Source organism: Pteropus medius, unplaced genomic scaffold (genome assembly GCF_902729225.1).
Source record: "Pteropus medius unplaced genomic scaffold, Ma_sr-lr_union100, whole genome shotgun sequence".
Taxonomy (NCBI): domain Eukaryota; kingdom Metazoa; phylum Chordata; class Mammalia; order Chiroptera; family Pteropodidae; genus Pteropus; species Pteropus medius.
Genome location: NW_024354503.1, coordinates 3,843,223 through 3,985,905, shown reverse-complemented (window position 1 = coordinate 3,985,905; position 142,683 = coordinate 3,843,223). Strand labels below are relative to the sequence as shown.

General features: G+C 51.7%; 1 protein-coding gene across 1 annotated transcript; it reads left to right on the top strand.

Moving 5' to 3' along the window:
* The first annotated feature begins 56,833 nt into the window (after positions 1 to 56,833).
* On the top strand, positions 56,834 to 117,922 carry RUNX3 (RUNX family transcription factor 3). Its single transcript, XM_039854262.1, has 6 exons — positions 56,834 to 57,330; positions 89,478 to 89,749; positions 91,633 to 91,789; positions 99,422 to 99,526; positions 109,135 to 109,293; positions 113,999 to 117,922. The coding sequence occupies exons 1-6, from the start codon at positions 57,273 to 57,275 to the stop codon at positions 114,541 to 114,543; spliced, it is 1,296 nt and encodes a 431-aa protein (XP_039710196.1). The 5' UTR covers positions 56,834 to 57,272; the 3' UTR covers positions 114,544 to 117,922.
* The last annotated feature ends 24,761 nt before the right edge of the window (positions 117,923 to 142,683 follow it).

Here is a 142,683-nt window from a genome sequence, read left to right as displayed (position 1 = left end):
CCCTCTGTGTTCACAGATCCTGTGTATTTTTATCTCAGTTTTATCTCAATGTTTCATTCATGTAATTAATTATTTGTTTCCATGTCTCTCTCTTCCAGCAGACCGGGAGCCCGTAGGGAGCAGACACCAAACCTGATTCATCTCACATCCCTGAGCCCAGCCCAGTGCCTGGCACCAAGTAGGCACTTCGCAAACGTTTGTTGGACAAATGAGCAAAGTGAACAAATGTGAATAATGGGGCCCCTTGGATTTCTCGCGGTCTCCATGCTAGACTTTCCGGCTGGGGCCCTTGGAGGGCAGACACCCACGAGCGCCAGCACATACGAGGGCTGGGCAGGAGAAGCTCCCTCAAGCCCCTGGGACAGAGGCCTGACTTGGTGCCCAGCCCCCTCATGCTCCTTTTTTAACTCCTCCATCCCTCCATCCCTCCAGCCTTCTCTTCCTAGGGAGCCCGAGAGGTATAGGTGGGGCGGGGTGGACTCTGGGAACACCAGCACTGGCGCGAAGCCCTCCTCTCCAGGGATGGATGGGGTGTGGTCTGGGGCTTTGTCTCCTCTGAGTCACCTCCGTGGTGTGGTGGGCTGACTCAGAAGGAGAGAGAGAACTCCCTCTAGTTTTCCACGGGTCCTGAGCTGGGCTGGGGCAGGGCTGGGAGGGGTCGGAGGAGGGGAGAGGCCATCGCAAGGAAGGAGTTAGGACCGCACGTAGGGGGCATTGACGCAGGTCTCCGATCTTCTGGAGCACTAAGCCCCACCCTCTCTGCACAGGGACATTGAGGTTGGAAGAGGCTGCTGGGTGTGGTGGAGGGAGGGGTCCCATCCTGTCTTTACCTCTTCCCTGCCCTGAAGCTCACTCTTCACCTGAGATCGTAGGCAAGGGGGTTAGATCCGATCCCCCTCCAGCCAACGCCCAGACGGAGTGCCAGCACTTTGCCCAAAGGCCACTGGGGCCTGGAATGAAACACTAATGACCAAGAGCTACCATTGCTTGGGTACCTACTACGCATCAGGGACTGGCTGACGGTCTATACATAATGGTCTAATTTAGTCCTCATAACAGCCATCCGGAGTCCCTTTTTGCAGATGAGGAAACTGAAACTTAGGGAGGCAATGACTTGCCCCAGGTGATACTCCAAGTTAAGGACAGAGCTGGGCCCTCATGGGTGTGCCTCATCCTTGACCACCATCTCACAAAGCTCCTATGTCTCCCCTACCTACCTATGCACCACGATGTTCAAAGTGTATCTTCTGACCCTGAATGAGAACTTGGGAGGCCGTCCAGGGCCTCTGGTCCTTGTCTCCTCTCGGGTCTGGATCTCCTGCTAAACACAGGCATCCCAGACAAAGCCACCCCAAAACCCCCTGAGCTCCAAGTCGGTTGGACAGCTCTGGGGTAGGTATCTGTTGATTCTTTCGTTGTTTTTCTTTTCTTCCGACTTCTCGTAGCAAATTTAAAGAATATAGCTCTGCACAGAAAAGCAAAAGAAAATTTATTCCTTATCTTCATCACTAGAATTTTAACCTTCGGGTACATTTCATTCTAGTATCTATTTTATGCACGCATACCCACAGTTTTGTTTTTACGAAAATGGGATTGTTTGTCGGCAGACATTTCCTGAGCCTCCCCTGGGGGAAGGGACCACACTTGATCCTTCTGGCCCATGGCCTCCTCTTCTCGGCTCACCTCCAGGTCCTGCCGGGCCCGTGTAGTGCTCTTGAGGCTTTGCAGGTGTGGGAGAAGGCAGCGCTTCATGGCCTACCAGTTCAGAGTTTGAATTTTGGAGGGGACAGATTTGGGTTCTGGCTATGTGGCCTTAGTTGTGTCACTTGACCTCTCCGAGCCTCGGTTTCCTCGTCTGAAAAGTGAGAGTCACGGCACCTGTCATGGGACAAGTCTGAGAACTATATGGGTAAACTCATGAAAACGAATGCTCTGTCACACTCTCCATAGGTGGCGGGGTCTCTGTGCCAAGGGCGTTTCTCTTCCTGGTGTTTTCAGGTTGCAAAGCTGGATCCAGGTCATGAGAGGCACCTAATGACAGTTCAGTGATTAGAATCGTGCCTGTTCCACTTGAGGTCAGGGCCTGGAAAACCTTTCACCGCCCTGTGGTGTTTCCAGAAAACGCAGAATCTGGCCCCAGTCACCTTCCTTCCCACAGGGTTGCGAATGTGGGTGTGAGTCTCAACCGATGAACCAAAGCCGACTTCACAGCTAAAGACCACCAGCCAGTCTTGGCGACCGCCGCGACCCCTCTGAGCTCCACCCCGGCTCCCCTACCCCCGGGGACTGCTGAGGGCATATTAGGAGAGTGGGGAGGGCAGGGGACAAGCAGAGGACAGAGATGAAGCATATTCAGATGGGTGACATGTCAGGATTCACGTGGGTTCATGGCATTTGGTAGGTGCTTCATAAATGCTTGCCGTGTGAACAAATGAATGGGAGCAGAATCTGGGGAAAAGAAACCTTCATATTTTCTGTCCAAATTTCAAACCCCAGTGTTTAGCACAAAGCTGAGGGGTGCCTGATGCACCCAGCAGATAGGTGAGGTGCAAACCCACCTGGCTGATGGCCGCCTCGGTAAGGAGCAGCCAGTCCTGGTCACCCACCCCGCTCCCTTTGGCTGCCTGCCATTCCTCCTATGATAGAGCCACTGACTAAGAGAGCCCTGGGAATGGATGGGGGAGGCTAAGTGTCTGGTTTCACGGACAAGGGTGCCGAGGCCTGAAAGGGGCCTGCTCAGGGCCAGCCCTCTCTCCTCATGTCCTGTTGCTCTTTGTTACTACCCACTCCCCATATGCCCTTCCTCCCCGCCTCCTCTTCCAGGAACCGCCCAGTGATGGAGTGGATCTCACCTAAGTGAAGAAGGGTTCATGACCACTGGGCAGCTGACCACTGGGTCTTCAGGGCCCGGCTCCCCAGCTTTCAAGTTCCCAGACCTCTCTGAGCCCCCATGTTCTCATCTGTGTACTGGAGAGAGAAACAGACCCTGCCCCAGGCAGGGTGAGGACTGGAAGCAGGAGAGGGCATGAGAAACACTTTGGGACTGGAAAGGATGACACCAATGTCCCCGATGGCCCTCATTCTCCCCACTCCCCCCGAACCTGTCCAGGGGCCCAGTCCTCTCTCCGGCTATCCTTCAGCTTCTTGCCCGCAATTTCCCATCATGTCAATGCTCCTTGTGGCGCCACGGGCCAGTGCTGCCTCTCTCAAGGCCTTCGAGGCCATCAGGAGAACCCCCTGAAGGTGGCAGCAGTGATGGCTGGCAGTGGTCATCCTCAGGGATACTTAGAGCATTTAATGTCAAAAGGGAACACTTGCTTCTGTGGTCAGCTGCGCTATTCTTGCTGGCGTGGTCAGTCTGGTCCTTTGCACGATTTCTACCTTGTAGGTTACTGGTGTGGCCTCTTCTGTGGTCATCTTTCCTTCCCTCCTCTGCTCCCTGCTGGCATGGCTATATCCACTGACCACTGCATTGCCCCTATTGGTGTGGCTGCTGCAGCTACTGTGGCCTCTTCCAGTGGCCACTCTGCTGGCATAGCTGTTCCTGTGGTCAGATAAGCTGCCCCCACCCCACTGGCATGCCTGCTGGAGCCAAGTCTGAGGCTGCAACTTTCTGCATTCACGGAAGTACTTGAGGAAGCCGCCAGCCATCAGCAGACAGTAACTGCTGCTCCTTCGATCAGTCAGCCCAGCCTCCCTCTGAAGTCCATCACTCTGGGGGCCCTGGCTCCCCGGACCTTGGACACCCAAGACTGTATACTCACCTCTTCCCTAGAATGTCTATGATCCCGACCCCACCCTGTGACAAACACCATTCACCCCAACCCTGGTGATCTCTGGACTTTCCAGGACAGACCTAAGAGCTCCTTCCTCCTGAGGCCTCAGTCACTGCCAGGGTGGCAAGGACACAGTCTCTCCCTCTTACTCCACGATGCTCCAGGGCCATAAGCAGGTAGCCCAGGATCCCCACATCCATAGAGGGACAGCTACCTGCTGTCCTGGGAAAGTCATGGCCCCTCTGGGGCCCGCCTATCACCTCCAAACCCTTATTGAGCAGCAAGTCCAAGGGCCTGCTTTTCCCAGAGGTCACCAAAGAGGCTTCTGTATTAGGAGAGAGAAGAGAAGTTCCCAGAAAACTTTCCCGGTGACTGCTGTGCCACCCTTCTCCCAGTCTCCGGCCATGTTGGTGGCACTGATTCAGTCCAAAACCTTGAGGACCTACTGTGCCAGGTACTGTGCTTGGCCTGGGGATGCAGCTATAGGCGCCAGACCCATCCCTACCCTGGGGACACCGGGTAGGAAACAAGGCAGAGAACTGCACAAATCGTGATTGAACTGCACTTATGATGAGCATGCACAGAGGTGCCATGTGCCATGAAGCACCTAACAGAGCCAGTCCTGGAAGTTTCCAGAAGAAAGTGACTCTCAAGCTGAGGTCTCAGCTTGAGGAGGATATGGAGGAGGAGTTGGTGCTTCTGGCTTAGGGAACGGCATGTACAAAAGCTCTGAGCAGACGGGACATGCTCTTCATAGCTTTCAAAGTCCAAACGTTATCACCCACCACTTGCCAAGCTCCTGGGACAGGCTGGCTTGGGCTCCGATGCCACATCATCTGGTTTTAAATCTCGCTTTGCATTTACGAGCTATGAGATCGTGTGTAAGTTATGACGCCCTCTGCCTCAGTTTCCTCATCTGTAAAAGGGGAGTAATCCTAGTAAGTACTTCATAGAGTTGTTGGGAGGATTAAATGGGATCGTTCATGTAGAGGGAGGAGCACAAAATAAATACTTGAAAAACATTAGTCACTCTCATTAGTCATAAACCCCATCGACTGGGCACCTACTGTGTGTCAGACACCATGCTACGCATCCTGCGTGGGTCTTCACGCAGATCTGCAAGCTCGGACTCGCCGTCCCATTTCACAGATGAGAAGACGAGGGTGGAGCGGTCGCTAAGGTGGAGACTGGTTGAGGTTTTGGAGGAATCAGGGGCAACTTCTTGGACGAGGTGATGGCAGAGAAGAGTTTTTAAGGAGGAGCAAGCACCCTCCCAGCCTGGCAGCCTCTGACATCAACAGAATGTTTCAGCCCTTGGGCTCCCTGGGTCTGGTGATGGGACAAAGAGGCCACTCTGGGCACTTTCCAGGCCTTCCAGGAGTCCCAGTGAGGGAAGGCCCCGTGGGGCCAGGTTCTCAGACCACAGAGCCCCTAGCGAGCGTCAAATAACAAAAGGCTTTTCTCACTCTGGATGAGTCACCAGACACCCGGTCCCTGTTACTGAAGAAGATGAAACCACACATCTGAAGAAGTTTCCCACGCCACTACTTGCTTTAAATAGCTGCAAAGAAGTGGAGGAGGGAGGGAGAGAAGGAGGGGCGGAGAGGCTGGGCTCTCCCCACCAGGCCCCGGCTGGGGTCTCCACCCCAGCCCTGCTGGACCCAGACCTGAAGCCCCCTTGAGGCTGACTGTTGAGAGGAACTCAGGCCTCACAAGCACCAGGGGAACTCAGCAGAGGTCCAGAGCCCATGGTGGGCCAGGAGACAGGGGACAGACAGACAGACAGCTGGAGAGACATCTAGCTGGACAGACAGATGTTGGGGCGCAAATCCAGGAAGGGGGAAGTTGACCTCACTCTGCACCCCAGTGCAGCCACCAGGCCCCCGGCCTAGCTTCCTCGCAGGTCACCTGACTCCCCCTCGCTGCTCTGGCTGCCCCCCCTGCCGCCTGGGTTCGTGACTGAGCCCTGGGCGGCATTTCCGGAGGCAGGCCAGGAGCCGGGGCTGCTGACGCACTTGCCGCCCCCCCAGTAGGGTCGGGTGAGAAGAGCAAGCCCCCCATCCCCCTTTCCCGTAAATGAGCTCACCCACCCAGGCCTCGCAAGGATTCTAAGAAGTGGAAGCCTGAGCACCTGCTCCTCGCCCACCATCTCAGCTTCTCCACCAGGAGGGGGGATGGAGGTGAGGCTGGGGAGGGGCTGGGGGTCCTCACTTCTCTTCAGCTTAGCCCTCAGGCCCAGACTGGGGTACAGGGGCTGGCAAAGTTTCCTCCCCTCAGATGTGGAAGAATACCCCTCTGTGTCTGGGCTGTGACAAGTTTAGTTTCAGGGTGCCTTGCTGGCCGGGGCCCATTTTTCAGAGGGTAAACTGGGGGAATCCCAGAGATTCCTGCGAGATCTGTCTGAGAGTAAGATCACATCCCAGGTGTTCAAGCAGCCCTTTTGGGCCAGCAGTGGCTGAGTGTCAACCCTTAGAGACCACCTGAGGCAAGGCCCAGAGAGAGCAGTGACTTGCCCAGCCCAAGGTCAATGAAGATTCAAGTGTATCTCTCTATGGGCCCACAACCCTGGCTGGCCCACCGAGATCACCATCAAACACTTATTAAGCACCTACTGGATATTTTGAGCGGACCTAGGGTTAAATAAGACGGTATCTCACTAGAGTCAGAAATATAACTAGAAGTCACCAGAACCTTAGGCCAGGGATTCTAAGTGCTGGCTTCTCATCCAGATCCCCTAGGCTTTGAAAAACACAATTCAGCAGATTGGGAAAGGGCCCAGGAATCTGCATTTTATATGGTTCCTCAAGTCTCAGATGACTGAGCAGCTCTGGGACAGGCTGTGAGGGCTGGAGGCCAGGTGCTGCCGCCACACGAGGGTGTTTTCCATGGGCTTCTAATGGGAGGCTCACCCCACGGCCTTCCCCTCCTGCGTCAACCTCCCTGCACACAGGGCCAGGCCCAAAGAGACCCAGAAACGAAGCTTCTCTGAGGCGGGGGGCTGAATGAATGATGCCCCACACCTCTTTGCTGCAAGAAAGGCGGGGGCCAGTGCCCGCAGCCCCTAATGTTTGCTCATTGTCCTGGCACTGAAGGAACTTGGTTCTCTCTCAGGTAGCACTTGGTGGTGTCTCTGGGTAAGGTGGGAAGCAACATGGAAGCCACAGGCTGGGCTGCAGGGTGGTTAGGGCTGAGCCTGGAGTGAATGGAGCTGGCTGACACCAGGAGTAGGCTGAGGTCTATCCCTCATCCCGCCCCTGTGCCCAGCCCTGTGTCCAGCCAGGACCAGGGTCAGGGAAGACTTCATGACTGATTGGGTGGACTGGGGCGGCTGGAACCCTGGAGTGAGCAGGAAGTGCTCCCCTCTCTGTCTCTGATCTTGTGGCCAAAAGGGCCTTGGTCCTGCCCACAGCGCCCAGCTCTGCCGCCTCATAAGTGTACCTGTCCTCCCAGAGACTCTGTGTCCTCATCTGTACAATGGGCAGAATAATTTCTTCCAGTAGGTGCAGACAGAGTGGGAAAAGAGTGTCTGGTCCAGCATTGCAGCTGGGCTAACAGCTGCCGCTGGGCCCCTCTGCGGGCCCAGTCCTCGCTTCTAGGTGGGACACATCCCCAGAGCCTTTCTGGCCTGTGCGGAAGTTACTTCGAGAAAGTCGAGCCCTGTCCCAACCACACCAAGTGAGGCTGTGCTCGCCAGCGGTGGGGCCTCGGGCAGGTCCCACTCCCTCTCTGGGCCCCCATTTTCTCATCTGTGGGGCAGATACCCCCAACTGCAGAAGGCCCTTGTGAAGATCAAGTGAACAAAATCACAAGACGATGCAAAGAACAATCACTATTTCAACAAGCATTACTGATTTTTTTCTCACTAGAATGTGAATTCCAGGAGTGGGGACCACACCTGTCTTGTGTCCAGGGCCTAACACAGCACCTGCTCAGCTTGTGTTTGTGAAGGGAACATAAGGGGAGAAAGAGCGAGCTGTCTTCTTGGAGCCCGCGCTGTCGAAGGCCTGCTCAGCCCTTGTTTGGCATGACTGTGGTCACGTATGTGCACATGTGTGCGTTTCCATGCACGCACACTCTTATTGTGAGTCCGATCCAGTGTGGAAATGTGTTTTTATGCCTGAGCCTGTCTGGGTCTATGTTTTGCATATGGGTCTAGTGTGTGTATATTTGCATATGTGTCTCAGTCCGTGTGCCTGGACATCTGTGTGTATGAACGTGCTCACCCCACAGGTGGCCGGGCCTTATGTACATATACACCTGGGGGGGAGGTGATTAATTCTTTGCGTATGGGGTTATCTGAGTAGCCCCCTGCTCTCCTGACCCCAAGGCCCAGCTGGAAGAGCCAGACGATGCAAAACAGAGGCCAGGCTTGGGGAAGACCCTGGACAGTTGTTCCTGGGACTGGCCAGGCCTCCCCCCAGGTGTCCAACCCCAATGACCCCACTACCCCACGATAGAGCAACCTGCCCCCATGAGCCTCCACTGCAGGGTCCTCACGTGGCCAGGAGCCATGAACCCAGACTTTTCTGCCTCCACGGCCCTACGCCTCCTGCTCTGCCCCCTCTCTCGATCCCGGGCCTACTGTCTCCCCGCTTCTCTCTGAGACTCCCCTTCACTTCCACACCTTCCTGAGCTATTTTTGCGAGCTGCACCGTGTAGCGGGTGCTTGATGTTTCACCTACTTCTTGCTGGCCATCCACCTGAATCATTCTCACCACAGCCCCAAGAGAGAGGTCTGGCAAAAGCCTCATTTTATCAAAGAGGAAACCGAAGCTCAGAGAGGTTAAGGAACTTGCCCAGAGCCACACAGCAAGTGAATGAGAGTCAGACACAAACCAGACTCCAAACCCAGATGTCTTACCCACTAGGCCACATTGCTATCATACTTCAAGTCACCTAAATGGCCAAGCCTTGCCAGACTGACCGTATGAACCTACCCACCGCTTGATGAGCCTCAGGGGCCTGGAACCAGCCCGTATGTCCATAGCTTATGAGACCACAGACTCAGGAAAGGGCTCTTGCCCTCCCCATGGTGGACCTGGGCCCATCCCCTGCTCCCGGTCTGGGCCGCGCTTGGACCTAGAAACTTCTGAGCCCGCCCTGGTCAGGCCAGCTTGAAGCCCCCAAGCCTTCCCATTGCCTGGCAGTCCCCACAGAGAGATCAGGATCCCCTTCAACAGGGTCCCTATTCTTTCCCCCGAACACGCTTCCATTTGGCAAGGGTGTGTGTGCGTTGGGGGAACCATGTGGCTTTGATTTAAACTTCACCCTGGAAAAACAATGGTTTGGATTAGAAGAAGCAGCAGTTGGTGAAAAGTCATGAAAAGAAAGGAGGGGCGAAGGGGGGGTTCTTGTAGCAAAAACGGGCCCCAAACTTTCAAACCCACATTCCAGAGGTTTCTCAAGGCCTGCCATCAGCCGTGACCTCCAACCCCGGCACGCTCCCGTCCTCTTCAGTAGCTGCGCGGAAGAGGCTGTGGGAGCCAGACAGGCACGTTCCACTGGTCCCACCCCCTCCGCTCATAGAGGAGGAAACTGAGGCTCAGAGGGGGGTGGCAATGATGGAAGAGGGGTGGGGGGGTGCAGCGCAGGGTTTTGCTGCTTCCATTCTGTTGGGAAAAAGCTTGACCTCTCTAGGCCTCAGTTTCCCCACTGCGAAAGGGAAGAAAAGGGTGTCACAGCCTCTGCAATCACCATTGGAGCTGAGTGCAACTCAGGAGCCCCGTGCCAGTGTGCTAAGTTTGGCTCCAAGTTACCTACCCTTTACTCCTGCCAGGCTCTGCGCCAGAATCTCCCCACACATCACCTGCACGAGTCTTTCCAACCCTTGAAATCCCCATTTCACAGATGAGTAGGCTGAGGTTCTGCGAGCTAAGAATCTGGCTGAGGTCCCCCAGCTGGATGTGGTGACTGGGTCTTGAGGCCAGGTCTGTGCGGCCCCAAGGGCTGTTTCTAACCACTGGGCTGTGAGACCGAGGCCAGGAGAGAAGGGGGTGGGGATTCAGGCTGGGGAAGTGAGAGCCCGGAAGAGTCTGGAGATTCACCCACAGGAGTACTTTGTGTCTCCCGAGTCACCTCCTGTCAGTCAGGAAGGCCTTCAAAAATCATTCATTCATTCCCCCATAGGGCAGAAGGGAAACTGAGGCCAAGGAGGGTGGGACGTGTCCAGGGTTACACAGGATGTGGTGCGAGGCCCGGCTGCAGTTACATCCCCCGGGGGCCAGCCGCGGGCTTCGCGGTGTGTATCCAGGCTTTCCTGGGGCCGCGTGAATGGCCTTCGCGTTTGGGGACGATGCCCCTGGCCTAGCAGGCCCGCTCCAGGAGCGAGCTGCCTGGGCCCTTCCAGGACCCACATCTGACATGGCTGCTTGGGGTCAGGTCGCTGTGGCTGTGGTTATTGGTCCATCTGAGACCAGGGTCAGAGCTCAGTGTGTGGCTGGGGCTGTGTGTCAGGAATCAGGGCTTGGTCTGTGGCTGGGGTCAAGGCTGAGGAGTCTAAGGCAGTGAACTGACTGCAGAAGAACAAAAGGACTTCAAACCCCAGAGACCGAGGTCGCTAGTGGCGGATGCAGGGGCTGTGACGGGCTGACACGGAGGTGGGAAGCTGGGGCTCTGGGCTCTCTGGAGGTAGGAGATGGAGGCTCTGTACCTCATGCAGTTCCCCTTCACACCGCCACTCCCTGGCTCCAAGTGTGTGTGGATGCGGTAACACCTGGCTATCCTCCCCCCGCACCTGAGGACAACTCCACTTCTTTCCTCTTGGGAGAAGCTGCTGGTAGTTAGGTGCCCGCGCCCTGACTTGCCTCCTATAGGACCAGAAAAGCCATCTGCCCCCCAGTTCTGGAGTCCACCCGTACTCAGAGCCCAGTCTCACCCCACATGAGGGGGATAGGAATCATCCTGGGGCCAAGAGAAGGGTGGTTCTGCTGGGCTGGTTGTGGGGATGCTGAGCGATTGACCATCATGAGTGTCGTTCCGATCCAGGACCCTCGTCTGGTCCCTGAGCCCACCCTGCCCCTGCACTATTCCTTTTATTGAGCATTTACCACCAAGCCAGGCCACAAGAGGTTGAGACAAACACCCCGTTTTATGGGAGTGAAGGTGGAGGCTCGGATAGGTGTCTTCACTTGCCCAAGGTCACCGGCTGGCAGGGACAGGGCTGGGTTCGCCCTGTGCCCACCGGCTCTAAGACTGGGGCCATGTCCACTCTACACACAGCCTTCTCCAGCTGCTCTGCCAGTCCTGGGCCCGAGGGGAATGCTGACCCGGACGGGGCGAGGTGAGGACACCCAGCCATGGACACGTCAGACAGGCCTTCTCAGAATCGCAGGAGAAACGGTAGGGAGCAAACCCTGGCTGCCATGTTCTGATCCGCTGATCAGCTGGCCCAGTGTATGTGCTGGGGTGGGGGAGGGGAGGTCCCACCCTAATTTAATGATAATACTAATGGCAAGCATTTCTGGAGTGCTCAGTACACAGCAGGTACTACTGTTCACAGTAATTTCCATGCGTTCGCTCATTTTATCCTTCAACTACCCTGTGAGGTAGGAGCTATTATGAATTTCATTAAAAAAATAAGCTCTAGTTTTTAGAACAGTTTTAGATGTACAGAAAAATTGAGATGATAGTACAAAGAGTTCCCATATACCCCCTATTCCCGCCCCCACATACCCATTTTCCATTATTAACATCTGACGTAAGTGTAGTATATTTTACATGCAATGAATTTATATTAACTAACATCTATGCTTTATTCAGATTTTCTTACTTTTTACCTGATGTCCTTTTTCTGTTCCAAGATCCCACCCAGGACACCACATTATATTTAATTGTCATGTCCCCTGAGGCTCCTCTTGGCTCTGACAGATTCTCAGACTTTCTTTTTTTTTTTTAATGACCTTGACAGTTTTGAGAGGTGCTGGTCAGGTGTTTTATAGACTGTCTCACTGTTAGAATTTCTCTGATGTTTTTCTCATGATTAGACTGGAGTTATGAGATTTGAGGATCACGGAGGATAAGTGCCATTTTCATCACATCATACTATCCACGTGACCTTTTACTGTAGGCATTAACATTGACCACTAGCTGGGGTAGTGACTGTTGGATTTCTCCACTACAAAATTACTCTCCCAGCCCTCACACCCTTCTCTTTCCATACTGTTCTCTTTAGAAGGAACTCATTAATCCATTTTACAGGTGCATAAACTGAGGCACAGAGAGGTTAAGTAATTTGCTCCAGGTCACACAGCAAAGGTCAGAATCAGGATTTAAACCCTGGTAGTTGGAGCTCCTGAGCCTATGCTCTTAACCAACTGCTGTAAACTCCCAGGAACATGATATACTCATTTATAAAAGGCAACATTAGCACTATTTTAGCAAAGTAGGGCAGTGTGGGGCAAAGTGCAGGGACTGAGGGCCACACGGGCCTGAGTGTCAAGCTTGATCCTGCCACTGAGACCCTGAGCAAGTCACATCACATCACAGGGTCTGATACATAGTAGATGGTCAACAGATGGGAGATTTTGAAGCCCAAACAAATGGTAGACCTGCCGCACCGGGGTCCAGGTCATAGAGATACCACACAGCTGGGAGAGAAGAAGCCAGCCTGGGCCTCCAACTTGTGTCTCAAGGGAAGGTGCCCCCTCCAGCCTGTCCTGCCTGGAGGACGGTCAGCACTGCCTGCCTTGACTGGGTCAGAAAGATCACAGTCAGATTCCAGGTGTTCTCAACCTCGTCTGCTCTAAACTCGTGACCACCACACCCCCTGAAAATAGTGAAAAAACAACCCTGAATCACTGAGCAGAGGGGAAATCACCCTCCCTCCACTTTACAGAGGAGAAATCACCCTCCCTCCACTTTACAGAGGAGAAAATGGAGGCTTTGGGATAGAAAGGGGTTCGGCCGGGGTTGTACAATGAGGTGCAAGCACATGCCTGGCCCCGAGAGAGGAGCCTCATGATAACAACAGGTGCTCACCCGAGGCCGTGGGAAGCGCCCTGTGTTCGTGTCATCCAACTCTGCCATGGCCATGAGACCACCGGCCCCATCTCGTTAGTGGGTGTCCACCAAGTGGTGAGTTTAAGACTGTAGCCACTCAACCGGCAAATGGAAGAGATGATAATAGAGCCTGGATGCTAGGCACCAAGCTGTGTGTCCATGCTGTGCACCAGCCTCACTCACAGCAGCCAAGACCAGGGTAGCCCCAGGTGTGGCCGCCTTGTGTCCAGCCCCTCTAACCCCAGCATCTTTGCGGAAGTGTGGCCCCTCCTTGTTCCACGAGGAACACTGGTCTCTTTACTCTGCAGCCCATCTCATGAGAGGTAAGAGGAAGATAAACCCACAGACACAAACAAAGCAATCCCACACCTGCCACCATTTCCCCTGGTGGATTTTCCCTCTGTCTCTGAGTGCAGAGGATCCTGCCAATCTGAAGAAGAAATCAGGCTGGGGGCTGGGCAGCTGTGGCCCTGGGCGACTAGTGGCCAGGGATGGGAGTGGGCACATTGGACCAACTAAATGCAATTAGTTCATTTGCATCATTCTTGAAAAGTGTCAGAGTCTTGATGGGTTGAGGGACCCCAAGACCCAATTCTAGTGCTACTGACTTGCTATGTGACATTGAACAATTGGCTTGGCTTTTGACATCCCACCTGTAGAATGAGAGTTTGGGTCCATCAGTGGCTGCACCGGGGATCTTTTAGACTTAAGACATACCCTTAATTATGTTTCTGGGGTTGGCACCATCGAAACCCACCCTGGGTGATTCAGCTGAGCAGCCCGGGTTGGGGACTGCAGTGTGGGGACTGATGTCCAACTTTGTCACTTAGTGCTGTGTGTGCCTGAGCAAGCCACTTCACTACTCTGTGCCTTGGCTTGTCCGTTGGTAGCTAATTACAAGGTTAGCCTTCCCTGCACGAGGTTGTTGAGAAGATTAAGCAACCTGATTGTGCAAAGTTCTGGCACGTGCGGAGGAAGGACTAGATAAGCCGGTGTGGTGAAGTGGGGATGATCGTTCTGGGACTTGGGCCTCAGCTGGTCGCGTGTCCCTGGGCACAAGAGGAGAATGCAGTGGGCTTCCTGGAACTGATGGCTTTCTACCAGCCTGCCTGAGCCCCAGAGCCATGTACTTTTGTGGTCCCGTGAGCCAGTGACATCCCCTAGTGCAGTGGGGGCCTGTGGAAGCAGTAAGTTCCCTACCAGTGGGCATGTAAGCAGAGGCTGGAGGACCACTTGGCTGACAGGGACAAGCCAGTTCAGGCATATTCAAAGAGGGTTAGACAGAGATGGGGGGGCCATCCATCTCAGGGATGTCCACTTCTCCACTTCCAAGATCTGGGGAGTTTCCTCACCTGTACATGGTGGCTGGTGAGTCCTAACTCGTGAAGCTGTGATGGGGAGAAAGTGAGATCGCACCCCCTGACATCGCCTGGATCAGAAGGTGGGTGCAGGGCCAACCAGTGTGCATCATCTCAGCTCATCCCCCTGATGCCACGAGGCCAGTGAGCACCAGTGCGCACACCATCCCTGTGCGGAGAAGAGAGAGGGAGGCCTGTTTCGCTTGCTGCCTGCCTTCTCTACACTTACGCCTGAGGCTCAGAGCGGTAAAGCCACTTGTCCAAGGTGTGGCAACAGCAAGTGCCAGAGCCCGGATTGGAGCTCAGGACCATCAGACTCCCAAATCGAATTGCTACAGCCCAATTCGACCGAAACAGTCAGATGGGCCCTAGCAGGGCTCCTGGCTTGTGGTGTGTGCAGCACAGGTGGCAGCTCTTGTAGCGTTTCAAAGTAACATCTGCCAGAATTCAGAAAGCCTGGGCTCGGGCCCTGGGCTGTCAGTGAAGAGAAGGAGGTGGGGTGTCACTGCCTGCCCTGGACCGAGGCTTGTTGCAGGTGAGCAGAAAGTGTGTGTCCTCACACCCTGATAACTTCTCAGGCCTGTGTTAGTGACAGTGATGACGGTGACATGGCCTGAGCACCTCATGTGTGACAAGCTCTGCTCCAAGCACTTTTCATTCACTGACTCACAACTATCCAAAAAGTAGAACTATCATGGTCCCCATCTTGTAGACTGAGAAGCTGAGGCACAGAGGGGCATAGTGAGTTGCCCCAAGGTCACAGAGCTAGAAAGGAGCAGAGTCAGGGTTCAAATCCAGACTCTACACTCGAACAGCTGTGCCTTAAGACCTCAGTGTAGACAGACACCTGTATGAAACCTCTCTGGATCAAGCATCCAGACTCTCCAGCCTGCTGCCTAGAATCACATCCCAGCTCTGCCACTTACTGTCTGTGTGACCTCAGGCAACTTACTCAACCTCTCTGTGTGTTTCCGTTTCCCGTCAATGAAATGGGAATGAAAATCAAGCACCCACCTTATGGGGCTATTGTGATACTTAATATATTCAGTAGCCCATTGCAGAGTAAACTCCATGTAAATGTTAGCTGTGATTGTCATGTTTATTTTACTGGCTTGGAGCTGTTGCCAGTGGTGATTTCTGGGAGTGGGGCTGGGGGGGAAGGAGCAGAAGGACTTCCACTTCGTACTCTCCACTTGCAGCAGCAACATTTTACTTTTTTTTTTTTTTTTTTATGAACATTTACCTCTATTGCGATACACATATTTTTTGAATAAGGAAAACCTTCTGGTGAGCTGAGGTGTGAGGAGGCGTCAAGAAGTCTCTTGTGGCTCGTAAGTTGCTCTCTTTAGAAAAGAAAAAAGCAGGGGGGTGGTGAGCATTTGATTGTACTTCATATAACCTGAGTCACTGCTTGTGGGCGTGCTAGAGGCCAAGGCATTTCCATCCAGTTTAACGAGAAACAATTTCACCCCCAATGCACACTTGGAGCTGCAGGAGGAGCACGGAGCCGTGAGCCCAGACTTAGGCATTAGCTCCCATCCTGCCACCACCTGTGATGAGACCTAAACTGAGCTGCCCAGCAAATTCTCTGTGATACCTCCTCAGTGTGTCAGGTCCTGGACCCCCTGGGCTTTGAGTGTTCACTGCTCACTAGGCGCAGCATGAGTCTTGGGGGATAAAGCATAGGACAAGGCAGAGGTGGCCCATGTCCCTCTGGGACCCGCATTCCAGCAGGGGAGGTCAGCACTATCAAATCATTCCACAGACAAAAGCCAAATTGCCACCTAACGAGTGCTGGAGGAAGGGTGGGTAAAGGGGCTCCGAGAGCCTCCATGGGGGCGGGGAATGGTGGAAGCCAGGAGGAGGCAACAGATGCACCGCAAAGAGAAAGGACAGCATCAGCAAAGGCCAGCTGGTTCAAGGGATCTCGGGGACCCCAAGAGAGTGACAGTGTGCTTGGAAATGGGTGCAAGGGGTGCTTGGTGCGGAAACAGGAGGGAAGTGGGGGCAGGGCCAGGCCATACGAGGGTTGTGGGGATTTGGCCTTCGTCCCAAAAGCCACGAGGCCATGAAAGGAACCAGCGGGGGCGGGGGGTGGGTGGGGGGGAGTGTATAGATTTTACCTAGTGGGATCCCTCCAGAGCCTGAGGGGAAGAGATTAGGTAGCAGGTCAGAGTGGACCCCAGCCAATCTGTAATTCCTCTAACTGCTAAGCCTGGACACACAAAAGCATCAATAAATGGCTCCTCTCCCACATCCATTCCCCATCAACTCACAGAAGCAAAATTTAGATCACAATTTTTTTTTTTAATTTAAAAAACTTCTTTTTTCTGACTACAAAGTATGTGCTATAGTGCAGAGCAATGAGAAATAACCAAATTTAAAGGGCCGTCATGGGAATGAGGGGTTCAGCTCACTTCTGGAGGTTCTTCTCAAATGGAGAACCAGGGCTAGAGGATGTAGTTACAAGGAAAAGGAAGAGCTCGAAAGCCCGTTCTAGGAGCTATCCTAAGATTCCTAGGCTTCTTGATAGGTGGTGAGTTTCCCATTCCTAGAGGTATGTAAGCTGTCCGAGTATATATATATATTTTGAAGTTTAACTCTCACTCAAATATAGATTGAACATACGTCAAAAACTTGTTTAACTCGTGAATGAGAGATCCAGTAAGACAGTAACACTGGTTCAAATGAGAACTATAGAAACAGATTTACAGACTCCTGGTGACAGAGTGTTGAAATAAAATGCCTCGATTAGATCCCAAACTGGTTAAGGTCTTAAAGATTCAAAAATCTATAACTTTTGGGGGTTTCTACTAGACAGACATCTCTAAGTTAGCATATAACTTCTAAAGTCAGGCCTTTTAATAACACATACTAAGTCAAAAGCACATTCCTCTTGGTAATTAAATGCCCCTGAGCCTGTTAAACAGTCCAACCTGACACTGAAAAGACATGACACCCTCTCTTTGCCTATTTCCAAGAGTTGGAGAATCCTTCTTAACAAAGCTGGGCCAATGGCTGTAGTGAGTGGATGTGGTAGTTCTGGTGGCGAAGAGGTTGGCTGGTAGTCTATCCTTTGCTGTGTAAAAGAGCACCCCAAAACTTAGCAGCTTAAAGCAATACATTTCTGTGAATCAGCAATTGGGGAGCACTGAGCTGTGCGTTTCTGGCTCAGGGTCTCTCCTGAGGTTGTGCTCGCACGTCAGCTTGGGCTGCACTGGCCTGAAGGCTTGACCGGGGCTGGAGGATCTGCTCCCAAGATGGCTCTGCACGCTGCTGGCTGCGGGCAGGCCCTGCCGTGGCGGCCTCTGCCTGGGTTGCTTGAGTGCCCTTACAACATGGCGGCCAGTTTCTCTCAGTGATCCCAGGGAGTAAGGCAGAAGTAGCAATGTCTTCTGTGACCTAGCTCAGAAGTCTCACTCCATTGTTTCCACAACAGACTATTGGTTACACGAGTCGGTCCTGCCCGATGTGGGTGGGGACTTCACGAGGAGGTAAACGCCAGAAGGACAGGGTCACCGGGATCATCTTGGAGACTGGCTCCACAGCTGGACATCTCTAGGGTCCTTTTAGCTGGAAGCCGTGGGTATGCAGGTGGCAAGCAGAAGTTGCCTTAAGCTGCCCCACTACTCAGGATCCTACCTATTCAGAAGCTACATAGCAAAGGGCATGGGGCAGGTGACTCTGCGTCGAAGTCTCTCATTGTAGCACTCGGTTGTGGCTTCAGAGCAAAACCTCCTCTTCTCATTCTAGAATCTCAGCCCAGAAGCAAGCCTGCCTCTGGAGGCCAGGCTGGTCGGTCAGTCATACCTTGGCATGAATCAATTCATTAGCCTTCACCTTCTGGCAGTAGAAAAAGAATGGAATTTGGAATGAGAGCTGGTGAGGAGTACGGTCGAAGTCGTGGAGAGGGTAGGCCAAGCGAGGCACTTGGTGGGGGAGTCCCCAGCAGGGAACAGCTAGAGAGGACCTTTCTGGGGAGGACCAGGGGGGACTGTCTTGGAGGGAACATTAAGACGAGTACACCTCAGGCAGCATGTTGGTGGGGACCCTGAAGGGGGACAGTGAGGGGAGAACTTGGGAGGCTTCCTGCTGCTCAGGACCGTCTGGGGATCACTAAGTGCCCCGCTGAGGATCAGGAGAGGGCAGAAGGCGTGAGGGGAAAGGGCACGGCAAAGAGAAGCTTCTGGCCCTGGTGGTTTGACTCTGACTGGCATTTAGGCTGTGGTTGGCTGTCTGCCTGCCAGTGTGTCTGACTGAGGAGTGGTCCACAGGCCCACCGGTGACCAGCAGAGCCAGACACTGTAGTGGGGCCACCCCGGGCCCCTCGGAAAACTCCCTTGGGGAAGTGAAGAAGGAAGGAGGATTCTCACTTCGCCCAACGATCCGGGGTAGAGGGTGACCAACCAAGAGGCCACATTCCCAGGAGGCCTCCAGCCCAACTTATAGAGGCCATCCAAAGCTTCCAGGAGAGACAACTGTGATGAAGAGTCTGTCCTCTGTCCTCTGCTGCATCGCTGAGACCTCAGATAGACTCTTTCCCCTCTCATCTGTGGGAACAGTCAGGACACCGATGGCAGAGCCAGCTCAGGGAGCTTCCACCAGGGACTTGGCCTCTGCATTGGCCTGGCCTGGGGGACAGCCAGGCCCTCCTCCCTCCTCTCCTCCCAGACCAGTCTCCACTGAAAGAGGAGGTGGGCAACCAGGAGGGAGGACGATGACCCCTGGGGACCCCAAGACCAGCTGATGACAAGGAAGAACTGGAGTGGGCAACTTCAGGGGAAGGCAACGGGCAGATCCAGCTGGGATTTGAGGTCTGTGAAATTGTCCTACAGGCATTTATTCAAGGAGGAAAGCAGGGGAGTCCGCCAGTTTGGGGGGTAATTATTTTGCAAAACTTTACGAAGTTTCGGAAAATCTTGTTTCCCCCTTCATTGAAACCATTGTTTTTCAAGGGAAATTGAATTAGAAGGTGGTGGCGGCTGGAGGGGGCCCGAGAGGGAAGAGTAAGCCACATGTTTTTCTAACTAACTGGGCATCTGTCCTGTGCCAATAATTCTAGGAGCTCCTTGCATTCTGTGTCTAGGACCACCAGGGCTGCAGCCAGGGCTGGGAGAGAGCCCCCAGCAGCTCTGGGGACAGAGGCAAGGCTGGAGGTGCCCCCTAAATCGTCCCTCCTCCATCCGGTCTGGGAGGACAATGGGATTTAGCTGAGAAGTGGGGTTGTGCCCTTGATGCTGGGATGTAAGCCTGGGAGAGGCTTTTGCAGAAAGCTGAGTGACTTTGTGTAAGCTTCTCCTCTCTGCAGCCAGTAATGGTGCCCTGAGTGGTGAGTTGATCAGAAGGCACGATGGGACAAAAGCTCTTCTGTAAGGTAAAAAGCGATGCTGACTTCATCGTAATTAGCATCACTATCACTTTGTTGAGAGCTGGCCAATCAGCACCATCCTTCAGGCCTGTTCCATGTGATGGTTGAGACTGGCTGTGGTGCTGTGGAGCTGAACCAGCTCCATGGAGAAAGTGCAGGGATCGACTAGAGATGCCTGTTATGGATGCAGCTGTGGAAGTGACATGTGTGCCAGGCAGGTATCTGTTATCTCCGATCTAGTCCAATTCCCTCCATCTACTGATAAAGAAGCTGAACCCAGAAGAAGTAAAAGGGCATTAAATTTTCAAAAGATGACTCTTCCATTATTCTACAAATGATATGTCTTCACTCAAAAACCTTCTGTGGTTCCTACTGCCTAAAGAATAACGTCAAAAATCTTTAGCTGGTCCTTCGGGATCCACTCTGACCTGTTTCCAAGCCCACTTTCCAAATGACCTTTACCTACCTAGGACGATGTTCCAGGTGAGACGATGTTCCCACCTCCAGGCCTTTGTCCATGTGTGCCTACACCTGGGATGCCTTTCCTACTTCTCACCTGATCAGCTTTCTTTCCTACCATTCCCACCCCAACCCTCCACTGCCCTCCCTCTCCACCTTCCCTCCTGGTCCTGCTGAAACTTTCTGTTTTAACAATGTTCGCATGTATTCTCGCCCCTGATGAGCAATGAGCTCCTGGAACTGGCCAGGTCAGCTCCATTTTCTCCCTCTCCCCTTTCCTAGCACAGGGCCAGGCATACAGATCCTCAGCCTATTTACCGAGGAAATGAAATGAATGTCTAAGCTCACAGAGGGAGGCAGTGGCCTCCTCACACTAGACCCCGGATCTCCGACTCCCTGTCCAGTGCTCCTCCCAGAGCCCCAGATGTCCCCCTGGAAGTCTGACTCTTCCTGTCAGCTCTCTCATGGCTTTCTCAAGGCCAGATAAGCCTCCTCTTCTCCCTTCTTCCCTTCCTCCCATCCCCGTCAGAGGCATCAGGAGGACCTGATTTCAAGGCTAGCCTGATCTGGACCACTGCCTTGTTGTGTGATCCCAAAATGGAGAAAGCTTAGAAGCCCATGCATGAACCTCATCATTATCTCCCCAATCCTTTGGTTCAGGACATTTATCTCCCCTCACATGTAATCCTTCCAATGGATGGAGTAGATGGGCATGGGGACATTCTAGAGCTCTCATGATCTTTAACCCCTCAGCATGAATGAGCCTAGCGCCAAGGAAAGAGCCCTGGATTGGAGGTATAAGTCACATGCTCTGCCTCGTTGACCTTGGACCAGTCCTTCACCCTCCCTAGGCCTATCCTGCACAGAAAATCAAAGAATGCCTCCAGATCTAATAGACAAGGATCATTCATGCCTCCCAGGGGAGGTGGAAGCCTGGGACTGTCTCCTGGGGGTGGAGAAGGGGCCCCTCCATGCCAGTCCCTGCTTTGAGGGCCTGACTTCCTGGCCCAGCACTCGAGCCCCCTCTTCCTGGACAGTGTGTCTCAGGCTGTTAGGAAACCTGTTTCTCATAAACCCAACTGTCATAAAGGCTTTCCTGGGCCAAAGCAATCCATGAGCTGGAGACCAGAAAACAACTCCAGCTTCTCTATACATTTGGCAAAATGAAATACCTGTGCTGGGTGTGTGTGTGTGTGTGTGTGTGTGTGTGTGTGTGCGCGCGCACACTCCAGTTTTGATTAAAAACATTTACTTTGTTTAAAATATATCTATATCTCTATATATCTAATATATTATATTATATATATATCTAATATATCTAATATATTAGATATATATATAATATATATATCTAATATATCTAATATATTAGATATATAGAGATATAGATATATAGATATATAGGAGGAGGGACAGATGCATTTAAATTGTAAAAAAAAAAAGAAAATTTATTCCTGCAAAGAGAGAGAGGCTCCAGGAGACAGAGACAGAGACGAGACAGAGGGGTAAAGACGGAGGCGTAAACAGAGAGACAGAGAAGGGAGGGAGGGAGAACTAGACTCGGGTGATTCGGGCATTTCCAAAACATCACAAGCACATTCAGAAGTCCCAACCGGGCATTCAAGCTCTGCTCTACCTTCCACTCCTCCCCACCTTCCCATGCTCCAGGAAGCAGATGCCAGCCTCCAAGCCAGTCTCCTACCATCCGGAGTGTCCCCTCTGCTGTTCCCTGAGGGTTTGGGTTCTGGGCTCAGGAAGGCCTGGGTTCCAGCCCTTCCTTGGCCAGCTTCCTGGAAGTTACTTCACCTCTGAGCCTCAATTCCCTATCTGAAAATAGAGATAATAGGAGATTTAAATGCTCTAAAATACTTAGAATTGTGTCTGGTATATATTAAGCACCTAATTTTAAGACATTAGCCACTAAATAATGATAAGGTCCATACATGACCCACTGACAGCATGCCATTGCTGACCACTCAGCCCACGAGTCTCCCACTCCCTTCTGGCCTCACTCAGCAGGACTGACCCTGCCACACAACACGGGGATGCACATGCCAGTGCAGGGACAGGTTTCCCATTCATTAGACACACAGTGCCCTGTACAGTGCCGCACAGTGTTTGTGAATGAATGAATGAAGACTCAACGTGGCTACCTCATGAGCCAGTTCATTCCAAGAAATATTGATGAAGCACCTGTAGTGCACCCCGCCCCACACACTGGCATTTATTGGCTTCATCTATGTCCTCTCTCTCAAATTAGGCTGCAATCCCCCTTGACCTACCACCCTGATGCCTCCGTCAGGATGCTTCGATTGCCCACAAGGCATGGCCTACGGTAGGTGCTCAGCAAATGTTTGTCACTGATGAGACTGTGGGTGGAGAGGAGGGTGGAGAGGCTGCAGCGGCTCATCAGAGCCCCAGCCTCTGGGCAGGCCGCAGCCACAGCTGATCCCAGACAATCTTGGACTTTTTGATTTTCGAACCACATGAATGTATCACTAATTGTTCCAGTTGCTATTGCTGAATAACAAATTACCCTGAAACTTAACAGCTTAAAACAACCTTTTTTTTTTTTCCGCTTTTGCTCCTGCTGCCGTGGTCGGGAATTCAGGAAGGGCTTGACAGGGCACTTCTCACTTAAGATCTCTTATGCAGTTGCAATCAGATGTCGGCTGGGGCTACGTTTACCTGAAGCCTTGACTAAGCTGGACATCTGAGGTGGCTCACTCACACAGCTGGCAGCTCAGCTGGGCTGGGTACTGGAGCACCAGTGGCCTCTGCAGCTTGGTGTCCTCAGGGTTGTCAGTTGGTTTTCGTGAAAGCTGGCTTCTCAAACAATATTGTCTTAAGAGAACTAGGCAGAAGCTGTATGGCCTTTGATGACCTAAAATGAAAGTCCTATTGCACCACTTTTGTCATATTATATTGGTGGACACAGACACAGGCCCACGAAGATTTAAGGAGAGGAGGCATAAAGCCCACCTCTTGATGATATGAGTATCAAAGAATTTGGGCCATTTTGAAACCTGCCACATTATTTTAAAATGGATTGATTTTTTTTAAATGTAAAGAAAATATTTCTCCACACTAAATAGAAAAGCAATGTCAAATAACTGCAAAATTAAATATAAGGAAATAAAAACATATATTGCTTTCTTACTGCTGTGTAACAAATGTATCAGCTTAAAGAACACAGATTTATTATCTCACAGTTTCCATAGGTCAGGAGTCCAGGCATGGATTAGCTGGACCCTCTGCTCAGAGTCTTACCAGACTGAAACCAAGGTGCTGGCAGAATTGAAATCTCCCTGGGGTTCAGGTGTCATTTCCAAACTCTGGTGGTGGCAGAATTCGGTTTGTTGTAGCTGTGTGATGGTGTCTCTGTTTTCTTCCCAGCTGTCGGCCAGGGACCACCCTCGGCTCCCAGAGGCCACCCACAGTTCTTTGCCATGCGGCTGTTTGCTGTCCTCCAAGCCAACAGGACAGTGTACCTCTTGACACTTCACCTTCTTTTTAAAGGTTCCTCTGATTAGGTCAGGCTCACCCAGGAAAAACTCCCTTTGACTAACTCCAAGTCACATTCACAGGTTCTGCCCACCCTCAAGGGGACTGGGAATCTTGGGGGCCATCTTAGAATGCTGCCTATCACAAATATTATGAAACTCGGCTAGATACTATCGTCTGCTGAAGCCTCTGACCCTGAGGCTCTCTGTCTAGGTAGGAGGCTAGCAAGTGTAAGAAAGGGGTTAAGGACCCTCCGGCACCTAATTGAGACTTCTTCCCTGATGGCAATTGAAGCATGAGTGGATGCCCCATCAATGGCCACCAAAATCAACCCACAAAAGCAGCCTTTGCGAGGCACAGGCCAGACTGAGCGTCGGGCCTTTCCAACAATAACATTCTGTGACTTTGACCATCAAGCTCAACTCTGTCCTTTTTGATCATGTGGCCTTAGGCTGGTCATGGTAACCCTACGATTTGAGAATGGGCTCTGCAAACTGTAAAGTGCTGTGCTAATATATGGGGATGTAATTATTAGTCCTGTCTCCTGAGCTAAGCCAAGCTAGACCTTCTAACTCTCCTTGATACTCATAGCATTTAGGCAGAACAGAGTTTGGCTCTCAATCAGCTCTCCTGATATTAAGCAGCTTTCAGTGTTCCTGTAGCTGGGAGTGGCTCAGAAGAGCCAGGCTGTGTCATCTCAGGGGTCTGACAAGAGATGGGCTCTGGATCCTCCCCAGGGATCACCCTCCTAATTGCTCTCCAAGGACTGTTATATAGATGGTTCACCGCTCAGCACTTGTATTTTCACAGTTATTTAAAACGTTTTAGGAGGAAAAGTCTCTAGTGAATCAAACCTATGATTCCACACATAACATTTCTTGGGACGATGCTAAATTTACTAAGTAAAACGAATAAATACATTTTAAAGGTATATTAAGTAAAATATACATAAGGGATATTATGTGTGATATGAATTTAGAGTAAGAAAAGTCATAAAGTTGTTACCGGAATGACTAAAATTTGGAAGAAAAAAGCATCTTTGGAAGGACAGTTCACCACAGAGCAGTCCTGCTGCCCAAGACTGTGGGGTGTGGCTCTGTTTCTTCCTGAGTCATCAAGCCAAAAGTCAGGGAGTTTAAGACGGGTCCCTGCCCCCAGCCAAGTTCAAGATGCTCTTCTCCAACAATGGGCAGAGGCAGAGAAGCAGAAAGCATTTCTTTGTAGATCCAGTTGCCTGGCTGGACCTGGCAGGACAGCAGCTCTGCTATGTTCCGTAAAGCTGACCAGTGTGTAGTCTGCGGCCATCCCAACCGGGACCAAAGGGTGGCCTGGCCTGAGCCAGCTGCCCGTGGGTGCCAACTTCCTGCTAAGGAAGACCTGAGGGGCCCTGGAGGCTCCTGAGTTTGATTTCCGGTGGCCAGGGAGGGGACATGGAGGGAGAGCCTGTGGCAAGGGTGGAGGGGGTCCAGGGTGGGGCGCTGGAAGACGTGTGAACCCAGCACTGGGCCGGAAACATGGGCAACCAGCAGGCCCTCACCTCAGGGACAGAAAAACCAGCATCAGCAAAGAGCAAATAAGTCCACCCTTCCCTGCCCGAGCCTGTGCTGAGAGGCTCACCTTGTCTCCGGTGGGCACGCGGGGTATGCGGGAAGGGCACCTTGGGAGAACCAGGGCAAATGCTGTGGACATCCTGGTGGGCCTCTTCAAGGTGCCCGAGCACATGCCCACAGCTCCCTGTCCTGCTCCAGCGACCACAAGTGCTCAGAGCTGGGTCTCTGTAGGGAGCCTCTCTCTGTTGTTGGGAAGGGCCCAGGATGAGGGAGCTGGAGGTTGAGATGAAAAACAAAAATGAGAGGAATTCATGGCCCCTGAGCATCTTCTGAGAGTTGTAATAATCAGAGCGGCTGACACCCATGAGCACTGACCGTGTGCCAGGCCCCTCCCAGTGCTGCCCCACCGGATGTCCCCATCTCCCCTGGGTGGGAGGCACTACTGTAACCCCCCAGTTTACAGATATGGAAATTGAAGGCCAGAGAAGCTAAAACAGTTGCCCAAATTTTCACAGTAGGGAACCGGCCAGGCCCTGCCAACATCTAGCTGTCACCTCCACCCTTAAAAGTCAGGTTCATTTTTATATAAAGAAAACACGTTCTTCATAGGAATGTGATTTACCAAGATGCTCTCACACCCACATACCATTTTGTAATTTGCTTTTTCATTCGGTGTGCTGTGAACCTCTCTATATGTTATTGACCTCAATCTTGATGCCTCTCAAGGCTGCCAGAACCCAGGTACAGTTGGGTCTCTACTGTGTGCCCAGCCCCATGCCAGGCATGATGGGAGAAGGGGGGATGACAGAGAGGACAGTATCCCCAGAGAGTGGAACTTGGCAGCTGGTGAAATGTGTCTTGTTTTGTCCACATCAGGCCCTGGGCTGGGGATAAAACACAGATACCCACTTGACATGGGCCCTGCACTTGGGAGCTCTCAGTCTGCTAGCTGGGGCATGAGCAAGGAGTCAGATAATTCTAGGACATTGTGTTAAACTACCTGGGAAGAAGAAAGACCCTTAAACCGCAGAAACCCTTCCAGCTAACAGGACAGCTGATGGGCCAGTGCTCTGCTGGGTGGGACAGACAGTGGGGTGGCGGGAAGCCCCAAGAAGGAGAGGTCTATACAGATGGACCATTCAGAGACAGCCTCCTGGAGGAACTTGGTCTGGAAGTCTTGGGAGGATGGGCCAGGCTTAGAGGAGGGAAAAGCAGTGTCCACCAGAGAAAGCCAGAGCAGAGACCCCCAGGAGGGAGGAAGCTGGTCAGCAATGCGCCTTGATAGTGACACCCACTCGGTTTTCTGGGTGCTGACCTGGGACTGGCATTGTGCTAGGCCCTCGACATACGATCCTCACATGAGCTTCATGACAGTGCTGACGGTCCCATTGTCCAGAGGAGGAAGCTAGCGCCTCAGGTTGCCCTGGACTGTCCCAGTCTTAGCACAGAAACTCCAATGTCCCAGGAAACCCCTTGGTCCTTGGATAGCTCATCACCATAGAGCCGAGTCCCTTGACCTCAGTACTACTAACATTTGGAACCAACTCATTCTTGATTGAGGGACTGTCCTGTGCACTGAAGGATGTTTATAAACATTTCAGCCTCTACCCAGTAGATACCAGTTGCATGCCCCAGTCGTGACAACTGAAAATGTCTCCAGACATTTCCAAATGTTCCCAAGGGGCAAAATTGCACAGAGTTGAGAACCATCGCCTTAGAGGAAACTGAAGCCGAGAGAGGAAGACAGTTGTCCAAGGCCACAGAGGGGTAAGCAGCAAGCCTAGAGCTGTTTGGATCGCAAACACGTGGACTTTCCACTGAGCCATGTGGCTCTCCTGGCCTGGGGAATCTGTACATTTGGACTGGAGCCCTCGCTCCACCTCCAATGTGCTATGTGTCCCAAGCAAGGCACCCCCCAGCTCTGGGCCCAATTTCCTCACTCTAAAGTGTGGGTTTATATTTGACAACCTGTGAGGCCCTTTGGGTTTAGATGCCCTGTCTTCACAAGGACCAGGTGAGGGTCAGCTAGGCTGGCTTGGGTGGGAAGGTGAGGTGTGGCACAAGGCCAGGCGCAGGGAAGCAGGAGGTGCGAGGGTGAGCAGGGGAGGGGAGCACTGCGCAGTGAGTGTCAGGCCCTGCTGTCTGGGTTTGGCCACCATCACACCTCTGCCCACAGAGCATATCTTGTCTGGGCACAGGAAGGCTCTGAGCTACTCACAGTGGGTGCCTTCAAAGAAGAACTGAGGGGGCTGAGCAGAGAAAGAAAAAAAAAACAGGGCTGGCAGGGTCACACAGCCCTTGAGGAAGCCTAAGCTTGTCTTTGCGGCCACCCTATCACTCCTTCCTCCGACTCCTGCCTGCCAGGTCTTTGCACTTAGTGAGTGCTCAAGAAACAGTGTTTTGAATGAATGAATGAATGAATGAATGAATGAACAAATGTCCAGTCCATCTCCCAACACAACCGTGCAGAAACCAAAGTCCCAAGGACCCCTGAGCGCTCCCAGACCTGTAGATTTACCATCATCCGCCTCCACTCCTGCCTCCTTATGGTCCTTCCCGGTCTCACCCTCCCCTGCCAGGCCTGGCACACACCCTGTGCGGGGCAGCAGAGAGGGGACACTCCCCACCCCTTGGGGTCAATCTCTCTCCCCCAACTGAGAATACCTAAGGCATCTAAGCTGGGGGATGCCTGGCAAGGAGGGGCTTGGAGCCCCCATGCTCCCCACCTCTCCCGCCCCCCACATTGTGGTTTGTTCGCAGAGGAAACGGCAGCTGGGCCCGAACATGAAGCCTAGAGACGTGCTTGCTGGGGCCGTGTGGAAAGTTACAGCCGCCACCACTGAGGCCTTTGAACACCAAACTGTTTGTGTTCCCCACAGCTATTTGTGGCCAAGGCGCCCACCACCCCCCACACGCCCCGGCTGAGCGCTGGAGACCGAGCAGAACTCAGAGCCCTGCGGCTATCCCCCTGCCAGCCCGGAACCCAGCCAGGCCAGGCCAGCCCATAACCCAGCCACCAAACCAGCCTATCCTAAGCCAGACAAGCCGACCAACCAAACTTATCTAAGCTATTCCAGTTCTAGAAACCCAAGTGACCTGTCCCATCCCACTAGCTCTACCAATCTAACCCTGCCCGCGCAAACCCAAACCAATCACCCAACCAACCAACACAACTCAAGTAATGAGCTCAACCCATCTAACCAAGTCTGATTCAACCAACCAGACTAACTCAAGTGGCCCTGCTCCACCGACCTGATCCAGCCTACTCGACTAGTTAGCCCAACTCAACTGACTCATCTCAAGTCAGCCAACCCAACCTACTATGGACTGAATGTTTGTGTCCCTCCGATAAATTCATATGTGGAAGCCTAAATCCCCAATGTGGTGGCACTTAGAGGAGGGGCCTTTGGGAGATAATTGGGTCATGAAGGGGGAGCCCTCACAGTGGGATCAGTGCCCTTATAAGGGAACAAAGAGAGCAGAGCTGTCTCTTTTCCTTGAGATGATACAATGAGATGGCCCCGTCTGTAACCAGGAAGAGGACCTTCTTCTCACCACGCTGACATCCTGATCTTGGTCTTCCAGCTTCCAGAACTGTGAGAAATAGATATGTGTCGCTTAAACCACCCAGTCTATGGTATTTTGTTTTTAGCAGCCCAAACCGACCAAGCTTCAACTCAGCAGCCTGACACAACAAACCTAGCTGAGTCCAAATAACCAGCCAAGTCCAACCAAACCAGCCCAAACCAACCCAACTCACCCAACCCAATTGAACTAATTGAAACAAAGCCAATCCAATAACCCAGCTTGATTAGCCCAAATCAACCCAATTTACCCAGCCCCAGACCACTGAGCTCTCCCAGTCCAAGTAATTCAATACAATGCAACTAAACAAGCTATTTCCCCAACAGGCCAATCCAACTAGGCCAACTCCATTCTACTAACTAGCCTAATCAAATGAACGCAGTTTGACTAATCTGACTGGGCTCAGATAACCTAGCCTAACCTTACCTAGGCGGCTAGCCCAATTAACTCAACTTAAATCCAACTGGTTTAAGATAAATCCTTCCAACCTGGCCCATTCCTATTTAACTCAGCCCAGCTCCAAACAGACTACTCATGCTCTGCATTCAAAGGGCACCCCAACTCGGTGCCACTCAACATATTATCATCAAGCAGCTACCTTTCTTCAATATTAAATAAGCCCCTGAAGAGAGTGATGAAGAGGACCTAGGTCCTGTCCTCAGGGCCCTCACCATCTCAGAGCTTGGGAGGAAACAGAAGCCCCATGCTGTGGAGGGTTCTCCCTATTGTTGGGGCCACCTCAAGTCTGACCCAAGCCTGCAGAGTGGGAGAGGCGGCAGCCAGGGCTGCGGGAGCTCTGAAGGGGAACAGCTGACACAGCCCATGCGTGGGTCTTGAAGATGTGGCAGGGATTTTTGACAGAAGAAAAAGGGAGGGAAGGCATTATAGGCAGATGGAAGAGCAAGAGCAGAGGCCTAGAGATGGGGAAGCCCTGGGCCCTACTCGACAAGATGAAGCAGTGTGTTATGTCTGGAGAGGCACGGTGGGGAGGGATGGGAATGAGAATGAAAGAGTGGGCTGGGCAAGAGCACAGAGGGCCTTGAGTGCCACTTAGAGGATTAGATCTCTATGTCTTGGGGACTAGGGAGCCAGGGAGTTTGCTGAGCAGGGTAAGATCTGATCAGACACATGCTTTCAAAGGTCGTCTTAAAGTATGGAATAAAATAGGGAAGATAAGGACTAGTGTGGGTCAGGAGGCCATGAGGATGCAGCAGGTAGGATGTAAGAAGAGATGTCAAGAGGGGAGCAGCAGCAGAGAGGGGAGAAAGGAGGAGAGTCAAGACAATGTGGAAAAAAAAAAAAAACAGAGAGAAAGAGAGAACACATGTGAGAACGTCATCCTGGAAAGGCCTTTAATGCTGTCCCAGCTCAGCGAGACCCTTTTGCAAGTATGGACCCTGAGAGCCCAAGACCAGGATGTGTCCAAGGCTTAAGACCCAGCCCAGACCATCAGCTCAGTGCTCCTCAATTCAGCAAATACCTCGGAGCTCAGCTCTGAGAGCATCATAAGGACCCTGTCTGCAAACTCAGCTCCTGAGGTCCCCTTCCTGGGGCCAGCCCCACCTCCACAGAGATAGCCCAAGACCCAGGGCTCAATCTCTGGCTCTGTGGGGACCTGCAGCCTCCCCGGGAGATAGGGGATAGGAGCATGAAAAGGGGACAGTAATTGACACTCTGGGATGGCAAGGGCCAGAGTGTGAAAGGGGGCAGTTATGACCCCTACAAAGGCCATGTCCACCCCATGAACCCTCCCTGGGGAGTGCAGCATGCCCAGACAAGAGGGAATATTGTCACCACTAAGATTGAGGGCAGAGCTGGACTATTCTGACTGCTCATTGATCTGACCTCCTCCTTTGACCTCTGGAGAAACTGAGGTCCAGAAAGGAACAGAGACTGCTGAAGACCATGCAGCAGGTCAGTGTCAGAGCAGGGCTAGAACCAGATTGATTATCCCAGCCTGGAGCTGTCAGACCTGTACCACCAGGCTACTAAACAGATTTGGAGTCCCGGGCTGGAGAGGGATAGTAATGAGTTGAAGCACTAAATTGTCAAAGCATCTGGGATGGCCCCCTGGCCCAGGCCTCTGGGGCTTCCCAGCATGCTCTGCAGTCCTGCCATGCCAGCTGACCCTCCAAGCAAAGTATTTCCTAAACTCAAGAGGAACTATTTCCAAACCCTCTACCCTCATCTGCTAAGCTGAGTTCCATCGATTTCAGATTTGGTAGAAAACAACTGCTTTCCCCATGCTCACAGCAGTACCAATCAATAGAAACAGCCCTGCCTCTCAGCAGGCCAGACAGGCTTACGTGGCTGGTGGGCGATGGATCTATATCAACCCTGGACCTTTAGATGCTGCCTGTCCCTGCTGTCTGCCTCCCCCCATTAAGGGAGAGAGGCCAAGAGATATATGGCCCACTGGTTCTAAGAGTGAGTCTTCAGAACAGGGCTCAGGCTTTGGGGAAGGGAGGAATGGACAGCATGGGACAGGTGTGGGAGATGGGGCGGCGCTAAGGACCCAGCCACTCCCAGGAGGTAGAAAGAGCGTATATCCTCTTCTCTGAGAACTCATCTCAGAAAGAGGAAAATTGAGGTTCAGAGAGGACCTAAGACCTGTCCAGGCGACACAGGAGTGAGGCCAGAGCTGGGATTCCAAGATTAGGGACACAGCTCATTCTGCCTCCTTAAAGCCAGAATCAACCGGGAAAACGGAGAGAGGGACCAAGGGCCACCACCCTTGCTCCATGAGGTCAGGCATGCTGTCCCCTGCCCCGGCTTAACAGATGTGATACAGTTATTAGTTTAAAGGCATGGATGATGAATCAGACACCTGGGTTCAAATTGCAGCTCTACCACAATCAACCGTGTGCATGCTTCGTTCCTCAGTTATCCTTCCTGTAAAACGGGAATAATAGCATTTTTCTCAGATGTAGTGTTTACAGAGACAATGGGCATATAGTGACGGATCAATAAATGTTAGCAGTTATTATTTCCCAGCACTTGACACTGAAGTAACCGTTGAGTATATAAATGAGAGCACCTCCCCAAGATCACAGAGGGAGTCAGTGGCACAAATTAGGCTTGGCTCCTATTTCCGTCTGTAAAATGGGAAGAACAATGCTAAGCAGAGCGAATGAGGTCATGCACAAATTTGCTTGCAACAGTGAGGAACACACAGCAGGTTACCAGCCATCATCCTCGCTGAGCTTCTTTCGCCTGGACAGAGGGTTGGGCTCTAATTGGGCCAGGTTGGGTCACATGCCCAGTCACAAACCAATCAGGGAAGCCCTGGGTGACCCGGTCTGTATCATGTGCAGCCCTGGGGATGGGGGCGTGGCCAGGTCATTCTGAGCCCCAGGAGCTGAACCACCCCAGTTAGGATGTGGCACAGAGAGGCACCACCCTGAACGTTCAAAGCAAGTGGAATCTGAGCCACCAGGAAGAGAAAAAAGAATAATCACCGCCATCGCCATCGTTTCCAAGCCCTGCCCACCGGGTGCTCAGACACACCCTATCGGGTGGGGACTGTTACTACCGCAAGTAGCAGATTGAGGACACCGGGACACCACAGGGAGGTTAAGAGCCTCTTGATGATGTCTGGGGGGCGGGGGGATTTATGGAGATTGTCCCATCAGAGGCCTCCTTAAATATAACCGAAAAATATCACAATATTCTATGACACTGAATGGCTGTTGGGATGTGTAAATTAATAATAATAGCAGCTGGCATTGATTAAGTTCTTATTATGTACCATTGTTTTAAGCACTTTTTTGTGTGTTAACTCATTTTAATCCATGCAATAATACTCCTGTGTGGTAGGTCAGATTATAAACTCCATGTTAAAGGTCAGGACACTGAGGCACCAATAGGTTAAGGAACTTGCCTAAGGCCATACAGCCAATTATTGGAAATTTCCGTCAAAAGAATTTTAAAGAATCACTGTTGTGCCATAGAACAGGGTAGACTTCAGTTAGCCTTTATCTAGAACACCTCCCTTCCGCTTCCTCCCCACTGGACAGATTACCCATACCTCAGCACCATCTGCTTGCCAAGCATTCTGCTGGGGGTGTTACCTACATTTAGTCTCACTAGCAAGACCTCAAGGTCAATCTCATCATCCCCATTTTACAGATGAGGAAACTGAGGCTCGAAGAGGCAGAGTGACTCGCCCTGGGTCACACTCACAGCGGGAAAGGTAGAACAGGGCCTGGTCTGGTGGGGGCTCCCTATTGCTCTGTGGTGAGAGACTGAATAAATGGGGCGGAACTGTGGTGCGTGGTGGAATGTTCCGTGCCTGTCCTAGCTCTCTCCCAGCACATGTCTGGGAAACCTGTCCCCAGAGAGGGCGAGAATGGCCTGGGCACCCCGCGGACTGCACTGTCTGAGTCTTGACTCCAGGTGACTTTGGCATTGGGCTCCTCCAGGACCACAGCCTGACCCTTGTTTTGCTCAGAAACCCCACACATCATTTCACACAGGAAATTCAACCTGGCCTTCTCACGTCCTGTTCTCAAGAAGAGGGGAAAAAAAACCTGTAAAGTCAGTCAGTGTGTTGTTTTTTAAACAGACTTTGAAATGTTTCCTGAGAGGGAGGGAAAGTTCAAGAAAAGGAGAGGTAGAGAAACCTGCAGATAGAAATGGGAGGGAAAACGTATCAGAAGGACAGAGAATCGGAGAGACCTAGCAGAGAGCCTTCCAAGAGGGAGACCCAGGAAGGAAAGCATCAGGAGCAGCAAGCAGGGTGGGTTAAGAGGAGCCAGCAAGCACAAGAGAGGCACGGGAAAATCTGAGGCTTGTGGATGTCCCTATCCCCACCTCCAGGGCCTCCCTCACCCCCATCTCAGCTCCACCAGCTTGTCCCCCCACCTCCACTTCACCTGGGGAGATTGGAGGAGGCCTGACTTGGGGATCAGACAGACCTTCGGTGGTGTGTTGGAGCCAGCTTATGCTGGCTGCTGCTAGCTGGCGGCAATTGAGAAATATCTGAGGGTTTTGCAGGTCTGTTAGGGGTAGCTTGAAACTGGCCTTGATGGGAGTATTTACACCATAGAAATGGGAGTATTTACACCATAGATCTGTATTTACACTACAGATCAGGGCTTTGTGGTACCTGATCCTTGAGTACCTGAGACAACGCAATTTTACATCATCTAGTAGGACGGTCCCCAAGGACTGACAGAATAAAGAGAGGAAGAGGGAAGAGGAGGGTCACTGGAGACTGTGCTCCCTCACCTCAGACAGCCACTTGTCCTTTACACCAAGCCCTCCTCTGCAGAGCTGGGCAGTTGCTACCCCTCTGCAATGGACACCTGTGATTTGGGCACCGTCGGCATCCATCCTCCCTTCTTTTGAAAACAATCTCTGGATTTTCTTGTGAAGAACCACCCCTCTTTTAGGTTTCTTCCATGTGGTGCTACATCAACTGATCATGAGTCAGATCAGGTCAATCCTTTGCTCAAAATCCTACATTGGCTCCCACCGCCTTGGAAAGAGAAGACAAAATCCTCACAATCGGCTTCAGACCCTACAGGGTCTCAGACTCCTCCTCTTCGCCCTCCCCCTCACTCACCCACTCCAGTCGCACTGGTCTCTTCACTGTTCCTGGAACACGCCAAGCTTGCGCCCACCTCTGGGCCTTTGCATGTGCTATTCTTCTGGCTGGAAAGCTCTCCCGGCAGATAATGGCGCGGCTCACTCACTCGTTCCATTCAGGTCTCTGCTCAAATGTCCCCTCATCAGAGAGGCGCTTCCTGATTCCGCGTTACCCGCAGTTCTCTTATCCTGCGTATTGTTTCCCTTTTAATGTTCTTCGCCATCGGACACATTCCATTTTTGTTGAGCTTTGTGCTTTGTTATCTCTCTCTGACTCTTCCTCTAGAGTGTGGTCTGTGAGGGCAGGGATCTTGTCCATGGGGATTTGGCTGTATCTCCAGTGCTTAGAACAGTGCCTGATGTTGTCATTGGATCAGCGTCACCTGGGGGTGGGAGAGAGGAGAGACACGGCTGGGGAGGCAGCACTGGGTGGCTGTGAAGAACCTGGAATCAAACAATCCTGGATTCAAATCCCAGCTCAGCAACTTACCAGCATGTGACCCTGGGCATGTCTCTCAACTTCTCTGAGCCTCAGTTTCCTCATCTGTTAAATGAGATAGAACAGCACCCACCCTGGGGAGTTGCTGTAAAGAATAAATGAAATAAGGTGATACAGGTAAAACCTTAGTATGATGCTTGGCACGGTGGATGCTCAATGTGTGTTTGCTGTGAATATCACTGGATAATCACAGTGATAATCACAGGATTAATTCAGGATAGGGCTTCAGTCTTGTCCCTTTGTGTGGGTTCAAATCTTAGCTCTGCACGCTCTGGCTATGTGACACTGGGTAAGCTGCATGACCCCTCTGAGCCCCTGTGCTCTTCATCTGCCAAAGAAGAAGGTAACACCTGCCTCACAGGTCCTTCAAGGGATGGAGGACTGAGTGAGATGGTGGACATGAAATGTGTGGCCTATGCTCAGCATTTGGTAATTGCTGGTATTCAACTGTGATGTGCAACCTGACAGGAAGGGACCAAGCTTACAGATGCCTGAAATGGCCATATTGTCCCACCTGCCTGGAGCCATGGGCTGGTCTCATTCATTCATTCAACAAACATCCATCGAGTATCTATATGGGCTGGGCACTGTTCTAGGTGCTGAGGACGCAAGAGAGAACAAGACAGGAAATGACCCCAGCCGGTGTGGAACTTTCATTGCAAAGTGCTGGACATGGCTTCCAAGTACAGCCGGAGCAGCCTGGCCTGAGCTGCAGTGTGTGGGTCAGGGAGCTGGCACTTGGAGATGCACTGACTGGGTGACATGGCTGCTAAAATTGACACTGGGATTCTCGGTTATATGACTGAAGGTCGGGCCCCAGAGGAAGGAGGTGAAAGCCACCTTCTCCCCTGCAAGGCTCACACACACCCCCAGTCGCCAGAAATAAGGAAGATGTGATTCATAAGTAGACCCCTGTGTCTGTGCCTGCTGCCTTATATTCTCCTTTCTTCTAAAAACAGCACCTTTATTCTTTGGGGAACTCCCCTCACTCCCTGTCCCCTGCCCTCCCCAACACACACGAATTTTCAGTTCATACGATTTAGGTGGAAATAACACACCATTCCCTAGCTCCGGAGATGAGCATGTGACCCAGGCCTGGCCCATAAGAGCACTGGCTCCTGCATCCAGCCATTGGTTTAAGGGAGAGCACACGACCCAAGCCAAGTCGATGAGAATCAGTCCTGGGACATTGCCTAGAACTATGAAAAGCAGAAGCTCTCTCTGCTGGGATTGCTAAATGGATAAAATGTAAAACTTTGGTTTCTGAAGATGACTAACGGAAAGGCCTGCCTGAAAATGAGGCCTGGAGAGAAGATAGCATTATGGAGAAGGAGAATAAGTCTGAGTACTGATAATGTTGTTTGAGCTTCTGGATTCAGCCATACCTGAAGCCATTCCCCTGGAATTTCAGTTAGAGAAGCCAATAATGAAGCCAATTTGAGACTTATTTCCATAACATGGAGCTACAAGAGTCCTGACCAACACAATTCAGTCCTGGGTACCCTCCTTTGAGAACCTTTGGTATACTGGACCATGACCAGAAGAAAACTTCCCGGAAAGCAGAGCGTTCTCGAAACCAAGTCATTTGAGGAACAGTTGAAGGCAGCAGAACCTGGTGGCAAAGAACACGAGCTTTGGAGTCAAAGCAGACTTCTTACTCAGTCCCATATTAGTCAGGTGACCCCGAGCAAGCTCTTCCACATCCCTGAGGCTCAGTTTCCTCCTCCATAAAATGGGCTCAATAACAGTGCCCACCTCCAAGAGGAGGATATGAGATAATGTGTCATGTGCTTGGCTTACCATCTGGAGGACAGCCTGCAGAATTGCTGAGTTCGAGACCTGGAGGGCCATAGATGAGAGATTAGCATAGCAGGCAGGGAGGGAGGAGGGGGCAGCAGAGGGAGCAGAGGGAGGGCAGAATTGGAACTGATGAGTGGAGGTGCAGAGGCAGGAACTAAAAGGGCTACGGAGCTCCACGTGGGGTGGGGAGGAGTCATGAGCCAGTTCCCTGGAGATTTCAGTTTCAGCCAAACTGATCCCCAAGGCAATGTTTCACGTTTGGCTCCACCTCCAACTCCATTCAAACGAATCTTTGGGCTACATCACACTAGCTGCTTTTGCTTCAGATCTGAAGTTCTCATTTCAGGCTCATTCAGTTCCCTGGATCTGCCTCAAGGCAGGAAGCAAGCAAATATGTAGGGATCACTGTCGGACCACTGAAAAGAGGGGGCTACCTGGCCTCCTGTCCAGTCAGAGTCTCAGCAGTTGACTCAGGAATAGTCAGATGATGAGAGCCAGGCCCCATGGGTGTCAACCCTCAAACTTTTGCTGAAATTATAAAAAAGAAGTCCTTCCTTTTCACGGTTTGCTAAGCTTAGGCAATAAATAGAACTGCTGGCAGCTTTCTTTGCACCTCTTGAGGAGAGCCTGCTCAAGAACGAAGCCCACACAGGACAGCAGAACTGGCGGCCGTGGGGAAGGGGCGGGGAAGGAGGGAGAGATTGACGCTAAGGAATTGGCTGACTCTCTTGTGAGGGCGCGGACGGGTCAGCAGGCTGGAAACCCAGGTGAGAGCTGATGCTGCAGCTCAAGTCCAACGGCAATCTGCAGGCAGAATTCTCTCTTCCTCGGGGGCTGTCAGTCTTTTTCTTCTTAATGCCTTAATCTGATGAAATGAGGCCCATCCACATTATGGAGAGCAATCTGCTTAATTCAAAGGCTACTGATTTAAATGTTGATCTCATCTAAAAACTACCTTCTCAGCCACATCTAGACTAGTGTTTGACCCAATATCTAGGTACTATCATCTAGCCAAGTTGACCTGTGATATTAACCATCACAGCTGGGTTTCTGTCACCTGAAATAATGAAGAGTCTTGACTGGAGGCAGGGGAATGGACCAGGTGACCTTTATGTCCTTCTCTGGCTCAAGAACTCCACCTAGAACAGAGACAGTGGAGTGTCTTGGAAAGAGCACTGGATTTAAGAGTCAGACCTGAATACAAATTTCTTTCATTATCAGAAAAACAATTATTAAAAGGAAAGAATAGTTGGAAATCAAAGTCGATATGGAAACAGACCACTACTCTCTACTTTCTCTAAGGTTCCATTTGACCACGGAGCCAGAGGGTGTTCTAGCTGGACGACAAAGACGGGTGTAGAAACACCCAGATTCTGAACTCAGGAATGTCTCAGAGTAATTCCCAACTCTGATACTTGTTGGCTGTGTGACTATGGGGTGTTCCTTAGCTTCTCTGAGCCTCAGTTTCCTGACATGGAGAATAGAAACAGTGATACAGACATCATCATGCAGATTTAAAGAGGCCAAGTATGTGCAATTTAAGACCTGCAAGTAGTAAGTGCTTAATATATATAAACTAAATCTGAACAAGGTAGAAAATTCAATGAAAGCATTTACTGATGCCCTTGCCACACACCACCTCATGCCAAGCACCAAGCGGGCAGATGGAAACAGAAGCTGACATCTCAACTACAAAAAGAACAGAAGACTGAAGTTGGCAGCCAGGGACTTCCAGGAGGAGGGGCATTGAAGCGGGGTCATGAAGGATGGGCAAGATTTGGACAATGGTGGAAGGAGGGAGGGACTTCCAAGAGGAGAAATCCCCATGAACGGTGACCTAGAGTTATAAAAATGCAGAACATATTCCATCCTGGCCAGTATGAGATGTGTGATGGATTACCTGGAGGGCCTCAGACTCCAGGCTGCGGAGTGTGAGGGTGATGCTGTGGGTCCCAGGGAGCCACAGGAGATTATAAACCAGGAGAGAACCTGGCATTTCGCAATCCCCTGGGGCTGCAGTGGGGCCTAGGATTCCACCCCAGCCCACACTCCATGCGTGAGCGGCCTCTGCCCGCATCTCCCCGGGCTTCCCTGAGGCCCAGCTGCACAGTGAGAACCACGGAGGGAAGCAGACAGCAGCCGGCCCGTCTGACACCTCAACCACATACAAGTCAAGAGGCTTATCTGATGTGCCTTAATGTGCAGAGTTGACAGAGCAGACAAGGGAAGTGTCTTGATTTTCTCTTGTTTCTGGCTGCTCCGCCTTGGAAACACTACTGTAGCCTCAGTGGGGGCTGGGGAGGGGGCTACACTGGGCTGTCATTATTGGGCCACCGGGAGTAGTAGGCCCCAGAATTATATCAGGGCCAGGCCCCTAAAGCCATTGTAGTAGCTGGCTTTGTGATGCTGGAAAGACCTTTCTCTTTCCTCTGCACCTCACTGCCTGGAATCCCACCACGTCAGCTGCCTCCCCCTCGGCCTAATGCTTGCTTTGTTCACTCACCGGAATTGATTGACACTGGTAGGGTGGCGGGGTGCTGGGACGGTGGCTCTGTGGTCCATCAGGCCTCAGAGGGAAGGCATTTCTATTGTTTTCTGGGAACGGATTCTGATGGAGAGAGGATGGAAGAGCACAGGGATTCTGGAGGATACGGGGCATGAAGAACCGGGCAGGATAAGTGACAGACCGAGGCCCTGGGACTTCTGAAGGCAATCTCTGCCTTCTTTGGCCCAGGGCTCCCCTGCAGGTCATGGGAGCTCCCTGTGCCTCCACCCCTTCCCCTACCACACCAAACCTTGCCACTGAGCAAGGTTCACCAGCTGTCTGAAGATTCGAGATCTGCAAGGAGTTTTTTTTTTCACCTCTCATCTGCCCTCTGCGGAGGACACTGCCTCGCTGCAGCCTCCAGAAGAGGCTGCCCCTCCGTCCACCTACCACGTGTCAAGGCTGCTTCCAGATGCTGCCCCAGGCAGCTCTCCCTCATCTCCCATTGAACCCTCTGCTCCTCTGAGCCATCCCTCACCCCATGCCCCATTCCCAGTGTCCTGGTCACACCCCTTGGCTCTTGGAGGGCAATTTTCTTCTCTGTCTTAAGTCTGAAAGAATGAATGAATTCATGAATGGGTGAATGAATAAATGAATGTGGTCTGACTTCTGCTGCCCTTTCCTGCGCTCCCCTCCTCCCCCACCTGAAATTGCACCTGATTAATCACCAGCAACATCCTGGTCACCAAATCTGATGGTCGCATCTCTCTGCAGCATTTATGCTCATTGATGACACCTTCCTTCCTCTGGGAACCTCCCCCACACTACATTCCCAGACATCTTTCTGAGCACACCTTCCCCTCCCCATCCTTCAGGCTGGTGCATCCCAGTTTCCTGCCTTGGTCCGGATTTCTTCACACCCAACATGTACACGGCCATGTGTGGGCAGGTGATGCCCAAATTCCTGTCTTCTTTCGGCTCCAGAGCTGTACATCTACCTGCCTGCTGGATGCCATCTCCAGGAGATCTCCTCAGACGTGGCTGGGCCAACTTGGACTCCTCACAGACTCCGCCCAATGTTCCTAAAGGCTCCACCCCATGTCCCCCACCTTACAGGCTCCACCCCTGTGTTCCTCACTACCATCCACCCAGTCTCCAGGCCACGAACTCAGAGTCATTCTTGGGTCATTCAACCCAGCTTCAAAAATGCCTCTCGACTCCATCTCATCCCCTTCCACGCAGCCATTGTCCTTTTTCAGGCCTTGGCACCCACTCCTGAAAATCACCGAAGCCTAGACATCTCCCTGCCGAAATGCAAATTGGAGCCCATCCCTCCCCTGCTCAGAACCCTACATGGCTCTCCATTGCCTGCCCAGGGCTAAGTGCTAATGCTGTTGTAGGGAATATCAGCTATCCCTTTAGAATCAACCTCTGCTGCTTTGAGGCCCACCTGTCCACGGTCCAGGCCCAGGTAGGATTGGCCAATAAAATACAAGATGGCCGGTTAAATGAGAATTTCAGATAAACAATGAATCATTTTTTTAGTATATCCCATGCAATATTTTGCACTCCGTATTTTTATTTGCCAAATCTGACAACCCTGGGTCAAGAGTCAGCTCAAACTGTGCCCCTGACCACCTATGGCCTCAACTGGAGCTGATCTTCTGAGAAGGTCAAGACAGGAAGATGGCAGTCTTCTTATGTTCCTCTGCCCAGCCTCGCTCTTGCTGCCCTCAGCCTGGAGTGCACTTTCCCATACTCAAAGGCGTGTGGCTCAGCCCCTGCTTTTCTTTGGGTCTCGGCTCACATGTCCCCTGCTGAGAGATCTCCCTGACCACCTACCTAAACTAGCCCCTCTCTCCCTCTCTGTCCCTTTGCCCACTTTATTTCCTCCACAGTGTAGACTTCACGGGGCACAACACACAATGACCTGTTTGCTGCTCTTTATCCTCTGTCTCCCTGATGAGGACACAGCTGCATAGAGACCTCATTTTGTTCACTGTGAATCTTAGAACTGAGATTCGTGCCTGGCACGAAGTAAATGCTAAATAAACATCTGCGAGTGGGAGAAAGCAAACCAGCCCAGGTCACTGCCCCAGGAGCCACACAGAAGTTGGTGGACAGGCCTCCCGGGCTCTGCAAAGCCAAGGGGCACCTCGAGAGCAGAGGGCACTTTCCAAACATCTCAAAGTGCAGGATGGTGCAGCTGGAGGGCTCTTTGGAGAGTTTGTCACGTGAGGGTGGGTGGAAGCCGGGCTCCAGTATATTTTGTATTTTCACAAACCCCAAGTGCAAGTGGCCAACAGACCTCTCCCCAGAAACCACCTGTGTAAATGAGCTCCTCGCTGCAGTGACACGTCCAACAGTGCAGAGACCACGTCAGCCTCCAGGGCCAGCCCAAATGGTTAGCCTTTCCCAGTCACAGCCCCGGTCTGTGACCTGAGCTGATGGGCAGAGGAGAAGTTCTCAACCTCTCCTTGGGCCTCAGGCGCCTTTGGGAATTTCGTGAAAGCTAGCGACCCTCTCCAAGGAAACGACACATTTTACACAATTTTATGTGTCGTTTTCAGGGGTCCCCAGGGCCCCTGGATCTTGTGTACTCAGGGTAAGAATGCCCATTGTAGTACAGTATCTATTCATGTGGGAGAAAATTCATGAAAATCTAGGTATGGCGATGACATTTTGGGAAAGAAAGGAGAGAGAACAAGACAGACATTGACATAAGAGAAAGCTGCACACCAGAAAATTGACAGTGTTTAATTCTGGGTAGTAATAAAGCTGGAATAATGCTAAATTTTCTCTTTAGTCTTTTCAACTGTTCGGCATTGAACATATCTTACTTTTGTGACTAGGGAGGGAGAGGGACCTAACTACAGGGAATGGGGAAGAACAGGTGGAGGAAGGGTTTCGTCCTGGGCCTGGGCAGGGAGCCCAGACCTGGAGGGAGGACCCGAAGGTCAGACCTGGCCCTGCTGTGCTCAGCCCTGTGAAGCAGCCCCCCGGCCCTCGGGGTCATTGGCCTGAGCCTTTGTTTTCCTATCCATTAGATGGGGACAGATGGTGGCGCCTTGGTCAGAGGGTGAGGGTGAGGGTGAGGTATACGGTATGTAAAAAGTGAAGTGTAGACACATAGAGAACAGAGTTCAACCCCCACCTACCAGCTCTCTCCTCTGCCCGGATGGCAGCTTCAGGCTCTTTGATCTGTTTCCTCGAAAGAAGGAAATTAAAGATCTGTACGTGAGGGCAGGAAGGGGTAGGAGCTGGGAATGGGGTGTGGGCAACTCCCGCTAACCCCTTCAGGAAACCTGGAGGATGCCTTATACCCCAGAGACAGAACCATTTTCTGAGAGTCTTTGAAGCCCAGGCCCTGGGAGGGGTCACAGACCATGGGACCTCAGCTCTTGGTCACCCTTCAACTTGTTCTCCAGAGAAAACTCAAAAAATGCAAATCTGTTGGTATCACACCTCACCCCGCCTTGACACTCTCTATACTTCTGGTCACCTTTATCATTACCCCAGAGCTGGCCACCGCTTCCCTGTTCAGCCTCTCTTCTCCCTGAGGCCCACAGTCTTCCGTTAGCTCCTAAACCAGGCCAGCCTCTTGCCCTCCTCCAGTTCTTGGCCCATGTTGTTCCCTCCACCAGGCCCACTCGGCCCTACACTTGAGTCACCATCATTCCTGACTCTGTGTAAATGTTACTTCACCATGAATCCTTCATGAGTAAAATTAAATAAGTATTCGTGAAGTTCCCCCATCAGACTCTAAGTCCCACGAGGGGAGAGATCTCACCTGTTGTGTTAACTACTGTGTCCTTAGCACCAGCATGGGATGTGACACATAGTGAGTGCACAACACATAGCTGTGGAGTAAATGACATGCATGTCAAGCCCAGCTACCCATGCTTCCTCTTCTTCAATGTTTAAGAAAAGCAGGGGCATTCATGTGGTCCTTTACCTGGTCATTCAATCAAGTATTCAATTCAGCATTCATGGATGCCCGTTCTGGGAGCTGGGGACACACTTTCTGTTGTCAAGAATTCACAGCCCAGTGGAACAAAAGCAGCTAGAACCATGAAGAAGGCAAGGAGCCTGAAGGAGGAAGAGAGGTTTCGTGGAGGAGTGACTTCTCTGTGGACAGGAAACAAGAGCAGGAAGGAGGCAGGCCTCCCGGGGTGCAGAGGGAAGGGTGAAAGCAGGGTCAAAGTCACAGAGATGTAAAGTAGACTGGAGTGCTAGAGATACCACATGTATCTCCATGTCTCTCCTGCTGGAAGGCTGGAGCTGGGAGGAATAGGTTGAGGGAAAGACCAAGGCTTTCCTGTAGGCAACAGGAAGTTGTTGAAAGCTGAGATAGGGTACTGACTCCTTCTCCAGCGACTTAGCTGATAGGTGGAGGATGAGTTGCTTGAACCTCCATACAAGAGGCAGTATGAGGATTATTTTGAATGTAAATTCAACAGTAAATGTGGAATGAAGAAGGATCCAGGACCCAGCTTGGTGACAGGGTGGATGGCAGTGCCATTCATGAAAGAAGGAGAAGGTTTGGGGAGGGGGAGGGGAGGTCTAATGAAATCACCTTGGGAGCTATGGCATTTGCACTGTCTGTGAGACCGCTATGTGGAGTAGCTATAGGTAGCTGGCTATTTCCATATGTATCAGTTATTCTCCATTCCCCCCTCGGATATGATGCCACCTTTCTCTACTCTGCTCTGGACACCTGGAGGTTGATGTCCTTGGCCTGCCTTACCTGGTTTCCATGCCCTCTGGCTAAGCCGGTGGAAGGCACTGCAGGAGGTAGGCCTTCTCCACCTGGCCATCCACGGTTTGAGCAGTGTCTGCATTTCTTCTTTGAGTCACCTTCTCTCCTAGAGCTGTTAAGTTCCTGTACCATCTCCCTTCCCCAGCCTCTTCAGGCTGGGGTTATGACTTCCCACTGCAGCCAGAATCTAGGTGCATCAGCATCCCTTGCTGGCTCCCTTGGAGATGTGGCTCCTGCCCACACCTCCATAAGAGCCGCTTCACTAAATGCTCCTCAGTTAAGCCTTCAAGGATACCATCTGTTTCCTGTAGGATGCTGAGCGATGCCTCCTTTTAGAGGCATCAGTTTCTGAGTTCTTTATTCTGTTTCATTGGCCTAATTATACATCTCATGCTAATACTTCTTTGACTTCATGACAATAATATGTCCTAGATCCCCATATTTAGTGGAATAACCTCACCCCCCCCCACCCCTTTTTGCCTCGCTTTGATAGAATGGTCTTGACTTTTCTTGGCTATTTATATATATTTTTAAAATATTTTAAATTTTATTAATAAAAATAAACAGAACTAACAAGTTTAGTAGCTGCCTTGCATTCACAAGAGAATCAAAGATATTTTGAACAAACATCTTGATAGTTACAGTCTTGTTCAAAATCGAGATAGCTTTTATTTGCAAACTGATACCAAAATGTCTAGCAGTTTGCTAGTAAACAGACTCTCCAGAAAGAAAAACAAAAACAAAAACAAAAACAAAAAACCTTTAATTTTAGCATTTGCCAATTTCTGTGGTGTAAAACTGACAACGCTAATATGTTTTTGTGGAAGTTATTTTGCCAAAGGAACATTTATATGTGAATCTCTAAATCCATACACATAAACACACCATTCTATACACATATACACACTTCCATTCTTCCTTTTACTACTTAAGAGTCCTGAGAGGAACAGTTTGTGTCATGGGGCGTGATACAGACAGGGCAGCCTCTTTAAAAGAAAAACACGGCTGAGAAGGGAGAACCCTTTATGAGATAACTCTGATCCTCTTCTTCAGGATAGACTGAAGTCGAAGCATCCCCCACTTTGACCGAAGCGGAGAATCCAATGGCTTGAGTTTTTCCTAGAAGGCCATGGTGAAGTCCATAGAGCAAAAACAGAAATACAAAGCTCTTCCAAAACATTACCTGTGGCAACCATCATCATCCCTACAACACGGTGGCGTCCACGTTGAGTGGCCCACAGAACAATACTCCAAGGTGGAGACAGAGTCCAGTCCTTAACTTTTCCACTTCTCCATCTGAGGCCACTAGGATTATGACGCTTTCCTTAGCATTAATTCAAGGAGCAGAGGGATGAGAAGACTCTCCATTCCCCCCTCGGATTTTTTCATTTCGCAGGCATAATGTAATGCAGTGCAGCCATTACGGTCTATAGCATTAACTTCGATGCCAGCATTAAGTAGCATTTGAACAAGAGTCTCATTCTGCTTTGTCTTTGGTATCATAAGGAAATACCCAATAAGCGGGACAGGCATGAACAGGATAATGAGTAGATAATCAAAGAAGGTAAATTTTTTCTTCACAGCATAATGCAAACAGGTTCTCTCTTTCTGGTTTTTGAGGTTCACATTAGCATTTCTTCTTAAAAGGAAGGAAATGATTCTCAGGTGCCCTCGCCTGCAAGCACAGATCGGGGGAGCGTCTCCATTAAAGCCATCGTGAATGTTGATACGGTTGTCGTCTTCCCTCATCTACTACCACACTTGACCTAAGTCATTCTGGCTAAGTCATTCTGGCAGATAGGCATGGACTTGGACTTGGGGTCAACCTTGCAGGAGTTTAAGAATTTGCTAGTTCTGTTCACCATTTGTATTTCTACGTAAACTGTAGACACAGTTTGGCAAGTTTTATTTTTAAAAAATCTTGGGGTTTTGATTGAAATTGCTAATATAATTTATAAATTAATTTGGAGGAGCATTCACATCTTTCAAACACTGAGTCTTTCCAAACACAAACAAAATATACTCTAGAACCCTTATTGCAAACAAAATCCTCCCTACAATCTAGAAAACAAAAAGGGGCAGATTGAAAGCATGTATTTACCTGTGCTTCCTGTATATAAAGTATTGTTGCTGGTTGATTGGTTGTCGATGGTGTGTTTTTTGGTTTCGCATTTTCTTTTAGGCATAAACCTACAAGGTCAAAGAGAACAGGAGGAAAGATGACAGGAATGGAGTGTAGGAAACTGGAAAGCATCTGTGTACGAAGCCACTGACTTGGCCGACTGAGAGACATGAATCCCCACAGATACAGCAGTGGAGAAAGCCAGAAAGTAACTCAGCTTCTTACTCAGCAAAACCACCAGCGACTCAGAGATTGGCAGCATGAGAGATATATCCAGAAATGGGGGTGAAGAAGTGACCGAGAACAGAAAGAATATTTGAAAGTCTATAAGAAACAGTTGGACCTTCGATTCCTCTCCCTCACTCGGGTAGAATATTTGAAGCATCTTTTTTGGAGAAAAATAGAGAATGTCTGGACAGGAGCGTGCTGGCCATGTAAAAAGCAGAGGCAGCCACGCCGAAAATGAAGGACCGAGTGAATGTTACACACGTGCATTTTCAACCCTCTCGCCCCAGAACATTGGTGACCAGTCTAACACCTTCCAAGCAGATTAGAAGAGTCTACCCCAGGGAATGTGAGCAGACTTAAAGGAAAGATTCTGACTTAAAAATGACCTAGCTAGACCCTCTCTTTGAAGCCCAGAGTTGGGCAGTCTCACACAATTACACGGAGCTTCCAATCAGAGTTCAGTACCCTGCTATTAAATAGGGCAGACAGCCAAGGATCATCAGCCATACGAATCTACCAGGAAAGACAAGGCAAAATAAAAGAAAGAAAATTAACTTAAAGGAAACACACTAGGCAGGGAGATTAAATCTTTTTTTAAAAAAATTCTATCATTAATATCCTCAGAGAGATAAAAGAAAGTACTGCATCTGTGCAGTAAGAATAGGCAGTTATGAAATATAATAATTAGAAAACCAAAAAGTGCAAATTCAAATTATTATAACAGAAATTAGATACTCAATAGAGACGCTGAAAGGAAAAGATAAAGCTATCTCCTCCCAAAAGACTATAAAAGCATAGTACGAAGAAATAGACAATAAAAAGGATAAAAATTATAGAATTTTTTAGAGCTTAAATTATTTAGAATTTTAGAAGTCTCAGCAGAAAGAGAGAACAGTGAAAAAGGAAAGGAGAAAATGATCAAAGAAATAATTCATGAAAACTACCCAGGATTGATTACCATGAATGAATGTCCAGATTATAGGACTAATTCAATGTCCAGAACAGTGGATGAAAACAGAACCACACAAAGGCATCTCATCGTGGAATTATAGAACACTTGAGACAAAGAAAATATCTTCAAAGCTTTCAGAGAGAGAAAAAAATAGGCTCTTTTCAGAGATTAAGAACAGAATGTCTCAGACTTATCAACAGCAGCACAAACAGCAAGAAGACAATGGAAACACACCCTTGAGGAGGGAAAATTATTCCAATTATGATTTCTATACCAGCTAAACTACCCATGAAGTATGACTAAAGACATCATCGAACGTAACAAGCTCGCAAATAAACCTATCTCCCATGCCTCCTTTCTCAGGAAGCTTCTGGAAGATGTGCTCCATCAAAACAAGGCAGTAAACTAAGAAAAAGAAAGAATCCAGAAAAGAATGGCTCTGATGTAAGAGCAGGCAAAGGGAATCTTAGGATGACAGCGAAGAGAGACCCTAGGTTGACAGCTGAGCAGTAAGCTAGAGAGCAACTAGTCCAAACTAAAGCAGGTAAGGGAATTCAAGGAGAGATGACACCAAAAAAGATGAAATGAATAGAATATGGGATGTTATCAAAGTTCCTAACAGGAGATTTGGGTAACTAGTGGGTAATTTGGGGACGAATTAGTGGCAAGTACACAGAAAATTATGCAAAAGAAAAGTTTAAAAAATTGCGACTCCAGGGAAAATAAAAAGCTATATAATCAAGAAAATGTAATCAGAGCAAACTATATGACTCAGCTGTGAAAAGCATTTACCCAGTAGTAAAAAGGTGAATACTAACTGTTAATCTAACCAAAATAACTACATTCCTGGGAGGATAGAAAGGGCGCATGGTAAGGAGAGGGCCAGGTAAAAGGAACTGAATCCTCTTCCATGATGAGTAGTCAACTGATAATGCCTAAAACTGAAAAATCACAATGAACTTGGTAAGCATGCTATTTAGAAAAACAGAGTAAACTAAAAGAAATAGTGAAAAGGGTCGGAAGTGCTTTTCTCTAAGGAGTAGTAAGGAAAGCCTTATAAAAATATTTGACTACACCATGAGCATATATAACTTTGAGGGGAAAAAAATAAAAGCTAAAACAAAAGTAAAAAGACAGACAAAGCAGGGTTTTCTCATGAAAGTGGAGAGACAGAGTCCCCTTCCCTCCATTCAGCCTACTAACTCTTGGCACCTGCCTCCTCGGGGGGCACCCTAAGGCGCTGCCTCCCAGGGATTCCAACACCACTTCAAAAACCAATGGCCAACATACTGAAGCATGGATAGGGGTGACCCTGGGACAAGGGATGAGGGAGTGATTTTGTACCCCACCCACTGTGCCAACACATGGCTTTCCTGGCGGCATGGCAGTTAAGAATGGTTGAGAGAAGATAATGATGAAGATACACATGAAATGAGGGACCCTTACCTATCAGAGCCTAGGTACCTTAGACATCAAACAGCCCATGTGCATAGACAGTTCACTGGCCTTGAGCGAGCTTTGCCCAAGGGGAGCAGCAATAACTGTGGGGGAGTCATCATTCCCAGAACAACCCCACACCAATGAGAGAGAGGAGTTGATGGATACATACTCGGGCTCTCTTGTCCGCTGGGGAGCAGTTCTGAGTGGCGTTCCACCCAGTTCCTCCGGGGGTCCCTAGTAGGGTGGAGCTCCAGGTGCCCAGAGAAATAAGCTGCTCGCTCCTGCACCTTGTATGGGCTACCTTCCCTCCATTGTGTCACTTCCTCCCCTCCCTCGCCCCTGCTTCCTGGGATCACCTCCCAAATAAATTGCTTACACCTTATTCCTTAGCCTCAGGGTCTGTCTTTAAGGGAACCCAAACTAAGATAATGATCTCACATCTTCCATTCACAGATGAGAAAAAAATAACCCAGAGAAGGAAAAGAACTTGTCTGATTTCACACCGCAAGTTACTTGCAGAGCCAGGCACCACGGGAAGAGCATAAGGCCACAAGTCATGTCATGCAGATCTTGGCCTTAGCTGTGTGGCCTAGGACAAGTTCCTGCCCCTCTCTGAGCCTGTTTCTCTCAAGTGTCAGCCTCGGCCTGAAGCCTCACTGGCCAGGGCTCTCTCCTTACCCCAGGCCCCCCCTCTTCCTGCAATGCTGCCTCTTGTGTGCAGATCTCAAAGCGTCCTACTTTAAGTCAAGAAAATGCACACACGCACAGCAACGAGGAAGCCACAGCCCTGCATGGTAGCTAATTCTCCAATTTTCTTGAGGGCTGCTGAAATTCCTGGGATTCTAGATCGGTGGCATACAAAACGCCCCACCATTTCCCAACCACATAATGACAGCCCCCCTTCCTTTTTGCCTGGGTCAGCAAATTTGCTGGGCGGCACACCCCTGCAAATAGGGTCATTATGACTGAAAGAGAGAGAGAAAGAAAGGGAAGGAGATAGAGAGGGAAAAAAACATTAAGACCAAATCATTTTTTAAAAATTACAGCTCAATCTGTTCTTCTCCTGGGGCTCAGCCCCCTCAAGGAAAGCAGCAAGGGCTGGGGGCGGGGGGGAGGTGGGTCTTGAGATAACAGCTTCTAGCAAAGGCTTCAGGAATTATAGGAGATGAGGTTCAAATCCTGACTCCGCCACTTCCGGCTCTACAACCTCAGGCAAGTCCCTTTTCCTCTCAGAGCTTTAGTTTCTTCTTCAGTAAAATGGGAGGTAGGAGAATTATAGTGCGCACTCACGCACACACACACGCACGCACGCACGCACCCCATTTGCTGGGAGAATTTGTTGAGGTCATAGGTGCCATGCCCTGGGAACCCAGAGATCCAGGTAAGTGTTCGGGCCAGAGGCCCTGGGTCAGACAGCCCTGTCAGGAAACCTGACCTCATCATTTGTGATCTAGTTTATTTTGAGCAAGTGCATCTGTTTCTCTGAGCCTCTGTTTCCTTGGCTGTAAAATGAGACTAAATTATGATAAAATGGACTGTCTAGGTGCAAATCTTGCCGCATCCTGTCTGAGCTGACCTTGAGCGAGTCACTTAACCTCTGAGTCTCAGTCCCCTTATCTGTTGAAAAGATCAGATTATTGTGAGGATAAAGTGAGTTAATTTATGTGAGGTTCTTGGAAGTGTGCCTGGCACGTGGTACATGCTGTGTCAGGGCTAGTTTATGATTCTTGCGATGGTTATTATTGTTAGGTTTGTGGGGAGAATGCGCCAAGAGGAAATGGGGTGTTGGGGCACCAGACTGGTCCCAGACAGGTGCTCCCGGAATGAAAAGGAAGAAGCCCGGCTGGGAGTCAGGAGCACCTGGCCCTGGAGGCCCTCCCCGCCCTGCCCGCCCTGCGGGTGGCAGGGGCACCCTTCCTGGCCACCCTCTGTCCCACCCGATGAGGAGCGCCCGCCTCTACCCGGTTTGTGGTCACACAGAGCTGGTCCTTCAGCAGGGCTAAGCCCCTAGCAGAGCTCTTTGATGCTAAAAATAGATTATTCCACCTTAAGACCAAGAGAAAGATCGTTTTATAAACCAAAAGGAGCTGAAGCTTGGGGTTTTATTTCTTCCTCTGAGGGCCTGGGACTCTGAGGGAGAGAATATCTTAATGGGCAAGACATTCCAGGTCTCAAAGGAACACAAGAGAGGCTTCTGGGCTGACCAGCATCTCAGGGAGGACAAACTGTGGCCAGGGTGACCTCTCCAGTGCCCCCATCCTACAGTCTGGGCCCCAGGTTCAGGTAGCCCTTGACTGGGGCTGGCCTCCAGAAGCCAGGAGGGTCAGGGCCTCATGAAGCAGGGACTAGGTGGGTGGGCAGCAGCCTGCTGGGTGGGGCTCCAAGGATCCTTAGGGAAGTCATGAGTTAGCCACATGCCCCCAAGGGAAAAGATTACTCTTCTGTCCCCACTGTTTATTAACTAAGTCATTGACACTTTCTCTCCTCCACTGGCCAAGACCCTGTTTTGAATCTCTTTTCAGAGCTGAGTGGCACAAGCACACATACGATTTCTGCTTATGTCGATGGAGTGGCTGTGGGAGAATTAAAATGCTAATCAGAGGTGCGTTCCCACTGCCCAGCTCTGTCCTCCTCCCCTCCCCCCCAACACACACACCATACACTGCCCAGGGCTCTCAGTGTGTTAACTGAATAGCACCAGAAGAGCTTAACCCAGCCAAGTGCCTGCTTGCGCCCTGCCTGCGGTTCACCCGACCCACACGCCCTGGGAGGAAAGAGGAGTTTTTGATCGTCTCACCTCATAGGTGAGGGCAGTGAGGTTCTGACAAGCCCGGTTGACATCACATGGCTAGGAAGTGCCAAAACTGGGATCTGAACCCAGCTCTACCCGAATCCAAGGCTCCAGCATCTCAACCTCGCGTGGGAGGACCTGAGGATGGAAGGGAAGTCTGGGGATGTCCTGGAGAGGCTGCGAGTGGCGGCAGCAGACCTGTGGTTGACTCCCCTTACTCGCCATGTGACTATGTGAGACCTTTCCATCTGCAAGCCTCAGTTTCCCTGGTTAGAACCTGGCTAGAACCACCTCTGCTCTGTCTGCCTGGTCTGCTTCGTGTGTTGGGTTGTGGCGCTGGGGGAGACTGTGGGTCATGATTTGAAGCAGTGGGGAAAGTCTGGCCAGAGAGGAGGCAACATACCCATTTGGAGGGAACTGGTGGAACCCAGCCCGGGTTAGCCTCCCAAGCTGGCTGACCCTGCTCAGAGGCTCCATTGCTCCTCTGCCTTTTTAACAGAAGACTGATGGCTAAACCCATATTTGGGTTTATGTATCCAAACCCAAAGGTAGGATTTCAGGCAGGAGGAAAGCCCATGAGTAGAGCTATTGGGGTCCCTAATGAGGCAGACGCCATGGGTAAAACCGTCGTCAGATCGTCCTCGATGCCGCTAAGATACCTGATGCTGAAGCTACACTGGGATGGCAGTGAGGCCCGCAAAGGGAGGGTCCTGGAGAAGGGGGCTGGGCCAGGAAGGTGGAGTAAGAGAGGGGAGGGGTTAGGTTCTGAAGGGGGCACCGTGAGCAGTTTTCAAAACAAACAACAGGAAAGAGAGAGGCTGGGGCTGGGGAGGGGAGAGGAACCCAGAAAGCAGGCAGAGGGCAGGCTGGGCTTGAATCCCGCTTTCTCCACCGTAAACTGGATGACCTTGAGCAGGGTTCTTCACCTCTCTGACTGTCCCAGGAAACTGGCAGGAAGACCACTCAGCGCAGTTGGCTGTTCTGGGAGCCCACCATTGGAGATACTGTGCGTAAAGCTCTCAGCACGTGCACCCCACGTGGTAGGTCCTTAGCTAATGACCCCTTGGCTTGGGTCTCCTGGTCCCTGGGTAGGCTGTGTGGCCTCCAGGTGTCATTCTCTGCCCTGGGCTCCAGCAGAGCAGGGGGTGGGCCTGGCTTCGGGGGTGGAGAGATAGGAGAAGGGGGCATCTGATCTTGATGTCTCTGTGCTGGGCCCTGTGGGGGTGCTCCCTGGCCAGCCTGCAGCAGGTATCAAATATCGCTCCAACACCTTCTTTGGGCCCAGCGCTGTAATTTGCTGGTGGAAAGCCAGAATTTGAACTCCAAGACCAATGCCCACCTCAGATCTGCTCCCCATTTGGACCAAGCTGACTTGGGCTGCACTGACTCTTGGAGCTAGAACTTGGAGGTCAATCCCTGGGACTGGCGTTTTCCTCATTTGAAAGGTGAAGAGAGCCACCTGTCCCGTAGGTTATTGGGAGGGCCAGTGGGCTTGGAGTGTGCCGTCTTCGTACACTGTAAAGTTCATTTACGGGCCCCGCCCCCAGCGCTCATGACTGGCGGCATACCTCCCCCATCACAGTAACTCAAGTGTGATGAAAGCGTCAGCTCTGCACACAGGTTAAGAAACTGGACCTCGTCACCCTTCATAGTAGGTGCTTTCTTAACTGACCTCCAATGAGCCGACTCTTGGGCTCACTGGCACCTCTGGTATAAGATGCCAATCAATGCCCGTGGGGTAGGGGTCCTTCACTGAGATTCATACTTTCTGCTCCCGCCAGCTCCCTGATATCAACTTGCTAACGTCATTTGGGTTCGTTTCCAAACCTGTGTATGCCTGTTTGGTTTTCAAGGTTACAGAACTTCTTTGGATAGTATGCCGGTCTGCGGCCAGTTTGCCCTCGATTCATTCTATGCCTTCCCCTGTCTGGCTCTATAATTCAGGGGTCTGGTTCCACTAAGTCAGCTAGTCCCAGCTCCATTCGACCAATGGGAGGCACTGGAAAGAGACTGAAGAATGGGAAGAAGAGAGAAGCCCCTTTATTCTTCATCTCGGGGGCATCTTCATAGTGGCCGAGTCCCCTCTGTGGCTCCAACAAATGCTAGAATGTTCTACCATGATACTGCTTCCTCTGGGGACCCCTGGCAGCACTACTTCTCCCTATGCCCCCCTTGCCAAAGGAGGGCAGTGGTTCCCTGCTGTGGCTAATCTTGGGGCTCCTCGTTATCTTTGTTTGGCTTCTAAGCTCTTCCATGACCTATGTTGCCTATAACCTCTGAATTAACTTCCCTCGGTTCCCAGTACATAAAGCGACTTTCCTTTTCCCGATTGGACCCTCACGGACGGCGATGCTCTGTTATCAATGATATGATGCAAAACAGAGTGTCTGTTTTTATGAAAATTAGGTTGAATACCTTGGAAAGATTCAGTAACGGCAAGTTGCTAAAAAATAAGTTGAATTAAGTACGGGTGGAACATTGTAAAAGATTGAGGGAAATAGTAAAATCCAGATGCTACTGGATACCGATTGCTGTATAAGCATCTTCACATTCATGTTCCACTTTAAAGAAGCCAAACTTGGAAATCGTAGGAGATGCCATCAGGGTTGGCTTAAGCCAGAAGAACGAGGGGAAGACCATTTAACTCACATTTGTAACTTTAAAGTAAAAATAAAAAGTTTAATGAAAATGAATACTTTTTTTATGATTCCATTTTTCAACCAAATTTTTTTGATTAACCTAATCAAATGGGTTCAGAAGCTTCTATGATATCAGATTTTTTTTTTTTTCTTTTAATGGAGGACAAGGGAAAACCTGCCTGCCCTCTGTTTGCCCGGAGAATGCACCCTCAGGAGTTGAAGGAAAGGGAGACCAAGGGTCCTGGGCTCCTCCAGTGTGCCAGACACACTCACGACATTGTCTCATGTAATTCTTTTTGCAATTTGGGAGGTGGGTACTGTTACTGACCCCATCTCATAGGCTCTGTAGGAAGCAGGCTCAGAAGAATAAATCCTCTTGCCCACGATCTCACAGCTCATAAAGACCAAAGTCGGGCTTCAGGAATGTTCTTCCTGCTTCCGCAGGTAGCTTTCCAGGGTTTGTTCCAAGGCTGGCACATGCTTCTTAGGGGGCATGTGGCGACTATAAGCCTCCCAAGGGAAGGACGAAACCTGGCGCCCAGCGTGTGTTTGCCACGTTGCCCCAGGAATGCGTTCAACCACCCCTGTGCGGAAGCGCTCCTGAGCCCAACGCAGCCTCCTGGGCCCCCTCTGGTTCCTGAGCTTGGGCTCAGCTACCCAGGGAGGGAGAGTCCCCTCTGGGTGACCAAGTTATAGGCGTTATGGGGGGCCTGCTCTTACTTATGGAAAAAACAGCAAAGTGCGTAGGGTGGTACGTTAGAAACTGGAGGTGGTACTGGCAGAGTGGAAAGAACTCCCGGGCTGGGAAGCAGGGCCTGGGTTCCACTGACTCACTGGGTGAGCTTGGGTGAGTCTCTGCTCCTCTGGGGGCCTCAGTTTCCGCTTCTGTTAAAGGGGGGCCTTCCCAGTCGTGTCCGGCTCTGATCTAGTCCACAGCATGTGAGACTCCAAATGCTCCGAGTCTAACCAAGAGGCCGAGGCCCCTTGGCGGGCTCCATCCGTGCTGCTGAGCCCATGGCCCTGCCCAGGCCGGGCCAGCTGGTGAGTTCACATCGGGGACAGTCTGTCCTCCTACATGACTGTGATGGCTCCTTACCTGTGATTACTCATAACGGAGCCCAAATGACGTCACTGAGACTGAGGCAAGGAAACCAATGTTTATGGTGCCCTCGCCCAGTTGCCTGTCTCTCTGAGAAATGTGTTATCCCCATTTTACAGGGAAGGAAACTGAGGCCCAGGCAAAGGAAGTGACTTGCTCATGGTCTTGCAGCTGGTAGTCATCAGAACTGGGACTGGAATTTAGAAATCCAACCCCAGAGCCCTGTGGCTTGCACCATATACCAGCTTCCTCCCTGGGCAAATTAGAAGCCCACCACCACCACCAACTCACCATTCAGGGACAGAAGATTGAGCCTTCATGGGGCTCCAGATGAGGCACAGTGAGTGTCCAAGGGTGTCCCGCTCCCGGGTGACCTAGTGTAGCTGTGGGCAGAAACCAGTCTCTATGGGACCTTGGACAAGCCTCTCCTCCTTGCAGAGGCCCTTCCTGCTCTGAGTTAGCCTACAGAGGCCACTGTGAGGCAGAGGCTGGTGCTGGGGCCTGGTCTCAGGACTTAGCTTAGAGGACACCAAAGGGTGCTATGGTCATGGCTAAGACTGGGGCTGGTGAGTCAGAGGCTGGTGTTCCAATTTCACTCAGAGGGCTGTGGCCAAGCTGACTTCAACATCCTGAGCCTCCATGGTCTGGCCTGTGAAATGGGAGAACAGAACTTGCGAGAGAAATAGTAAAAGCTGCCACCCTCCCCCACACCTGACCGCGCTTCTGGGAACGTAGAAGTGTAGGGTTGAATTCTCTTCTATGACTTTTCTAATTTTGAGTCCTTCTGAGCCTCAACCCCTCTGGGACATGAAGGATTCAAAAAGGGTCTGACGAAGGGCACTGAAGGGGCACGGCATGAGCAAAAGCACAGAGGAAGGAAGGCCCGGGCACGTTAGGCCAGAGCAGAGAACCCAAAATGGGTGCACGAGTGAGCGAAGTGAGCAAAAGGCCCTGAATGACAAGCTCAGGCCTCAGAGCCCAAGCTCTGTGGAGGGCCCCTTGGCACGGCCGAGCCGCTAGCTTTCACAAGAAAGAACTTCCTCGGTGGGCAGGCCACGGCGAGGCGTGAACGCTGGTGATGCCGCCTCATGTGTTTCCCATTTGTACTTAATCCCGACTCCCAGAAAATCCCCCTGAAGTACCACCCAGCCACACATGTGGACACCTCTCTCTCCGGCAGCCGCGGTAGTGGACAACGGGGGCTGCGGCCGCAGCCCCGGAGCAGAGAGGTATGAAGGGAGCCCTCTGCCACGCGGGGGGATCTGGGCTCCCAGCGGCCAGTGCGGGCCCTGCGGGGCTCCCAGCCTGCTCAGACCAGTGCTGGCCTTCATTAAAAAGGAGGCTCCCAAACCACCGCCCCGGCCGCCCCACTCTCCCTGCTTTCGGTTCTGCTTCTGGGCCGCGTGCTAAGGCCGGCCTCACAAATAAAAGCCGTCACTTTTTCTCTTTCTTTCTCTTTCTTTCCTTTTTTTTTTTTTTTTTTTCCTATCTTTCTTCTTCTTCTTCTTCTTCTTTTTTTTTCAAAAAGAGAGAGAGGCAGCCACAAGATCTTCTAAGAGGCCGTGACATCACAGCCCAGGTGACCGTGGCCCAGCCAATGGGCCAAGGCCGCGAGCTGGCTTCTTGCATCCTGTGAGCTGAGGTTGGGTTGACACTGTGAGGCCTGGTCCCTCAACCACAGAACCACAAGGCCAGGCCCTCGGCAGCCTTCAGGGCCCTGCGCAGGAGCTGGTTGGCTCCTGGTCCTCCCCACCCCCGGGCCGCCCTCGCACCCACTGGAGCCTGGGCTCTGCCGGGGGGTGAGCCTCATTCATTCATTCCCCGTGGCGCTGACGCTGGCCTGGCTTTGCTCTCTCTGCCCTCCGAGCTCCTCCGCCCTGGCTGCCGAAGGCCCCTTCCCGCCATCTAATGATACACTCTGCATGCGCTTCTGTTGAAAATTTGTGGCTAGACATTCCTGTGGGACCGGGAATCCAAATTCTTGGGTACAAACAGAAACTTACTTTCCTTGGGGATTTTTTTTCCCTCTTTCGCTCACACACACACACTCTCGCGTTCTTTTCTTTTTTCTTTTTCGTAGCAGTAGGTGGGGAAAAAAAGAGACAAAACAACAACCAAAAAAAAAAGCAAAACCAAAAAAAACAAAAAGCAACACTCTCCCCCCTGCTTTATTTTCAAAAGTAGCTAGAAAAAAATAAAACAACAGCCAACCAAGTCAATCCCAGCCCACCCCCCTCGAAGGGCCGAGTTCTCGCCTTCCTCAGAGCGGGGCATGGCATCAAACAGCATCTTCGATTCCTTCCCGACCTACACGCCGACCTTCATCCGCGGTGAGTAACTATTGCCCAGGGCCCTGAGCTGGCCCTTTCGGGTGGGGAGCTGCGGCCAGGCCCCAGACCGTGTCCCTCCACTGACTGTCCTGGCTGCCTTCAAGTGTACAGCCTGTCTACCTAAATCTGCTGGCCTTTGAAAGCCTGAGGTGGGAAGAAGGGTTGGTGGCCTCCGTGGTCTCTTGGAGTGGACATCTTTGTGGGTCTTTTATCCTCAGCTGGTAGGGACGGTTAGCGGTGGGGGCAATGGATACCACAAGACCTCAAGACCTCAAAGGGCAGGCCTCAGGGGGTCCTGGGATGGAAAGGACTTGAGGGGTGTCCCTATGACCCACAGCTTCCTGCCTTTCTAATGAGGCTCCTGGGTCCTGCAGCCCCAGCCCCTGGCCCACCCGGAGAGCTTGGGCCCTCCATCTGAGCTCAGGCAGACAGGGACTGAAAAAGACATTTAGGTCTCCCAGGGCCAGGCCAGCTCCTGAGAGCCGTGGAGCAGGCAGGGGCAAGGCTGCGCCTTCCTAAGGACCTTCTCCCACATTCTCTGAATGGTCCCTGGGGTGAGGGAAGCAGCAAGAGGAGGAGGAGGCTCTAGGTTTTTGTTGAGAACTTGCGTAGCTCTGGACGGCACTGAAACTGGATGGATGTGAGAGAACAGGCCTTGGGAGTGTTTGCAGACTTGGTTATAGAGGGCAAGAAAGTGTTTCTGGGCAGCTTTTGGCTCTACTCATGGCCCAGGGGGACCCAGAGGTTTGGGTCAAGTCCCTCAACAAGGACGAGGTCCAGGAGGCCTGTGGAACCTATGACAGAGGCTGGAACTCAGAGAGGGAGTTCTCTCGGCCTCTTTCTGGTACGTGGGGCTGATGCGCCGTGACCTCAGACAGCACCCTGCTGCTTTCCTCGCCCCTTCCTCAGCAGGAGCCTAGATGGGGCCAAGGCACCTGAGATTGGGGATCAAGAGTCCCTGAGCTTGAGTCTCGGCTCAGGTTGCTACCTTGCTGAGCAGGCTTGGCCAAGTTATTTAACCTCTCTGTGCCACTCTGGCTGTGATGTGCTGACGGTCTGAGGCTGGGAATGGGCTGTGTATGAAGGCAATGCCTCTGGGTGGGACACAAGGACCAGTTCTCCTCCGGGACAGAGGGGCCTAGTGAGCTCTAGGACTCTAGGTTTGGGGTGGCTGGTGCTGCCGTTATTCAGCCGAGGTGGCCAGCTGAGACACAGAAGTCACTCCTAATGTCTGTCTGGCCTTCTGCCTGTCCCACTGCTGGCTAGCAGTCCTTGGGTGGCCGGCAGTGGGCACGTTTGGGTGCTTATTGTCCAAAGGCTTCTGCAAGGGCTTCCCTGACAGCAGGACTGTTTCTGCTCTCCGGAGAGAAGCTGGGGCAGGCTGCGTGGTTGCAGGTGGGGACTGAGTGGGGAGAGAAGAGGGTCTGCTGTTCCTGCGGCGGGGCATTCCCACTAAACCTGTTGTGGCTGGCGACAGCAGCAGCCCCAGTCCAGGAGCCGAGAGCCATAAGCTCTTTCCTTTAAGCCACTCCTATTCTAACGCTGTTCCCTTTGTAGTCCTCTAAGCTAATTAAAGGCAGTTCTGTGGCAAGAAAATAAGAGTTTATAAAAACCATTTGCTGGGTCTTTGTAATCTGTATTTCTCCCTCCATGCACAAGATGGAGAAATGTAGAGTTTAAAACAAAGGAACACGGGGAGATGGGCTGGCCCACCTAGGATGGGCTCCTGATGCCACGGAGCCCAGGAGATGACAGACAGTGACATGAAGGGAAGGAAAGCTGATGGATTTTGGTCCAGTGTGTGCCCAGAGATAGGAAGCCACTAGGCAGAGCAGGCTGATCCCTGGTGGACAGGCATATAGACATGCCTTGTAAGCTGGGGTCCGTGGGGGAGGCCTGGGGTCTGGGATCTGAGGCTTCCCCTGAAATCCCATGAAGTTCTGCCTATGCTATTCAGGCACCCTCTCTCCTGCCTAGTTCTATTCCCCACGTTCTGCTTACAGCTCACTTGGGGGGCTCTGTCTCCCAGATTCTGTCCCTGGAGACTCACAAGGCCATAGCTGCCCCTTCTGTCCCCACAGAGAGCTAGGCTCTGGGTCCAGCAGTGCTCGGCTCCACACTGCCCCACACAGGGTCCTTAACCTGTTCTAGGCCACAGATCTTTCTGGAGTCTCAGGAAGTCTACAGACTCCTTCTCAGAATTGCATTCTTAAAGGCATAAAACAAAATTCGTAGGAGTACAGAAGAAATCAAATCTTTAGGAATACAGTTAGCAAATTGTAAAAAAAAAAGAAGTTTGTGAGATTGTAACCACGTGCCTCGTTAGTAACAGACTGAATGAAAAGATCTCACAGAGGCTCTGTCAATGGCCATGATGCAGCAGTGATGGGCGAGAGGCATAAAAGGTCTTTCCAGATCATCTGTGACAACCCTAATGAAACTGGAGAATATCTGTGATTTCCACTGTGACAAAATCACTGGGGGAAAAGTTGCTGAATTTCAGTTAGAAATCAATGAAAAGAAAGATGTCATGTGTTTCCTGCCCAAGTTCATGGACCCCCAGAATTCTACACTAGCAGGCACTCCAGTCTCCAGTCCCTGTCGCTCAGCACGAGGTGACGGCCCAGCAGGCCTGGGACGTCACCGTCCCTAGACAGCTTTTGAACACCTGGATTCCCAATTCCCACCTCCGACTGTAGAATCAGAATCTCTCGTGTTCGGGCCTGGGCGCGTGTGGTTCGAAAAGCACCTCCCCAAGGTGCTTCTGAGGCACAGCCCGGGCAGGTGTACACACCCCTGGCTGGAGCACAGAACTCTGCCTGGCTCTGCCATGCATGTGCTGTGTGGCTCCATCAGAGTTACTTAACATCTCTGAGCTGCCATCCTCTCATAGGTACAATGGGAGGGATGAATTAGATTTGACGCTCCTGGACGTGGCCCAGCCCCCACCATGGCCTTCACTATCTCCACCTCCCCCGTCCCGCAGCTTGGTCCCCAAAACCATCACCAAAGCTCTTGCTCCCTCAGTGTCCCCATAGACCAGAGGGAGATGATGGCTCTCTTGTTTTCACTGGCAAAGGCAGGGTAAGGATGAAGCATCTTACTCATCCGCTTGCCTTCGGGGATCTAAGCCCAGCTAATGACCAGGCCTGCTCAGACCTCTCGGAAGCATTTAGGGATCCGCCCCCCAAGAGTCCTACTTCTTGTGAGTAACATCCAACAACCATCCCCCACCGCCGCTCCTCTGGGGTTCTCTGACTTAGGAGAGGAGGGGGCATTCGTTTTCAGTTCACTGAGGTTTGGGAAGAGGGTGAAGAGGCATTCGAGCCCACCCTGCAGTAGAGGGTGAGGAGGAGGCAAGGAGAGAGCAGTGCTTCACCCCAAGAGCGGCAAACTGAGGGCGCAGTTCCGGACACCGAGATGGAAGGTGCGAGAGGGCAGAGCGGCCTCCTGTGGTGCGGCCGGGCCCTCAGCGCATCTCTATCCTCCTCCCTTCTCTGCTCCTGGGACTCTCCGGGGCAGGAGAAAGGCATCTATTCCTCTCTTTGACAAATGGGGAAGCTGAGCCCTAATGGCCGTGACTCGGACATACTGCGTGACTATGGGCAAGTCCCTTCCTCTCTCTGGGCCTTGGTTTTCTCAATAGCCTTAAGATACTCAGCACTTTTATCCTGAAGCCCCATGAGGCCTTTCTTTGCACCTCCTGCAGCATCCCTTCACAGGAGGTCCCCTCACCTTCCCCTCAATAAACTGTACCCCCACAAGCAAAAGCACTCTCCCAGGACGCTGAGGAAGGGTACCCCTCCAGGGAGAGAACCAGAGAAAATGGCCCTCAGCTGCCACATGTAGGATTTAGAAAATCCTGGAAAGACAAATATTTTCACTTATTCGGTAATTCCACAAAAGCTTATCAAGGAGTAGGGTGTTGAGAGTCAAGCTTGGGCTCTGGAATCAAGTCCTGACTCTGCCCTTCACCAACTGTGTAGTTTTTTACAAATATGCTGCTCTGTACTTCTGTTTCCCCATACGTAAAATGGGGGTGATGACTACACCAACTTCACAGGGCTCTGGAGAGAATTAAATGAGTAGGCTGCCTGGCATAGAGTAAGCGCTCAATAAATGTTTCCACTCCTTACGTGACCATGAGCCCGACCTCGTGCAGGGGTCAGGTGCGAGGGTGACGGACTAGGTCAGGCTCTCTGCCCTTAGAGAGCTCCTGGGCCGGTGTGGGAGGAGATGGGTAAATTGAAAACTGCCCTGGGGTGTAATACATGTTATAGTGGGGGAAAAACTGGGAGATGGAGATCAAAGAGGGGTACAGGCTCACCTTGGGCGGAGAGAATAATTTCCCAGAAGGGACACTCGGCTTGGTCTTGCAGGCGAGGAAGGGACAATGGGGGAAAGGATGACCCGGGCAGAGGGAATGGCTTGGGTGAAGATGTGGAGGCAGGAAAGAACGAGAGGATTCTGGGTGCCCCCTGGCTTGGCTGGAGGGTGCGGTGCAAGGCAGGGGTGCTGGGAGGTGACTAGACAGGCTTGCTTGACTGTCTGGCCTAGGTTTTCTCAGTGGTTGGGTAGTTGGCTGGCAGCTCCTCCCCTGAAGATGCCTGGGAGAAATGGAATATGGCCTCGCAGGCATGAGGTAAGCTTGTGTGGAGGCAGGAGGTAGACAAAATGGTCCTGGGCAGGTCTAGCTGAGATAGTCTGACTCAGAGGTCACTGGACAGGGAGGAAGCTGCCTAGACCAGAGAGATCAGTCACTGTGTTTTTTCCTAAACTCTAGGCAGTGGCCAACAGCAGGGGGACTCTCTTGATTTTAGCACTGAAAATCTCAAGTCTCAGGCACCCAAGGACAGAGCGATGGACCCATGGCGGCTTCCCCCGCCCCCGCCAACCATGGCAGATGAACTGACTGACCGCCAGCCATCCTGCATCCACTATGGCGCTAGACTGGCGCCACCTCTGCCGGGCCCCTTTGATGGCGGCTCCTGAGGCCGCCCTGCGCGCACCCGCTCCCTAGACCACCCTGCCTGTCCAAAGTGCCCCCCAGACTGGAAGGGCATTCCTGGGAGCCCCCCACCAGCCACAGGGTCTGGGCGGGCGTGAATGGGCCCCACACAGTGGGACTGTGTGTCCAGGCCTCACCACGCCCACTACGGCCGGCGGCCCCACTGGTCACATAGAGGGCCCATTGACGAACGAGGCCTTGAGGTGGCTGCATCAAAGCTGAGGCTTGCTCAGTTACCTGAGAGGGCAGGGAAGTTTATGGAGGGGAGGGTGTCTGGGAGATGGGTGCCCCTGAGCAACTGCGCCTGAAAACCTGACCTTCCAGAAAGCTCTGAGAAGCAAGGAGACAGCGGTACCCCCTGAGCCCAGCCTTGTCTCTGAGCCAGTACGGACCCCTCCACGGGTGGGCTAACTGAAGCCTCGGCTCAGGGTTCAGGAAGGGCAGCCGAAACACCAGCTCTTATTCCTGTGATGCCTCATCTGCAGACCCTTCCTCAGATCCACCACCCAGAGTGGTTGGAGTGTCTCGCCCAGTCTTCAAGACTGAATTCAACACTCCCTCCGCCAGGAGTCCCCCCAGGACCACCAGCAGCCCCCCGGGAGTCCTGGCCTCCTCTGAGCTTCCAGTTTCAGAGCCGGCCAGAGACTTGGCTGGCTGTTCCCACCTTAGTGCCCGAGTACCTGCCTTCCTTGGTGGACGTAAAGGGGAGGGAGGGAGGGAGGGCTTCAGCCCTTGGTGGATTCGGAGCCCAGGCCTCCATCACTGGCCTGGAAGTAGCACCTCCTGGAGGAAGCACCTGGACACAGAAGAGGTTAGAAACTGTGGGACTAAGGCTGGGAGAGAGACTCCGTCATTCTTTGAGAGGGCCCGGCATGGAGAAAAGCCCCCTATAGATGCTGGAAATAATTCCTATTTAATGTTCTCCCTCCCCTTGGGCATAAGGGGCACCCTGACTCTGAGCAGGATGCGGAAGGCGAGACACCCACCCCTCTCCTCTCGAGGCCCAGCCCCCTCCAGGGAGCCTTCCCTGGTCCTTCCCCTTCTCCGCTCCAGGCCTCAGAGCCCTCTGCCCCTGCCTTCACATACCCCTCACCTCCCACTTGTGGGGAGGGCCACCTCTGGGAGCAGGTGGGACTCACAGGAGCCACTCAGGGTTTCTTGCTAAGTGGTTGGAAGAAAGGGAGGATGAATGGACGAATGGATGAATGAACCAGGCCCAGAGGTTTCCAGCTTCAACCCTCACTTCCCCCTTCGCCATCAGGCCTGTGCTCTGAAACGCTGGCTGGTGAGAGCCCGAGCTCCCACAGCCCGAGCTCCCACAGCCCGAGCTCCCACATCCAATCCGCGCAGCAGCGTGAGGTTTAGGTTCCTCTTTGGGGTTTTCTTTTGCGTCTGGGAAAAGTGTTTTTGGCAAAAGGTTCAGACTTACATGTGGGCGGAGAGGACAGACGCCATAACTTATGATTTGCAGAGGTGACCAAAGTCAGCCCCCCCCACCCCACCGCTCCGCAAACATCCCTCACTGTGTGACATGGTGACTAAAATATCACCGTGAGCACTCAGTCCCTTTGCAGTAAAGGGCTGCCCATCTGGGCTTTTTAAAAATGCAAGGTCTTTTGAGTCATTGCGCTTCAGTGTCTGTGAGTCTAACCTGATCTCTTCACCTTTGTGAAGAGGAAGAGAAGTGGCTGACAAGCAGAAGGTATTAAGGGAAGGAGAATGTGGGGTGCTCCAATGGAAAAGAGCACGAAATCAAACGGGCGAAAGGAGGACCATGCCCCGCCCCAAACTCAATTCGCCTGGGTGCCGAATGGCTGAGGACCAAGACCCCACAGCCCAAGGCGTGCCCTGCTCCTTGAGGACTTCCCTTCGCACCTCCCTCAGTGAACCTAATTTCTGCCCCCACTCCGTGGGGAAAGCGGGGGCAGGAGTTTAGACCTGCTGACGCCCCTCCCACAGCTCTGCGCACCCTGTATCCTAGGAAGACTTGTCAGGTCCTGGGTGGTTAGAGTAAAAGGCACGTTTGGTAAAAGGCCCAGGGGAGAGCCTGATTCTCCCCTATGAACAGCTATGTCCCTTCCCCAGTGGGGAAGGGACAAGGCCACCTTAAAAAAAAAAGAAAAAAAAAAAAAAGACTGGAAGGAAAAATTAAATGTGCACTTATGCCTTATAGCTAGTTCTTCTGGTGATTGTGCCTTTTCCAAACCTTTAAACACTGAACATGGATGACTCGTACCTTTAGGGAAAAAACTGTACTGTTTTATTTTAAAAAAAAGAAAGGAAGAAGCAGCCCCGCCCCACCCCCCAGGAACAGGTGAACTGGGCCTCCTGTCCGCGCCCGGACTGCAGCCAGGAGTGGGCCCATTCCTGCCCCGCCAATGCCCTGCTGGCCACGCCTCCTCTCTTTCCCTCTTCCCAAGTGGCCGTGCCCGCCATCTTACTCGCTGGCCCTTGGCAGGGAGAGCGGTGGATATAGTAGGTGCTCAGGAAATGCTTATGGCCTGCATGGTAGTCCCAGTCTAGACACGGTTGCCCAGACAAAGACCGGTCTCCCTGGATTGTCACATGCCCAGTGCCCAGGACTTGGGGTGTGATGTGGGTCAGTTGGTGCTGCTGATTATTCAACAGTGAGACAGGCCAGCCCCTCTCTGGCTCGTGTCCTTTTTATCGAGGTAGGATCTCTGGCTTCTGGAACCTCAGCAAATTCTCCCGTTACTCCCTGAAGTCTTCATCACAGTTCTGTGTGCTGGGCATCACTACCTCTGTGGCAGAGGTGAATTAACAGACTCAGAGTGACGGAGCGACCTGCTGAGACCAATATTTAAGAGGAGAAAAGGCAATGAGGGAGGGAAAAGAACTGTGTGTGTTGATGACTTACCAGGCACTGTGATGGTTCCTTTGCAAGTATATCTCATTTTACTAAATCTACAATCATTCATGTAGTTAAGTGTTACCATTATTGGCCCCATTTTACAGATGGGGAAACTGAGGCTCAGCAAAGGGAAGCGACTCACCCCAGGTCATGCGACTAGTAACAGGCGAAGCCCAGATTCCTGCCAGGTTCTGTCTGACATCAAAGCCAGCCCAAGAAAATTCTTCCTTCTATCTAGCAGACATTTCTTTCTTAAGGCCCAGACTCACCACCTCCATGGAGCCCTCCCTGATTCCTCCAGGCAAGGTGATTTATATCCTCCTGTCTGCCACCGGAGCACCTTCAGACCCTTTTTTTAAATGGTTCCATAAGCCTTCTCAGGAATGATGGAATCTGAGATGAGTCTAGACTAGGTCAATCTGAGAAGGAAGGAACGTTGGTGCTCTAAGCAGAGTGAGTGGCAGGGCAGAGGTATGGAAGAAGGACCACGTAGAGAGGGTTTCTTAGATGGGAGGGCGTATGGGCCTTGTGGAGAGGTTGAGGAAGAAGAGGCTAGGGAAGAGGTGGGTCAGACCTGGAGGTTGGGCACGACCTTCAAAGCAGTGGGGGTCCAGGCAGGATCCCAGCTAGGCAGTGATATGGGGCAGAGCATCCCATGATGCACTGTGCCGCTCTCTGAAATAGGCCAGTTTACACGTGCGCCTCAAGCGCGTGTACGTGTGTGAACAGAGACCACAGGGGCCCTCCTGTACCCACTCGCAAGCCCTATTTTTATCACTCTCTAGACACACATCTGAGTAGCTGAAGCACACTTGTTCTCAGGCACATAGAGTGCTCCATGAATGGGCATGTCTGTGGTCCCGTAAGGACAAGGGTGGCAGTTCAGAGCAGTCAAAACAAGACGTATCCAGGGGAGAATCCCAAGACCAGCGCTGGTGACACAATTTGCAGGGCACCGTGCAACAGGCAAAGGCAGGACCAGCTATTCAAAATCATTAAGAATTTCAGGACGGTGATCACGGAACATTAAACCAGGCTCAGGGCTCTTCTGAAAAAGGGTCCCTGTGGGTCTACATGGCTTGTGTGCCCAGGACGTGGCTCTGCCTAGAACAGCCCTAGGGTGGAGGAGCCCTGGGCCTGAAAATAAACCTCGGTCGAACTTTCACTCTTTTGTCTTTATTTCTTTGACTTGTGTAGGCTTCCACTCTTCACGAGTCCACAGTAATAATAATAATAATGATAATGATGATAATAATAATAATAATAATAATAATAATATTATTAAGCCTTGGGCGAGATCATACCTTGAAGATTTTAGAACCAGCAAGAACATTAGGAAAAACATGAACCCAGCAACATCCCCACCCCACCCGTACTTTGTGTTATAGATCACCTGAAGGACCCAGGAAATTTAAAAATAAACTCTGTTATCTGACTGCCCCAAGGAAACCACTATTGTTCAGTGTATTTCCTTCCAGACTATTCTTCCCCGTGTCTGGGTCTTGCCTCTGTGGATGAGGCCATACAGTGTGCGTGAGCACTCGAAATGTACTCACCCGGGTCCATAACTCGTGCAACTGAGGGACTAAATTTTTAATCTCGTCTCATTTTAATTTTTTTGACTGAGATAGCCATGTGCAGCCAATGGCTACCTTGTTGGATCATGCAAATCTACAAAAGTACTTGCCCAACTGGTAATCCAGGTTATCTCTTGGGGCGAGATTATGGAGTTTCTCATTTTCCAATTCAAAGTGTTCGAAAAGTCTTCTATACACAAGAATGGGTTACTTCTGTAATCAGAATAAAGCTACTGAGGATTTTAGGTTTTTAATACGGTCAATGTTATAAGGGGAAAAAAAACTTTAGATTTTTAAAAGTCATTGATCCTGGCAGAATGAGATCGATTTTTATTTTTCCTATTAATACACGTAAGAAAGAACGTGGGGTTTAGAATCAGAAGTTGTGGGTTTGTCTCCCGGATATGCCACTTACTGGCTGTGTGGCCACTTAACCTCTGTGAATCTCAATTTCCTCATCCGTAAGATGGGGATATTGACGCTGCTGACCTCCCCAGGCTGCTGTGGGGACTGAATCAGACAGGGAAGGTGAGAACACAGGGGACTAGCGGAGCGTTGGAAGCTGTTCCTGGAGATGATTTCTGGAGAGGGAGACCGACCCCTCTTCTCCGAGAGGAGTTAACCACAGCTCTCACTCCTGACTGCCATTTCCTAGAAACAAGGAAATGAGGGGGGCATCTCCCAACGTGTGCATAGCAGATGTTATCAGATGTTGAGCAGGAATACAGGGGGCTCTGTGACCAAACGAGACTGGCAATGGCTGTATCATAGGCTTCTTCTCCTGGGGCTGGTGTGTCAGGGAGCTCACTTTGGGAAAAGCCGCTCTAGGGAGAGCTCTTAAATCCACCATGGCTAAAAGGGTCAGAGAATTATCTTTTCAAGGACCTAGGACATTGCATGAGACTGGAAGAGGAAATTTCCTGGATCCTAGATACAAAAGAGAAAAGTACAAAATTAGAATTAGTAAAAGCATAATTGTCTAGAAAACATAATATGACAACTCAACTCTTAAATAGTTATAATATCAGCTCTTACTAGTGCCAGGCACTATCTAAGTGCTTTACATATCTTTGCTTATTTAATTTTCACAACCCTATACGACCAATTGCTATTATTAACCTCTCTGAAGTCAGAGAGGTTAAACCACCTGTCCAAGGTCTCCCAGCTGGGGTTCAAACCCAGGCAGCCTGTATCCGGAGGCTGTGCCCCTCACCACAGCACAGTAGCTATGAGTTAATAGAGGTTTTCCTGGATCAAGGAACATCCCTTGGCTCCCATTAGTCCTCTTCCTGGGAAGAAGGTGGCTCTCCCATGAGTCTGACCGATCAGAATCTGTCTGCCACTTTCTCATCAGCTGGGTCATTGCCTTCTCTGAGTTTGGGTTCTTCATTGGAAAAGTGGGCCAGTAATCATTTGAAGACCAAGCAAGGGGAGGTTTGTAAAAACACAGTGCATGGTCCACTCAGCAGGCACTTGATGCGTGGTGGGCCTGTCCTTCACCGGGGCATAGTTGGGGAAATTGAGACACACAGAGGGAGACATGGTCAGAGCTGAGCTCAGAGAGCACCCTAAGGAGCTGGGCCAAAATCCCATGGCTGGCCCAGGTCTATACATGGCGTAGCAAAGGGATTCTTTCTCATTTTGCAGGGGCCCCTGTTATCCTTCTCATGACAGCACTTTGGGGAGGCCTTTCCCCCCGGGCTCCTCTCCCTGGGCTCCCCAGGTCTCCCAGAGGCAGGTTCTGTTTGACCCAACATCACGCCCCAGGCCTGCTCCGGGCGTCCTGCAGAAGTCCCCTGGAATTCCCCTCTCAGGTCCCCCATGTGGAGTGAGGGACACGCACACAGACATGCCTCTGCCCCTTTTCATAGACCCCCATGCTCGTCTGGGCGGGGGGCATTCCTCTGCCCTGAGTCACCTATGAAATTGACTGTGCCAGCACTGAGCTGGGCACTTTATATACGTCACTGCTAATTCTCACAAGCCCATGGTCAGTATTTTTGTCTCCATTTTGTAGAGGAAGAAAGTGAAGCCCAGAGAAGTGAAGTCACTTGCCTCAAGTTCACATAGCTTATAAGTAACAGAATCCAGGCTCTGCTCATCACGACCACAGGGTCCCCCCATGGGCACAGCGCTGTGCACAAAAGGTAGCTCGCGAGAACTTGCATTTGACTGCACACCCTACACTCCCACTGCACCTTTGCAAGGTGGGACTGGGTGGCTCACCCTTGTGTCTGAGCTGGGTCCCTCCCTCAGGCAGGGCTAGCTTCATGGGTTGCAACCCAGGGGGTGTTACAGGGCTCCAAGCTCAGAACGGGGCCCCGCACTTGGGTTTAACGCTCTGTATTTGCTGTCTCGAAATTCTTGATAATTTTATCATTGGATTGGTAAGCGAAGTCTGTTGCAACAGGGCCACCCCGGGTGGGTGAAGCCTGGGCATGAGTGTGGGTGTGGGGAAGACAGCTGCATGAGACCCACACACCAAGTCTTGGGCACCTGAGTGTCTGTGAGAGTCTGCACTCACCCCACAACCAATTCCAGGTCCAAGGAAGTATGACATTAAATAGCACATATAAAACACCATGACAGGTTGAGAGACTGTGGAAGAAAGCAAAAAGCTTTTTTCCTGCTTTTTGAATAAGGGCCTTGTATTTTCATTTTGTACTGGGTGCCACAAATTAGGTAGTTAGCCCTGCCTGGGGATTGGGAGGAACACGCAGGGCCCCCAAAGATATGGCGCAGGTGCGTAGGGAGTCCAAACCAGAACAGCCATGTCACTTTTTTCTAAGTGAGTGGAGGCAGCCATAATTCTTCAGGTGTCCTGGGGTGTCTAGGGTCTTGTCAGGAAGAAGAGAGTAGGTTCAAGGACTTGGGGACATGGAAGCACCCCCCCTAGTGTCTGCCCTGAGCTCAGGGTTGCTGCCTGGGGCTGCTGCAGGGGTGGCCCCATGAGGAGGTTCTGTGTGGCCAATCACAAGAGAGCTGGGATTCTATGCCCCGCCCTGTTGGGGCCAAGCCCCAGGCCTCTCCCAGCCCCAGCTCAGCCCCTGTCCCAGGGAGGCTTGGTCCAGAGTATTGGGCCTGAGGTGGTAGTTAATGGCCTCCCTGCCCACATGGACAATGGACCTGGTGAGGTGGGCACCTGGCCTTGGCTTTTGTACACATCATGGCAGATGGAAAGCTGATAGAGACCCCTACTAGGTGGAGGAGGTGAGACCATAGCTCAATCAGCCACAACCTGGACTTGGGATCAAGCTGTGGTCAAGGTTGGGCTGGTCTATAGCCATTTGGGGGCTGAGATGGGGGCCTTGTCTGTCTTGTCCAAGGCTGAGTACCCAAGGCTGAGCTAGATCTGACTCATGGGAGATGCTTGGTAAATACTGCAGGGGAATGAATAAGTGAACACAGTTTGCCCAGAGGAGCTGTGCCCTGGACCCTGAGAGGATCTGTACCTTCAAATTAGCCAGACTTGGGTTCAAATCTTGGCTCTGCCACTTACTCCCCAGGAGAGATATTTCACCTCCCTTTCATTCAGTTTCTTCCTCTGAGCAATGGGGACAATAACAGCACAGAGAATTAACTAGGACAGTATTTAAAGCGATTAGCTCCGCCGGCAGGTGGCCCATGTGAAATGCTCAGTATTTGAGAATTAATATGATTATATTAAGACCCCAAAGGACCCCTACCCCTCAAAAATGCTCACTCGGTCTCTAAGATTTCAGGCTTAAACATTTTTAAAGTATTTTTCTGTATTTTCCAAGTCTTTTTCATTGTGCTTAAATTACTTGTATCAATGGGCATGTGTGTGTATGTGTGATTCAATTAATGTTATTTATCAACAGTATTATTTTAAATAGATACTAAATAAAAGGAGGCAAACCAGAATCAGTTCCCCTCAAGCATTCATTGGGTTCCCAGCTTCCTAGATGCCCTGATGACATTTGAGTCCTGTGCCTTCCCAACGCGCACCCCTGTCCTGCATGCACCCCTCTCCCATATGTGCCCCTCCCCCATGTGCATCCTGCCTTCAGGTTATACCAGCACCAGCCGGGAGATTCTGGGTAAGATCCATGGGTGTAGTGAGGCCTCTGTCACAAGCTGTCTCAGCTCAGCAACCAAAATCTGGTCCCACTTCCACCTCAGGCCCCAGGCCCTGTGCTCAAGGACTCCCCCCGACCCCGCCTCCCCATGCTTGCCCCACCCGCATTCTACTTGTGAACAAGCACACACTCACACAAGCAAACACACATCAGAAGCCACACCCACAGCGACAGACACCCAACTTTTTAGGAACCCCTGCCTGTGGGGACACCTGGGGATGTGGTCTGAGGGAGGCCATAGCAGGAAGCTGCTTTGCCCCGACCCAGGTTGGTCCCCGCTTCTCTGGTCAGGAAGTCTTTTCTCTCCCTGAGGGTGCCCAGACACCTTCCACTGGCCCTTGTCCCCTGAGCAAATGCTTCTGGAGAAAACCCAGGAGTTATAGGACAGAGCGGAGGCCCCGGCTCAGAAGAGGTTTCCTGTCTGGGAGAGGCCTCGTTGATGCCTGGATGGGATGCATCATCTGATAGGTGGGGAAACTGAGGCTGGAAGGGGCAGGGGCCTGCCCAGGGTTACCCCAGAAAGGTGGAGGCAGAGGAGGTGGCCTAGCCCTGTGGAAGGGCACAACAGAGACAGCAGTGAGGGAAGCGGGCCTGGTGAGACCTCTCTGGGCTTCGGCTTCCTCACCCATCACATGGGGGTCACTCAAGGCCCTTCCAGCTCCAACAGTCTGAACTTCTGGGAGCTCTGGAAGGCTCTGGGGAGCTCCAGGTGATAGTCACGTAGCTCCCTGGCTGGTGGGGGAAAGAGGATGCAAATAGGAAGGGTCCCCAGGGACCTGGGTTAACCCCTTGAACTAATTTCTGGCCTCTTCTTCCTGTGGGGTTGATTAAAAAATAGCCTCCCATCTGCAGGGGTGGGAGGGTGCACGGCGGGGCAGGTTCTATCTGGGGCTGTCATGTCCTCCCAGCCCAGCGTGCGACAGAGACCTGCCCACTCCAATCCCCAAAGACCAGGCTTGGCTGCTTGTGGTGAGGTGGCCTGTCTGACAGAGTTCTTTCGCCCTTTGACTCAGCACTGAGTATCACCACGGCTCTGCTCAAGCAGCCGCAAGCCCAGGAGGCTCTCCCCTGAGCCCCTGCTCTCCCATTTTACAGACAGAGAAGGTGAGGCACAGTGACCTCCCAGGACACATGTGGAGCTGGGACAGGGGACAGGAGGTGGCCGCCCAACTTTTAGGCCAAAGCTTCCTGGTGATGCTGGGACTGTGTCCCCCTTGTGTAGCAGGCAGCAGGTATAGTGGGGCAGGGTCTCTGTATCTCCAGATTACAAAGCCACACCTCTCCGGGGAAGAATCAGTGGTCTACATGGGTGCAGCTTTTAGAGGGCGGGAGAGTCAGGCCTCCCTGGAGTGGATCCCAAAGGCCCTGTTTCCCAGCTCTATGACTTCTGCTAAGCCATTTAGTTCTTCAGACCCTCAGTATTCTCATCTGTAGGATGGGAGACAGCCATCTTTACCTCTGAGGGTAATTGTTAGGATGCACTGACATGCACAGGACCTGCCTGGTACCAGGCAAGCTCAGTCAATGAATTAACAGGCGTGATGTCTGCACAGGCCTGGGATTTTGAGCACTCTCAAATCGTGGTCATCTCTGAGGCTGTTTCTGTTGGAACTGAGTGCCTGCGATGGAAACCATGAGCCTTAGACTGTGATGTGGACCAATGACTGAATAAATGGTTTTTTTCAGCCGAGATGGAACCAGCGAGGCCTTGTAGACAGGGCTTTTCTTTGGAGGAGGTCAAATAATGTTCCTGATTTGCTGCCAAGCCCAGAAGGCTGAGACTACTGGGGGAAGTGGGGCTGGGGAGCAACACGCAGGCAGTGTCAAGAGTCCAATGGGGTCCACACTGGGCTCCACACTGGGCTCCCAGTCTGGGACTCGTCCTAAGGGAGGAATCAGGGATGTGGCTAAGATGTCCATACCAGGGTGTTCCCGGCAGTGTCTTTATGACTGAAATCCGGAAACACCACAGTGGTCCAGCTGATGTTGTGGGGGTTATCTCCACACGCCTACCTCCACCATGCTGGATCAGGGCAGACGCCTCCCCTGCCATCAGGAAAAAGATTAATGACATAGGGAAATGCATACTATATGTTGGTGAGTTTCAAAAGTAGGTTCAAAACAGCATGTACTCTATGTCCCCAACATTATAAAAGAAGGAAGGAAAGGAGGGAGGAGGAAAGGAGGAAAAGAAATTAAATCTATACATATAGTAAGAATACCAGAAGGCTAAAAACCAACATGTTAACAATTGTTCTGGGTGGCAGGATTATGGGTGGTTTTAATTTTCTTCTTCATAATTTTATTATTTTCCAATTTTTCTTTAATGAATATGTATTATTCTTATAATCAGAAAAAAATGTGTTTTATTTTGAGAGATTGTTGGTGGAGGGGGTTGTTAGAGATGGTTCTTCCCCTTTCGTAGACTCTAAAACTGAGGCCCAGAGTGGGAAAGATGGTAATTCATTCACTCATCCATTCATTCACTCACTCACTCATTCATTTATTCATCCTCAAATGCTTCTGGAAACCTCCCTAGAGCCAGGCCCAGTTCTAAGTCCTATGGCCAAAGAGCTGAAAGTGACCCATCTCTGTCCACAAGGAGATCACAGTCTGGGGGAATAAAGGACACAACAGCAAGTCCTTGAAATTCATTCCCAAAGGGGGCCATGGGCGTAGTGAAGAGTGAGGGGCCGAGTCCTCCTGGGAGGGTCAGAGACGGTCTCACAAAGAAGGGAAACTGACTGGACAGGGCTTCGGTGTATGAGCAGGGATTCTGCAGCCAGAGAACAGGGGAAGGCACCTCTTGCAAAGGCACCATGGGCTATGAGAAAGAAAGAATCTGCTGTGTGGCAGGGAGGGTGTCAGGATGTCACTAGAACGTTCTGTGACTCAGGTTCTCCAAGGGCCTCGAATTGCCTGGCTCTGTCATTCAGTGGTGGCGCGACTCTGAGCAAGTTCCTAAACCTCCTGAGCCTCGATTTTCTCATCTGGAAAATGGGCTAAAGACCTCACTGGGTTCCTGCAAGAACTGAGTGATGAATAATTGTAATGTACTCGGAACAGTGCCTGGTATAGCGAAAGGGCTATGAGGCTGTTTGCTTCTATTACTTGGTATTATTTACACTTTTACCTGTAGGTATTTAAAAAGCCAAAGGGATTTTTAAGCTAGAAATTAACATTAATTCATTCACTTATTTATTTCAGTCATTCAACAGATATTTATTGAGATCCTAGAATGAATCCAAGCCTTTTTAGGCACTGGTGATAGAGCTGCCAGATAAAATACAGGATTCGAATTGCTTGAATTTCAGACAAACCATGAATAATTGCAACATTCAGGACATTATACCCCAAAAAAGTCTTCATTGTTTATCTGAAATTCAATTTAACAGGGCGTTCTATATTTTTATTTGCTAAATGTGGCAACTAACAGGGAATGCAACACCAATTGAAAAAACAAAAAATCCTGTCCTCCTGAGGTTGACATTCTATGGAGTAAAGACATGATTCTTAAGTAAAGGTGTGATTTATCAGGCAGTGATAAACATGCTGAAGAAATATAAATCAGGGAAGAGGGGTGTATTCATTTCCTATTGCTGCTCAAACAAATTGCCAGGCTTAAAACAGCACCATTCACTATCTTACAGTTCTGGGGGTCAGAAGTCCTAAGCGAGCCTCTCTGGGTCAAGATCAAGGTGTTGACAGGGCTGCGTTTCTTTCTGGAGGCTCTGGGAGAATCCGTTTCCTCGCCTGTCCAGCTTCTGAAGGCCACTTTCCTTGGTTGGTGGCCTCTTCCTGTGTCTTCACAGCCAGCAACATTGGGCCAAGTGTGTCTTATGTTACCATCTCTCTGGTTCTCCAGTTGGTTCTCCATATGACATCTCCCTCTGACTATCCTCTCTGCCTCCTCTTCCACTTGTAAGGACCCTCGTGATATGTCGGGCCGACACGGATAATCCAGAATAATCTCCCCATCTCAAAGTCCTTAACCTTCATCATATCTGCAAAGTCGCTTTTACCATGTCGGTGATATAGTCACAGGTTTCAGGGGTTGGGATATGGGTAACCTTGGGGGCCATTCTTCTGCTTACCACAAGGGCTTGGAGAAGGCATTCCTCAGGGGGCGCAGAGACCCGATGAGGTGGGAAGTTGAGCTATGCAGGCAGGACGTGAAGGGCTGTCCAGGCTGGGGAACAGGATGTACAAAGATCCTGCAATGGGGGTAGGATTGGTGTGCCGAGTTCCAGCGAGGAAGCCAGCATGGCTGGGGCGGGATGAAGGAAGGGGAGAGTAGAAGGTGATGAGGAAGAGAGATGGAAGGGGGGCTGGTCATGCAGAACCCCATAGGGCTGATTGGAAGGGGAGAATTGGTGCTGCCCCTCTCCACTCCTGGCCCTCAAATGCCCCCAACCCTGTTCTACTCAGCTGACACCCACTCCAAGAGTGTTCACATCACAGGACAGATGCTTCTCAGAAGTATTGCAAGATGAGAAGGAAGAGGGTTTTCCTGCAACATGAAGGATTCAGGTTAGATGTTTAAGAGAACTTCCTGTGTGCTAGCAGGAGACTGTCAGTTACCTACCAGAAAAATCAGTAATAATACATGGAAGACTAGGTCTTGACTGAAGGAAAAGGGGTCCAGTGCCCTCAGGGACCTCATATTCTGGGACCACCCATGCTCCTGAGATGATCTGGAGGAGTGCTGGGTCCTAACTTGGACTTCCCTTGGCCACTGACCATCCTGTGACCTCAGGAAGCCATATCCCCTCCCCAGACCTGTTTTTCCAATACAAGGGAGCTGGACTCAAGGATCTCCAAGGTCCTCCCGACGTTGACCAGATGTGCTTCCTATAAGCTACAACTGTCTGATCTAGGGATTTTATTTTAGACAAAAACCTCATCACTGTGTGACCTTAGGCAGGTTGCTTAACCCTTCTGAGCCTGTTTTCCCCACCTGTAAGTGGGGATGATCATAGAACCCACCTCCTAGGGTGGAGTGAGGGCAAAAGAAGTTAAGCTGAAGAAAGTGCTCAGAGTTGTGCCTGGCACTCACTGAGCACTCAACAGATGTGAGCTCTGACCCTAACGTACTTGGAGCCTGGAGTCCATGACCCTGTCTCCAGGAGCTTGGCGTTTGCTGGCTGTGGGATTTCACGTCTCCAGACCGCCCCCACTGCTAGAATGCCCCTAACGCCCTGGTCTACCCCACGTGCTGGGTGGCAGGCCTACCCCATAACCACATGAAAAGCCATTCCCCCAGGGTGTCCCCACACCTGGGAAAACCGGCAGCCTGCCCAGCGCTGGCCCCGCCCGGTGGCTGGAACACCGGGCAAGATCAATGAAGCCCGGCGGGGCTCCCAGTGCCGCCACCTTGTTCCAATCAGGGCTGGGCGCCTTCCGCTCCGGACCCCCACCCGGCCCCTCCCAGGCCCTGCCTTGCAGCCCACGTTTCCAGCCCCGTGACCCCTGAGGAGCGGTGCCCATGGCCTGACTCCACTTCGGCTGCAGCCTGACTGGACTTGGGCAGCTGAAGAGCATGCTGGACGATGCGGGAGCCAGCTCTGGTCCTGGCATCCGGGCACCAAGTAAGGCTCTATGAGCCCCTCCCATCTCTAGCCTCAGTTTCCCCAGCTGCCCATGGCCTACTTAATTTCATCCCATCTGGTTCTCAGGGATGTTGTGTAGAAGCAAAACAGATAAAAGGGAGACGGATGTTTTAGAAATGGTGGCCATGCCTAGCTCAGAGGCGCTGGGAGAAAGCAGATGGGAGAAGCCGGCTCCCACTGCCGGGCAGTGGGCTCTCCTACGAGCTCCCTTCTCCCTTCCTCTGCCTAGGTCCTTCTCAACCTTCAGGTCTTGGCTCAGATATCACCTCTGCTGAGAGACCTTTGCTGACCGCCCTGTCTTAAAGTCTTAGTGACCAACCCCTCGCCCCACCCGCCCATCAGTCACTCTATCCCTTGGTCCGGTCTGTTTTCGTCACCATCCAAAGACACTATCAAATATTGACGTGTTTATTTGCCTCCTTGTTTATCTTCTGCCTTCCCTGTTGGAATCAAATCTCCACGGAGTGCATTAGCTGTCTTGTCCACTGCTATGACTCCAGCACCTAGAATAACCCCTGGCACATAGTAGGTGCTCAATGAATGTTTGTTGAATGACTCTGGTGCCCCCTCCTCTATCTGTTTCTCATTTCTCCTTGTCCGTCCCATCTCAGCTCTTCCCCAGTCAAGTTTAAGGCTCTCTGAGGACAGGACTGAGAACATTTCCTCCTGTGCTCCTGGGATGGGGCCAGGCCTCTGTGAGCTAAGGACCTTCAGATCACCAAGCTCATGCTTGACTTGACTGAGGCTCAGAGATGAGGCAGTAAAGAGGGCCCAGCCCTCACCCTGGGTCTGAGCACATTCTATGATCCCCTTCCGGAAGCCTGCTCAGGGGCAGCTATAGACACACATGTGGTAAACGTCACATTCTTGCCAGTGACAAAGTCATGCCAACAGCAAATGACAAAGAGTGGCCAGTGTCTGAACCTGTGGCCTAGACATGCCAGGTAGGGATGTATGAGCCTGCTCTAGCTTCTGTTCAGCTCTACCCATATCCTTAGCACTTCCACAAAGACCACAGGTCTGGTAGGTGAGGAGGAAGGGACATAGCTCATTGCATAGGGCTGGTGTCACTCCAGGAGCAGATCTCCCTAGCTGCATCTCCCAACCCCAGCCATCCATCCCTGCTGGCTGTTGGTCCTTGTGGTCATCTGCACACCTTGGGCCACAGCTCTGCCTTGCTTCCATGGTGTCTGTGCTCCCCAAGAGCCAGATCAGGCAGAACAGTCTACCCAGGTTCAAAGTTCAGCTCTGATATTCATCTGCTGCGTGAACCGGGGCAATATACCAACCTTTCTGTGCCTCAGTTTTCCTAGTGTTAAAATGGGGGTAATAGTAAGGATACCTGACACATAAGATGGCCGTGAGGGTTAAACGAAATAATATGTGTAAAGTGTAGATAGCATTAGTTGTTATAAATGAGGGGCTTGGCCCCTGGGGTGAGGCAGGTGCAGACGGCAGGGCACAATTTCAGCATCAATAGATCTCGGTTCAAATCCCAGCTCTGTTCCTTCCTTGCTGGGTCCAGGAGACTTACTCAGTGGACTTCAGCTCCTCATCTATGAAGTAAGCCCAGTGACATGTACGTGGAAGGCTTTGGTAAGATTTAAGAAGCTTGGTAGGGAGCGTGCTCAGCAGGGGTTGGGTACCCAGAAACACTCTTTGTCGGGGGTTGCCATGATGAGGATGGCTTCAAGGGCCACCAGATAATTCAGCAGAGAGTGAGCTGGTAGACAGGATAACTTGCTTGAAACAGTGATTTGGCCAAGAATAAACACTCCACAACTTTGATGCACCACAGGCAGTTCTGCAACTCTATGCAAATGTAAGTGTTTTTGTCCATTCTTTTTTCAGAGGTCTGGGGGGAGGGGGCTCTTTCTATTTTTTATCTTTTGCTTTTCTTTTAAAATATCTTATTGTAAAATATAGTAACAGAGAGTGTATAAGTAAAAATATTATCTACAGAAAAGTAATGAAACAGATATTCACATACCCACCTCCTAGCTTTAAAAGAATCTGCTGATTAGACCTTAGGGCTCCCACTAGCATCTGCTCCCCAATCACATTCTTCCTCCTCCCTCCCCCTGCCATGATGGGATAGGAGAACCACTCTCCTGGGCCTCGTATTAACCATTCTCTAGCTTGTCTGTATGCTTTTTGCTTTCAATGTCGTTTTCTTTTATAAGAACAGAAATTTGGGGATAAACTGAAAAGCAGCAATAGGGGATGTGAACCATTAAGCTACTGAAGGAGTTTACATGATGGGTAGAGCATGGAAGATGGTCAATTCTCCCTATCGTACAGATGAGGAAACTGAGGCTTGGGGGGCCCAGGGTCACATAGCCAGAAGGTGAAGATGCCAGGGTAGGAACTCAGAGTTATTATGCCCTGAATCACAGACTGTCAGGTCATGAATGGAGCTTTGGTTTCACTCTCTCATTTGTTCAATAAAAGTTTACATTGCGCACATCCTGCTCCAGACATCAGTATCTGATCCTGCCTCCAGCCCCATCCCACACGCTGAACTCCCTCTACAATATCCTGGCCTCTACTTTAATACTTCCCATAACAGGGAGCTCTCTACCTCTGGAGAGGTATGTCTCATGCTCTCTCTAGCTGGCTCTCAATGCTTCTTTTCCTTGAATGAAGTCCAACAGCCACTGGCCTTAGTTCCATCCCCAGCATCCACCTGGTCCCCTGCCACCTGGAAGCTCTTCTCAGATCTGAAGGCAGAGCTCTCAGCCCCCTGGCCTGCTCTTTTCCAGGACAAAGTCCCCAGTTGCTTTAACAGTTCATCATGTGACATGATTTCAATACTATTCCCCATGAGGTCCCTGAGGATGTCAGATGGGCCCTAACAGAGGGGTTCAGGGAAACTTGCCCTCCAGGGGTGGTCGAGGTGTGGAGGCTGCTATTTCAAAGTTCCTACCACATGCCAGCTGTCCCTTCGCACCCCCATTTGAGCAGCAGTAAGTACCCCCATTTTACAGGTGAGGTGGCTAAGGCTCAGGGAGGCCACGTGTCATGCACAAGGCCTCTCAGCCTGACCCTGACTCTAGGGCTTTGGGCCCCTAGGCTGATGCTCTGCCCTCCAGCCCCGGCTGCCTCAGGGGACCCTATGTGCAACCCTCCTGGTACAGCCACCATTCTCTGGGCCAGGAGGGCAGGCTCTCTTCACCTCCATGGGACATTTGGGGAGGGGGAGGGGAAAGTTAAAAGTCAGATGCTGGGGAAGCGTCTGGAAATGCAAGGCCGGCAAACCACGTAGAAAGTCAATGTTCCTGAATTAAGGCGAAGTGGATACTTCCATGACCAGGGTTCCACTCCTCCCAGGGCTGACCTCAATTATAGGTCCAAGCTCTGAGCCTGGATTCCACACCTGCCTCAGCATGTGTGTGTAGATCCATCCACAGGATGGTCTGTGTCTACACAACCCTGACGTGTGCCCTTACCTGTGTGTGTGTCTACGTAACCCTATATGGAGGCCTGTCTACGTTTCCACTAATGGGTCTGTGTGCATTGACAAAGATAGATGTGTCCTTATAAGTGTCTTTGCACACACACATGTAACTGTTTGCACGTGTGGCTGCAGCATAACAGTATTGGCCTCCACGAGGGCTTGTCCACATAGATGTGTGTGTGAGTTGCCGGTAAATGTGTGTGTGAGAGAGTGTGCCCATTACCATGGGTACTGTTTGTGAGTGTGCCCACGAGAAGAGGTGTGTGCGTGCGTGTGTGTACGCCCTGTGCACCTGAGGTCCAGTGGAGACTTTCCTATTCTGGTTTCCCAGAGCTCTAAACCTCACCTGCCCCTCAGATCTTAGAGTCAGAGTCTTCCTCCCCATTTTATAGCCAAATTATAACCAGTGGAAAAGGAGCCTTTATTATGGAAATGATGACACAGGAAACTGAGGCTCGGAGAGGCCCAAATATGAGTGGGGAAAAAAATGCTGCCATCACTGGGCACGTTTTTTTCAAAAGAGGGTCTTTAGTTCCTACCAAGGACCCTTAGCTGTGGCTTCCAGCCCTGGACACTTAGAGTGCCTGATAGGACAGTATGGGCCAGGGCACAGAGGAAGATAAGTTCAAGGCCGGGCACTCCAAAGGCTTTTGCAGAGAAGAGCTGGGTAGGCAGGCAGTCCCTCAGAGTTAGGTCCAACTGCCAATGAGCATCCCCTGTGACCTTGAGCAAGTCCTTGACCATTCCTGGGCCTCAGTTTCCTCAGACCTGTCATAGAGTAACATGAAATTCTAGAACATTGAAGATGGACAGTACTTCCTGGGATCAAATGTGGTCCAATGCACTTATCTCCCTGATGGAGTGTCTGAGGCCCAGTGAGGGAAAGGACTTTCCCAGGGTCACCCAGCAAGGAATAAGGGAATGGTTCCCCCTAAAGCCAGCAGCCAAGTCCATGAGCCTCAGGCCCAGCCCGGGTTATAAGTCATGACTGTCTTTAGGCTCCGTTCAGCCCCAACTCTTGGATTCCTGGGGAATTGGGACTCATGTGAGTTTATCAAGGTACAAGGCATAACTGCTTCCCCAACCGAAGAGGGTGGCAGAACAAAACTGGAGCATGAAAGAGTAGAGGAAGTCACAGAGAAAACCTGTGGAGAGCTGTGGGGGAGGGGGCGGGACTGCTTCTCCATCCCAGGCTGGACTGAAGGCAGTGATCCACATAGAGAGAGCTAACAAATTACAAATGGAACAAACAACTAGAAAACTGGGGCATGCTACCCACCCCCAGCCCTCTGAATCCAGGCCCAGGCCCACTGTCACACAGCCTGGTACTGAGTGCTTGATCCATCAGTGACTATCTGCGACCGTGAGCACCTTCGCTTCCCTGGCCTCGGTTATCCCTTCTGTTATTTGGGAATAAAAAAGCCTGACCACATGCACCCCCACCCCCTGGGGAATTGCCGAATGTGGAGTGTGGAGGCCTAACTCCAAATCTAAGCTTGCTTACCACATGGAATCCTCTCTGAGCCTCAATTTCCACAGCCGCCCAGTTCAGTGTTGGTTTGAAGTTCATCTCGGATAATGTAAGGAAAGCAGGTGCTCAAAAAATACTACTCCACAGGCCTGGGCGCGTGGTAGGGGCCAAGACACATATGGCAATTGGCTGACGGGGTAACCTGTGGGCTAGACAAGTTACATAATTTGGGGGCCCAATGCAAAATGAAAATGCCGCCCCTTTGTTCAAAAAGTATTAAGAGATTCAAGGCATTGACGGCAGAGCATTCAACCAAGTGCAAGACCCTTCTGAGAGCAAGGCCCTGTGTGACTGCATGGGTTCCAGGCCAGGAAGCTGGCCCTGCCTATGGGACATCTGGGGTGGCTCAACCCCGGTTCAGGTGAAGGGACTGAGGTCTTTCTACTGTGACTTCCACCACTGTGCTGAGGCCACCACCACCCCACCCGACCCACCCCCACCCCAGGGCTGCAGCTAGGATCATGACCGCTGGGCCCTGCTACTCTCAGTGGCCATCAGAGGCAGCATAAAAGACCAACTATTCTCCACCTCGTTATAGCCCATTTTTATCTCATGCCATGCATACAGCACATAGTTGATTTCTTTCCGCAAAGGGCTGCGCTTTTTTACTTTTCCAAGGGCAACTATGGAAAGCCATGTGGCTTTTATTGCTGGCAGGAATGTCTGAGGCGTTCCTTCGCCACCACATGAAATGGAGCTGTAATCTTCATCTGCGTAAGGCCAAAGCCCCTGGTCTCCTCCAAGCCATCGACCTCTGAGATTAATTAAGGCTTCATAAGGACTGACAGTCATTAGGACCTGTTGGGGAGGTGGAAAATCCCTAATGGGACTGTCTGGGCCCAAAGCCACTAGGTGGGCGGCGGGGCAAAGAGGGCCTGCCATGAAGAGGAAGGCACCCTGGACCAGCGTCAGTGGGAGGTCACAGCAGGGGGTTCCAGGCTCTGCCCCTGGCCTAGGTTACAAGTTTGAGTGAGGCGCTTCCCCTCCCTAGCCTCGGTTCTGCCATTCGATAAATGGGAGAGTTGGATATATCTCTTGAGTCCTGCTGAGTCTGACATTATAAAATCCTGAATCCTGCCCACAATTCTCCTGCCAGGATTCTAATTCTATTCCATGACTATAACTTCAAGCATCTGATTCTGGTCCATGAGAACAGAGCGTGGTGGTCAGGAACGTGGGCTCTGGGGCCAGGCGGCCTGGTTGGAATCTCAGCTCCTCACTTTGCCAGCTGTGTGACCCTGAGCAAATGACTTAACCTCTCTGTCTTTAGTTTTCTCACTTGTGAAATGGGGGTGATAACTGTACCTCCCCCACAAGAGTACTGGGAGGCAAAAATGAGTATGAAGTGTGGGATGAGGTCTGGCATGCCTTAAGAGCTTAACTGCTGTCAGTAAAGACTAATAGAAGTTGGGGCTCTAGTTCCCTGGTTCCAATCCTATTCCAAAAATTAGCGTCTGACTGGCTCCTATTCTTGCTATCTGATTAAGGTTTGGAGGCACTTTAAACTCGGATCCTCCTGTCTTTCCTCCACTGTAAGGGATGTGAGAGGTGACAGCCACTCAGAGGAGCCTTGTCTCTGCCTGACAGCTGCACTGAAGCCCATCCTGGGGCTGGGAAAAGGGCATACCTATCCCATAGCTGTCTTGGGCTCCAAGACGCCCAGATCCCTCTTACCACTCCCTACCTCCCCAGAGAAGAATTCTCTGATGTGAGGGCTCTGCCAGCAGGGAGCTCTGCACCCACCCACTGCTGTCCACGGAGAGTCTAAGGTACTGTGACCAACCAGCAGAGCACAGACAGAGCCGGATCAAGCCATGTTGAAAGAAGAGCCTTCAGGTTCTGTGGCCCAGAGCAGGGAAGCTCTTTCTTCTCTGAGCCACAATTTCCCCCTCCATAAAACGGAGAGAATAAAATCCCTTGCCTACAGAAGCATCCTGAGGGTTAGCGATAAGTGGGCTAAAATTCCCAGCACATAGCAGGAGTCCAATAAATTAGGACAATTATTAGTCATAAACCAAAGGGCTCTACCAGAATTATTTTCCTATTTTATAGATGACCAAAGCAAGAAACAGGGAGGGCGGCAGGAATACCAGATCCAGCGGTGGGAGCCGAAACCAGAACCCACTTCCCTGGCTGCTGACGGGGCTTGCCTCCCTTCCCTGTGCCAGGCTCCCCCTGAGACCTCCTCTTTCCCTCCTGGTCTCTCTCACGACAGACCTAGGACCTGTGCTGGGGTGAGAATGGGACTGGGGCTTCTGCAGCTGCACAGACACAAGGGGGCTCCGACTTGAAGTCACAGGGAAACTTCTCTGCGGTCCTGAGGGGAGCCTGCCTGGCGCCTCGAGGGACCGTGGAAGCGCACTCCCATCATTCAGTTGGGGAAACTGAGGACCATATGGAGAGGTGGCTGACTTTGGCATTTCCTTCTTTGGTGATGGGTGTTCAGGGGTTGCTTCCAGCCCTGAAGTGGCGCCCTCTTGTGAGGGTCCTGGCCTCATTTCCACCTGTGGACTCCAGTAGGGTGATCGGGGGTCCAGGCAGGCGGAGGTCAGGACACCCCACTTTCGGATGCCAGGCTTCCTTCCCCCTGGCCTCACTTCTTCCTTGGTGACTCGAGTCACATCTCTCCTCCTTCCTGGGCCTCGGGGTTCCCATCTGTAAATTTGGGACAGACTATGGCTAGGTCTATCTCCTCACAGGTCGTCCTGAGGCTGAAGGAGAGCGCACGGTGGGAGGGTCTCAGCAGATGGCCCCTGCAACCCCTTTCCTGTCTCCCAACCCGGTTTAAAGCGTCTGCTGATTTCCAAGACCAAAATCTGTCTAACGGATTTTATTGCCTCTAACTCCACCACCATCATAATAGCAAACATTGATTGAGCACCTTCGATATCGATATACCTGGCTCTTCCCATTACTTTATTCAACGAAGGAGGGAGGTGGTGTACGTAACCAGGTGGTGGCTCAGCTCCCCAGATTTGGAGTCAGATGAGCCTTTTAGCCTCGCTCTGGTTCTCCCTAGCATAGTAAACCTTGGGCAACGTCTCCCTTCATTTAAACGAGCATAACACCTACCACATACCATTGCTATGAGGATGGGATCAAGCACTTAAAGCCCTAACACAGTGGCTGGACATAGTCCCACCATAGCGGTCACCATTCTTCCCATTCTACCAGTTAGGAAACCAAGGCTCACAGAAGAGCAAAAGTTGCACAGCCAGTCGATGGCAGAGCCAACAGCTGTGTCTTAACCACAGTGCTCTCCCCAGCTCCCCCTCCCTCCCCTCCCCTCCGAGTCTAGCCCTTTCCAAAAAAAAAAAAAAAAAAAAAAAAAGACTGTAATTTGAGAAGTACACTTGTCCGCCTGCATATTCTGGAGCCTTCCGGAGGCTGCCCAGGAAGAACGGTCCAGAGCTGGATTTTCTGAGATGAGGGCCTCCAACTTGGAAGCAACAACCCCTCAAATATAATACTGTTTTCATGACCCTTTCTTGCTAATTTTATATATTTTTATATATAATATGTATCATGTACATTATATAAAATATACAAATTTATAATTATATATGTATCACTATATACCCGAAACCAGGATGCAGGCAAGTCCTGGTTTAATTAGCAATATTTTCCTTCTTTTTCTTTCATATGAACCAATGGATGGCATTTTAGATCCCGTGGAACACAGTGCCCTCCCCTCCCGATGAAGTCTCCAATCCTCCGAATTATGAAATGGAGTGACTGGAATGAACTCCATTCACAGAAGAGAAAACTGAAGCTCAGTGAGGGGCAGAAATGTTCCCCCTTGAGTTCCAGGGCACCAGCAGGAGGGTTACATGGTGATATGTAACCTTCCCAAGTAGGGGTGTGGAGGCAAAACTGGGAGAAATCATTAGCTTCTAGAGGACAGTCTCTTTGTCTAGTCACTGGATTGGGGCTCCCATGAGACTTGGGATAAAGAGAAAGATGCCTCTTGGGGAGGAGGAGGGAGGAGGAAGAAGGTAGCCGACAGTGTCAGAGAGAAGGGGTGGGGAGTCTGTGATGGATACTAGAAAGCCTCCTGCAAGCTGCCTCCACCTGGAGCCAGGACATAGGCAGTCTTTACCTCCCCTAAGCAGCCCCTAGGTGAACCAAGGGGGACAGGATGGCCATGGACTAGGCTCTGAGTCCTGGCAAGCTTTGAACATGAGAATTGGATACTTCACAATGGGAACTGTGTGGCCCAGAGAGGGGAGGTGACTTGCCAAAGGCCCCTGACAAGGCATGAACAGGCTTTATTTAAAAAGCGTAACAACAGTGACGATGGGTGGAGCGCCCCTTAAGTGCCAGGCCTGTGCTAAGCACTTTACACACAATTCTGTGAAGAGGCCGCTATTATTACCCCAACTTTACAGATGACACAGACGAGGCTCAGAGAGGTTTTAAGCAATTTTCCCTAGATCACAGGAGGTGGTGGAGGAAAAACTCAGGCAGTAAAACTGCAGACCCAAGCTCTTTCCAGAACTAGTAGACCTCTTAGAAGGTTTTCCAGAGCATATATGCCCATTGTCTGGTACACCTAGGGGATCCTCGCCCCTCCCCAGGCACCGGGACTCTCCAGGCATCAGACCTGCCCTCGGAAGCTCTCTGGCCAGCACCTCATTAGGAGTAAGGCACGTAGAGCCAACTTCTAGACAACCTCCAGTGGCAGGAGGAGGGTGGCCTGACACAGGGTCATTCTCACCCTGGGGATCCTCTCCCTGGAATGAAGGACACTGTCAGAAGGAGCGGCCCACAGAACCGCGGCTCTGAAGGCTGGAGGCTGGGTCCCTGTTTACCCAGCTCTGGGCCTCATCCTGCGGACAACTTGGGTGCCCTTAGGCAGGAGCCATTTAAGAGAAAGCAGGGTGTTTGTACATGGGTCCAGTGAAAGAAGGAGAAGAGATGGCTGTCTCTACAAGATGGGGAAGAGAGAGAGTATCCGCATGTCCCAGGTAGAGGAGTAAGAGCCCTTCAATTGTCGAGAGAGAGAGAGAGAGATTGAGAGAGAGAGAGAGAGAATTAGAATGACCCTAGGTCAGGTCTGTGGGTTTGGGACTGGGAAGTAGGTTGGTCGTTCGTCGAAATCGGTAATGAGCTGGTCTGTTTTTCTGTGCATCCTCGTCACCCCAGTCCCTCATAATGAGGCAGGAAAGGATTGTGCACTTCTGTCAGGGAGGACGTTCTGCAGGTGGGAGTGCACAGGGACTCTCGGATGTCTGAGATGCGAATGCCGAAAGCATCAGTGTCAAAGCGTCAGTGTCCATCGAGGGCTGGGAGAGCAGCCTCCGGTCTGACACAAAGCCATTGGTTTGTCCCAGACGTGTCCGCACAAATAGCGAAGAATAGGACAGGACGTCTGCCCAGCAAGGGCAGCCCTTGGGTGACCCGCTGCGCCTGGACATGGGGATCCCAGCTGGTTCACATGTGTGAGCAGGGCCCGGCGGGGCAATTACGCAGCTGGCAGAGTGCAGGCGCCAACTAGCGGTGGCTCCCGGAATTGCTCCGGCCCCCGCGGCGCTGGCGACCTCCGGTTGGGGACCCTGGCGCCAACAACCAGGGACCCCTGGTTCCGGCGCCCACCTTCAGCGAGAGCCCTACCGAGAGCTGGAGCCGCGCCGGGACCTGTGCCAGGTGCCGAGACCCACAGGAGCCCCATTCTCAGGAAACCCGTTTGCAAACCCGCCGTCGGATAAGAGAGAGGAATCAGGTAGAGGAATAAGTAAAGGCCCGGGCGCAAACCGAAACCAATAAACCAATCGAATTTACAAACCCTACAGGTCCTGGCACCACAGCCACTCCAGGGCAGCACTCATCGCACGCCCTCCCTGGCCCTGGGCCCTACCTCGCTACCATGTCGTGTGCCTTTCGTGGGGAAGCTCCCAGAGGTTGGACGCACCGAAGCCGGGCCCCTCGCTTTCTTCTGGTTCTGCGGCTAGTGCCAGAGCTCGCCAGAGCGCGCGGGCCTCAGCCCCCGCGATCTGCGATTCCGAGGTGTAGGCTTTATAAAAAGGTCCAGTAAGGGGCCTTCTCCTTCTACGCTTTTCAATGGCCTAAGCAGCGGACGGGAGGCTCGGAGAGGGGTAGGGACCAGCTCTCCAGGTGGTCGAGATTGGGCCAGAGCCAGTCTGCTCTGCAGTGCACGCGGGGCTTGATTTCGTTTGGCGACGACGAAATGGTGCGCACGGGGCCGGGGTCAGATGCGGGGCGGAATCTTGCCGCCACCGTCGGTTCTTACGCTTCTTTGCACCCAAGACGTGGAATTCGTCGTTTTGCACCTGTCAAGGACCGGGAACAACGAATATCCAACCCGATCTCCAAAACGGCGGAGAGACTCGGCACGCATTCGTTCCCCAGACTCCAGGGAGCGTCTGGGGCGGGATTCCAGGGTGAATAAGGCTTGATCTTTCCAGTCTCCCTCCCTGCTGTATTCTGTCCCTAGTCCCGCTCGCCTGGCCTAGGAGGCAGGACAGAAGGGATTGTTCGCCGTGAAGCCCCAAGAGCGGTGGGCCGCATGGCCCGGAGTGGGATCGAGGACCCAGGGCCAGCGGGCAGGCAGGCCGTGCCTCCGCAGAGCTGTGTGCGTCCCTGCGGCGCGGCCGGCGTGCACCGCCGGGGAAGACGTAGACTCGGCCGCGCCGGGGCCGGTGGTATCCACGTGGAGGAAAGAACTCCCTTCTTTGCAAGCCGGGGCCCTTAGCTTTGCGGCCATTCCCGCATTCTCCGCAGTTTTCTTCTCGCCACAGACTCGCGTCCTCTTACATGATGCAGGATCGTGGTTACAATACGGGGAGAGAAACCAGCAAAAAAAAAAAAAAATCACTCGCGTTTTTCTGGCCCCATCGCGGTTTACAAAGAGCCACAGGCCGCCACGACGAAGAACGACGCAGCGAGGCCTGCACTATCCTGACAGTTGACTTGACGGGAGAGCGAAGGGGAACGGGGTTAGTCGCTCCCAAGCCAGATGCGCGCCTGTGGGGGGACACCCTTCCCTCAGTCCCGGGCCCGCCGAGGCCAGGACCAAAGTCGCTCAGGCCTGGGAGCTGCAGAGGCCGCTGGTGCGCGCATAATCTCTTGTGCGATGGAGACTCTTGGGTCAAAATAATTTGCGGGCTAGGGAGGTGAGAAGCCTCTTTGGGGCAGCTTCCGCGCAGTGTCACCCGTCTTGGGGCCCCTGCAGTCTCCAGCTGTGGGTGCAGGCAACACAGGCCCAAAGCGGCTGGAACTGGGGAGTCCCGACAGCGGGCAGTGAGTAAAGGGGGGAGAGAAGAGGAGGCGCGGCCCCGGAGACGGCGGCGAATGAGCTAGGGCCCCGACCTTTTAAACACATTTTTAGCCTTGGCCCGGGTTCCCCAGAACTCTGCAGGAGCCCTGGGCTGTCGCGCTGGGCTCCCGACCCCAGGCGTCCTCCGAGAGGCGGGGCCTTCCGCCCCTCCCGGTGGGGCGGCCTTCGGAGGTCCTCGGTCCTCCCCCCGCGAGCGCCGCCGAGGTGCCCTCGATGGGGGCTCGGATTGGCTGCGTGACGCGTCGCTCGGGCCGGCCCCGCCCTCGCGGGACCCGGGGTACTAACCCCGCGCCGGCCGCCGCGGCGCCGCCACTTGATTCTCGAGGATTTGTTCTGGGGCTGCGGCCGCGTAGTCGGTGCGGGGGCGGGAGGCAGCGGCGGCACAGTCGGTGCGGGCCCAGCCACCGCCGAGACAGCCGGGACCGCCACACAAGGGTCGCGCGCCCATGATGCGGGACTAGCGGGCAGGCTGCGCGCGGTCGTCGGGGCAGCAAGACCTCGCTGCAGACGAGCCCCAGCGGGGCGTCCCTGGGCGCCGCCCCCTGCGCCCAGAAGCCCCGGCCTGGCCGCTTCTGCTTCCCCGCTTCTCGTGGCAGCCGCGGCCGAGGAGGCGCCCGCGCCGGCCACCCCCGGGGGAGCCGCGCCGCTGCCGCCCGCCCGGCGCCCTGACGGCCGCTGTTATGCGTATTCCTGTAGACCCGAGCACCAGCCGCCGCTTCACACCTCCCTCCACGGCCTTCTCCTGCGGCGGCGGCGGCGGCGGCGGCAAGATGGGCGAGAACAGCGGCGCGCTGAGCGCTCAGGCGGCCGTGGGGCCCGGCGGGCGCGCCCGGCCCGAGGTGCGCTCGATGGCGGATGTGCTGGCGGACCACGCGGGCGAGCTCGTGCGCACCGACAGCCCCAACTTCCTCTGCTCCGTGCTGCCCTCGCACTGGCGCTGCAACAAGACGCTGCCCGTCGCCTTCAAGGTGAGTGCGGGGCCCAGGGAGGAAGGACACGGGCCCTGGGGCTCCGGGCGCCTCCGCTGCAGGAGCCAGGGCCGGGGGAAGCGGGGGAGGAGAATTGCCCGCGACCCCGCAGCTAGAGCCAGGCAGCTGGGCCACGGGCGCTGTGGGTCTCGCCGTGCGCTGCGCCCGGAGACTTCGGCGTTCCCTCTCGGATGCACCCCGCACGGGTGCCTTTTAGGAGGTGCGCCCCCTCCACCTTCCGGGAGCTCTGCGGAGAAACGTTGATGCGGAAACGGGCGGATGGGGCTTCGCCCCCCTCCAGCTCAGATCCCTGGACACAGCCCTGAGGGCAGCGGAGAGAGGAGCCCCGGGCCTGGGGCGAGGACACCGGAGGTGGGGGTGGGAGTGGGGGTTGGTGGATAGGGCCTACCCTCCACTGCCGGCACCCCTCCTCCTGCACCGCTTCAGAAACACTTCCTGCTCACACCCTCAACCTCTGGCTTCTGAAATTTTACACCGAGCGACTCTGGGCTGGGATCGGGGGCACTGTGCCCTAAACGGTTGCGTCAGGGATCCCGAATGTCAGGCAGAGATTGGGGGGCTCCCACCCCTAGCAGCCCCCAGTCCTTCAGAGGATCTTTTTTCTCTTTGCCAGGGAGTAGGCGACTGTTTCATTTTCATTTTTTTAAGGGGGCAACGAGATGAAACGAAAACGCCTTGGTTTTCCCCTAAACCTCTCACAGCTGCCGTGAGAAAGGGCAGGGCAGGAAGGGCCGGCGGCTGGGGGTGGCGGTGCCCCGAGGTGGCTGGAAACGGAGGCTGCTGGCAGCTGAGGCCGTCCTTGCTCCCATTAAGACGACTCCAAATTGGAAGAAAAGGATGAGTGGCTCTTTGAGGTCTCCCGGGTGACATCTTAAAATACCAGTGGGGAAAATCTCTAGGGGGGAGGAGGGGAAGAGGAGGCCCGTGTGACTTTAATCCTCAGAACCGAGGTTTTACTGTCACTTGGAGCTTAAAAGGAATCTTTGAAATTAAAAGAAGACAGGATGTTGACAGGAAATCTGGCCTTTTTAATCAGACCCTAAACATTTTCTCCTTGAAATTTTTACCATCTGGATCCCTAGTCCCTGCACGCGGTGGCCACGTTTAAATGGCTGTGACTGCGTTTGCAGTCTGATTCCCTTTCAAAAGGCATCTGCCTCTCCATGCTTCTTGGGGGGCGGGGTGGGGGGGTGTGTGGAGATTCCATATTAGGGGGGCATCTCCACTCCCATCCTACAATTCCCAGCAGGTGCATCCTCCTGCTACCAAAAGCCCCTCTTTCGCTTTAAAGGAGTTTTCTGTACAAACCCTCTCAAAACACCAGTTTGTTTTGCATTTTGCATTTTCTCTGCATAACGAATTCAGGCTCTGCAGAGGCCGATTAACTGGGCCTGGGCCACATTTCAGGGCCAGATTTCATACCCCAAACGGCTCTTGCTTTAACTGAGTGTGAGGAGCAGTCCCCGTTATTATTGGTGTTGATATTGTTTTTACTTAGAGACTTGGTTGCTAGGAGCATGTTGATTCCTTTTTCGCTCAAGCGAAGGGGAGACGGGAACTGCACCCTACATCACAGTGACTGAGCTCATTCTCAGCTCTCGCTTAGGTTTAATCGAATCGAAAGGATAATTTTGCAGGGCACGGCTTAGCCAATTGATCTAGGATTTCGGTATGAAAGGCAGAGATCTCTTTTTGTTATATTTGGGGGAAGGTCTCTATTGCTTTAAGCCTCTTCTCCGCCCAGCATTTGAGAAATCCGCAGTGCGCCGGGGACCTAGGGGACCTGCCCGCCCCAGCCCCTCCCCCCTTTCTCTTGCCTCTCCCTACCTCTCTAAGCTGTCCCCCTGCCCCCATGCCCTCAGGTGGTAGCGCTGGGGGATGTGCCAGATGGAACGGTAGTGACTGTGATGGCAGGCAATGATGAGAACTACTCTGCCGAACTGCGCAATGCCTCCGCTGTCATGAAGAACCAGGTGGCCAGGTTCAACGACCTTCGCTTCGTGGGCCGCAGTGGGCGAGGTGAGTGGAAGGGAGGCCGCACCAGCCGACACTGGCAGTGGCAAAGGTTGGGGGGGAAGGAGGCCGAGAGCGAGGCCTTGGGGTCCCAATGGGAGCCCCAGAAACAGGTCTCCAGGCCCAGCTCTGGCTAAAACAATGGTTTGGAACCCCTTAGGGTACTACAGATCCCTTTGAAGATGTGAGGAAAGTTAAGGTCTCTTGTGGGGGGAACCCACAATTCTCTCCCCGTTTCTGGGGTTTACTAACTCCTGAAGCCTCCCCTTTCCCGATTAAGTGCCCTGGTCTCACAAGAGATGCTGGGAGAAGATTCACAAGTTCAAACAGGAGCCTTTGTGGGTCTTTGAGCAGGTGGTTTAGAGGACAGATCCTTGGTCTGCGGGGTCCCAAGCACCCCAGCCGCTTTCCGCACTGGGGCAGAGTCTCCCCTACACTTAGAGGCTGCTTCTCCACAGCTGTGGTCTCCCATAGCCACAGTTTCCCCAGCCCTTTGAGCCTTAGGTGGTTTAGAAAAGAAGTGAATGCAGTACAGGATGCTGAATGTTGGAAAGCACAGCTTGAAGACTGCCATCTCTCACTCCAGAATCAAGGCTGCTATGCCGCCCTGATCTACTTCGGGCAGTATGAAGGAAGGCAGGACAAGACGCCGCCGCCTTGGCTGCCATGAGGGCCTGTTGAGTAGGAGGAGCTGCCGGGACTTGAAACCCACCATCACTTCTGGGTGGAGAAGTCCTAGAAACTCTGCCCCTAGAGAAATGGGGAAATGAGGGCTCTCTGGCCCTTTAAGAACAGCCTACTGAAAATTGGAGAGTGCCCCTCCCAAGCACTGGCCTGCCCCTCCAGCTTTGTTAAGAGAGTAAGCTAGGTTCCCTCAGCTCCCAGTCTCGACAGAGGCTGAAGCAGAATTGTACTTTTCATCACCAATAAACAAGACCTTTTCAAGGTTTTAGTTTCCTCTGAGCCGCCAGCCCTGCTAGGAAATGGGCATCTGGGCACCATTTTTCCCTCTCCGACCGTTCAATGTATACATACAAATGTCAAACATATTTTGACTTTTCAGCATTAATTAAAACCAGGGCATTATTTGCATGTAATAACTGTTTACTTGTTACTTTTTATGAAACTGAAATAGTTTACATTCTTTCAAACATTTCCTGTTCCTGTTGGCTCCCTTCCTCATGCACAGATTTCTTTCAAACGTTGCCCTTAACTGGTTGCAGGTTGATGGATGGAAAATGTTTGCTTTTATGAATTAAGCTTTCATTGCTGCTCCTAATTAGTCTCCAAGCCCCTTTTGTCATCCCCAATCTCTCAAGCCTTTTGCAACTTAATCCCAGCCCTAGCCCGGAGTGGAGAGTTGCTGGCAGCCACTGGTCAGCCACTGGCTCGGATGCAACTCAACTGTGACTGCGGGGCGGTGGCCCGTTCTGCCGGCCCAGGTGACGGTGGTGGTGAGGGAGGCCCGCCGTAGCTGCAGCCCCTTGGAAGGCAGGCAGAAGGGGAGGTCAGTCCCTGGAGCCCAGCGTGGCATCAGGATTGTGGCACCGTACCCCTTCTCCTGGGAGGTGAGATATGGGAAGAGAAGAGATGAGGATTCTCTGAGTTTCCGGGACCTTGTCTGGCCATTCTGCTGCTGAAAACGATTTCCTTGTGGCATGTATACCCACAGACCTGCACGCACCCTGCAAGGCCTGCACCGTTGAGCAGCATGGTCTTGGAGCAGGCGCCGCTGAGGCTGGACTGTGGCTCTGGGACATGCGGGAGGCTGAGTCTATAAACGATTGTCACAGACATTCGCTTGCCACTCTCAGTGGTGCCGGGAGGCAGGAAGAGGCCTGAGTGGGAGTTCCGATGCCCGTGGAACCCAACAAGACTTTCAGACCTTGGAAGCGCGTGGTATTAAACAGCCTGAGCTCTAAAACCAGCTGACCTGTATTTCAGGTTCAGCTCTACCAGTGACTTGTGGGATGACATTGGGCAAATGGCTTAACCTCTCTGCGCCTCAGTTTCCTCATCTATAAAATAGAGATAATAATGGTACCTACCTCAGGTGATTTCGTGAAGGTTAAGGAACTTGGTACAAGTGTCTTAGTTTGCATATAACTGAGAGCTGGATACATATTAGAGATTTTGTTACTTCAAATGCCTGGGACTGGAGGAGATCTTTGAAGTCTCTTTGAGTGGTGACAGTCACTGATTCTCTGATTCTGGTGCGGTTTGGGCGGGGGTGGGGGAAACCCAGAAGGTTATTGAGTGGGAACTTGGAGGCGGATGGCATTGAGGAAGGAGGGTGCAGGGGTCCTGTGGCAAACAGCAGCGCATCTGCTGTGCCCATCCTGCACATTGGGAAATTCCCTAGGAGAGAACAAATCAGTGATTGATACAGACAGTTCGGGCCACTTCAGGGGTCAGGACAGGTTGGGGTTTGGGACCCAGAGCCTTTCCCTAGCTCTCTGACTTCTGCCAGTACTAAGAAACCAGATGGAAACTTCCACTTGTTTCCTTGCTTTTTATTCCTGGATTCTGTCTTAATTCCAAGAAGATAGCTTTCCATGAAAGACACACACACATACCACCACCACAGAGCTCTCACTATAAGCCTGAAGGCGTGAACCAAGGAAAAGAAGGTAAGAAACCAAGTCATTGGTATACCCCGCAGTGATTAGGGCCGAGGTCCCCGTCTTGCGAGACCGAGCATCCCCTCCTTACAATACTATTTTGTAATGGCACCCTTTACCTTCCCACAATGAAACCTATAGATAACGTAGCTTACTTACTTAGGTGCAGTTTCAAAATCCGAATCTTAAAAATAATTCCATAGCTGTAATGAGAAAAAAGGGAGAAAGTAATTTATAATAAAAATATCTATTTGGATATGTATGTGCTGGGTGAGACCACACTGGTGGACAGATGCTTGCACCTCTGGCAGAAGCCCCAGATTGGCACGGCAGGCTGGACAGGAGAGGTGTATGTGACTCAGTCTGACTGCAGCGTTGTCGTCAATGACATGATTTCATGAAGTTGTGAACAATGCTTGACAATGTTCGGAACACATTTTTTTTTAAAAAAAAAAAATTGTCTTCTCGCCTGGAAAATTCAATAGATGTTTAAAAATTTGCCTTGTTTTATATAAAATTGAGTTAGGTTTATGGCTCAGAGTCTTCATAAGCAAGTTTTTCACACACAGGAAGAAAGAATACTCCACTGCCTTGTGCGTTGCTGGATATTTGCATCCCCCACCCCTCATATCCCACCTCAGTGAGGACCGGACACCACAACTCCCCAAAATGCCCTCGAGGAGACAGCCAGGGGCCAAGGTGAAAGTGAAAAGAGCAGGAACTCCTGGACTGTTGTTAACTCGTTAAAAAGAAACCTAGTATGTGGAGAGCGGTTTGGTATGAGATGTGTAGGTGCAGGTTTAGGGGTACCACGGATGGGAAAGGAGATAGATTGGCTTCTTGGCCAATGTTGAGAAAACCCAGAGGTCTCCTGAGACATGTCCCCTCCTGCTATCCATGAAGCCCTGTGGTTGGGGCATATCACACAGGAGCCCTGGCTGAGAGGGACAGGGACCTGCCCAAAGCCACATTGTGCGTGCCAGTGGGTCCGAGGCCCCAGGTCCTACGGAAATGTCTGAGGCCACTCAGAGCACAAAAGGGCAGCTATTTCCAGACTATAGGACTTCCCCTCCAATGGGGGCCAGCCCTTGGAGCGCCTTGATTTGCAATTTCTGGACTCCTGGCTGATTGCAGGTTTGCCCGGAGAGTTCCTGCACAATGTTGTATACCAACATTGTCTACCAACATTGTGCAGGGTTTGCTACCAGGTACAGAGAGAGGCCAGGAGCACTCGCCACCCCTGGTTCACAGGGTCCCCGCCTCCTGTGTTACCTGACACCTGCCCCTCTCTCCCACTCCTGCTCCCAGATCCCAACCTCTCCCTTCCTCCCTCCTATCTTCGGGTACCTGGGAGGAGTGGTGCCCGGCTTGGAAACTGGGAGACAGCTGTTGAGGAAGGCTGGTGACTTCAAGGGGTGGCCTGTGTTTTGCTGCCTGGTGGGGATGAGGGCTTCTGACAATCCAGGAGCAGGTCCTTAGTATCTACATCGAGGGGCAGGCTCTAGCACATTCTAACTTTTCTGAGCCCCGCCTGGATACTGTGTGACCTGGTCAACTCATCGCTCCTCTGTGACTCTCGGTTTTCTCGTCTGTAAAATGGGAGCAGTAATCTCTGCCACTAATTATTTTAACAAACATTTATTGAACACCTCCTATGTTTCAGATGCTGTCCTAGGGGCTAGGCACACAGCAATGAACAAGACACAAATGCTGGCCCCAAGTGAGCTTAAGTTTAGTAGAGGGAGACAAAATAAAATAAATAGATGGATTATTAGAAGTAATAAGCATTTGGGAGTGATTCAAGCAGAGAGGGTGGGAGTGGGAGGGTCTACGAGGCTTCCGATCGAGCTTTTTAACCTTTTTTAAACTTTTTCCACCCTACAGACCCCTTTGACAGTCTTAGAATAATGTTTTTTAAGGACTAAAACAAAACGCAAAGGATTACAGTGGAAACCAATTATATTAAAATGTAGTTAGGAAGATGTCTTTTTAAATTGTGATCAATGTACTGCTTTGTTAGCCTATTAAATAAAAAGATCTATCAATGGGTCTGATGACGACCACGATTTTGAAGTTGTAATGAGTATAAAAGATGTTTAGAGACATTTGCAATATCCGTAACGCAATATGCAAATATCTGTGACATCTATTGTGACAAGGCTGCAGGGACTGCTGTAATGCTTCTGTGGTTTGTTGCCTGTGTTCATACTTGAGAGAGATGCTAAACTTCATTTGGAGGTTAGGGACAATGCCACTGCCTTTCCTTTTCCTGTCCCAATTCACAAGCCCACTCAGTTCTAAGAGGTGGCCACGGATGCCAAGTGAAAAATGACTACTTTAGATAAAGTGACCAGGAAGGGCTTCACTGAGAAGGTGACTTTCCAGGGGAGACCTGAGGGAAGTGAGGTGAGAAACAGGAGCACTTGGGGAGACCGGGGCCCATCCGGCCTGGGTGTTCGGAGCCGGGTCCTCCGTCTCCCCCTAAACTCCCCATTAGCTTCCTGCCCAGCAGGACCAAGGAGGCGATGGAAGGAGATGCCCCGGGAGAGTACCTGACTGGTGGGGGCGGGGTGTCCAGGACGGAGATGACCTCAGAGTGAGGGAAAGAAGGAGGGGCCTCTGGGGGGTGGGCAGAGAGCCTGAGCCCACCTGCCTGGTATTGCCCTAGACTTTTTGCAGGTCGTGTTTTCAGAAACCATGGAAGGTGGCCCCATGGTCTGAGGGCAAGGGGCCAGGTTTGTCTCTCTGACCCAGGACTTCAGAGGCAGAGGCAGTTTGCATTTGCATCTTTTCCTCTAGCCGGCTGGCTCAGGAAAATTCTTCCGAGAGGCCAACTCTTTCTAGTTCCAGCCACACCTCAATTTAAACCCCCTGCCCTTCTCCACCTCTGGTATCGCAGAAGCTTTTGGGTTCCTGCATGTGGCCCCGGCACCCCGGCTGGTTTACTTGGGTTCTGGAGTCTCCTGTTTCTGGAGCTAGAGAGTTTTCACTTGATCACCAAAGCAACAAGTACCCAGAGAGAACTATGCAAAGGGGACCATAAGCCGTTGGACCCACCCTGAGTTTTCACCTCCCACCTGTGAAACGGGAATATGAAAACTCCACCTGCCTGCCTTGGCGAGTCATTGGAAACACAGGGACAGCAGTGGGGTCCACTTGAGCCGCCCCCCTTGGCACCCACCCTGGGCCAGCCCTCGGGGACACAGGTGCCCCGGGCCATTGGCCGCTGCCCTCAGGGAGTACCCAAGACTATAATTGGGGCCCGAATATAGGAGTGCTTAGACGGGGAGGCAAAGTTTGACTTGGGGGACCAGCAAAGTTCCCACACACACCCTCCCAGGTGCATTCATGTGAAGACTTTGATGATAAGGCAGGGTCGGGGAGCGGGGGCCCGGGGGGGCAGCCCTCACTTCAGGAAGTATTGGGAAAACTGGGTTGGTGTTGGGAAAACTGTGTTGCCCTTTGGGGAAAAAGTCTTACTTTATACCACACAGACTGGTAAACCCCCAGGAGAATCAAAGAATTACATGTAGAAAGTAGAGAAAGCGCTATTTATCAGAGGAAAACCTTTATCTGCTTGTTACATGAGGAAACTTGCCTAAAAATGAAAATGATAGGAGAAATCACGAACTAGAGATAGAACTGAAAATGCAAAACAGCTCGGAGTCAGAAAGCGAAATGTAAAGGCCAGTGAACTGGGAAACTGCCACAAACAGGACATGGAAAGTGTTAACAAGCTTAATATAGAACGACTTTTTATAAGCACTAAAATAATAGGAAAGTGTAAGAGAACATGAAGCCCTAATCTGTGTTGGATTAAGACAGATAATAAACATAAAAAGTTTCAATCTCACTCGTAATAGAAGAAAGGCAAGCGAAGTCTGGAGCGTTGAAGAGATCTTCCACCTCGATAGACGTGGTAGCGATGCCGATGGCACCAGGGTGACATTCGGCCTCAACCAATCACCGTGACTCTCCGGAGAGTCATCTCACTAGAGAGATCAATACCCCTAAATACATCCCAGCCCTCTGATGCGATGAAATCACTCACCACTTCTTGGAATCAATGCTAAGGAAATAAGCAGAGATGTAGACAAAGGTTGTTTTTTTTGTTTTTTTTTTTTAATAAACAGAAGGTCATTTGCGTTTTATTTTAAATGGTAGAAAAATAAATTCTTATTTTAAAGTTATTTTCCCCTCTCAGGAATTTTGAATGGAGACTTTGGAGCCAAATGTCTATCTAAAAATAGAATAGAGTTCTGGAAATAACAGTTGTGTCTACAAATGAAATGTCTGCAGCTCCCAAATCAGTCTTTTTCCACCCCCCAGCCACACACACCAATAAGAAATTAGCAGCGCCATAACTACCCGAGAGTAAGGAGATGCATAAATAAAAGATGAGGCTTCCATGAGTTGAAATATTTTGCAGCCATTAAAAATGAAATTTATGAAGAATTTTTAATGACATGGGAAAGTGCTTATATATAATAAGTGAAAAAAAAAAGGTACGAAAATATAGATTTTTGCACGTACCCACACACGAAAGAATTGGAGGAGAAAACACTCAAATGGTAACAGTGAAACTATGGAACTGGCTAGTGGAACTATGTGTGGTTTTTCTCTTCTTTTTTTATGTTTTCTGTGTTCTCAAAATTTTCTACAAAGATCACTAATTACTTTCAGGAAAAAAATAATGTACCCGTCCTCACTCACCACCCCAAAATCACAAGGGTCTCTGGATGGAAGGAACAGCATGAACACAGGCGGGGAGAAAATAAGCCAGGGTGGCCAGCACAGGGTAGGGAGTGTGTGTGATAAGTTGGTACCAGACCTCTCTGAGCCTTGAATGTCGACCTTAGCAGCTTGAACATCACAAAGAGCCCTGTCTTCCATCCAGGTTCAAAGGAGAGAGACCTGCCCCTTCGGGAAGGTTAGAGATTTCCTGGGGAGGTGCACAGGGTGTGTTGCGAATGGCCCCAGGTGCCAACCTCCTGCCTTTATTCCCCATTCCTCCCAGGGAAGAGTTTCACACTGACCATCACTGTGTTCACCAACCCTACCCAAGTGGCCACCTACCACCGAGCCATCAAAGTGACCGTGGATGGACCCCGGGAGCCCAGACGTAAGTGCCAGATCCGCTGAGTCCCCTGGGTAGAGGAGGAGGGTCCAGCAGAACTACTGCAGCTGAGGTCAGACAGGTGGCACTAGTTCCCAGGAGCGTGCCCGGGGGAGTCGTGGTCCTCGGCTCTATATCTCCACACACTGTGTGCCAGCAAAGCCCCAAACCCTCTGTGCTTGGCTGGGACCGGGACCGAGGGAGGCTGGGAGCGGGAGATGGCAGGGTCAGTTGACCCCCTTCCCCTATTGGATGCCTGCCCATTGGGAGCCAGCTAGGGTGTATGGATTGCATTCATTAAGGAAAAGAAAAGCCTTCAGATAAGGTGTGTGTGTGTGTGTGTGTGTGGCTGATGTTTGAGCCAGGTGTGCTCTACTCCACCCTAGCTTCCTCTTCCGGTGGCTGAGGGAGGGAGCCATCCAAGGAAGAACTTGGTCTGGCTATGAGGCCAGGTAGCCTCCTTGGAAACTCTTTCTTTGAATCTCAGTATGTGACTTGCTCAGGTTGCACAGAACCCAGGCACTCTGACCCCAGGACCCCACACTATCAAGATCAGGAATGCAAATTTGATTCTGCAGTTATATATTGAGCACCTACTATGTGCAGGGAGCCTTTCGCTGTGTATTTTAGCATCGAAAAGAGTTTATGTTTAATTGCTTCTGCCTGCTGAAGGACCTGGAGTTTGCAGATTCAGACTGGAAAACTCGAAGGGCAGCTGCCACAGAGTGGGCCAGAGGCCTGTGTTCACTGGATGAATGAGTGAGTGAGTGAATGAATGCATGAAACAAAGAACCATCTGGCCATCTCTGGACTGGCTGCTTCCTGAGCTCTGACCAAAGCTTTTGTCTGGACTGTCCCTTGCTGATGGTTTGCTAGCCTGGCGTGTTGAAAGCTGCCCTATCCTTCTCTTTTTTTGTAAATGTGGCCCTCACGAGGATCGTGGGATCCTCGTGACAACAGAGCCAAAGGGTCACCGGCTTCTAGTAAGGAGAGAATTTAAGCCTGGGGACATTAAGATCCTGGCCAGGGCCTCGCACTGTCTTAGCTGCAGGGAGGTGCCCAGTGTCCCAAAGACAGCCTTTGATCTTGATTCCGGGTGGAGTGGACCAGGGGCAGGAGCACAAGCTCCTGGTCTCTCTTCAGTGCCCAGGAAGCTCACGACAGGAGTGCGACTATGCCAGGGCGTGGTCAGTGAGGGCCACCCGGGCCCCGCCTTGGGCTGAGTCCTCCCTTCTTAGGAATCAGGCAGGCCTGACTCCCCATCCATCCAGTCCTGGGCCCATCCAGCGTCTGGCCACTTGGGAAAGGCTCAGAGCTGGGCCCAGTAGTGGCCCGGAAGAGTTCCCTGCAGACCTCTGAGGTCCACCTCCTCAGGCCTCCCCTGAACTCCTGCACATGGTCATCAGGCCTGAAGGCTCAGCTCCCAATAGGTACCTGCTTTGGCCAGATTTCTGCTGGGATTGGACGTGGCAGGTCCATGCCTCCGGCCTTGGGTTTTGTGGCTTTGGGCAAGTCACGTCCCTTTTTTGCCTCGGTTTTGTTGTCTGTGAACTGGGTCAGTGGCTCCAAAAGCCTCGAGGTGGTGATGGCTGGGAAGCCACAGGCCATTGTGCAGAGAGCAGATTCTGAACCAGCTTGCTCGGCTGGGGGACCTTGGGCAAGTTGCTAACTTCTCTGGGCCTCAGCTGACTCCTCTAGGAAGTGGGGTGGTACTGCCCACCCCAGGGGCCTGGGGATCAGTGCTGACAGGTAGGTAGCATCTGGCTATAGCAGAGGGAGAGTCCTTGTGAGTCACTGAGCTGTAATGTTCTGTTATCCCTGGTACCCGGCCGCCCCCTTGCACTCCCACCGTTAGGAGGGCTGCCGAGAACCCCAGGCCGCGATAACAGAGGTGTAAGTTTCTGCGGCAGGAAATCATATGCTACTCTAAGTCTCCAGGGGCAGATCAAGATGTACAGGAGGCACAATTGGGCTCAACGTGATGTTGCAGCACTTAGAAGCCACTCCACAAAGCAGTGAGCACCCAGTGCTTAGAGGTATTTGAGCAGGGTGGGGGAGGGGGAGCTTAGAGCCTGGTGGGAGGTTCCCAGGGGCCTGGCAGTGCCTGGAATCCCTCAGAGCCCCCCACGTTCACCCCACCCAGCCCAGAGCTGTCCAGCAGCCCCCAGTGAGGCCCCTGGATGAGGGTGGAAGTTTGGCCCTGCCCTTGGGAGCCCCCACCCAAATCTCCTACCTGCTCTTCTCTCCTAGGGCCCCCTGGGCCTGAGTCAGCCCCTTCTTGGGGTGAGCTGGTGGGAGAGGGAGTGGTACAGGAAGAGGCAGCAAGAGGAAAGGAAAGAAGCCCGGCGGGAAACTGGCCCGAGTCAGGCCAGGATTGCTGCACACCCCGAGGCAGATGGCGTCCCTCTCTGGGCCTTGGCACAGGCCAAATCAGTTTTTTTTTATAGCAAAATCTTAGCAGAAGCTTATTTATAGAAAACGAGTGGGCCAGTCCTCCACGCCTCCCGTCCTGAGGACCTGCTTGCTCCTGCCCTCACCCCCAGCCCTCAGGTCAGGTCTCACCTGCACCTTAAGTTCCAGCCCCGGCCTGGCCTTCAGCTTGTGACCTTGGACAAGTTCTCCCTGTTTGCAGGCTTCCGTTTTCCCAACTGTAAGAGATAAGAGGCCAGCTCAGCCACTGCTGGTCACCCAGCGCTCCCCGAGTGCCAGGCCCTGGGCAGTCTTCATTAATTGATCCTTAGCAGCCCCAGGAGGAGACAGGCCAGGAGGCAAAGCCACTTGCCCGAGGGTGAGCTGCGGTGTACCCAGAGGCTCTAGCCTGGGGCTCAGAGAAAAGAAGGCCACTTGGAAGGGCCTTCCCACCTCTGTGTTCTCATCTGTAAAAGGGGGATGAAATTAGCATCTTCTCTGTGGAGGGCTTGTGAGCATTAAACCAGCTGACAGTTGCCCAGCCTGCAGGAAGGGTCCAACAAGCCTCACGGATTATCACAGGATTTCCTTTCTGGGCCTTTCTCCTGCTTGGTGACCCCCGGGCCCATGTGAGGGCTGAGCTTTCTGTGGGGTAGGAGTGGGCACTCGTCCTGGGAGCCAAGGACTGGAGCCTGCAGATCCCTGAGGCCGCTGTGGGTTCTGTGGCCAGGTCGTTCCCCTCCGGTGCCCTGCAGAGCGTGCCTAGTCGGCAGCCAGGTGGCCGGCTTGGTTTGAAGGCTGGCTTGGTGGCTTCCTGCCTGTGTGGCCTCGGTTTCTGAGGTTCTCAATGCTGGTGTCCCTCACAGTCACTGGGGGCTGGTTAAAAAACTGGTGGCTGAGCAGGATCCTGGATACGGGGAGGAGGCAGGACAGTGCTGGTAGGTCTGACATGGATCATGGTTTGGGAAGTTGCTCACCCCGGGTCCTCCAGGCTTAGCAGGTGCTGGTACCTGAAAGAGTAGGATGCAGATTTTTAATCCTGCGTGAGGCCTTAGGAGTCTGGGGAAGCAGCCCCGGCTTCCTGTCTGTGGGTCCTTCCCAGAAATGTACGTGGAATGATTTCAACAAATATTTTCCTGGGCACCTACCATGTGTCAGACCCAGTTCTAGAAACTGGGGACACCGCAGCGAACCCAACAGTTGGCCTCTGGCCCTCTTGGGTCTCACACACTAGGGATAGAGCGACATGGTAAACAGTGCGGTTGTCACCGTGGCCCGCAAGGCCCCGCCTGGTCCGTGCCCGTGACCCTCTGCCCGCTTCTCAAACACTCTCCTCCTGACTCACTCCAGCCCGTCCATACTCCTGCCTCAGGGCCTTTGCACTGCTGTTCCCTCTACCCAGAACTCTCCTCCTGAGACACCCCCAGATTCGTGGCTCGCTCCTTCCCGCAGCAGTGCCCCGACTCCCCCTTACACTTTCCGGCTTTCATTTTACCTCGAGCACAGGTCACTTTCTAAGATGCGATATAGTTCACTCATTTATTTATTTTTCACCTTCCCCCACCGTATGCTTCACAGGACACAGGTTCTTTCCTCTGCTTTGCCAGGCGCTGGTCTAGACCCCAGAATACAGACGCGAGCCCTTAGTAGCTGCTCGGTAAATATGTGTGGAATAAACGAAGTAAACAAATGATGAGCTAATTTAATTTCAGGTCATGTCAAGTTTTATAAGGAAAAACAAAGCTGGGGGCAGAGGGAGACCGGAGAGTGTGGGGGATGGGACACGGCAGGGGTGGGGGACAGGGGAGACCTCCTGAAGAGGTGATGTTTGAGCAGAGGCCTGAAGGAAGTGAGCAAACAGTCATTGTGGCTGCTGGGGGCGCCAGACAGCATGGGGGAGAAAAGTGACTGTAAGCCCGCAGGTGGGCCTTGGAGGGTCCTAAAGTTGCCACCATTTCATTGTCAGCTCCAGGTGTGGGGAGGCAGACGGATGTCCCAGCTGAGGAGAGCCAGCTGCTCCTGGTCCCAGCACCCAGGACCTCCATGACCCCCAGGGGAGTGCTCCCAGCAGGAGGGAAGGGGTTAACATCAGACCTCCCGGGTTCCCCTAATCAACCCCAGGCTGATGGGAGAGCCCCAGTTACAGCCCTGGGAGGGAGCCACTTGCCTCCCTGCCCGCTGGCCCCCTGCCAGCCACCGACCGGCTTTCATCTGCTCACAGGGGGCCGTTCACAGCAGACCACCCGGGGCCCGGCACCCGCCTGCGATTCCGATTCCGCGCGGTTGTTAAGAGTCGGGTGTAAATCTCCTGACAGGCCGCAGAGTGGGCCTTGGGCCCAGGTGCCCCACCCCGTGGCTGGGCAGACAGTGGCTGCTGTGTCTGGGCTGTGGCCACACCAGGGGCAGGCCAGGCAGCCAAGTGGCTTCAGATGAGTGAATTATGGGGCCCACATTGTTCCCCGCAGATGACCCTGTGCTGCAGCCCTGCGCCGCTCTGCCGCTCCCTGCTCCCCATTGCCTGCTGGCCTCCTGTCCCCCTCCACCCATCCGAGGCAGGACACCAAGCTGGCCTCTCGCCAGTCAGACACCACTGCCAGGCAGCCCAGCTCTCCCCTCTTGGAGGTCTGGGGGATGATAACCATTTTAAAGGTGTGGAAACTGAGGCCCAGAGCGGGAGAGGGACTTGACGGGTTAGAGTAGGGTGTGATTAGAGAGTCAGCTCTCAGTGCTGAGCTTCGGAGCAGGGCAGGGCCCTCGAGGAGTCCGCTGAGACCCTGTCATCTTCCCGTCCCCAGGCCCATCCTCCTGGACCTGCAGAGAGCTGCTCTGGGCCCATCGTCTGGAGACCCTGATTTTCAAACCCCAGGCTCCTTCCCGGCAGAATAGGCTTCAGGAAGGGAAGGTGGCCAGGTTCCTTCTGTGTGACCTCAAGTATGTCACTGAGCATCACCGAGCCTCAGTTTTCTCACCTGTAAAATCGGGACAGTGGTAGACCTCCCTCATGGGATGATGCAGGGTGAAACGAGGCAGCACACATCAACTGCTCAGACACTCGAGCATCAGCCGCTGAGCATCATTTCCACGCCTGCTCTCTGCTGCGCTTAGCCTGCAGAGGCACCATGGGGACACAGTGCTGGGAGAGGGGACTTCCTGGAGGAGCGACTCCTGGGCTGAGCCCCAAAGAACAAGAAAGCATGCTTGGCCAGGGCTGTGCCTGAGATGCAGATCTGAAGTGTGGGAGGCAGACAGTACTCGAGAAACCCTGAGCATAGCAGCAGTATGGTGGTAGACAGGCCCTGGAACGTGCAACCCTGCCGCCTTTCCTTCTATGGCCCCAGTCTGGCCAGTGGCCAATCTCTGTGATCTTAAGTCAAGGACTTTCAAAGCTAAAGGGACCTCAGTGAGCAGCCTGTAGAGACGGGAAACTGAGGCTCAGTGTGAAAAGGCTGGGCCCAGGTGACCAAAGGAGCCAGGCCAGAGATCCCCACCCAGCTGCCACTGTGGGTAGCCGAATGAAAGAGCTCTATTCTGCAGGCCCATCTTCCTTCCTCGGGCACAGGAAGTTCCGTTCTGCTTCCAAAGCGAAGGCCTGGGCCCCGTGGTGCTGAGACTCTGGCACCCTGGGCGTGTGGAGCCGCCTCCGCTTCCCTTTGCTCCTCCCCGACAGTGGTTCCTGCCTTCCCCAGCGACAGGGAGCAATTCCCGAAGTGCTGTTAAAACTTCCCTCCTCCAGGAAGTCTGCCGTATGTGAAGGCAGAAGCGCTCATGGTGGGAGAATGTGCTCCGGGGCCAGATGAGGTAAATCTGGGATTTATATCCCAGACCAACCACTTAGCATAGGTCTCATCTTGAAGCCTCGGTGGCCCCGTCTGTGCAATGGGAGCAAAAAGGAAAGTGTCATGAGAAAGAGCACAGAACTTGGAGTCAGGGGTCTGGGCGCCGATGCTGGCTCTGCTGTCCAGGCTATTGTCCCAGACGTGACTGACCCTCGCAGTCTCTGATGTGGAGATGGTGATCCTGACTCTCTTGCCATGAGCTGGGGTAGAAGTTACAGTCGAGATGGCAGTGACCCATGTGGGTGGAGCGTGTTCACAAACCTTGTTTGGCCAGTACCACGACCTGTGAGGGTGCCATGATGGGGACACTGTGGCTTGAGGTGTGGGCAAAGGAGTGACTTTAGTGAGGCCACCAGGCTGCAAGCGGCAGGGCCCATCTTCGAACCCAGGCCCGCTGTGAACCCCGCCCTCCTTCCGCTGGGCCCCAGGAGTAACTGTAAACACTTCGTACACAGTGTGACTCAGAAACAAGACTTTATTCGCTGGCGATGATAATAATAAGGGCTGAGGTTTTGCACCAGCTTCTGTGTAGCCCCATTGGCTCACTTCAAGCTTGCGGTTGACTAAGACACCCAGATCCTTTGCACCCAAGCTGTTGTCAGGTCAGTCTGCAGTCTCTGGCTCCATCAGTTGGCTTCCTGCCTGTTGAGATTGTTCTGAATTCATTTGTTCTCCAGCTCAGCCACCTCACTCCACCATTCTTGGTGGCTTCAGCAGCAAGGGCAGCATTTCCTCCAAGGCCCATCACAGCTGACGTCGAGCCTCCTGGCACTCCCCTAGAGACTACCTCCTGAGGGGCACCCATGAACCAGTCCTCAGTAGCTAAGGTTACACAACCAACCAGCAAATGAACTTGGAGGTTACAGACGGGCAGCCCCTGAGCAAAGCCTATTCTACGAAGTGGTCGGTCTGGCTTTTTCCTCCCAGTATTGGAATTAACTGTTGACGTAGAAAACATAGGAGATTTCTCGTAAAAGCAGGTTTATGGCTTCTCCTGGTCAGTTAGAAACTCTGGCAACACTGGGCCTACCCCCACTGAGTCAGCTGTCAGCTGGATTGGACGGCGACTGTCCCTTCTACAAGGTGCACCCTCTCCACTCTGCCCTAGTCCCCACCCATCCCATGTGCCTCGTTTACATGACTTGTCCGTCCCTCACAGTCGGCCGAGTTTGCAGCCCCAGCTCCAGCAGAACTCATGCCCCGGCATGTGTTCTCCTTTGTGGCCAAGGTTCCTGGGAGGCAGCAGCAGGGGGCCTGGCTGGAGGTCTAGTGGTTTCATTCCAGCTGCCAGGTGTCCCCTGGGCTCCAGGTGTGGGGACTCCTCAGAGGAGAAGGTGGGTTCCTTGGTTCTTGTTGACTTGCTGAGCCCACCGTGGCTCCCAAGTCTATCTGCTTCATTTCTAAGGGCTCTCAGATGCCCATTTGAGCTTGTGGCAGGGGCGTGTGGGGAGTCTGAAGGTCTGGGGGTCCCAGAATCCCTGGTATTCTCATTTTGAAAACCCGAAATCAGGCCTATTCCAAGGCCTCCAACTCGGTCCTTTCTTTCCTGGTGGTGGTCCTCAGTCATTTCTCACTTTTCCAGGACACAGGAAGGACAGTGAAGAGTTCGTTCTGTTTTACCTCCCACCTACTTCTCTGTTCTGTCCCTGTCAATCTAGAAAATTCCGCATGTCACTGCAGACCATGGACTCGGGCAAGACTTTCCTCTCCCTTGGCCCCTCCTCAAGCTTCTTTTCCATGGCATCCCAGGTCCAGGAAATCCTCACCCCTTCCTCAGTGTGTGACCTCGGACAAGCCTCTTCACCTCTTCGAGCCGCAACTCTCTTGCCTGTAAAAGGAGGGCGAGGCCACCCTGCCTTCCTGGCCTCCTCCCTCGGGGGCCGGGTGGAGTGGAATGGGCCAGCCCCGGTGACGGGCTGAGCAGGAGAGCCCAGGGGTGCTCAGCCTTCTGCGTGAGCAGTCCATCGCAGTGTCTGCCCTGGAGAAATCCCCAGAAGTACGGGGGTGTGAGCAGGGACAGCCCTGGGAACACTCATGTGAGGGAATAATGGAGGAAATTCGGAAACAACCTAAGAGCATATCCACGAGGGATGGCTGAGTGAGCTCCAGTGGACGTGACCCGCAGGAGCAAGGGGTGGCCGCCAGCATCACAGTGCAGTCTTCCTCGGGCTCCTGAGCTTTGCAGGAACTCTGTCATTTTCTTAGGGCTGGGTTACCCTCCCCATCTTATAGACAAGGACACTGAGACGGTGTTCCAGGGTGCGCTCCTCAAAAAGCAAGTTACAGAACGATACAACCAGGTTGAGGTCATTCAACAAAGTTCCATGAGAAACTTGCTCTGTGTTTTTCACGCATGTGAAACCAAAAAGAGGCTGGAAGGAAAGGTCTCCAAACCGATCACGTGGGGACTTCTGAGGAGGGGTTTAGGGTGGCTCAAAGCCATAGCTTTATGGGTAACGCTTTTATTCTTGTAGATAGTCACGTGTTGCTTGTGAAATGTAAAACAGGTCATTGAAAAGTGGTGTGTGTGTGTGTGTGTGAGAGAGAGAGAGAGAGAGGTGGTGGTTCCTGCAAGCTTGATGTCATTCAAGAAGACTTGAAGTGGCCTTGGCTGGTGACACAAAGGCAGGGACATGGCCTCCTTGACCCTGCCAGTACCTCTGGAGCCTAGAAAGCAAGGCCGGGGTCCTTTCTGTGTGGGCCGCGGCAGAGGGGTAATGGAAAATGCTGGCAGTTTCTCCAGTGCAATGCCCCAAGCCAGGTGCACTGGTTCCCCGTTCCCAAATTCCGGTCAGAGATGGGGGTCCAGACCCTCAGTAAGGCGCCTCACCCTCTTTTCAGCATCCTGGTGAATTTTCCTTCCGTCTGAGGCTCAGAGAGGAGAAGGCACGTGTTGGGGGTCCCGGGGTGACTCAGGGCTGGAGGGGACAGCAGTCCCATTCTAGGGCCACCTCCCATCATTCTTGCAGATGTGGAGGGTGGGGTCTGGGATGCTGGGGGGCAGAGGGTGGCAGTACTCCTGGGTTCTCTTCCTGGCCCCCACGAGAGCCTGCTCAAGCTGCTTGCCCATGCTTGTGGCCTCAGTTTCCCCTTCTGCCAGTGTGTTGTAGAGATTCGGCTATGAGAATGAGTATTCCTGCTCGAAAAGATAGGGGTGAGATCATCATGGCAGCCCCAGGGCGGCACATACGACCGTTCTCTGTTCAGAAAGTCTTTAGAGAATCTCGGAAAAGAGGTTGGTAACCTAAGGATTCTCCCTACAGAGGCCTAAAGTTAGACCTCAGGGAGAACGTCCCAGCAGAGCCAGGCAGTTCTTTTCCCCTGAGACTCTTGGGAACCAGCTGCTGACAGGCTCCCCATGCTCTGCAGGGCATCGGCAGAAGCTGGAGGACCAGACCAAGGCGTTTCCTGACCGCTTCGGGGACCTGGAACGGCTGCGCATGCGGGTGACACCGAGCACGCCCAGCCCTCGAGGCTCGCTCAGCACCACAAGCCACTTCAGCAGCCAATCCCAGACCCCCATCCAAGGTATAGTACAGCGGAGGCTGCGGTAGGGGGAGGTAGACGGGGACCTGGACGTGGTCCTTAGACGTGTGTCATTCACTGTGCCGCCCTTGCGTTATAAAGGAGGCAGCTGTGCCCATTCGCTCCGACAGGTGTTTCCTGAGGGATGCTGAGTGCCCGAGCCTGGGGTCTGCCCTTCATTCATTCGTTCACTCGGCAAACGTTTATTGGCACCCACTGTGTGCCAGACGTAGCTCCCGGCCCCAGAGATCAGCATGAACGGACATAGTCCCTGCCCTCCAGGAGCTCACTGTCTCCTGGGGAAATGGGCGTTAATCTCATAGTATGCCCATTAAAATTGAGGCATGACTGTCCGAGGAGTCTGAGGCAGACATGTCCCTGCTAAAGACACCATCCCCACCCAAGGCTCAGCTTTCTCATCTGAAAGTAGGGTGGTGGATGCCTCTACCCAGGGTTAGGGTGACAGTCAAATGCCGTTACTGAACTCAAACTGTAGAGTGATGTTGCAGCCCTGGAGAAACACACAGCATTGCCCGGGAAAGGCCCCACCAGCCCAGAGACTCCTCCCAAACAGAAGGGTGGTCCAAGACGGGAATCTCTGTCCCCATTGTCTGGATGGATTCTGCAGGCACAATCAAAGCTAGATCTCAGGCAGGCATTCCAGAGCAGACAGATGCCTGGCACATAGCAGGTGCTCAGTACCTGGTTGGTTGATGAATATTTACCCTTTGCAAGCTCTGTCAGCCAGTGGGTTTAGGCCCAGGAGGCTGTGTGCTCGGCTGGCCCCTGGGCCAGGCTGGGGCAGAGAGCACTCCTTAGCGGTACTGAACAGAGGCAGGAGTGCTGGCTGCCATCTTGCACTGTGCGTGTCAATCAGTCCTCTAGAGCATGGTTGGAACTCATCTGGCAGATGCATGATTGTGGCAGACTTGGTGCAGTCCCTTAGTTTGAAGTGAAGGTCCTTTCCTTTCTGTCCTGGGAAGCCAAGCCTTGGCCCTGCTAAGGCGAGGAGAGGCCCCAGGTCCAGCTGCTCTGAGCCTGTGGGCTAGCAAGTTTGAGATACTCAGCAGCTCTTGAACCTGGGGGCTGCAGGGTCGGGGTCTGAGGCAGTGGGAGGTACTCTGCATTCTGGGCTCATCCCCACCCCTGCCCAAAAGCTGTCCATGCTCCCGTTGCCTACCAGCTATCATTTGTCAAGTACAGTAGCCTAACACTTCAGACCTTATTCCATATGGGCAAAGCCGGGGTGCATTGGGATATTGGGGCCCAGCCTGGGAGCTCCAGAATCTAGCAGGTCGGGGATAAACAATGCCTTCCGTTCCAGCAGCTCCCATGGAAGGGGAGCCCATCTCCGCCCTCCCACCACAGTGGGGACGTGGCTGGGGAATCAGTGCCTGAGGCAGCCTGCGGGAGGCTGCACACCCACTGTCCAGCCCCAAAGGGCTGAGTCTGGCCTGGCAGCAGGAACACCTCCTGCCTCCACTCTGGGGCTGAGAGGAGAGGTGGGGCCTAGGTGGGGCGTGGCTGGCCCAGTCCTGCCCCTTTTGCTACACCCTAGGCAGGGCTCCCCAGGCCCTCCCTAGCCACCCACAGCACTGGCCCTCAGGCTGCCTGTGTGGCTCTTGACCCAGCCTGGCCTCCCCATCCCCAGGACTATCGCCTTCGGAGTAAGAGGAAGGGCTCTTGACAGCAAGGACCAGGGAAGGAGCACGGAATTGGTACTCATGCAGACCAGGCTTGGAATTCTGGCTCTGCTAGGCACTGGCTGTGTGTTCTTAAGCAAGTCACTTCACCTCTCTGAGCCTCATCTATGAAGTGGGAAGAAGGAGGTACCTGCCACAGAGGACTGTTGGCAGGGCTGGGTTTGGGGTCCTTTCATTGGCCCTCCCCTTCTGCTGGGATAAGCCTCTGCCTTCAGACTCCATCCTGGGGATCCCCTCAAACACTCCACCACCACTCCTCTTGGTGCCTGTTAATAGCTTTGACCCCCAGCTTTGGTCATTGTCAAGCAGTGCAGAGGCCCCGACTCTTCATACCCCAGCCCCCAGCCCCTGGCTGCGGCTGCCCACAATGGGGGCTTCTCACAGCTCAAAGGCCTCATTCAGCCACCACACAGCAGCTGGGGCAATTTGGAGAAGAAAATAAACATTTCCTTCCAGTGTTGGGATTGGCTGCTCGACAGCTGGTCAGCTCCGGTTTCCTGGGGCTCCTGGGCTGGGGGAGCTGAGGGGCAGGAGCCTCGGGGGTGCTGAGGGCAGATGCTTCCCCACCACCCTGGGAGGGAGGCAGAAGGGGACAGTGGCTGTCTGGGCAGGTCCAGCTCAGAGCCCGCAGCCCATGTGAACTCCAAGGCCACACATACCAGGCCCAGGCCCACCTCGCATGGCTTTGGCCTTGTGTTTCCTGTGCTGCAGCCCCACTGTCATATCCTGGGGTCCCTGTTTGGGTTTCCTTTGTTTTGAGAATGGAGTTCCTGTCAGGTAGGCAACACTGACTTCCTGGGCTCAGAGTGAAGGCATTAGCTTCATGCTTGGCTGTGCTCGGGGTGCCAGGCACTGCCAACAAGGCCTTCCCCACCTGGGGTTCCCAGATGAGGGCAGGGAGCTAGGCAACTCTGACCCCCTAGGCTTCGAGGAAGCACTGACCAGACAAGAGACCTGTTAGGAGGGTACCAGGTGTTCCAGAAGGACACCTGCCCCCACATCCCCCCACGTTGAGCCCGAGAGCATCATTCCATTCTGCTCCACGGCCAGGACTGGAGGCCACTGCTGAGGAAGCATCTCCAGCTGAGTTGGGAAGACCCCAAAGCCCACACAAGTTACAAGTCTCACCTGAGGGCACGCACATCTGGGGAAGCCAGAGGCCTGAGGGCATCCGTAGCTCTCTATCCCCAGCCGAGGGCTGTGCCCACCAGGAGCTGCCCAGAGGACAGAGGCTGGTCTCCGAGTCCTCTTTGGTGGAGTGGCACGGAGGAGTTGGCGCCAGACAGACTTCCCCTCGGGACCACTGCTGGGGGCTCATCCACTTCCCCACTGCTGCCCAGAGTCACCTCCTTGGCCAGGGTGCAAGGAAGGCCCAGGACTGGGCTCATTTTTGCAGGGCTCTGAATGGCCCAGTTCTCCCGGGTGCCCAGAGCAAGAGGTGTCATAGCCACTGCAGCAGTGCAAACCCTCATCAGGCCTCTACTCTGTACCCAATCTAAGCACTTTACGTGTATTAACCATTTAATCCCTAGGAGCTATTACTATCTCCATTTTTCACATGGGAAGATTGATGCACAGAGAGGTTAAGTGACTTGTCCAAGAACACACAGCTAGTAAGTGTCAGAACCAGGATCAGTATCCAGCCACAGAGACCACACAGTTAGCCTTCGTTCTGTGCTGCCTTAGAGGTGGGACAGTCAGGCCCGTACCGGGGTTCAGGACCGGAACCGTAGGATTTTGTCCTAGGGTCCTTAGACAAGGGCCTCGCCCTTTCTTGGCCTCTGTTTCCCTTTCAAGGGGCTTAGACTTAATCCCAGGGCCCCTTTCACTGCTAAGGGTTTGGGTTCTATGCCAAACAGCGGGCAGAAGCTCAGATGACTCCAGGGAGGAACCAAACTGCAGGAGCTGGGCAGGGCCTGGGCTGGACACTGGGTCTCTTTTTGACAAGAGCAGGGCCTTGGCCACCAAGCGCCTCTGGCTGCCATCTCGCTTTGCTGCTGAGGCAGGCGGAGGTGGCCTCTCGTTGTGCAGGACAGCCCTGGAGACGCAGGCCCGGGGCGAGGTGTGTGGGGCTGGGGAGCACACAGAGCCACTGCAGACCGAGCCCCCACCACACAGGCGTGAGCTCGCGTAACCTAACTGAGCCCCACCTGGGCAGGGGCAGGCCTGCACCACGCCCCAGCAGAGAGCAGAAGGCAGAGGTCTCATGAGGAGTTCAAGTCCTTTCTGCAGTGTCAAGAAAATTAGTCTTTGTCTCTGCCTCAGTTTCCTTACCTGCACAAGCAGACTGCAAATCCCCATCTTGTAGGGCCATTGCAGACCCGCTCCACACCCACGGTCTTGCCAGTTTTTAACCAGGAGGAAGGGAGGCAGAAGCTGCCAGGCCAGTCCTGCTGGGAGGCCGGTCTTGTCCTTGTCAGCTACCCACACCCCCAACAGCCCGGGGTGGGGCAGGGGGGCGGCCAGCCTTCACCCCCTGACAGCCTCTGCACTGCTAGGCTGTGAAGAGAATTCCATTAGGTAAAGAAGAACCCCCCCACACTTCTGCCTGCCCAGGGAGGCCCTGTGGCCACCTGCAGCCCAGGTACCTGTTCCCACCCGCTTCCCAGGTGGGGCCACGTTCAGAGTCAGGCAGGCTCCTGCCCCCAGGCAGCCAGGCCATTAAGAGCAGAGCCAGATGTGGAACAAGGAAACCCGCACCCCCTCACACACAGGCCTGAGGTCATTCCTTTTCTTATTTTTTATATTTTTATTTTTATTTATTTTATTTTATTTTTATTTCATTATATTTATTGGTGTAACGTTGGTTAATAAGATAGATAAACTCCAGGTGAACAACCTCATAATACAACATCTATATACTCTATATCCCCGTGTGATCACCACCAGAGGCCCAGTCTGCTTCCGTCGCCAGGTATTTGACGCCCTTTACTGAGGTCCTTCTTGAAGAAGGCCGCTGGGGAAGTGTCGGACTGCCACTGACCGCCCTCCTTGCTGTCCCCCAGGCACCTCGGACCTGAACCCTTTCACCGACCCCCGCCAGTTCGACCGCTCCTTCTCAGCGCTGCAGACCCTCCCCGAGACCCGCTTCACGGACCCCAGGATGCATTACCCGGGGGCCATGCCAACCGCCTTCCCCTACAGTGCCACGCCCTCGGGCACGAGCATCAGCAGCCTCAGTGTGGCCAGCATGCCGGCCACCAGCCGCTTCCACCACACCTACCTCCCGCCGCCCTACCCTGGGACACCGCAGAACCAGAGCGGGCCCTTCCAGACCAACCCGTCCCCCTACCACCTGTACTACGGTGCGTCCTCCGGCTCCTACCAGTTCTCCATGGTGGCCGGCAGCAGCGGGGGCGGCGACCGCTCACCCACCCGCATGCTGGCCTCTTGCACCAGCAGCGCCGCCTCCGCGGCCGCCGGCAACCTCATGAACCCCAGCTTGGGAGGCCAGAGCGACGGCGTGGAGGGCGACGGCAGCCACAGCAACTCGCCCAGCACCCTGAGCACGCCGGGCCGCATGGACGAGGCCGTGTGGCGGCCCTACTGACCACCCGGGGCAAAGAGGACTGCTCCCGATGGGGGCGGGGACCCCGAGAACCTTCCTGACGAGTGGCTGGCCCAGCTCCGAGGCTCGGGGCAGGAATGGGACCTATACTCTGTGGCGATCACGGGCCCAGGGTCCGTGGGTCCTGGGGCCCAGAGCTGGTGGGTGGCTCTGGGAGCATCTAGTCTAGCCACATCTTTGTACAGAGGGCTAGGGGCCGCCCCCAGCCCACATCCTAGTCATCTCATCCCACTCTCCTGTGGGAAAAGTATCCTCTTCCCGCCACCTCCCCTGTCGACCTGGCCATTCCCAGCAATGCCCAGTATTGTCATGGGGCCTAGGTTTCCTGGGACAGACCATTGTCTGTTCCAGAGAGAGGCTGCATTTGCCCACACAGTTTGGCCTCTTATCCACGGGGCCCTGGAAAGCCCTCCCCACCCCCACCTTCCTCAAAGACCCTGCACCCCAGGAGCCCAGCCCTTCCTCCACATTTATGCAAATTGATTCAAAACTGAAGAGTCTCCTCACCCTGAGAGGGGTTCCCCTCATTGTATAGACAGGGAAGGGACCCATCCAGAGGACCCAGGAAATCACTGGCAGAGATGAGAATACTCCCAAGCCAGTCCCCCCAGCTCCGCTTCCCCACAATTTCTAACAGCTAAGAAGCCCCCATCCCTGTCCCAGCTATTTGTGGGTCCCAAGCCCCAAACTAGACTAGCCTATGGAGGTAGGTCCCTAAAACCAAGGAAAGCACCTGCAGACGAGTCCTCCATGCACTTTACCAGCCCAAGGCATTCACCTGCTGTTCTCTCGGTGGGGAGCCGGGGATTCCCCCTTCTGCCTAGGCTGGTCTCAGAATTGCCATTTTTGGAGAGAGCACAGGGACCAGATGGGTCCTGGCAGAAAGCACTGAGGTGAAGGGTCTCGCAGTCAGATGTCAGCATCCTCGTCTCACCTAGGCCCGGCCAAGCCGTGCAGACCCCCAGCCTCGTGGGGAGGCCCCGCCACATCTCCCGACCTCTGACACACAACTCCCCGTCTTTAACCAGTCTGTGCTCCACAAGCCGTCGTGAGCAAAAACTAGTTTTTAAAGCTGATTTCAGAAAACGAAGCTTCAGTCCAACATTTTCAAACACATGCTCTCTTACAGGTAAAGCCCCGTGATCCCGTGATAGCGAACAGTACCCCTTACCCCTCCCAGCGATTCCGTCGTTGGGACCTCAATATTTCCTCAAGAAGTCACATCCCTTCCATAGCATTCCGCCAACGTCCTTCAAAGGCCGGCCCTGCTGGGGGCCGAGGGGAACGCTGATGAGATGCTGGCATCGCACATCTGTGGCTCTTAGACACGTGCCCTGGTCCTGGTGGGTGGGATGTGAGAGGTGGAGAGCAGTGGCTGCCTGACGGCAGAGCGGAGGAGCTGGCAAAGGCTCACCAGCCTCAGCTCGGCCCACTCTGCGCCGCTTCAGTCTGCAAATGGGACGGCAAGCCTTGCCCAAGGGGTCAGGCCGCGTGGATTCTCGTGTCTGAATTCTTTAATTCTAGAAAAGCTTAGGTGGAAAAGGGCAAGAAAACTCTCGTAAGGGGTAGGCAGCATGTGGTTTTCAGCAGTTGTTTCAGCCATATCCTCTGTGGATGTGGAAATCTCCCCTGCAGGATGCTCCTCAGTGGCCGTCTCTGTCATAGTGCTCGGCCTGCCGTACCAACCACAGCCCGTAACAACAGCCAGATGTGAACACCGGATACACACTCTGGCAGGTCGGGGAGTCCTTCTGGCGATCTTATTTAAACCCCTCCTGCTGCGATTTCTCTTGTCCTGCCCTCACTGGAAAAAGAGCAGTCTCCATCTCTTCACAATAGCTGCTGGGGGTGTCCTGCTGACTCCCTGCACCCAGGGTGGCTCCCCACCTCTTCTCAGGAAGCAGCTACAAACCCTTCTTCAGTCCTGTTCTCTGTGGTCGTAGACTGTGTGGGAGGCCCCCTCAGGTTCCCAGTGCCCAGCACTTTGTAGCCCCACCTCGGATTACTCCCCCTTCCTGATGTCCAAGCCCTGGTCGGGGCAGGGACAGGAAATAAATTGATCCTACCCCCCACCCCTGACTGGAAATGACAGCGGCCATGCCGAATCTGTGTTTAAGGCCCAGAGTGGCTACAGACAGCCTGGGCTTGTAGAAATGGGCTTTTACTTACAAGGCTGCTTTCAAGTTGTACCAGGCAAACACACTGATTTAGAAAGCACAAGGAGACGAAGGCGTTTTGGTACCATGTTACTGTAAGCTTGGTGGTGGTGGGTACATATCCTTTGTGACATATTGTCATGCCGAGGTGTTAATACCTGCTACACTCACATCTTCCATAAAACCGTTCCAGACCTGGGAAGAGGGTAGGGAGGGGTGGAAACTGCTTTGCACTATAATTTGCTTGGTGTGTTTGTTTTTAATGCACAACTTGCTTGTATAGTAAACTGTCTGTCTTCTGTACTATTTAACTGTAAAATGGAATTTTGACTGATTTATTATAATATAACTCTGAGATGTATTGAAGGATCCCAATGCCGGGCTTCTAGGGCTGTGTGCATGGCGGGGGTGGGTGAGGATGGAGACCTCCCACCATGGCCGAGGAAGAATGGGCTGGGGCCTGGGGCCCTGAACACGACCAAACACACTGCTGTGGAGACCCCAGCGCTCTGGCCTCCCTGCATCAGCTCCATCAGGAATGGCCGCACAAACCACCCTGGGCGAGTGCAGCAGTCGAGGCCCCCTCCTGGTGTGGCCGGGACCCCAGAAGAACGTCAGGTCTGCAAGGCGTCGCCGCCCTTTCTCCCTTCACAAGTGGCCTGTGATTTTTGCACGTGTAGGCAGAAGCTGTGCACCTCGTCCAGCTTTTCCCCAGGCTCAGAGTTGGGGAGAGGGCAGAAGCAGGTGGAGCATAAAGCAGCCTTGGTGAGAATCCCCTCTGGGACTTGTGTTTGCTGGGACAGTGGCAAGTTAGCAGCAATCAGAATACAAAGCAAACAGCCATGTCATCAGCTCCCCCATTTTGCAGATGAAACACCTGAGGCGCAAAGAGAGGGTGTCGTCTGTCTTCACATCTCCCTGGAGTTGTTCGTGGCTGAGCTAGGACCGTGGCCTGATGCTGGGGGCTATGGGTGTGATGGCGTGGGGACCTGTCTTAGCAGCGCCCCACCCCCACCCTGCCAGCAAGGAAGCCTGGTCCACCATGCCTGTCTAGTTGAGACTTGTGGAGGAGAATTTTCATAAAACAGACCTTATTTTCAAGTGAAAGTACACACTTCAAAAGCCAATCCCACTTGGCCTTATTCAGTTAGGTTGGTCTGCCTGAAACTCAACACCCAACAGGAAGTTCCATTTCCCCAGCCTAACTCCACCCCGCCCCCACCCCCCGGCATCTCCCCTGCCCAAGGGGGCAGCAGGTTCTTCTCTGAGCAGAATTCCAGCCATAGCTGCAGCATTTCATTCTGGGTGTGCTCTGAATGACATCTGCCCAGGTGAGCAGGGCCGGTCCTGAAGCAGTGTCCACAGGCTAACACTCTGTATTTGGGGTCACTTAGTAGAGATGATGGAGATTATGAAAGGACCACAGTTCAGGCCCCTCCTGACCAGTCTCACTTTGGTGCCACAGCTGGTGGGAGAACAGCTGTGGCCTCCATAGCCCCTGACTCAAATCTCCATTATCTTCACCCCACCAGGCACAACCTAGCACATCCAGTTTTCTCAAAGGAAAACTGAGGCCCAGAGAAGTCCAGGACTTGCTGGCAGTGGCACACAGTTTGAGAGCTATGGTGGGAAGCACTGCAGTAACCACAGTGGCCTGCAGGTGGCAGCAGGTGAGGCGAGAGTGGACCTTCCCCTCCAGAGAAGGATGAGAAGGGGCTGCCTCAACTGCAGCCAGAATTAGGTTAGGTATTAGCATTTCCTAATCTCAAAGCTGGGGCGAGTGTCTGGATGTGCAAGAAGTTTCCTTTCGTCCTTTAGCTATGTGGCTGTGAGAGGTCCCTGTCCCTCTCTGAGCCTCCTTTTTTATTCAGATCTTACATAGCACCTCCTACGTGCCAGACGTATAGCAGGATCACAGGTCCCGTGGCCCCCAGAGACCCTGCTTTAGGATAGGAGCTTACTGGGCTTAAAGGGACGGTTGACATCCGTAGTCCAGCAACCCCAGCCTCCTAGAGCCCTGGCCCCACCTTCGTACCCCCACCTCTACCCCCAGCCACCAGCAAGACCTTAAGTCAGGGTCAGGAGGCCATCTCGTTCCAGAGTTGCTTCTCTCTGGGCTGTGCCTGCAGTTTCTCCAGCCCCACTCCAGCCCCCACAGCCTGCGGCTGGCCACGGACAAGCTGAGAGAGGCAGTACTGGCTTTGGGGCTCCCAGAGACGGTCTTCTGGTCGTCTGTGCTTGGCACCTCCTAAGGAATGACGTGGCCCCCAGACAGACCTGCCCCGCTGGCCTCAGGGAGCAGCCCTCAAACTGCTGGACTTCTGGCCATGGAGATGGCTTTGGCTTTTATTCTGAGAAATGGACATCTTGGCGGGATTTTCTGGGCCTGAGATAACGGCGTGTGCCCAGGGGGAAAATCGGACCTCCTGAGGGTCTGAGCGGACGGCCGTGAGAGCTGTCCCAGTGTGTGCTCCACACCGGTGACGTGGAGCAGGACCAGGCTGGACACTGACCTAGGCCCGCCTCACTCCTCCCTTGCCTCAGACTGCACGCCATAAACACAGCCACCCAGGCCCCCACAGCACGGCCCAGGGGGCCACTCTCGACCCCACCAGACATCCAGCCTGGCTATGCGAGCAGCAAATGCACCTCAGTGGGTCGGTTCATTTTGGGGTCATAAATGAAATGAGCTGTCAGACACAGAGAGGTGGGGGGAGGCAGAGTGAAAGAACGAACTGTTCCATTTGGAAACCCAGAGAGCCCCCCAATCCTCTCCACGAGGGCCGGGGGGCTGGTGAGGGCCTACATCCCCCAACATTCGCACCCACACCTGTGTGGTCCAGCAGCTCGAGGAGCCTGGGGAGCCGGATTCCAGGCTTCCTATTTTTAGTTTTGCAGCTACACGCGTGCTGTTTGTTTTATATATTTATATTCACCCGCAGAGAGCCTGCCCTGAGCCCGGCGAGGAGGAAGCCCTCAGGCAGAGGGGAGTGGGGCAGCCCAGAGCCAGTTTTCTGGACCCACCCTTCCTCTGTGCCCAGGCCAGCTGCTGGAAACAGTGTGGCCTCATGGGGGTCCTAATGGGTGGCAGCCGTTCGGGCCGTGCCACCCCACTCTGCTCTCTAGGCCTGGTGTCTGCATGGACTTGGCTAGCGTTCATTTACTCATTCACCAAACATAGACCCAAGCCGCACCCTACCCCCCGAGTGCCAGACAGCCAGAAGAAAAGGCATGTGAAGTCGCAGCCATGCCCCTGAGGAGTTCCTAGAGCAGACAGACAGGAAAACAATTCAAACCCTTGGAATACACAGGGTGGGTAAGACCAGGTGGAGAGATGAACAGAAATTCACCAGGCAGAGAGGCAGCAGGAGGGCCTTCTGTGCATGCGCAAATGTCTGGAGAACAGGAATGTGGCTGAGCTGGAGAGGATGGTGGGGAAGACGGAATGATGGCGACGGGAGAGGGGAAGCGAGCAGGCCCGTGTCATGGGAGCTGAAGGCCAAGCTGAAGGGCTTGGATTTGGTCCTGTGGGCACTGGAGAGCCCAGCTGAGGTATGGCGGCATATTCCAATGGGTGCGTTTGGAGGGGATCACCATGGCAGCACAGAACGTGGGCTGCATGGAGGTGCTGAGACCTGGTCACAGGCTACTGCAATAGTCCAAGCAAAGGAGAGTGAAGCTTGCACAGATGGTGTGAAGAGGAGCTAAGCGTACCTAAGGCATCTTTAGCACTGAAGTCCTAAGAAGGACCCATGCTCCGTCTCTCAGGGATCATGGCACTTGAGGGAGCTACTTGGGACAAGATCTTGATAATAGTTTTTGCCATTGTGCAGTAACAACAGCCCTGCCATCTCCCTGGCCCCCACCCTACAGGTTTTTAGTGAAGTCTTAAATCCTGCCTCATGACAATCCCTTGACCGTACTCAAGGCCACACGCAGCCTCTCCGACTAAAAGTTCTAGAGTTCAGAGTCTAGTCCAGCCACGCTTACTCCTCTGAGACCCAAAGATTTAATGGTTATAAGACCCTGAGCCTGAGGTTCCCAAGTTTTATGTATTGAATTTTAAAATCACATAATCATGGGAGAAAAAGTGGATGATACAGATTACCAACAAGAACAAAAGGAAAATTACCCATAATCTCGCTCTTCCAGAGAAAACCAAAGTTATTCTTTTCAAGGGTTTTACTTCCCATCCAGGTCTTTATTTTCTATAAATATAGAAACACTTTCCTAAGAATAAACATTTTTCTAGCCAAGTGCACAATGTATATGCAGTATATCAATTAATATAATTTTAAAGTAGAAATAAAAGTAATCTAGAATGAAATCACTGGAAAGATAATTTTCTTCTTCATATTCTTTGGTGTTTTTCAAGTTTTCTAAAAGGATAACATTTGGTAGAGGTATAGTATATTAAACTTCTATACCCTGATAAATATTCAAGCAAAGGAGTTCAAGAACATGCTTGGATGGACAAACTCATTTGATATTAGCTAATGTGTCACCTCTTCCAGGTAGTCTTTCTGATAACCCCATGCTGGGTTTGGTGTCTTCTCAGGGCATTTACCTTGGAATAATAATCATAATCATAATCATAGCAGCTAATACTTCATGCCAGACACTCATGAATATTTTGCCATTTTTAATTCAGCCTGTTAAGGTATGTGCTACTGTTATCTCCATTTTACAGATGAGAAAAACCAAGGAATAAGATGAACCTTCTCTTAATCATAATGAGGGGAGAGTAATACCTGAAAAGATTGAGTTTAAACTTCCCATCAGCTAAAGGTATTGGAGGCTCAAAGTAAGAATGAAGTCGACTCTAAGAAAAAGGTGGCGATTCTTACACACCTCAGTTTGTGCCCCCCTGACTCAAACTTGCCACAAAGACTGATCCTCGAAGGGAAAAAGAAAGGAACGAAAAATGAGAAAATGTCTTTTTTTTTTTTTTAAGCAGAGCAGAAAGAACATAAAGTTTCATGGCTCTTTCTCCGCTTCTGAGAGTGACTGTGTCTACCTTTCTGAGTTCTGATTCTAAGAGTTCAAAAAGTGTAAAATCAAAAGAGACAAGTCACTGTCTCTGTACCCTCCAGGGACTCCTAGCCCATCCTGCCCCACTCAAGGGGACGCCCTATGAATGAGACCCCGGCCTCTTTATGGCAGGGCTCACTCACCCTGGATATGCACACGGTGGGAATATCTTCAGAGGTGGCAGTCTTGCCCTGTTTCACACAAGTTCCATTTCTTTTTCCATGAAAACAACTCAGTCCTAAATCACCGACGCCTGAAATTAGAAAAATACGAGGCCCATATTATCATAAAACTATTTTAACACGGTGAGGCCCTCTCGGTGGCAGGAGGGGTGGCCAAGAGCTCCACAAGCAGCCCCTTCCAGTTGCAGCCGCTGGGAAGGCTCAGAGGGACGAGAAATTTGGTTTTCATTAGCGGCGAATGTGAGGGGTTCTGTCGCTCTGAATGGACCTTTGATTCTGGCTGGCGGTGGAATCTTTCCAGGACCCAGTGAGTTTTGTTTTGTTTTGTTGTTTTTTTTTTTCATATAAAACGGGCCAGGCCCTTCTAGCTTATATCTCCCTGAACTACACAGGAATTGGGCAACACCCCAACCTCTTGACTTCTAAAGTCAACAGCCGGGGCCGGCAGGAGGGTCACCCGAGACCATTCGGCTTTATTGACTCTGAGGTTTTATTAAAAATGTTATGTTTCCTTGAGGTCTGAGCCAGACCCAACAAGAAGACTGGCCAGTGAAGGGCTGGGACGGGCCAAGGGGCTTTTCACCACCTGGAAGAGAGCCCATCCCAACCTGCTTTCTCCCACCCCGGTGACCCTCAGAAATGGCCTCCACTTCAGAATCTCCACAGAAAACCTCTTTATCCCCTTCTGTCTACTTCATCGTTGGCCTGCTTGTTCGTCCATCCGACACACACGGTTAAGCACCTCCTGCAGGGCCGAGTGTTTGGGATGCAGCTATGAGTCAAGGCCTTCAGCCCCATGGAGCTCACGCCCTCGTTGGAGAAGGCCACCAACAAACAAATAACTATATGACATGATTTCAGATAGTAATAAGGGCAATAAAAAATAAAATGGGAGGATATGATGGAGGAAGACAGGGATTTGCGAGACGGCATAAGATAAGGTAGTCAGGGAAGGCCCCTCTGAGAGGTGACTCTAGGCTCCCATGAGCTTAGCCAAGCTCATCCCATGAGCTTAGCCAAGTTCAGCCCAGTCTCAGCTACTGGTACCTTTACTGGAGCAGGTTAACGCAGCGTCTGGAATTTAGTAGGCAGCTATGGACTTGGCAATGAGTTTTTTCGTGATGTCCGAGCAGCATGCCTTGACATGGCAGGGAAAGCAGAACACCTGTGCCGCCCCTCCCAAGGGTCTAGGATAACCGTGCTGCTCGTCATAATATCGTTGCCAGGAACTGCCTGAGGTCAGGTTCCCCAGAAGCAGATCCAGAGATAGGGGTTTTTGTGGGGTGGTGCTTTCAAAAGGAGAATGAGGGAAGTAAGACAGAGTAGGGGAAGAAAGGTGATCCGTGATGGCTTTGAGCTGGAGATTGGCCTCATTCTGATCTCACAGGGGCCTCTGGAGCATGAATTGGCCCTCTGAGTTACCCCCCAGGGAGCAGGCCTTCTGTCCACCCATGTCCGTCATCCAGACAGTTTGGCTGGCTGATCCCCTGGAGGGGTAGAAAGCCCCTGGTAAGATCTCTACTGATGGGCAGAGAACTGTTCTCCAAACAAAGGGGCAGATATGAGCTGTTAGCAGCCAACACTCCCGTGATGTCAGCACGATGGACCTGGGTGATGACTGTAGAGTCAGCGTGATCGAGGACAGTGTAGTGGACGCTGCTGGAGAGTTACCCACACCCCCTCCACGGGGCAGTGCCCCATTCCCCTGATGCTGTGAGCTCGAAGAGGAGAAAGTGGCAAGAACATGCGTGCCCATGAAGATTTGGGGGTCCGCCATGCGGATGAAGAAGTTAAGGAGCCGAGGAGCCGAAGCGTGCCAAGCCATCGCCTTGAAGGGAAACGACAAGGTGCTGCACCTTTCGCCTTCTACTGTATGGTGGGCAAAAAAATGCCCCCAACACACACACCAAAAAATATGTCCACGTCCCAATCCCTGAAGCCTGGGACTGTTACTTTATTTGGAAAATGGGTCTTTACAGATGTACTTAAGTGAAGGACCTCAAGTTGAGGATATAATCTTGGGTTATCTGAGCAGTTCCTAAATCTAGTGACAAACGTTCGTGTACGAGACACACGGAGAAGAGGAGAAAGCAATGTGACCACAGAGGCAGAGACTGGCGCGATGAAGCCATAGGCCAAGGAACGCCTGGAGCCACCAGAGACCGGAGGAGGCAAAGAATGGATTGTTCCCTAGAGCCTTCGAAGGGAGCACAGCCCTAACAACAGATCAGACTTCTGACCTGCAGAACTTTGAGAGAATAAATGTATTTTGTTTTAAGCCAGCCTCTTTGGCCTCTGAATTTTGGAGAAGCATATACCACACTTGGGAATACTACTCTGACCTGTTTATTGGGCGGTCAGAAAGCTATCAGGTTTTTTTATTGTGTTAAAATGCACATAATATGAAATTTGCCATCTTAATGATTCAAGTGTACAGTACAGTGGCATTAAATACATTCACTTTTTTGTATGACCATCATCACCATCCATCTCCATAACTCTTTTCATTTTGTAAAACTGAAACTCTATGCTCATTAAAAAATAACTCCCCCACTTCCCCTCCCCCTCGTCCCTGGCAACCATCACTCCACTTTGTCTCTATGATGTCGATTAAGTATCTCATATAAGTGGAATCAGACAGTGTTTGTAACCGGCTGATGTCACGTAGCATAATACCCTCAAGTTTCATCCACATTGTAGCATGTGACAGGCTTTCCTTCTCTTTTAAGGCTGAATAATATATCTTTGCATGGATGTACCACATTATGCTCATCCATTCATTTGTCGTTGGATACTTGGGTTGCTTCCACATTTTAGCTATTTTGAATAACATTGCTATAAACATGGGTGTAAAAATATTTTATCAAAACTTCACTTTCTCTTCTTCTGGAGTTACCCACATACCCAGAAGTGGAATTGCTGGATCATATGCCAATTCTATTTTTAATTTTTCGAGGAGCCGCCGTACTGTTTTCCATAGTGGCTATACCATTTGACATTCCCACCAACAGCACACGAGGGTTTCAATTTCTCCACACCTTTGCCAATAGAACGTTATCACTTTTGAGACCCAGAAAGAGATCAGCAGAGAACTATGCTCCTTTTGAAAAACAATTTCTGGCATGCAACTGGATCCTAATAGAGACTGAGCACCTGCCTGTGAGACCCTGAAAACCTGTACTACCTGAGCTTCTACCATGAGCTGGATGTGATCAGATCCAGCAAGTCATTGTATTAGGAGAACAGAAACCCACGATAGAACAGAAATGATGTATTTGGAATTGAGACTAAGCAGGTCCAGAGAATCCAAGTAGGTTCCAGGAAGAGGTGCCAGGTCTCCACGTCACTTACTTCTGTTGCATCTATACTTATCCCTCAGTACATACCTGTGGCCTCACGGTCACAGTGCCCTGTGGTCAACTGTCAGAGGAGTAAAGGACTCGGGTCTGGTTCGTGGGCTGGCACACAATAGATTTGGTCATCCCTTCATGTGGAGGAAGAAGGGCTATGTGTCAGCACTAAGTCCCAGACTGGTTGCTCATCAGCGTGAAAGGACAGGATTATAGAAGATCTCAGATGGCACAGTTGGGGAACGGACAACTGGGCAGAATATGTGGGAGAGACCGCCACGCTCACAGAGGGCTTATTGTTTACGAAGCACCACCATCCATGAATCACTGAACCTTGGGACCTCGTGAGGTGAGTCCCTTTGTGGCTCCCCTAGGCTGAGTCCCCGAATCGGTGCTGGCCACAGTAGGCCCCAGGTGTGGGGACCCGTCTCAGATTGGTTGGTCTGCTCAGAGCAGACTTTGAGACGAGGATTCGTGTGAAAGTGAATTTCTTAAGGAAATACTCCCAGGAAGATCAGTGAAGCGGGGTGGGAGGGAACAAACAGGACACGAAAAGTTAAAAAGTCAGTGTGAGCCTGACCTGGGGTGGGGGAGGGACGGGGGTGCTCTGGAGTGTCAGTTACACCTCAGAGTTTGTTCCCAACTGGAGGTAAGCGAGCTGGGCTTTCATACTCTTATATGTCAGTCATCATCATGTTAAGGCCACCCCAGGGGACATAAATGCCCAAGCACTTCTGGCTAGAAGGGTGGCCTCCAAAGACAGTCACAGGTGCAGGCTTTCAGAAGCAAAGGCGCATAGGAGTGTCACAGTGTCAGCTATACCCTCCTTCCCAGTCATGCCCTCAGCATTTCCCAGTGTGCTGGGCTTCACAGTGTTCCCTCGGAGGTTCGTGTCCTTCCTCAGACCTCAGAAGGTGACCTTATTTGGAAATAGAATCACTGCTGATATAATTAGTTAGGTTGAGATGAGGTCATGCTGAAGTAGGGTGCCCTTATAAGAGGAGAAGAGACATAAAGATAGAGATGCGAGGAGAAGGCCATGCGAAAAAAGAAAAAAAAAACAGAGATTGGAGTGATGCGCCTACAAGTCGGGGGACACTCGGAATTGCTGGTGGCCCCTAGGAGCTAGAAGGGACATGTGGAACAGATCTTCCCTCAGGCCTCCAGGAAGAACCAGCCCTGCCTTGACTTTCAATTTCTAGTCCTCAGAACTGTGAGAGGACATATTTCTGTTCTTTTCAGCCACCCAGTTTGTGGCATGTTGTTACATCAGCCCCAGGAAATGAACACGCCTGGACCATCTGGGTGATAGGTAAGAGAGGCCGCTTGGTTCCGACGGGAAGGCCAACGGGTCTGCACGTCATCGTTTTGCCAGAGAGACTCGGAAAGATACTTACGTTCCAGAAGCAAAATGCGAAAAAGAAAAACCGTATACTTCCAACACCTTCCAGGAGGTGAGTAGCTGCCACCCAAACCCAGCAGGAACCTGGGTCTTGGCTGTGGACAGGAGTGCCATTAGCGCGGGCTGAAAACCATATCCAAGTGCTCCTGAAGTTGTTTTTGGAACCACATCTGGCCAAATGGCAGAGGTGCTGGGCCTGGCAGCTGGACCAAGGCTCTGCCAGAGGAAAGGAGGGAGTGGCTGTGTGACGGGTGAGCCAGCGAGGGGATCGCTCCATCTTTGCTCCTGGAGACCCCCTGTCCATGAATGCAAGTCCAGGAAGAGCAGAGGAGGGGAAACCTGGCTGGGGTCTTGCCAAATTATGCCTTTGGGTGGGAGACCATACCAATCCTGGCATCTCTTACTGAACATGGCATCTTGCAAGCCAGAGGACATCTTCAAGGAGCAAGAATTCGCTAGAAAAAGCATCTCCCAAACTTCATTCGCTCAAACACCACCTTCCCCCATTTTGCCATATCTGGCGCAAATCAACTACACCAGTTTTTTACTCAACATTTTTCTTTACGATGTTGTCTCTTCAACAAATGATGCTGGGAAAACTGGGTCTCCATATGCAAAAAAAAAAAAAAATGAGGTTGGACCCCTACCTCGCACCATATATAAAGATCAACTCAAAATGGATCAAAGACCTAAATGTAAGTACTACAGCTACAAAACTATTGGAAGAGAACATAAAAGTTAAATCTTCATGAACTCAAATTTGGCAAAAAATTCTTAGATACAACACCAAAGCACAAGCAACAAAAGAAAAAATAGATAAATTGTACTTCATCAATTTTTTTTTATGTGCATCAAAAGACACTATCCATAGAGTAAAAAGGCAACCGACAGAATGGGAGAAAATATTTGCAAATCACATATCTGATAAAAGGGATCAATATCCAGAATAGATAGAGAAGTCTTAAAACTCAATAACAAAAAAATAAACAATCTGATTCAAACATGGGCAAAGGGCTTAAGTAGACATTTCTCCAAAGAAGTTATGCAAGTGGCTGTGTGTGTGTGTGTGTGCGTGTGTGCGTGTGCAAGGGGATGCCGTCAATGACAGTTGCACTTAAAAGATTCTCAACGTCACTAATCAAATCAAAACTACAATGAGGTACCACTTCACATCCACTAGAATGGCTACATAATTAAGGAAAATAGCCAGTGTTGGCAAGGATGCGAAGAAAGTACAACCATTATACATTGCTAGTGGGCATGTAAAATGGTGCAGCCCCTTTGAAAAATGGTCTGGCAATTCCTCAAAAAGCTATACAGAGTTACCGTATGACTCAGCAATTCTACTCTTCAATCTATACCCAAAAGAATTGAAAATAGATCTTCAAACAAGTGCCTATTCACCAATATTCACAGTAGCGTTATTCACAATAGCCAAAATGTGGCAACAACCCAAATGTCCATTAATAGATGAACGGGTAAACAAAATGTGATACATCCATATGATAGACTGTTCTTCAACAATAAAAAAGGGATGACTGATACATGCTACGACGTGGATCAGCCTCGAAAGCATTATACTAAGTGAAATTAAAGACTACATATGACGTGATTGCATTTATACAAAACGTTCAGAATAGACACATCCATAACGACAGAAAGTAGCTTAGTGGTTGCCAAGGGCTGGGGGGAAAGGGGAACACGAAGTGACTGCTAGAAAGTACAATGTTTTGGGAGGCAATGAAAATATTCTGGAATTAGTGGTAATGGCTGCGTGACCTTGTGACTATACGAAAAACCACAGAACTGTACACTTTGTAAAAGGGTTTATTGTACGGTCTAGGAATCACATTTTTTCAAAAATCCGCCTTCAAGTCTGGAGAAATGGGGGCCAACTGGCATGAAGGAAGCTTTCGCTCTTCCCGTTAGCAACGCTCACCTCGGAAGATGGATGGGCAGACTAATGAGCTAATGCCATGATTTTCAAATTTTAGGTTTCAGCAGAATCTCCTAGAGAACGTGTTAAAATACACACTGCTGGCTGCATCTCCAGAGTTTCAGATTTCGCAGGAGCCCAAGAATTTGCATGTCTAACAAGTTCCCAAGTGATGAGGACACTGCTGGTCTCCGGACCACATTTTGAGAGCCACTGAATTAATTCACGTAAGTCCAGAGCAAGGATTCACTATCACGTGAGCAAATTTAAATTATGCCCACAACCGTAGCTGGGAGGTTCTCAAGACCAGGGTTATTAATCTGGATTTTCCAGTTGGAGAAACTGAGGCTCAGAGAAAGCAGTTATGGAGTTGTGAGGTTAGGAGGTGGCAGGGCTGGGACTTGAGCCCACGTATCCTGGTCTAGGTTGAAAGTTCTTTACCCCCCGGAAGCAAGATGCTTCCCTCTGAATTCCCCACAGCCCCTGTAGCACACCCAGGTCCGTCTGTTCCAGACGCCCAGTGCTCCAACCCTCTCGCTTTCTCCTCAGAAAACTTATTGCAACCCCCCTGCCCATTCTGAGGCTTTATCTGGATGTACCTCACTATGGATGCTGCTTCCTGCCATCCCTTCCCCAGCCCCCAGAGCAGGTCTCAGCCTCATCCTCCCTGCCTCTCCCTATCCTGCTGCAGACCCAGACCTTGGCTCTGGCAGGCAGGGTTGAGGTAGGGTAGCCTGAACAGAAGGAAGTGGCAGTGTCCAGGTTTCCAAAAGAGTCACATAATGATGCTCTCAATTAACTCCTCGGTGCTCGTGCAAATTAACCTCTCCGAGGTCATGGAAGCCATTTTGCATCGTCATCTCAGTTGCCGCCGTCAGTTTTACAGAGAAGAGGCTTTTTTAGGGCAAGTTCAGCGGGCTGCAGAATGAAGTCTCTGCATTCTTAGTCTGTCACGCATTCATTTATTCAAGTATTTCCTGGGTACTTGCTTCATGCCAGGGGTGTGCTGGGCCTCGAGAGAACATGAAGGTGATTAAAACCCAGTCACGGAAGGTCACAGTCAGGTTGGGAAGATGATGCTGACCCTGAAACAGTCTTCACAGAGGTGTGTTCAAGGCGTGACCTCATAAAGAACACCTTGAACAATCATTCCCCAGAGGGCACAAGCCTAGCCTTCGTCCGCACCCAGAAAGACTGTCCCGAACCAGCCTGTGGTCCGGGGGGTTCCCACAGCATTCCAGCCCTCTCTTTCCAGGTCAAGGCCAAAAGTAGTGACACCTATCAGATCCCAGAGAGGTGGGCAGATGCTACCTGCCAGGAGACGGGCTGACCAGTGAGACTTCTGGCCATGAGGAAATGGGGCTACATCTGTTTATGGAACTCAATCATCAAGACGAGCTGCTTCTCAAAGGAAAATTGCTTCATTAAAACATTCTAAGAGGCACCGTTTTCACTTTAATATCTCTGAAATTGGGATGTGTCTTACAATAGCTGTTGGCCAGAGGCCTCTGGATGAAGCTGTTATTGCCAGCTCAAGCCAAACATCGCTCTGGTAAGGGTTTCTGTGGCTTGGAAGAAAATCCTGGAGACAATAGGGGAGTCTTCTTTTACCCTCTAGGAACCAAATGGCTGTGGGTCCCAGCTGGGGGTGGTGGTAAAGCAGACATGGTTAGCAGCATCCTTCACATGGGTGTCACAATAGCAAAGCCAGTGTCAGAGCCCAGCGCCACGGCTCCCTGTCCAGCTCTGGATCCTTTTAAGAAATGTTGCTTCAGAGTGGCCCCCGAGTTGAGAGGGGTGGGGGAGGGCACAAAGGAGCCTTCTTGGGATGCCAGAAATCTTTCGCTGGATCCAGCGGTGGTTACACTCAGTGGTGTGCCATTGAAGGGGATAAAAAGCCTTGAATTGTAGCATTTGCCAATTTCCATGGTGTAAATATTCCCACCATGGCAGATTTTAGGCAACCAACAGTTTAAAAACCAGTTTGCAAAATTCCTGAATATTTAACCATCAGCCCATCGCTGATGGCAGACGTATACGTACATGGGTAAAAACTCATCAGATACACTTAGGATTTGCATATATTTTATCGTATGACAGCTTTAGGTCAATAAAATGTTTTTAAAAACAGAGAGAAAGAGAAATCTGTGTCACCGACACTTACAGGCACAGAGGACAATGTTGTGTGAAAAGCATGGGCAGTCTGGATCAGTTAGATTTTGAATGTGAAGTTTATTTTCATATAAATTTTATTTCATTTCCTATAAATTTATTTTCATGTAAATAGTTCCTTTATGTATGCACAAGAGTGACATACATATAGATACACACACACACACACACACACACACGACAGGCATCTGAGTCTAAAAGAGCTCTTTTATTACTGAAAATTCTAAGTGATAAAAGTATTGTATCTCAGCTTAATTGACAACATTTTTATTTCCTACAGTATATAAAATAGTGGTATGTCTATAGTCAATGATGTAGATGTCTTGAAATAAAGAGGGTTTTGTTTTTTTTTTCAGTTTTATGACTGATCTCAAGGGTCAGTGAGAACACTAGACTAGGAACCAAAAGATGGATTCTAGGTCTGGATTTGCTGCAGTGGGACCTTGGGCAAGCCAGTTACTCTCTCTGAGCTTCAGTATCCCTCCTTCTAAAATAGAGATAATAATATTATCGACCTCATGTAGCTGTTTGGAAGATCGAAGGAGATACAGTGTGTAGCGTGGTTTAGCACCATGCTAACAGGAGCAAGACACTCTAAGAGCGCAACAAAAAGCAGCTAAATGTTATTGTTGCCTCCATTTATCAGATGGGCTCAAATCCCCATTTGCTGGGAAGTCACTGAGCTAATGCATATAAAAGTGCTCTGCAAACTGGAAAGTGCTCTGCTAACAAAAAAGACTGTTAAGAACAGTCTAAAGATTGTGGGCAACAGATATGAAACACATCAGGGCAATAAGACTGTGACAGGACCCATCGCCCAACCGAAAGAGGGAAAAGGGAACCGCGAAAACATGCATCAAGACACAAACCCCACTTCCACACGCGGAAATATCTGTCACTCTGTGGTTAGACCGGCCGTCCCAGCCTGGCCTCTTGGTCATTTCATTATGGAGAAGTGGTCATGGGAACAGCCTCCTCATCTGTAAGGGGCTGACGTAGGGGCTTGGACAGAGGGGTGGGGGAGAAGCTCCAGAAGCTGAACTGAAAACATTCCCAGAAAGGCACCTCCTGCCTTCCCGCCCATGGCCCTGCTGCACTGTGTGACAAGACCATGTGGCCCCTTGGATAAGGACGTGGCCTTCACAGCCAGAAGAAGCTGGGTTCTCATCCCAGCTCTGCCTCTCACTAACTGAGTGGTCTTGGGCACTCTCGTCTCTGAACCTCAGATTTTCTTGCTGAGAAAGAGGGATAATAATACCTACTTTGGGAGTCGTTGGAGAATTAAAGCACTTAGTAGGCCTGGCACATTGTAGGTGACTCAGAAGACATCTTCGTAACGCGGGGCTAACATTGGGGAGGCAAAGCCAAGCCCACTCAGCTCCATGCACCTTGTGCCAGATCGAGAAGGAAGGGTACAGTCACCCTATGCGGGGGTGCTGGGGGTTGCCTGGAAGAGCTGAATGGATGGGTAAAAATTAGCTAAGCAGCAGAGGTGGGAAGGGCATTCCTGGCAGATGGGAGGGCAGAAGCAAAGCCAGGACACATGAGGCAACCAACTGTCCTACACAAAGGGATCGTGTTCCAAGGACAAATCCCTTGTCTTTGGGTTGAGAGTCACAGGCAAACCAACGTTTTTCTTTCTTTTTTTTTTTTTTCCTGAGCAGAAGCTCATATGCAGCTGGCAGAGAACTGGGCTGTTGCTGCGACCTCTGCAGTTAGAGAGCTCCCCAGCGCCCAGAGCATTCGAGCACGGTCACTGGGCCAGTCGCAGGCCTCTAGCCTCAGGTACATTCCTGTCTGTGTTGCAGGGGCCTGAGGCCTGTGGGCTGTGTTTCTCAGGCCCCCTCGCCGGCAGGAACACCCTGGCCTTTCCTTGTCCCTCAACCACACCGGCTCTTCCTTTCCTCGTGGCTGCATCTCACTGGCCCACATGAGTCCTCCACTGAATCATCCTCAACCCCATCCGCTTAACTATCTCCCTGGTTTCCCAGTGGATGATCTTCGGGCTCCGACCACTGGAAATTCACCTCTGGGGACCAGGACCTGGTCTGTCATGTTTGCTGTTGTATCCCCAGATCCAGAGAAGGGCCTGGCGTGAAAACAGGTACATTATTAATGCCTGTTTCAACAACAAATGGACAGCACTTTACAGTTTACATAGCGTTTTCATGTCCACAGCACACTCTGTCCACACGAGCCTGCGAGGTAGGTGATTTCTCGCTCCTTTCGAAAAATGAGCAAACTGAAGCCCAGAGAGGTGAAGAGACTTGCCTGAGGTCACAAAGCCAGGAAGTGGCAGGGCTGGAACACGAGCCCAGGTCTTTCTGATGCCAAGCTTCTTGTTCTTCGACACAACGTCATAAATTCTGTCCCTGGCAACACATTCTTTGGGCTGTTTCTCATCTTGTGTGAGGAGGCCACTCTGAATCCCTGCCCTGCTGGACCAGTTGCCCAGTGGCTGCTGTCCTCAACGTCCTTTTAGCAACTAACAGTTCCCCGTCGGTCAGCTGTACTTGAGTTCAGAATCCGTGTCAGCCTTTCCTGGCCATGAGAGCCTGGGCCAGTCACTCACCTCTCTGGGTCTCAGTTTTTTCACCTATAAAATTGGGATCGTAGTAATTCTCACAGCCTGCTACTGAGTCAGTGTTTAATAAATGGAGACTATTATTAATGTTATTTTGTTTATATGCATATATATTAAAGTAGTCCAACACAAAAGTAGAACCTCAGTACATACCTGTTTTAAATGTTTAAATTTAAAAATTTAAATGTTGCAAATAAAGCTAAAGAGCTCCTGGCAACCACTGTTGGTTTGGTAAGTAATTTCCAGACCTCTTGCTCCTCATTTGGAGAGATAAAAGGTGGCATTAAAATACTAAGCATCACTATCCATTGTCATTTGGTCCTAACTAGATTTTCCCACTCAGCCCTGTCTCAGACATCCCAATGCTTTATCTTTTATGGAGCATTTTCCCTCCTACCTTCTACTCTGAACTTCACTGGTCTGTGATGGGAACTGGAAGGCAATACCCCCCCATTTAGCAGATGGAAAAATGGAAATTCCAAAAAGTAAATGACACCTGCCCAAGGTCACACAAGAAGAAGGGATAGAGCCACATCCCAAAGCAGGATCTTCTGACTTGGGAGTGGCTGAAGATGTCTCTTCTGGGATGAACTGCCAACTCAGGGACAGAATGCTAGGCATAGCTTCATTGATTCATTGATTGATTCATTCATTCATGCAACCTTTGCCAAGGGCCTGCCATAAGCTAGGCCTCCTGCTGGGGCAGAGATTCCAACAGTGGCCTGAAGCAATTTACATTCCAGAAGGGAGATGAGAACTCTGTAGGTGCATCTGGGACAGTGTAGGTCATGTTCTTCCTGTTGGGAGACGGAGTCTGACAAGAAGAGAGGATCTTTGTGTCTATACTGTTTCTAGTTATAGAGACAAACATATATTCCTTTCGTTACTAAAAAGAAAAATGCAAAGCCAGCAGAAGCCCATAGACAGAGGCCCAGCGGTGGGGTAAAGCCCAATGAGAAACTGGGTGACTGAGGGCTTTGCGAGGTGGCCCCCAAACGCCCTGGGATCTAAGACGCCGGCTCTCAGGCAAAGTCTCAGATCGTGAAACGGTAAAACAGGAAGCGTGGAACTGTCAGCAGCTCAGGCCCCATTAAAAATGCCCCCCAAACGCAAAGGTCATTTCCTCCTGCACAGTGGATGTATTATTTTATATATCTGGCCAAACGCAGGGGAGAAACCCAGGCTGTGGAGTGGAGGGGCCGTGAGAGAAAGGAGAAAAAGAAAACAACGTGAAGTGGTGTTTTATGAGCAGCATTAAATCCCCTCACACATGAATCACACCGGCGCTAACGAGGAAGACTCCGGCAAGTCTAGGGAGCCGAGTCAGGGGAGCTGCAGGAAATCGGATGAAGGTGGATAAAGATGCATGTGTGTCTACACACACGCACACACACACACACACACACAGCACTTTAATTTTCTTTCCTCTGTGGGGGAGCATCTTGACCAACCATTGAAACTATCGAAAGGTCCTCCGTGTTTTCCAAAATTGCCAGCCCCCACCCCTGGGCTGCAGCAGGAGACAGTTTCCCCCACACATGGGGTCACTGGAGGCCCCGATGAGGCTTCGTAAGCACTTAGCACCATGCCTGGTAAGAGTCTTGATGAATGGGAAGTATCGTTTTACATGCCACGTTATTATCATTAGCAGGGACCTTGGAAAGGCCTGTGTCAAGAGGGTGGGAGGGGACTCAAAGGCTGGAGGAAGCTAGAGCAGGATTGCTCAGGGAGGGAGAGCAAAGCAGAGTCCTGGTAGAGATGCCGGATGCAGGCCGCCCCGAGGGGCTGGGAGTGAGGGTCTGCTATAGGGTTAGGCCTCATGCAATTGAGGGAGCTGGTGTGGGGCCTGAAGTCACTATAGGACACTCAGACTGGCGGTCAAAACGAAAAGCTGGATATGCATGAGAGCAAGGTCGATGGGGACAGTGCATACACTGCTGAGCATGAGGGAGGAAAACGCAGGTTCTGCCATCAGGAGGAGGGGCAGAGGAGGCCTGGAGAAATGCCCAGTGTCCACTCAGTCATACGTAGACGCTTTGCCTTGAACTATGTGACTCTGGGCTCACCGCTGACCCCTTCGAGCCTCGGTTTCCTCTCTGGGAGTCTGGGGTCCCATCTCCCCACAGGTCTATGGCTCAATCGATGCTACCCACTGTGCCTACCTTCGCCCACGGCCGCCCCCTCCCTGCCTCTGAGCCTCCATAGCTAGGCCAACAGCCAAGAATGTCTACTAATTGCCTCTCCCTCCAAAACAAACAGGCCAAAAGGAGTCACAGCCTAAGTGTCTTTTGGTCTGCTGCCTGATCTCCTTTAAAACCTGCCTGATTTCTTTTAGGTCCAGTTATACAGAACATGACCTTATCTGACAATTGAGAAACAGCGCCGAGTTCTGATTCGGCCACAGCGAGACATTCGTTCCAGAGAGCAGCTGATCTGGCAGCTTCTAGGCTGGCGAGTGCTGCTCTGTCCCAACTGTGGGGACTCTGAGAATCTGTCAAAGGGAACGATGGTTTCCGCTCAAGCCCATAGCCCCGTGGGCCAGGGCCTGGGTAAGGGCGCAGTAAATTTCCTTTGTCTGAAGGAGGGGTCAGGGGTGGTGGCCTCAGAATCTGTCCCCAGTTTATGCTCCTTGCTCCTTTAGCAAATGTGAGCTGGAGCCTTCAGGTCTCCCCACAACACCCCCAGTCCTCCCTAACCCCCACCCCCTAGTGTCGGCTGCCAACTCCTACAACCCTATCAGGGCTTCCTAGGCCCAGGCAGATGGTCACAGGCAGGGTAGAGGAAGCCAGTGACATCACCCTGTTTTCTCGGGGAGCCCAAGGCAAGTCTGGTTCCCTAGCTGTCTAAGGTCACTCAGCTGGCCGGGGTAACCAGGGTGTCTGGGGGCCCGTGTGGGGCGCACCCAACCTTGCCTCCTTCCTGCCAAACCTACCCTGTGTCTGATGCCAAAGCGAGGGGAGTGACGAGACTGGGGCCTTGCGTGGCTCAAACCACAAAACTCCTGATACCTTCCTGACCCCACTTCACCTCCAGGTGACTCTACTTCTGCCTTGGGGATCTAAAGGTCTATAAACAGCCCCTAGCAATGACAGTGGCTGAGAGAGGATGGGGCCCTGGATGCCCATATGCTCCTGCCACATAATGGTTCTTAACCGGGATGGTGGGGGGAACACACCAGAACCACCCAGTGTGGGGTGGGGGGCATCTGGTTGTTTGAAGTGACTGATCGCCTCCCACCCCAGAACTACTAGACAGAATCCCCAAGGCTCTGGCCATGAACTGGGCTCCTGGGCCCCTGACAGTTGCCATGCGGGACACAGTTCTTCAGGCCCAGTCTCAGGAGCTGCATGACCCAGGACGGAGCCCTGATTCAGCCCTTTATGAGCTGTGCAGCCTTGAGCAAATAATCAAACCTCTCTGAGCCTGTGTTCTCATCCCTAAAATGAAGATAACACTGGCACCCATCTCACAGGGGGCATGAAAAAAAACATGAGAGAACTCAGAACAGCTCTCAGTGCAGGGCTGGGCACGGGGTGAACACCCAATAAATGCCAGGATCCTCTTTGCTGTTGCTATTTGGCTGACAGCCTGCTATTAACCATTGCCTTGCCCGCTTTCGGGCTGTAATCTCTCCACCCTGCCTTATTGGCCAATTACCCCTCCCAATCAGGGTTGCCACATGTGATTGCACAGCTTGTGCACTGTACAGAATGCTGTCATCGGAACTGGGGCTGAAATCCAACCCGACTCCGCTGCTAAGTCAGGCACGCTGTCACGTGAGCTGTGCCCACAAGCATCTCATTTTCTAATCTACCCAAAACACCATACAAGGAATGACTGATGTTTCGGGGCACTGGCCGAGCTTGCCCCAGCTGCTGCTGGTCACGGCATCTGGATCCGTGCTTACCCAGTACTGTCCTCCAGCCCCAGCTCAGCCACCTTGAGAAGGTGGTGGCCAACACCTGGCTCCCATTCCCTCCCTAACAGGAAAATGCCTGTCCCGAACCCCACCCGATACCTCCACCTCCACAGTGCACGCAGGCTATGGAAGCTTTGGTGTCTCTCCCTGACATGTCATTAATGGGGGTTGCAAGTGCAGACTAAGGTGGGAAAAGAATGGTGATCTACTAGAGCCTGGTTTGTAAAACTACACACACACACACACACACACACAAATATATGAAATTGTTGAAAATCAATTTATCATTAGATGGTATTGGAAAATGATTGTGAATTTTCTTAAGTATTGGGTTATGCAGGAAAATGTCCATATTCCTAGGAGATGGATTATTTAGAGAAATGTGTCATGATAGTTACGACTTACTTTGACATGTTTCTGCCAAACTATAGAGGTACAATACAGATAGGTAAAGCAAATAGGGCCAAGTGCCAACAGCTATTACACCTAGACGGTCGGTATATAGATATATGTTGGACTACTCTTGCATCTTTTCTGGATGTTTGAGATTTTTCCTAATAAAAACATTTAAATAAAAATTTTTTAAAGAAAATGGTGAGAAAGGGGCGCCAAGGGCATCTGAGCTCTCTCCGTCCTCCCCACAGCCTGCCCTGCGGTCTCTTCTTCCAAGTGGGAATCTCCTGGGCAGACCCCTGCCTCCTTTGGGAGTGTATGTGCGGGATACTTCCAGGGTGACACATTAGAGCCACTCAGAAGCCACCTGAGAAGGGCAGACGATCTGACTCGGTCACTCCCAGAGCAGTGACGATGCAGCCTGTGTCCCCCTCACCCCCTCACTCTCAAGTTACCCCTTTTGGAATGATGAACTCTAGAGGAGGATGTCCCTTGCTGTATTTTATATAATCAAAAAAATGGAAAGAGCCTAACTGTCCATCAGTTGGAGATTAAGGGCATAAATTTAACAGCTGTCTGTATGCACATTCTGATAGGAAGGTATGTCCATGATATTCTGAGTGAAGAAGCAAGTTGCAGGGCAATGTGGATGATATGGGTTTTTTTTTTAAAAGAAAATACCATATGATCATTGTGTATTTCTAGAGAAAGATCTGGAAGGTGGTCCACTGAGCTGTTCCGAGTGGTTACTTCTGGAGAGTGAGAGCAGGTGGAGGAGAAACTTTCACCTTTCATGTTAAACACATCTGCACTTTTAGAATCTGTTTACAGTTCTAAATGGCACATACCTTAGAGCACTTACTACACTTCGCACAGGATATAATACTTTCTAATACTTACATAGCACCCTCTATGCGCCAAGGACTATTCTAAAGACTCCATACATATTAACTCACTTGATTAACAATTTAATTCGCATAGTATTATTATCATCCTTCCCAGTTTAGAGATGAGTTAGGCACAGAACCATAAAGTAACTTGCCCAACGTCACAGGGCCAGTGTTGGCAGAGCTGGGATTTGACCCTGGGCAGCTCCTCTCTACCAATGGTAACAGCTCTATTTTATCACATTGAGGCCCAAAGACAAGAAGTCCCCAAAGTCTGGATGAGTGTGGCCAGGGCCTTGCTGGGAAAGGGGAAGATTAAGGGTCAGTCCTGTCCTCTGCAGGGTTCCTGGTCCCACTGTCTGCAGATGGTGAAGACTAAATCTTGAAATCCTATCTGCTTCACTTGTGGAGCTGGCTCGAGGACCCCAGTCATAACATCAACGGGGCTGGACAGAGTTGTCACACTGCCCCAGAGCCACACTTTAGAATTACGAAAATAAGAAGTGGCCCAACACCCCCAAGGAGACACACCCAAATGTTATTAGCAGTGGCAGATCTGGGGCGTGAAATTGCGGGTAACTTTTATTTCCTTCTTTGTACTTTCCCACAGTTTCCAAATTTTTATTTGGTGAGCATGCATCACTGTTACAATTTTTCTTTTTTTAATGTACTTCTTTTTCGTCCAGGAGCTAACAAGAACATATCACAGGAAGTATTTCAGCTAGTGAGCGTAAAATGTGTGACCTTCATTAAACCAAGAAGAGGAAATGGGAGAGAGAGAGGGAGGGAAGCCAGCCTTTGCTGGGTGGCAAGCATGACGCTAGGAACACTACGTACAGGATCTCTTTAATCCTGTCAACTACCCTGGGAGTTTGGTGCTTTGAGTCACACTTTACAGATGGGGATACTGAGGTATAAAGAAGGAAAGAGACTTGCTCTTTACACTCACCACGTTGCCTTTCCACGAGGTGGCGGAAAATGCAATTTCAAAACCAGTTTTGTTTAAAAACATTCAGAGTAGCTACGATGCAGGGCTTCTTAGGAAAGAGTCACTATTTCTTCACAATACAGATGCTCCTCCAGGCATCACTATATTATAGCCCCAAATAGCGACCAATATCTATGGTTCGCCATTTTATTGATGACAGAGGAATGCTTTATGTTCTGTGCACAGAACAACGTTTTGGCTGGTGGCATTAAAGTCTAATGTAGATAAAGCTGAAGTGGACTCAGTCTACCATTTGTTTGCCATAACACTGAAAATTGATACAATCCTTTTGGAAGCAATAAGTGACAGAGGAGGAAGAACTATGAACAGATTGAGATCTTTTGACTCAGGAATTTCATTCCCAGAGATGAATTTCTAAGAACTACTTCAGGAGCAATAGAAAGCTACATGCGTAAAGATATTCGTGTCAGTATTAACTACAATAGCAAATAATTTATAATACAACAGTGTGATAGGAGATGCTGGACAAAGTGATGTTTTACAATGGATAGTTTATCTATATGTGATAGCCAGCCACTCAGAGGCCTCCTGTGGTCTTTGCTTCCTGATAGTCAAACCTTTATGAAGTCTGCTCTCAACAGTGAATAGGGCTGACTTAGAGATCAATAAGATACTGTGGAAGTGACCATGTGCGACTTCCAAGGAAAGGTCATAAAAGATATTGCAACTTCCGCCTTGGTCTCTTGATCACTCATTCTAGGTGAAGCCAGCCACCATGTCATGAAGAAACTCAAGCCACACTATGTAGAGGCCCGTGTGGAGAGGCACTGTGGCCTGCCGCCAACAGCTGTGCAAGCGTGTCATCTTGGGAATGGATCTCTTCAAGCCCCAGATGACAGCATCTCTGTCTGACATCTCAACTGCAATCTCATGAGAGACCTTGAGCCAGAACTACCCAGCTAAGCTGTTCCTGAGATTATTTAATCCATAAAAACTATGAGAGGTAAGAAATGTTATTAAGTCACTAGGTTTGGGGGTAATTTGTTCCACAGCCATAAATAACCAATGCACCACACAATGGATACCATACAGCAATGAAAGTGCATGAATTACTGCCACACACAACGATGCGGATGAATTTTACAAACATAAAATTAAGCAAAAGAAGCCAGATATCAAAAAGAAATTCATTCTTTGTGACTTTATTGAAACAAAGGTTAAAAAAAAACTCTCAAAATTTATGGGTAGTAGTTCCCTTTGGGGGCAGGGGGTTAGTGACTGAGAGCTATCAAGTGGGCCTCCAGGTGCCCATAACATTCTACTCCTTGATCTGGGGCTGTTTAGTTTAGATCAGTAGTCCTCAACTTTTTTGGCACCAGGGACCAGTGATCGTATGAGAATCTAATGCCTGATGATCAGAGGTGGAGCTGAGGCAGTGATGCCGGCACTGGGGAGCAGCTGCAAATACAGATGAAGCTTTGCTCGTTCCCTCGCCACTCACCTCCTGCTATGCGGCCCCATTCCTAATGGGCCAAAGACTGGTACTGGTCCATGGCCCAGGGTTTAGGGATCTCTGGTTTAGATGATGGATATGTTTAGTTGGCAAAAATTCATCCAGCTATACATTTGTGCTTTGTATGCTAGTCTGAATGTATACTATATTTCAATACAAAATGTTTTTAAATGATCATTTTATGCGCACTATAGAAAATCTAGACACCTATGAGCAGGCTGTGGTTTGTGAAAAGAGCAGAACCTCAGGAGAGCTTGAATGATGATTTGCAGGCCTGTAAAATGCACAGGCACATGGAAGGCAAAATGGAAAAAAAAAAATGAATTTTTTGTGTGGGGAGGCAGGAATTCTAGGTAATTTTAAAATCTTCAAATATTTTATTTAAGAAGGTAATAGTTATGGGTGGTGAACACACAATGCAATATATATATGCCTTACTATTGAAGTATACACCTGAAACTTGCTGAGTTTCATTAACCAATGTCACTATAATAGAAAGAAAGAAAGAGAGAGAGAGAGAAAAGAAAGAAAGAAAGAAAGAAAGAAAGAAAGAAAGAAAGAAAGAAAGAAAGAAAGAAAGAAAGAAAGAAAGGAAAGAAAGAAAGAAAGAAAGAAAGAAAAGGAAGAAAGAAAGAAAAAAAAGAAAGAAGGAGGAGGGAGGGAAGGAGGCAGGGAAGGTGAAGAAAGTATTAGACTGTCCTGTCAAGGAGAATGGGGGGAAAAAAAGGCGAGAAGTATAATACATATCCACAGAGTTCTAACTAAAAAAGAAAATACAGTCCTCTAAGGAGTAAGCTTTTTATTCACCAAAAATTTGGCCACTCAGAATAACTGCTTCCCAGAGATTTTACAAATTGTTCAAGTGTGGTTTCTCCAGCAGAATTGGTTATTAAAACTACCGTTTCGTTAAGGCAAAAAAGTGGAAGCCTACTCTCAAGGTTCGCGGTCCTGATGGGCTGGAGGGAAGCCGTGCCAAGCAGAGAGAGAAGGTATCAGTGACACAGTGGGCAAACACAGCAGTAAGTATCAATTTGCTGCTAAAGAAGAAGTAAATTTGCAGCCCAGAGGATCCTTCACGGTGCTGATAGTAACAGAATCCGAGCAGGAACGTCACTCTCAGATCCCAAAACGGCTGCGGACTCAGAAGAATGTGGACAGAATCCTCAAGTTTCACTGAGCTATGAACTTTGGATTTCCCCATAAAGCTTACCAGAATAGATGCCACACTGTTCTTGAAGAAATCAAATGTTCCAATACCCAGGTCTTGTCCTGAGGACACAGAATGTGTTTGCAGCCCTCCCACAGGGCATATCCCAGCTCAAAATCTGTCAGTAGCTCCCCTGCCTACCACCCCACAGCACAGCCTTAAAAGGTGTCCCTGATCGGACACCAAACTACAAGTCCATTCCACGTACCCACGACTGGGTCACCTCTGGCCTCCAGGCCAAAGCCCCATGGTACCCCTCACCTGGAAACCCCCTTCACCAACTGATCTTTACATGGCAAAGGGCTTTCTAAGCTTCAGAGCTCTGGAAGAAACCACAAAGGAAATGTCTGACAGATTCGTGCTACAGCAAAACAAAAAATTCCGGTGTGATTAAAAAATACAAGCAAAATTAAAAGACAAACAACTGGAAAAAATGTTTGC

What these genes read in the sequence shown, in the direction of transcription:
- RUNX3 (XM_039854262.1), top strand. Translation starts at nt 57,273, where the DNA reads ATGGCATCAAACAGCATCTTCGATTCCTTCCCGACCTACACGCCGACC. An exon ending in CGTGGGCCGCAGTGGGCGAG is followed by an intron (nt 91,790 to 99,421) that starts GTGAGTGGAAGG and finishes CATTCCTCCCAG; the next exon opens with GGAAGAGTTTCACACTGACC. An exon ending in TGGACCCCGGGAGCCCAGAC is followed by an intron (nt 99,527 to 109,134) that starts GTAAGTGCCAGA and finishes CATGCTCTGCAG; the next exon opens with GGCATCGGCAGAAGCTGGAG.